The sequence below is a fragment of the Indicator indicator genome, chromosome 5 (assembly GCF_027791375.1).
Source record: "Indicator indicator isolate 239-I01 chromosome 5, UM_Iind_1.1, whole genome shotgun sequence".
Lineage (NCBI taxonomy): Eukaryota > Metazoa > Chordata > Aves > Piciformes > Indicatoridae > Indicator > Indicator indicator.
This window is the reverse complement of record NC_072014.1, coordinates 22,182,338-22,326,516: the sequence shown is the minus strand read 5'-3', so window position 1 is coordinate 22,326,516 and position 144,179 is coordinate 22,182,338. Positions and strand designations below refer to the sequence as shown.

General features: G+C 38.2%; 2 protein-coding genes across 2 annotated transcripts; one reads left to right on the top strand and one right to left on the bottom strand.

Moving 5' to 3' along the window:
* Nucleotides 1-18,576: 18,576 nt before the first annotated feature.
* Nucleotides 18,577-19,557, top strand: B3GALT1 (beta-1,3-galactosyltransferase 1). Its single transcript, XM_054381303.1, has one exon. It carries the CDS (start codon nt 18,577-18,579, stop codon nt 19,555-19,557), a length of 981 nt encoding a protein of 326 aa, XP_054237278.1.
* Nucleotides 19,558-39,170: 19,613 nt separating this feature from the next.
* Nucleotides 39,171-134,035, bottom strand: STK39 (serine/threonine kinase 39). The gene is made up of 17 exons (XM_054381027.1): nt 133,742-134,035; nt 115,545-115,657; nt 110,500-110,608; nt 109,061-109,202; nt 106,522-106,577; nt 102,235-102,344; nt 101,997-102,098; nt 101,668-101,801; nt 98,673-98,721; nt 98,507-98,572; nt 78,501-78,623; nt 78,341-78,373; nt 76,662-76,729; nt 60,891-60,943; nt 59,017-59,085; nt 43,114-43,178; nt 39,171-39,245 (listed from the first exon to the last, which is right to left on the bottom strand). The coding sequence occupies exons 1-17, from the start codon at nt 133,860-133,862 to the stop codon at nt 39,171-39,173; spliced, it is 1,488 nt and encodes a 495-aa protein (XP_054237002.1). The 5' UTR covers nt 133,863-134,035.
* Between the last annotated feature and the right edge of the window lie 10,144 nt (nt 134,036-144,179).

Here is a 144,179-nt window from a genome sequence, read left to right as displayed (position 1 = left end):
GCAGTAAAAGTCGTAGTTTATTCTGGAATAATACATCATTCAACTCCGATTAGAAAAGTGATAGTGCTGGGGATGATAGAAAGAAGTTATTTTCTGTAAATGCTTTATTTAAGTCTGCAAAAGAATCTGATCACACAACAGCAGTTTTAAGATACAAAATGAAGTGGGTTTTGTCTTCTCTGAAATAGTTTTGATGAAAATTCTTTCATCTAGATTAGTAACACTAATAATTTAGGGTGCAATTCAAATAACACTAGGAATGCAATCGCTTGAAGTCTTCACTAAATCTGTAAGATCTGCAAATTACATTAGTTCTGTCCTTTACTATCATATTTTCAAAGTACTGAGTATTTAAAGGCAATTCTAGGATGCACTGAATCAGAAAATTCTGTCTACAGAGAGTTAAAGTAGAGTTTACAGAGCTTTACGCTTCTGCTGGTTAAAAATATTGGATAGTGATCTGTGTGGTACATCATTACTATGCCAATAGCTACCAAACCCAGTATGAGCTCCCTGTGGACTCTCCTGGACTTTTGGTAGAAAGTCACAGAACTAGGTTCCCAGGCCTTAACACATACTGCACCAAGCCAACATGAGAGGCAAAACAACCAGGCACTAGTTCCAAAGCAGACCTCCCCACAGAATGGTTTTGTGCTCACTGCCACAGCTGGCCACATGGAGGGCTGTCCAGGTGGGCTTTCAGGCCAGCTTTTAAAGCATTCCAGGTCTCTGGCCTCCATCTTTCAGAACAAATGAGGACTGGGTGAATGAGAATGCCCCCTGTAAAGCACCACTTTATCACAGAAAAAGTCTCTTAGTGTCATAGTGTCAGGGTTCACTATTGCTTCCATAAAGGAGTTACCTGCTTTGCAGTTTATCAGATGAAGAGGTAAACAAGTACTGCAAACAGGAACAAGATAGTGTGAAGCATCTGCAGATCCCATTAAGTTCACTTGTATTAACACTGCTAATTTTTGTATAAAATTTGTAACAACAGCATAGTAGCTATGCTAATCAGAGGTATTTTTCCTAGGTAGAGAGAAGTAATTGAAGTAACACACTGCAGCAGGTTGTTACAGTCTTGTGGTCCTGACAAAGCTATATTGAAACAAAAAACCTCACAGTCCTTAAAAAGCATGTCTTTCTTTCCCTGGCATTTAATCTCAAATGTCAGTAGTAAAGCTATAACAAAATGAGTTTAATAGGCTATGTGGGCACTCAAGATCAACTGCCAAATGGAGAAGAAAGGTAAAATTTAAATGCTCCACTATATTCATTTTACAGCTAAATAACACCTAAAAAAATAATGCATAAGTTACTTCTGGTCTCTCAGCAGGTTTTCAGAGACTTAAAGGAGATCCACCAACAGAGATGATTTAATTGTTTTGATACCTATTTTTCAGACCGGTTTCTTACAAGGACTGCAAAATTCAAAATCCATCCTACAGAAGATTGTTCATGGCTCTGAAGGGCAGATTTTAAGTGGCAGATGCTTAGGGGCACAGTTATTTGATAGAGGACTAATTTATGGATAACATTCAAGGCTATGGATGTCAGCTGTACAAAGAAAACTCTCTGCAGTGTCTCTCTCTCCCTCCAGAACTTGAGGAGCTGGAGCATGCTGAAATTTAAGACCCTAATCTGTGTCTCTGGAGGTGTGCACACAGAGATGTAGATACCTTAGAATACATAATCTTGTACTGCAGTCTGTGGCTTTCTGATACAAAGCAAATGGTTTTGTCCCCCATGTTATTTTATCTGCAGGGGTGGCTGAGAAATGATCTACCACTCAATTAAATATATCTGCTTTCAGAAATGTGCAGTTCTGTTCTGCACTGCTGGTTTCATCATTCCTCAAATTAAAAGAGGATATCTCTGCACTTTTAGTTACTTGACCAAGGAAATCAAGAAACCATTTTTCGTATATGATACTGTCTGATAGCTTTTCTTCCATATGTGTCAGATATAGCTGTAATTTACATCTTATTTCCTGCCAGCCAGGATAATAACCTGGTATTTCTTGCCACAGAAGATCCTTTTGGTAGTCAAGGTACAGCATATAAGGCACCTAAAGAACATTTGCAGATTTTGTCTGTTCTCATATCACTAAGATGCTGAAAATCTCATCTACATTCATTCCAGACAACCTAAATTAGCAAGCCTGCTCTTATTTAGCTCTTGTTTTCTGTAGGATTTCTGCCATGTTTTATATATTATGGCAAAGCAACCTTCTTACATGTGTTTTTCATACAAGCTGTCATTCTGAAGTATTTTTAAAATATTATATCATACTCCTGCTGAGTATGGCAAAGACTCTGTATAGTAATTTATTTTAAAAGGCAGTGTGTCATCATATTAAAATTGCTTTTATTAGCATAAATGTCAGTGCACTAATTTTAAGTCACTGCCACTTTGACGATCTTGGATTGCTGTGACAAAGTGTTTATAACAAATGAAAAGGCTAAAGTTTTCCCCCGATTGTTTGTCTCCAAGCCCCTCTGTATTGGAAGTTTTCTAGATTACAGTGACTAAAATCAGTGTACATGCTACTCACAGGGAGTAACTATTTTCCTAGATGTGTTTAGCTACTCTCACAGAATCACAGAAACATTCAGGCTGGAAAAGACCCTCAGGATCACCAAGTCCAACTGACAATCCTACTCCACAAGGTTCACCCCTAAACCATATCCCAAAGCACCATATCCAAATGACCTTTAAACTCATGCAGGGTTGATGATTCAACCACCTCCCTGGGCAGCCCATTCCAATGTCTGACCACTCTTTCCATGAAAAAAATTTTCCTAATGTCCAGTCTAAAACCACCCAGTCACAGGTTGAGGCAGTTCCCTCTTGTTTATCACTAATTACCAGTGACAAGAGACCAGCACCAGCCCCTCCACAACATCCTTCCAGGTAGTTGTAGATAGCAATGGGGTGTCCCCTCAGCAGCTCTGGCTCTCAGACACCTGAGAGCGAGAAAGTGAATGATTCGGCCATTTTGTTACCTAGTGAAGGTGTAGTTTATGTCAGGTTTATTCTGAAGACAAGGTCAACAGGACACCAAATACCTCTTGGTTTTAATTCAATAGAGAAAAATCACAGGCAAACACAAGACATTATTATTTTTAGCTGACTTGAGGGATTTAGTGACTTAGGTTCAAGGTACAGAAGAAAAAAGGATGAGTTGCATATTGACTCTTACCATCTAATGGTGGACACTTTAACCAATATTTAGAGTGAAAACACACCAAATTTCATCACTCTCAAAACATTTGGATGAAACTTGTTAATAGTTTTGGCCTGATGACAAAGGTTTGACCCTACATGTAAGAAGTGTAGGAACGTGATGAGTGATTGACATGCTACCTTCAAAACCACAGCTTAGGATTGCATTCTACCACAATATTATACAACCCTTGGTGAGCAATGAGCAATCTCTCCCTCGTTACACCATCTGGAGAAAGAAAAAAAAAAAAACAAAACACAGCAAAAAACCCTGACACACTGTTTTGGCAAAGGCACACGTGGGAAAATATCTTACCTGAGCCAAGAGCTGTCTTCAGATTCTAAAAGGAATCTGGCTGATTCAGAGGCTTGTGAAACCCCCTCACTATGTTTTCATTTTATGTCAAAATAAAAAAAAAAACCAACACATCAATCTTTCAAAGCAGCATATTCTCAAACACTATTCATGGCCTTTAAAACTGCTATATGCATGGAAAATTTTTTCATGGAAAGAGTAGTCAGGCATTGGAATGTGCTGCCCAAGGAGGTCACCAATCCTGCATGTGTTTAAAGGTCATGTGGTGCTTCGGGACATGGTTTAGGGGTGAACCTTGCAGAGTAGGGTAATCAGTTGGACTTGGTGATTCCAATTTTTTCCAACCTGAATGTTTCTGTGATTCTGTGAAGTTCCTTGTTAAAATTCAATTAAGTTTCCAGTTTAAGTTTGAACTGATTTCAGGAGAGTCAAAGGATACAAAGAATCATTAGATACTGTGAAAGCAAATGCAAATGGAAGAGTGATCTATTGTAATTCTCTATAAGTGCTTGAATTTATTTCCAAAACACTCAGTCATCAGTGAAATTTAAGCCTAACTATTTAATAGGCAAAGTCTTTTTTTGTTTATTACTCTTTTGCAATTGATGCAAGAGGAATAAAGGAGTTATCTGCTTGGTCTCCTGCTTCTATAAGGAAACCTTAGGACTACTGCTATACAGTCCCTGGAGGAACAAGGCTCATCAGCTCTCTGATGATCATTTAAGGCAAGAATGTGGCCATAGAAAGAGGTCTGCCCTGTTTTGCCCTGTCCTCTCACTTCAGGCTGATGATACCCCTTAGTTGTGCTGAACCAGGCTTTTGTGTGATCATGAGGCAAATCTGACGTGGGAACTGATGTGACTAAAAATAATCATAAAATATTCACAAATGCATGGATATTTTTGTGGTAGTGGCAGCTTACATACACAAACTGTGGCTCCAGTTTCCAAGGCACAGATGGAAAGGAAAGTTTGCAATTTTGATCTCCTGCAGTATTTCTCAGTTCCTGAAGCACCCATCTTCAAAGACAAGGCACAAACAATCAAGAGGCAAATAATCCCTTTTTCTCCTCCTCTCCTTCTTCCTGACCACAGGCAGGGACTATTAATCCCCCTCAGTCACTAAGGGGTTTCTGACTGCTGGGAGGGCCAAGCCCTAGACAGAGGCAAGGGGCTACCTCATGGCAGCCTGGGCTGGCCCCAGGCCAAGCAGTCTTGGCCCTCCCATATGCTCAGCAGTACCTTCCACCACTCCCTCATCTGCAGGATACACATGTAGCATGAGTTTGAGAGGAAGGAACAATGGTTAGGAAAAGTAACAAAAATTAATCATTTTTTAAAATTTTAAATGTCAGTATAAATCATCCCCAAATCTCTCCCTACTTGGTGTTCAACTAGTCCATCCAGTGGACAGGGGAAGAAATTGAAATGGAGCTCTTTTATGCAGTTTGTGCATAGTTTTCACAGAATGAATTAATGTCTCACTCAAAAGGCAGTTTGAGGTTGGCATTTCAGGCAGCCTTACTGCCTGCCTCTGGAATTATTCCCATTGTTGTTCACACAAGGGGAAAATAAACTCAGCCACTTGGCTCTCTGAAATATACATCTAAGATCACAGCTTAGAAAGGAAACTAAATGGCAGATGACAGCATCTCACAATCTTTGCAAAGTATGTTCACTCTGAGCTATACAGACAGGCAAATTAATTTGTTCAAAGAAAAGGAGAGAAGTTTTCTGAGTAAGAAAGAGTAATAAAACCTTGAGTTCTCTTTAAGACAGCTCTTAGTTATGTTGTTACCACACAGCCAAAAGAAATAATCAAGAAAATCTTTACATCCTTTCTGCTTTGGGACATTACTATTCATTACATCAGTAGCAAGAAATTCTTTCAGAGAATAATTTGAAATTTTGTGCATTTAGATTATTTGTCTTCCCCTCACCTTGAACCACACAGGTTCTATGCACCCCAGGCAGGATTGCCTGTCCTCCTTCATGTAACCAGCAGGGTTTAGCCAGACATTCTGCCTCTCCAGCAGCTCTTACCCTGCTTTGCATGAATGCCAGGAAATCAATTATTTTTCTCCCAAGGAACAGAACAAATCATTGCTGATGTTTGCATCAACTGTCATGTTTCTGGGCTTTTTCCATATGAGGCAAGTGAGTCAGAGCACACCTTCTTCCTTGGCAGATAGAAACCACCAGAGGAGACACTGGCTTTGTCATCTAACAAACTCCCACTTCCAAACATTTGGTTACACAGCAAAGCAGTGTTCCTCCTATGGCCTGTGTGATGCCTCAACAGTTGACCTGACAGCTGCTTTACTGCATTTCATACCATTTTTGCTGTCTGCTACCTTTGATATCAGAATAACTGGAAAATAAATGGAACCATGGATTCCAGACTGCTTTAAAATCTCTTTTGTTCAAGAGCTCTCTCAGAGTAGAATAATGCTGAAAGACCACCAAAAGTAGGAGGAGGGTTTAGGATGTTGAGGGAGATCTGCACAGAGTTTAACCATGCTCAGGAGAATCCCTGTTGTTTCCAAACATGCTATGAGCCAAACACCTTCCTCAGAGAAAGTCTTGGTTTGTGTTATTGTATAGCAATCTCTTCTGGTCCTGTCTGAAGACTAAGCCCTTCCAAAGTTTGGAAAATTACCAAAAAGGAGGGTTTGATCTTATTTATGTCACTTCTATAAGAAAAAGAATCTCCCAGCAGAATGTCCTTCTGTGAAACTGCTCTATTCAGTTCTTACAACCTTGACGTATGTATCAAGATTTGGACCCTCAAATTGCTTGGCTGATTTTATTACCATATTACCTGCCTCCTTGGGGTATACAGCTTGCTCAGTGAGCCTGTGTTTATAAACCTTTTGAAAGTCCACAGAGGGAGAGCTTAGAGAAACAATCTATATTTTTACATTGTATATTCACATATACTCTCTCCTTAAGACTTGGCCTTGAATACATAGATAACTAAGGTCTGATATGATTCCCCTTGGACACAGTAACAGAATGTATTTACTCTTTATTGCTTTACAAAGTTGATTTCTATCAGTAGTGCATTATATTCCTATCCAAGCAGAAGCCAACACATCCCAAAGAAAACTGGGTAATAAAAAGAGAATTTTGACTGCTGAGCTGCATCAGAATCCAAGTAGATAGTCATCCCCTGCATGAGCATTGCTAATGGCACAACAGACTGAAGCAGAGGAATAGAAAGCATGGAGCAACACTGCTTACAAGTTGCTACATAACATTCTCTGGAGCATGCTTTACCCTTGCCACAAAAGAATCTCAGTTGAAGGCAAGCTGGGAGGAGAAGAAAGACTACTTTCAACTCTGAATATGCTTGAGGCCATCCTCCATATAACACTGCTTTTCCTGTTTTGAGAAATCCTTCAGTATAGACAGTGAGTCTACATTTACACCTACATCAACCCACCAGGGATAATGCAATTACAGGTGGAGAAGACAACTGGAGAATTTCCAATTATTCTGAGAAGCTGCAATTGCAATGTTTATGCTTCTCTAGTCACACTAGGAAAAAGAGAAGCATAGAGTTCTGGCAGCTAACAAGCCCACAGATATGGGCTCTGTAATGTTTAGGGAAAGAAAGACAAACACACATGCAGGCATATTAAAAAGAAGTTTGCCTAGCTATATTCCTAGTTACCAGTAATTGCAAATATCCCTAATTAGGAATGCTCACAACCAAAATATATAAGAAATCAGTTAGTATTCCCAACTACTGTAGTGATTTAAATCAAAACCTGTTCTGTTCCCCCAACACAGAAGTAAGGGAAAAATAACACAAAAAAACTCCAGGTTGAGACAAAAAAAGAGTGAGTTAAGAGTTTACTGAACAAATCAGTCCTGGTACAAAACACACAATTACCTGAGCCTATTTGAAGGAAAAGCACAGTGGAAAGCAGCAGCAAGTGGAAGCAAGTGATTTAAAAGCCCAAGCCAGAAAACCACTCCCCTGTCCCTCCCTGTCCCACTGCCATCTCAGCAGAAGAGAGCCAAGCCCCAAAAACCTGGAACTCCAAAGCAGCACCCAGAACAGGAAGCCTCCCATGTTACAATCTGAACTTCAAGCCCCGTAATACTTTGCTCCAGACAGCACTTTCATTTTGAAACTGGCATGAGACAGGATGGTATCAATAGCAGCAGACTAAAACTCAACCTATGACACTACTCATACAGTTCTTTAGGATTTGAAATTTATGCTTCCTAGTTAAACTTTAAAAGTACACATGAAGGCCATCTCTAATGACGTAAGTGATGAGAGTAAGTTTAAACGACAATTCAGATTTACTGTTCACCAGAATGCAGTTGTTCCTGCAGCTTTATTAGGTACCTGAGATTATCAGCCATATCACAGAATCACAGAATGTTAGGGGCTAGAAGGGACCTCGAAAGATCATCTAGTGCAATCCCCCTACCAGAGCAGGATCACCCATACCAAACTACACAGGAATGCATCCAGGCAGATTTTTTAGTATCTCCAGAGAGGGAGACTCCACAATCCTCCTGGGCACCCTGTTCCAATGTTCTGTTACACTCAGTGAAAAAATTTTTTCCTCATGTTTACATGGAACTTCCTATACCTCAACTTCCACCCACTGCACCCCTTGTCCTGTCATTTGGCATCACCAAGAAGAGCCTGGCTCCATCCTCTCGCCACTCACCCCTTACATATTTATAAACATTAATGAGCTCACCTCTTAGTCTCTTCTTCTCCAAGCTGAAGAGCCCCAGCTCCCTCAGTCTCTCCTTATAAGGAAGATGTTCCACTCTCTTAATCGTTTTTGTGACTCCGTGCTGGACTCTTTCACGCAGTTTCCTGACCTTCCTGAACTAAGGGGCCCAGAACTGGATGCAACATTTCAGATGTGACCTCACCAGGGCAGAGTAGTAAGGGGAGGAGAACCTCTCTTGACCTACGAACCACATTCCTTCTAATACACCCCAGAATGCCACTGGCCTTTTTGGCCACAAGAGCACATTGCCAGCTCATGGTCATTCTTCCATCCACTAAGACCCCCAATTCCTTTTCCCCTTTACTTCCCTCCAACTGCCCAGATGGGAGATAAGAGTTATTAACTGAGAAATTCTCAAAAAGCTGTTCACCAGTGTGAGAAGACTTCCTCAGTTTATGCCTACAACCACTCTTATAGGGCTCAAGTTAAACTCTGATCTGAGCACAAGTGGCAATGCTGTTATCTGGTTGAGATACCCAGGTTTCTTTCACTGAGACTAACAGACAACATTCACAATTTTTGTAAAGGATAAAAAAAAAAAAGTGGAAAAATAAAGAAACGTTGTTTTGGGTGGACTAAGTAGGCATAGTTGATAATCTAGAACGGGTTTACAGTCTAGCTAAGGAGGCAGTAACCCATTTATGATCTCAAGCACTATTTTTCAAACAGTGTCTCCACTGAGGATGCAATTCGCTGCATTTCTGAAACACTGTAGAAGAATGAGGATGAATTTACTCATGTGGATTCATAAGGATAAATATTTACCAATTTACTACAACATGCGCTCCATTTGATTCATGGAAAAAACCTACAGTTAGTATGAACCCATTTTTAAATCCTTCCTGCAAGAGATACACATTCAATGAACATACACACCACACAAGAGGCTGTAAGTGTAACATTGTGCAATGGTCCTTACAGCCACAACTTCCAGAAAACTAAATGCTGACAAATTGTCTCGGGTCATGTCTGTGGAACGTTCCATATGTGCTTGTTGAAAAAGTCTGACACCACCTTGCTGTAAAGCATTAAAAGCTTTGCAAAAAAAAAAAAAAAAATCCCTCTGCTGCAGCTGAAACTTTCTTGTTCAATCCCCAGTAAAAGTAGGTTTTCATGTAAGTTTCAGCAAAATCCCATCTGCTATTTAGTTACAACAAAGTGAAATAAAACATGTTTCTGGTGTTCGTTGTAAAGGCAATTACATATAGCTAACAGCCAGAAGTGCTAGCCCTCAGCTGGACTAAGCTGCACTGGTAGGAGTGTGAACATGTACACCAGCAGCTGCTCATTACCTGCACTTCCTAGCAGGAAAGCACCACCTCATGTATTTCAGACAGATGACCAAGCCAATAACATGTCATTTCAGCTCCATTCAGTGCAGAGAAGTCAAATTAGAGCTGCAGATATTTCATAAACTCATAGAATGGCTTAGGTTGGAAGGCATCTTCAAGATCATCTACTCCAACCTCCCTGCCACAGACAGGGATGCCTCTCAACTAAACTCGGCTGCTCAAGGCCTCATCCAGCCTGGCCTTAAACATCCTCAGGGAGGAGGCACAACCTCCCTGGGCAGCCTATTTCAGAGTCCCACCACCCCCATACTGAAGAACTTCCTAAGAACCAGTCTGAACCTACTCTCCCTCAGTTTAAAACCATTCTCTCTTGTCCTATCACTAGAAACTTGTTTAAAGTCCTTCTCCAGTCTTTCTGTAGGATCCCTTCAGGTATTGGAATGCAGCTATAAGGTTTTCTTCTAGGCTGAACAACCCCCAGCTCCCTCAGCCAATCCTCAGAGCAGAAGTGTTCCAGCCCTTGGATCATCTTTGTGGACCTCCTCTGGACTCGCTCCAACAGTTCTGTCTCTGCCAGGCTTAATGTGATGCTACCAGAAAAAACTATGCCCAGAAAAGTTCCTATAAACAGGGGAATTTCAATCATGACTAACCAATTACACTGGAAGAAAAAAAAAAAAAAAAAAGAAGTGTCTTTCTAAGCAGTGTTGTCACATATTTGAGAATGAATAATCTGGCTGAAGTATGAGCCATATTTTCCGAGTTGAAGACAGAAGTTGTTTGCTTGCCTTTGGTTTTTTAAACTTACAGATCCATGAGAGAGAGGTACAATTTTGAATGCAATAGCTAGCATTAAATGTTTCACAATTGCTTCACAAAGGGAATTATAAATTTGTAGCTTGACTTATAAATAGCTCACAGTGACAAACACTTCACAACATAGCTTCACATTAATGTAATACAAACATGAAAAAAACCTAAACTGCAACACACTCCTGGGCGGAAGAGCAAGGCTTTGGGACCTCTTCAGTATGGGGAATATTTCCAAGGAAAAGAAAAAAAGAATGTCCATATAGGCTGTATCATAGCATCGAAAAATTTGCTTGAACGTCTGATATTATCTAATGCTTTTTCTTAAGCACAAAAAGTTAGAGCTGTACTGTTATACAATCACACAAACTCACTGCTTACAAAATTTTCTAGCCTCTTTGCAGTGGAAAGAAGACGACAATAATGTGAATTCTAGATATTTTTCAGTCTTTAAAGCCAAATTTTCTCTTCATCATTCACAGGTAAAAGATATAGAACAATTACAATAAATACAAGGATCATAAGAGATACACCTGAGATACAAAAGGATTTCTCCAGTAGCTGTCAGTAAGAACCAAGCTTAAGGTTATAAAAATGCATTTACACATAGCAATAACCAATCAATGTTTCCAGCCTGAAGTGCCCCCCCTTTTGATGAATTGAAAAGCAAAGTTCCCCAAGCATCATAACCAATACCTTAATGAGCAGATTCAAAACTATTTTAGAACGTTTCCCAGTAAATCTGAAAGTCTTGTTTTTACTTTTTCACCAGTGTCCCAAATAGCATGTGAATTATGGGAAGTAGACTCATGACCCAGTTCAACAAGTTATCATCACCACAGACACTGCAAGTGTGATTTCAGGTGTTCCAATCTCCACCTCATTATTACTCCTCATTGTTGTGACAAAGATTAACTGGGAATGGGAGTGCTGCTAGGGTAGGCATCTATATAATCAAGGCCACTGTCATCTAGTCTTGGTGTCATAACCTAGACTACAATTTCACAGGTACCACTATGAATAAAAAGGAACAAATATTTTGTTAAATCAGTTCTAAAGGCTTTTCCCTTGATTTTTTTTTTTTTTAAGTCAAAGCCTGGTGTGATTTTTTTTTTCTTTTGTCCTAGACTTTCATTAGATGCAAAATATTGTAATCAATTTGGTGGTAACAAGCACTAAGGAATCTTGCTGTGAGATCTCACAATAGAGTAGCACAATAGCTAAAGGAAATAATGGTTGTGGCTATGGCAACCCAAAGTGAAATACGTTATTTGCAATTTATAACCATACTGAGATGTAATTTACATGTTATAGGTGTAACAGGACACAATTAATGTAATCACAAATTGCCTATCAAAGTCTTTTTTCCAAATTGTTTCTGAGAAGCATTTGTGAGAAAAAAATGCACAGATCTGACACTTGACATTTCCTGGGCAACTTCAATAAAAAGAATAAATAAATGAAAGGAGGGAAGGGGGGGGGGGGGAAGGAAGAAAAGACTTCTACTTAAAATTATTATGCTTTTTCATTTTATGATCTTCATTTCCTTTCTCTTCTCTTTAATTAGTGCAAAGATTACATGCTTACGATGCCTGCTATTTAAAGTCAGCAGCAAAACTCCCCTTCACCACAGCATGACCTGACTCTAGGTAAATCACTTGCAATCAGCAACATAGCAAAACAGAACTGGTGATTGACATGTCACAAGCTCTAGTATTATTTTGAGTTGAGTAAAATCTAGCTATTAACCACTCTAGATTAGAATCTGACCAAGCATAGCCAGTTTGCTGAAACTGTAGAAACCCATGCATCATATAGACAGGCTTCGGGGTCTGATTTGTCCTTTCATTACCTTCCACGTGGACTGACCTGTGTGATACCATTGTTGGAGACACTGGTGGAGACCAGGTTGTCACAAGCATACAGTGAGAATAACCAAATTGTTTCCATGGAAAAAAAATAATTAATAAATGCATAATTCATTTCTAAGCATGAGATCAAAAATATATATTAAAATACAGTTTTACTGGTTTATGTAGACTGACTCAGCACTTCTTGAAAAAGAACAGAAAATCCTGCATTTATAGAGACATATTCACTGAAAAATTATGAAGTGGAAAGTACAGAAAAGACACTCAATAAGCTCAGAATCACAGAATGTTAGAGACTGGAAGGGACCTTGATAGATCATCTAATTCAACCTCCTTGCAGAGCAGGATCACCTCTACCAGGTCACACAGGAATGCATCCAGGCAGGTTTTGAAAATCTCCAGAGAGGGAGACTCCATAGACCTCCTGGGCAGCCTGTTCCTTATTTGCTTTCATGTAGAGTTAATTTTTAACTCTTAAAACTCCCCACAGAAACCTCTTTAAAGGTTGGGGAAATTTTGGTGGTATGGGTACATTTACTGGAAATTCTAAAACTTGCATTTTCCCTATATAAGGCTTAAAAGCTTTTCATAGAACTCCCTATTACATAGCCAGTCTTACCTTTCACATTAACAGCAATTAGAAAATGCTGACAAATAATTTATAAACCCCAAATTTATTTCCAGAGATTAATTCATCAGTTCAGTTATTAAATACAGCATAAACCATCTGCAAATCAGTATTCATGAAAAGATAACTGTTAGTATGAAAGTATCATTTGTGCAAATACTTGCTTTCACATTCAGTTGTTGCCTAGGGGAAAGCCCATCATCAATATCTCTGTGAACAAGTAAAGATTCTCGGTGTACAAAGGGCATACCTTAAAACATAGCCTAATTTTCAGAAAATATTTGTCCTTGTAGCCTTTGAAGGAAAAGAAGCCAATCTCTTTTAACATGTGACAGCTGGGACTCCCCAGAGCAGAACAACTGGGTTTTCTTGAAAACATGGACCTGAAATGAATGCTTGTACTTATCTCCCCCCAGCCTAACACACTGGCTCCTACATCTATTACAGTTCCTTTCCACATATATTCTAGAGAGAAAGGTCTTCCACAGCAGCACTGATTTGGTTTCAGTGCCATCACATCCAATTACAGAAAATGCATTTGGAGTATTTAAGAAACCCTCAAGAGAAGATGCCAAAGACGAGCTTGCAATCTCCTGTTAAACCACCTATGCCATCTCTCCAGAATTTCCTCAAGAAATTACTGTGAAAACATACAGGCAGGAATATAACATCATTCTCAGATTTCTTTGCAGATGTGTTCTTAATGCTCAGGATAATTATCTTCTCAACAAGCTTTGGGTAATAATCACAGACTTTTCTTAGGTAATTTAAGGACTTTATAACAGTGAAGACATTTCAGTGTCTTAGTTTATATACAAATGAAAGCTATGACCATAAAAAATTCTTACAAAAATCCCTCTTCAGGGAAAATGAGTGATTTTGCTACATTTAGTAAATAACTTAGCAGCAGCATTCCCCCCCCCCTTTTTTTTTTTTTTTTTTTTTCAGGGAAAGGAATAGGTACAGTTCGGCAGAGACGTTCAGTATCAGTTTGACTCAGTTGTGCTTTAACAGGATTATGGGTGTCAGGATGAGCATCTGTAACCTTCCTCAATTTCTCAACCCAGGGCTATCCATAGGGCTCAGCATCCTGACTGCATCTACTCAGCCCTTAGGTTATGCCTTAACAGTAGATATGAACACAGTATGGATTACAACTACGGCAACATGCCAGACTTCAAGAGTTGTGGTTTCTGTAATTTGCATCCACTATGATCTTTTTCCATAATGCAACTGCACTTACACAGGATAGGCTTTCTTGAAAGAAAAAGATCAACAATCTCTCAGTAGACAGTAATGTTCCAAAATACTGGCAAAATATTGCAGTTTGACAGTAATGTGTGATGAACTCATTTGACATTTGTCTGAAAACTGCCTGAGAAGAGTTTGCAAGATTCTCCAGTGTGCTCATTATCTGGAGGATATTCTTGATGTGCAGATAGCTCATAAAAGGTTTGCTGCAAACACTCCATCAGGTCAATTACTTACAGAAGTTAAGAGAGCAATGCTTTTTGTGCTCTGACTGAGTGGTTTCTCTGACTCACACTCCATGAGCTGTGAACAGCGCAATTAAGTGCACAACTTTGAGTCACGACATGGAAACATGATGGTAAACATTTGCTTTTTACTGCCATCTACACCAGCAAAGCTTGAGCCTTTGAGTACATACAGTATGGCAGCCAGTTTGGGAAAAGAGATAGACTGAACTAAAATGTTTTTAAAACAAGGATCCAAGAGCTTAAGATGGCTGTTGCCCTGCTAAAAAAGTTTTCTTCCCTCTCACAGAACAAAGTAAAGGAGGTGACGCTTCCCTTTGCCTGTACAAGTATCCCAAAACATGATGTTCTCTGTCCTGAATAATTTTGCAAGATACCTTCAACACAGGAGTAATTTTATTAAGGTCTGAATTAGACACTTGTTGAGGTCCTAGGTGAGTTAGCATCATCTTTAATAACAGAATTTGGCAATCTCTGAAATTCTTGACTACTATATCATCACAAATTATGTGTTTCAGTGCTTAGTTCATATTTCCCTGACTTACCAAGCTATGTATTTTCTTGCTTGTGCAAGCTAAATGTTATTGGAATTCCTGTGTAGGAACAGTGTTCCTGGAAATAATTTGTAGAAATTTTGCCCTTTGGCCAAGAAAGTACTTGACAGTTACTTATCTAACCTCTGCTGTGATCCTATGAAGAGAGAGATCAGTCCTGAAAGTGACAGTAAAACAGCAGAATATGACTCCTCAGCAATTTTTGATTTATATTTGGACTGTTTGTCAATTTTACTTGTGCTATTTTCTTCCAAATCTGTTCCCCATGTATAGCAAAAACATGAGGTAAAGCAGGAGCATGTTTAATCTCTATCTCGCTACAGAACAGGAATAGCAGAGACACCCCTCATAAGAAAACAGGGAGCTTGCTTTTTGGGTTTCCTCTCAACGTTCCTAAAAAGCAAATTACATCTAAAATGTCAGAAAACTACAACCAGTTCACTCTTAACAAATTAATATGTGCTTTGCTCAAAAATTACCACAGGGATGGTGTAAAATACTCCAGACCAAAGAACACCATCTAAACTCCTCTTTTTCTATTTAAAGTAAATGAAACAAAACCAACACACACACAAAGACCACTCAAGCACCAAAAAAGCACCCCAAACAAAACAAACACACAAACAAAACCCACCAAAACCAATCAAGCAAACAAACAACAGTAACAACAACAACCAAAAAAAACCCCAAAAAACACACCAAAAAAGCACCACAAAACAAAATGCAACAGAAAAATGTAAACTTATTTCACAAGACAGCAATCTAAGAGCCAATATAAGAAATAGTCCTCCTGGACAGTTATCTGCAGATTTTGTAACTGACCAAAAAAATCCCTAAAATAGCTTGGAATCTTTTTCAATATGATGGAAGGCTTTTGTTGCTTCTAATCCTTTCAAAGCACACAAGACTGGAATCACAGCCATGACACTGCTGGACTGAAAAGCAAATTTATGCCATTTTTGCAGTTCTTAAGAAGCACTTTCCCTTTCCCTCTGATATCTGCACAGTATTCATGCACCTACTTTTATTAAAGAAAACCTGTAGAGCTATATATATTCATTTAGAGCATGCAATGTATGGTTTCCTAAAATAGTTCATCATATACAGAACATTAGAATATTTGGAGACCTTAGTGCTGGAGTCTATTAAATACACTGACCTACATAGCTCTCGTTCTACACCTCCAGTCGATGGCTGCTGTATTTCTTAACACACCTTTCTAGACCTTACAGCCATGTTTTCATTATGTTATGGCATTTCATGCTTACTGGTTTCCCCTCTGGAGTTTCCAGTGGTATGGTTATCAGAGATTCACAATGAAAAGGAAGAAAAGCAACCCACCAGACCAGGGATGTGTTTTGCGTTTCTTTGTACTGTCCTTTTGATCCCAGTGGGTTGTTACAGGACAGATCAGACATTACAGTAGCATTTGTGTATATATTTATCACAACTGTATTTATTTATGTACATTTGTGCACCAAGACCATTATGTTTTGCAGCCCTATCAAGCAATTAAGGGCCTCACTTAAATAGACTGCTCCCAAAGATTTACTGTTACTGCTTGGTGGGAAAAGATCACAAACCCCAAGTCCTGTTACAAGGGGCAAAGGAGATCACAGTCAACCTCTACCTCATTAAACTACTGTGGTTATAAGTAGGGCAAAATCAGTTGAAACTGATGAAGCTCTGAAACATGCCACAACTTCCCTTTACATCCTGTTTCACGGAAGGGGAGTATGTGGGTTCTGCTCATTGAACAACCAAAAGTGCACGGAACAAAGACTAGCAGGACAGTGCTAGCTATAAGTATCTATAAAGAGATTGTAGTCTGTACATATTTAGCAAACTTTCATATTGTTTCTCTGCTGTTTTAAGCCTTAATGTGAAATAGTGACACAGCCTGCCTAGAGGGGAGCTCTGTCTGCACAAACCCTAAGCACCGTATCACCTGGCAGGAGATCCTGCTGTGGGGCCATCTCCAGGGCCACACTCTCAACTGCTTTTAAAGAAAGGAAAAAGAGACTATACATATCCAGCATGGGAGAAGCATGGGCTCCTTCAAAGGCATTTTGATATATTCCAAAGTGGTGTGGAAAGAGAAGGGACATTTTTAAGGCAGGGCTTCTGTCTTTTTATCTGAATCCATGTATATTTTTTCTATGCAAAATAAATACTAAATATTTCAGAGATCCGTGTGTAAAGCTTATCTGTTGCATGCTTCTATCCTTTAGTTCTGAAGCAATGCAATGGTAAAACCCAGGAATGTGGAGCCTACAGGCACTCTGCAGCTGTGGATGTGCCTTGGAGAAGTCAGCACTAATGCAGCAGGCTTAAGCAGCTTGTCTCTCTTCCACAAAATGCTGATAAACAGAGCATGTTTCCTAGGAACCAGTTAATAAAAAGGAAGCCTCAGGGTTGGCACATTCCCCAGATACAGGGAAGCCTCAAAGCTCCCTGATGCCACAGGCAGGACTGGCACAGCAGCAAAGGGCCACCAATGCAGGAGCACCAGATTGGTAGGCAAGTCAGCCAGCAAAGGAACAGTGTGAATAAACTGCCGCTTGATTACACGATATACAAACGATGTTTGCTCATGAAAAGTACACTGTTTTGGAGGGGAGAAAAGAAGGAAGCCAACAAAAATAACTGAAATGTGTTAATTTATTTCTAGACTTCTATGGAGTCTGCTTAGGCACGGATCTTTACATGGGTAAGAAGCATATGCATCGCTCTCCCTCCTCTTTCCCATTCTGTCCAGTTCTGTCTGATACCAATCAGTCACATTCTGTCCAATTTCCACAAAACCAGGCAACATTTAGACACAATGAGATTTGTAGTTATTAATGTGCATAGTTGACACCAATGCAATAACTCTTAAAAATAAAGCACATTATTTTTCATCCTTTAAGTAGAATCATAGAACGTACCAGGTTGAAAGGGACTTCTAGAGGTCATCTACTCCAACCTCTGTGCAGTAAGCACAGTAAGCAGGGACATCTCCAATTAGATCAATAAAATAATCTTTAAATGTTCTATAGCATATTTTGAAAGGTTGTCCAGAACAAATGCTAAAAAGCAAGAAAATGTTAGAAATGAGAAACTTGTTTTCATTTGCCTTTAAAATTACAAAAAGAGCCAATATGCTATGCATGCATAACTTTTTTTTTATTGTCATCTATGAAAACTATCAATCATAAAAGCATTACTTCAGTTATACTGCTATATTCTAATATACTGTCTTGCATTATGGTACCTCACAAGAAAAGAAAGGATATCTGAGAAATGCATTAAGACACTTAGCTTATTAATGGCCAGTCATATTTAAGCTCTTTTCTCTTGCCTAAGGCTTTTCTGATATAGCAATAAAATATTTTTCTTCATATTTTTCAGAAATAACAGAAAACCCAAAAAAATGGAAGTCGCTGCTACTGAAAGAAGAAAAGCTGAGTATCATCAGGGATAATTTCTGCTATGTGAGATCCATGAATGATTACAGAGTTACTGTTCTATATCGAACTTCCAAGCCTCATTAATAATATGCTGCCTCTCCGGGACGTAGGTGTGCTCACAGTACAAAGGCTATTTATTCACCACATGGAATAGAAGAGCTAGAGGAACAATGGCTTCAAAGGTCTCATGCTTATACATTCTGACAGTAGTTTGTTGGGCAAGTGCTCTTTGGTACTTAAGTATAACTCGTCCTACTTCTTCCTACACTGGTCACAGACAGATCAGTAGCATATCTATAGCCAGAAAAAACGTTTCCTTTGGCAACATAAGAACTCGACCTATAAATCCACATTCTTTTGACTTTCTTATCAACGAACCCAACAAATGTGAGAAGAGTGTCCCTTTCTTGGTCATTCTTATCAGTACAACTCACAAAGAGTTTGATGCAAGGCAAGCCATTCGAGAAACATGGGGAGATGAAAACAACTTTAAAGGAATTAAAATCGCCACACTATTTCTCCTGGGAAAAAATGCAGATCCTGTGTTAAATCAGATGGTAGAGCAAGAAAGCCAGATTTTCCATGACATTATTGTGGAGGATTTTATCGACTCTTATCATAACCTCACTCTGAAAACACTGATGGGGATGAGGTGGGTAGCAACGTTTTGTTCAAAAGCAAAGTACGTTATGAAGACAGATAGCGATATTTTTGTAAATATGGATAACCTTATTTATAAGCTGCTCAAACCTAACACCAAGCCAAGGAGAAGGTACTTCACTGGTTATGTTATAAATGGAGGACCAATAAGAGATGTTCGCAGTAAGTGGTACATGCCAAGAGATTTGTATCCTGACAGCAATTACCCACCCTTCTGTTCAGGCACCGGCTACATTTTTTCAGCTGATGTAGCAGAACTGATTTACAAAACCTCCCTTCATACCAGACTTCTTCATCTTGAAGACGTATATGTTGGACTCTGTCTTCGGAAGTTGGGCATTCACCCCTTCCAAAACAGTGGCTTTAATCACTGGAAAATGGCCTACAGCTTGTGCAGGTACCGCAGAGTTATCACTGTGCACCAGATAACACCAGAAGAAATGCACAGAATTTGGAATGACATGTCCAGCAAGAAACATCTCAGATGTTAAGATTTTTACTGATGTAAATACCTTTTTAAAAATGTTTTCATTTAATTTGGTTATTTTTTGACAAAGCAATCTGACGATTTACAGGTGAAACTGTGGGATGCTAACTATTGAGAATTTTTAATTACTGACTTTTCATTCACATTTTGACTACTGGTTTACAAACTTCAGGCTCTTTTCATAAGGACATTACACCAACCTAAAGGATCTAGTGTCAAATCACAGATAATTATTTTGGTTTTTTTTTTATATTATCCTCCATCACATATCAGTTCCCACATCTGCATGTAAAAGGACAATAATAAACTAGTATGAGCTGCTTAACAGTTTATGCTCCAGCTACTGAGATAAGACTTGGGCCCTAAGAAAGGAAGAATTACAAACACACTTCTACTCCTTTTTTGACACTTACAACCATCTCTGTTTAGAGCTTCATCCAGCTCTATATCCAGCTCGAGCAGTATACATTTGCACTGACCTCATACACCTATCTTGACATGTGTATTTTACAGTACAATGTGCACAATTCCAAAACAGCTTACTGATGGCATAATAGCAGAATTTAGACCAGTAACAACATCAAAGTCTCACAGGCCTTAGAAACACAGTGTGGTATATTTTCAATCCACCAAGTGATATTGCTTTTTTTCAGAAGATATCCATTTCAGCCTAAAGTAGTTCCCAAGAGATCTAATATAATTTTAAAATTAAGTAAAACATGTACATGAAAGAAGGCATGGGAGATGTATTAAAAACTCTTAAAAACACATGAGACAAGTATTAGTATCTTTTAATTTCAAAGCAAGTGCAATGTTTCTTGTTAGTATTAGTGGATCTCTCCATCAAGTGTCTTGCATAGCAATATACAAGTATATTGAATGATAAAAGCATCAATAGCAGCATATTTCTTCAACATGTGTCAGAGCAATTTTTACCTAAGAAAAAGTAACACAACAGCAATTTTTTAAGGGTAAGCTCTACTTTTTGCTACAATGCAAATGAATGAGATCCTACCAGATTTTTAATGGTGTGGAAAAGCAACATTTTGTCTGATAAAAGAATGCAATCAATTTATTGTTCATCAGGCAACAGAGTATATAAGCATTGCTTACAACTTTCACAGCAAAACAGAGAGCTTCTAGGAGCTCCCTATTAAAGAAAAACAAATTCTAGCCTTTGTTACACATTTTTAGCTTTTAGACTACTCATCACAGAGCCAATATGCACTGAGATTTTGCTCAAGAGATCCCCAGAACATGTGACAAATTAAATACAGAAAATTTTATTCAGGTTTCCTAAATGTTCTTATGTTTTGAATATGAATGTTGAATGAAGTATCATGTGTGCAGGATTTAGCTAGGTTAGGGTTAATTTTTTTCACAAATTATTTCCTGGAAAATTCAAGCCATCTCTATACAGTGTCACTTTCTATGAAAGACCTAAATATGACATTGCTTAGCAAATACTTGGAATAGAAAATTCAGAGAAGTTACAAAACTGATTAGATATACTATTAGCTGTCAATTACTCACACTGTCCACAGCACACACAAAACACTCTTTCATTTCACTTATATATGAAAAACTGTTCTGTCTATATTTTATTCAGGATGTCTATAAAGCTGTCAGAAATTAACCAAGAATCTAAATAAAAATTCTGACCTGATTTTGCCACAGCTGTACATAGCACTTTATAACAAAAACAGAAGAATGAAGATGCTACCCTAAAAGCTTTTTCATGGCAAATTGTTAGTCTTATTCACAGATGCAGCATAACCATTTTGAAAAGAACTGCTTATAAGGTAAAGTGCACTTGGCCTTCAAACCACAAGCTGTAGTTGTGAAGCTATTTCAGATCTAAAGGTGAAGCTAAAAACCAGACAACCCAGGAGTAACTGCTGATCAACAGGAGCTTGTGCACCCTTCATACATGAAAATTAATAATTCTATATAGAAATACAGAATCTCTTGGAGTATAATTGAGATTTACCCTTCCCTAGTTGACCTAGTCCTTGTTATAGTTGCTCTTGCTTCCTGTCAAACTTGGAACTCCAGCTAAACAATGTCCAACTAATTGCATAGATAAATACACAACACATACGCTGACTAAATGAAGTTCAGCCCTCCTTATCCAAGCCCCAGAATATGCTTGTTTAAGAAGGGAATGGAAGCTGGAATTCATCCCAGCCCTTTGCTAAATCAGACAGCATGGATGTCATCCTACCAGGAACACACTTCGTAATAATTTCAACCCACAGGTTGCAATCACTTGTGCTATCCCTCTGCACTGTCCAGTAATTTGGGGTTTCTGAATCCACAACCAAATGGATTTGGTGGCCTTACTTCTCCTGCTGATGCTTCTGTGGCCTTTGGTTATAACCAAGAGGACAGCAGGGCTCCCAGTCCAGATACCTCAGGGCTCTCAACTAACATGGTAGCCTTGAATTTCTCCTAGTGTAAGTAGACTACATTCATGATTGGAAGGTATACCTTGAAAATAGTATCTGAAAAAAAAAAATGTATTTCCTGCCATTTATAAATAGATCAACAGAAATGTAAATGTTCATTGTGAAACTGATGTACATATTTCTAAGGCATTTTCTTCTGTAGTTAGCTGTATATATGTAGAGTCTGCTTGCTACATAGTATTCTGTTATGCATGGAACTGAGTTAGGCATTATATTTGTCAAGTGTTTCAAGAGCCTTAAGCATGTGTGCCCTAACTTTTGAATGTACAAGACCTTTTTTCTTTTATTGCCAAGTGAATTTAAAAGAACACACCAAACCCCTAATTTTCTACCACTACTAATTTTATGATACTAGACTTCACTATCTTGTTACACTTACATACCAGATTTATTATTTTCTCTTTGCTCAGAAATTGCAGTATTGCAATCTGGAGCTAGAAAGGGAGCAACACATCTACTCATAGGTACAGCTTATTGTTCCACTCAGTAGTATTTGTGCCACATGGGGTACTGTTAACAAGCAAGCGTTTCCATAAGCCTCCTTTAATCAAAATAAACATTTTTTGTTACTTTAAAAGCCATTTTGTATCACTGGGCATGGGACAAATGTGACAACTTGGTTAAGACATGTTGGCTTCTAGTCACTTCAAATGTATGACTATGACCACATTTTGGTGCCAAAACATACAGGAACAAAACATATTGAGAGAAGCAGCTGGGGAGGAAGGGGAAATGCCTCTCTTTAGGAGGAGGTTTTCCACAAAGTTTCTTCTTTTTTTTTCTTTTTTTTTCTTTTTTTTTTTGCTAAAACCATGGGAGTATTTAAACAGAAGCCTCAAGGTTCATTTTCCATCTTTACTAATAATAAGTATCAACTTTGATTCTTTCTTGAGATATTTTTTGTTGTTGTTATAATGTAGATGGCAATGGCAATTTGTAAATGAGGAGTGTAGTTAACTAGAAAAGCTTGTCAATGGTAACCAAACTTTAGGTGTATCATTATATATGACTGGCTGTACTTATGTATTTATTTGTCTAAATTGTATATATTGTTTCATCTGTAGTGTCTGTAAGAGTGCATTCTTTTAGATTAGAGTATTATTTACAATTTTGTGGGATTGCCAGCAAAGCTGCTAATCAAGATACTATTTTTTGTATCAATGTCAAATAATTTAAAAAAATTAAGAACAAACTCGAATGAAAAATTGAAGGTGTCCTGTAAGTTTTCTTCTTCACTTCTTTTTAGAAATGTAGATGGTAGCATCTGAAAATGCAATCCCAGTAAATAGAGTCATTTGTCATAAAGAAGAATACTGTGCTGTAAAAGCAGATTAAAAAAAAAAAAAAAAAGAAAAAATAAACACAACAAAAACATTACTTTTATTCATTATTTGTGCAACAACTTCATCAATCTCATGCTCACACTGATCAGGTGTACTACTTCATTTGACAATCCTAAAACAGCTATGGCAGTATGTGGCAAACAGCAGATGGGTTCATCATCAGCTTTGCCTTGTTCAGCTGCTTTGGTGACCCCCAACTAACAAGAGCAGTTAGGCAGTGTTAAGGTAGCAAGGCTGTTTGACTCCCTTAGCCCTGCAACATGTACATTACATGGCCCTGCAATGGTACCTTAGCACATATGCTCATGGCCATCTCAAGCTACACGCAGAAAACCAGAAAGCACAAGTGTCCCAAAACCTGCCTCTTGTAAAAGTACAATCAACTTGCTCTGAAACTGCAGGATGACCTCAAGGAGAGAACCCATATGGAGGGAAGAGGTCCTCCCTGGCTTGACAGCCTGACAGAGACTTGGGCTTCCCTAAGCCCTAAAAAAGCATGATCTGAATACATCCAGATTATCCAGTTAGTGTTTGTCTCCTAGTACAAATACATCAAAATGCCCTTTTACCTGATTGGAAGGCCTGTGTGAACTTCAGGTGCTCACATCAAAAGAAGAGAACATTCTCCCCTTTTTTCTATACAGAAAGAAATATAAAATCTCTTTTACTACTGGTTTCAGAGCTCATTCATGAAACTGAGAGGAGAATAACACACACACCCGAGAAGAAACGTAGCTTTTGCAAACTGAAGTATGTTTTCTTTGGGTCACCTGTTGCAGAAGCAGCTAAGACTCCTACGGATTCCTCAGGCATCCCATGAGTGTCTACAGCAATACATCAACTTTACAAATCGTTAATGAGGTGTTTTAAAACAACCAAGAGCTTCACAGAGCAAAACCCCCTCCAATCACTTTCACTTCAATTCAAGAAAGAAAGTCCATCAGAGAGCTATGAGGATGGTTGCAGGACTTCAACATCTCTCTTACGAAGAAAGACTGAGAGAACTGGGGCTGTTTAGTCCTGAGAAGAGGAGGCTGAGAAGGAACCTTATCAACCTTATCAATGGCTATAAATATCTGAGGGGTGGATGTCAAGATGAAGGCACCAGTCTCTTCAGTGGTGTCCAGTGATAGGACAAGGAACGGTGGGTACAGGCTAGAATACAGGTGGTTCTGCCTCAACACGAGGAGGCACTTCTTTACAGTGAGGGTGACAGACCACTGGAACAGGCTGCTCAGAGAGATTGTCCTTCCCTGGAGACTTTCAAAACCCACCTGGATGCATTCCTGTGTGGCCTGCCCCAGGTGACCCTGCTTTGACAGGGAGGTTTACACACTCATCTCCGAAGGTCCCTTCCAACCCCTAACATTCTGTGATTTTTCTCTCAACTAATCAGCCTAATTGCAACACTTACATGGTGTTTAATTAATGTACAGCTTGAAGATATACAGATAGTAGCATTAGCAGAGTAGATTTCATGTAGCTTGATTATCTCAATTACAAGCATTCTCTCAATTACTTAATTGATTGTAACAGATTTTTTTAAAGGTTGCACTGCCCTAAATAAAAACAATGTGCAAAAAATTTCTTAAAACCACTGACACTGACCTGTTCAAGAAGCAACATGCCAGAAAAGAAGATCCCTATGATATGAAACAAACACCATACTGAATACTATGCTTAATTTTCTCTTGTTAAAAATAGGAGGTTATGAAGCAAGAGAATTCATCTGGAAAAATAAAATAAGAATATGCTTTATTGATTTAACTGCACCTGTAATAGTTATTTCAAATATCTCCTCTTATGACATGTCCAACACAGGAATAAAAAAAAAATCTGTTCTTCTGTGCATTAGCTGACTCTGCGTTATAAGTTTGCCTCATCTGAAAGAGCTAAGGAGATCAAGAGGTGATTTATTTGTCATAAAAGGTTTATCCTTGAGCATTTATTCTGTAAAGGCAGCATTACATATCAAGCTGTGCAGAATTAATGTGCAATGGTTTGGTAATGCAGACAACTTTTATTTAGGAAACCAAACATCCCAAACTTGAGGCATGCTGGGTGACACATATCTGCAGTCAAGTCAAAACTATCAAGAATAATTCCAATCCTTACATCCCTTTTCCCATTAGGAGTTCCTTTCTCTAGCCTATTTTCTAGCATGACCTCTTTTCTCAAAGAGAAAGCAGACCTCTCACGACACCTTAGCACAGCAGTAGAAGCAAGGGGGAAGCAGAGAGCTCCATACAGTATCATTAAGGAAGTCTAGTAGGCTCAGAGTACAAAATTACTTAGCATGATATCCATTCTGTACCACAGATGGCACAGAGATGAGACTGACTGGCCTGTAGTTCCCTGGAACTTCCTTTCGTCCGTTTATAAAATTTAGGGTTATGTTTTCCCTTCTCCAGTCAGTGGGGACTTCAATGGACTGCCACGACTTCTCAAACATCTTGATCCAGGCACTAGTTATGGATTATCTCACTTACATAGCTGACACCTTTACTGCCGAAAGAGGATGGATGTCTGGATCTTGATACACCAGTGACTGGGCTCCAGCTGCATCACACTCAGATGACATATTGGTTCTTGCTTAGTATAGGACGTTTATAAGAACACATTACAGGAAAAAGAGTGACAAAATGTAGCAAGAGCAGAACGGCATAAAACATTTTGAAACATTCCAATTTTTTTTGTTATTTACAACTTCGTTAAAAATCCCTTCTAAAAGGAATCTATTGAAAAAAATTCAACAGTTATCTATTATCAGTCAACTCTTATCCTCATAGATATTCAAGGGCAACGAAGTAAAATACTAATCTCCATTATCTGCTGCACTACAAACTGCATTTTGATCAAGCTGAGGCAAATCAGATTTTACTCAAGTCACAAGCACCACCACTTTCAACAGGATTTCTGTTTGTTTATAAAGGGCTGAATTTAATTCTTTTTATCCAGCTTGAGCCTTACTCCTACTCTCAGTGAAAACAACTGAGATATCATGAAGGTTTCTGGGGAAGAACATTGTATTCTAGGTATCACTTCACTCAGCAGAAATGTCATCTCCCCAATTTGCCATATAGCCTACACAATATGAAGACAAAGCAGAACGTACGATCTACAGGCTTCTAACCAGTGCCACGAAAGCAGGCATAACACCAGCTCTCAACTGGAGAAGATTCTGTGTTGAGCTGTCTAACAGCTGGCTCTCTGCCAGTTCACAAACATGTAATATTATGCTCATAAAAAGTCTGTTTCTCAGCATTAACCAATATGTGCCACTGGCCAGAGCAAGAGCCCCTCAGGGCCATATCTACCTCTTGTAATTGCTCCTTTATCATTCCTTACACAACTCTTATTTATACAGGCATTGCATTGGCAAAAAAAAGGGGGTATAATGATACCTTTCCTAAATTTAATCTGGAAGAAGCCTAATAATCTAATTTAGGATACTTTTCTTCCCCTTTGATAACGAAACAAGTATAGATGGTCTTTTCAAGTTGGCATCAGGGCTTGCTGTTCCTGCAGTTCTTCATTCATGAGACCAGTCACTACACAAAACTTTTTGTGTGGCCCCCTTAATGCAATACTAACCCTCCCTTTCCCTTGTGCTCAGTTAGCTCATTTAGTGCAATTCCAGCACCCAGAATTGCTCCGCTCTCCACACTCGCATGACCTTGCCATTGCCACAGCTGCCCCATGTCACACAGCAGATTCCAGCCATCAGCAGGTGCTTCAACTGTGTCTTAGTCTTCAACACGTTCCTCTTCCCTCTCTCTCCTCATTCCGTCAGGAAACCATGAAAATCTGTCACCTGTCTGCTTCCCTACTATTCTTCTTGCAGGACTGTTTACTTATCTCCACTATTAGTTCCTTACAAAACTCAGATTTGGCATGGTTTGCCGGTCCCAACTTAATCCCGTTACCATAAAATAGGACAGACAATTTGACTTTCCACCACATTCTTACCCTCTCTTTTCCACGCTTCTTTTTGCTTAGCAAAAATCTCTTCAGACTCACCCCATTCTTTTGCCCTTCAAATCTGCTTTGTTCTGTGCATTTCCCTGTTGTTTCCATCACTCTTTATATTTTCCTATTGTGTTTTGAAACAGCTCAGCATCCTCCCATTAACATATCCATTCAATCCAGCCACAAAAAAACTCACAGGCAGGTACTATCTCTAGTACCTGACATGGGGTTTACAGTCCTGTGTTATGCAGTGCATAGCAAAATTAATTCATTGAGTTTCAGGGGACAAGTAGGCCTTGAGGCACTTCCTTCAAGAAACTGTTTTTTTGGCATTGCTGGGTCTAGTTTTAGGTACATGATAAAAAACAGCTCCCTCATCTTCCATCTTGCCTCTGCCCACAAAGATCATTGCACAGCCTAACAGATCTCACCACCACACACTTTCTTTATATGGTGGTGGGTTTTTTCCTTTCTTTCTTTTATCTTTGATTATATAATGTTGCCCACACTTTCCTCATATTTTTCTAATAGACATCCAGCACTGAATCTATTACAAGAGTATTTATGTGAATACTGAGCAAAGAAGTACTCATTTCTATCTGTGTTTTTGAGGTACAAACAACTGCATTGTTGGATTAGCTTTACCAGACAGACAGTTTGTCTTATATTAACACATTTAAAGCAGAGACTAACATCTGCTAGCATAGAGAACAGAAAGCAAGACTACAGGGCTAGAGTAACTATAGACTCCAGTCAGCATAGCCATGTTATTTTTCAAAGTATCTAGTTAATGACTCCTCTTCATATAGTTGTGTTTGCTCTTTTCCACTCAGTGGGAACTTCACCAGATTTCAATGACACCTCAAATACAAAGTGGCTTAGCCATTTAATCTGCCAGTTCCCTCAGGATCTATGGATGAATCTCATGAGGTCCCATGGATTTCTGCACCTAAATGGTTTTCAACCTGATGATCTCCTACAGTAGGCAGTTTTTCATTCTCCTGGTGCCTGCCTTTGTCTTCTGTGACTAGAGCAGTGTGGCTGCGAGTACTCACCAGTGAAAACTGAGGCAAAGAATTCATTGAATATCTCAGCCTTCTTCATACCAGGTAACCTGGTCTCTCATGTCCTTCTAGGAGGGTCCATATTCTCTTGTCTCTGTTTTATCTCAATACAGTATTCTGTACTGGTGAGGCTGACTCACTGCTTCCCAAGCACTATTTTATTGCAACCAATTACAGCATGTCCATATGCTGAATTACAAACTTAACTGATGCCAAGGTTGACAACAGGCTATTTTAATTGGTCATTAAAAGCCAGTATTATTTACTGCCTCGTTACTTGGATTCAGCATTTCTACATGTGGGGATAAAACTAATGGTCTAGAAGAAAGAACATATACAGGACGTAATTAAAATTACATTTTTTGACTAGAGGAACATACATGCACACAATGCAAGTGCTGGCATATACTTAGAAGTACAGGTTATGCTGGTACACATTTTAATTTATATTATGCTGCCATTTAACTGTTACTTGAAACAGATGGGTGAGTTGTGCAACATGTTAAAATTGATTTAATTACTTGTAAAAGTATTGACTTGTGTTAATTAGGTGCAATAAATTACTTACACAGTGGTTCAGAGATTCCTTTAAAACAGGATTTTGAACATGTAATGTCTATAGGGAAACAAACTGAGCCTTGCAAGCCAGTATTTGACAAAAATATTTATTGGTTACTTGTTTTATCAATATAGAAACAAGATTTTAAAACTCCACTACATTCATACAAGACAAAAACATGCTTATAATGACATTTTGCTGTGCATTTGCACCTCACAGATTATGTGAGTATCAGGAGCATCATGTAGACAGTGTATCTATCCATATGCTTAGAACAAGTCAAGTGTGTATTTAAGGTAGCTAGTGTGAGATTATTACTGTTGTCCTTGTTTAAAGTAATTTGCTAAAACATAAGTCACCTGGACAAAGGTCCACAGGTTAATCTGAATATGTATCAGCCTGTGAAATATTTAAATCTCTACATATGGTTTAATGTCCAGATGTTTCTTCTTATCTTGAACTCCAGGAATATCCTGTAACAAAAAGCCTTCTTACACAAGAAGAACCAGCTCTAATGAACTACAAACAAAAACAGTCCAATAATAAGTCTAAGCAGACAAGGAGAAAAACATCTCATGTACTAAACAACATAGAAGAGTGTACCCCAATTAGATAACCAAAGTCTGTAAGGCAAGAATGGTTATTCAACTCCCTGGTTGCAGTAGTAGGATAGTAGAGGTCAGCAAGGAAAGCCCTTTCTGACTAAGGCTTGGCAGGCCCTTCCCACCTCTAAGAGAAAGGGCGCCCTCATAGCATGGCTACTGAAGAACACACACAAAACACATCCAGAACCACTGAGATCCTACAGATCCAACATCCTGAAGATTCACGTCAGCCCTGGATTTGGATGATTCCCAGCTTAACCAGACAGAAAGATTTGAGAATCCTTGGTTACATCTTGGCACAAAGCTGCTGTCTGCAGTGGAACATTTTACCTTGGAGAATAAATTATGGTGCCTCCAAACATTAAACTTGAGGATTTCTAGGCTGTAATGAGTGTGAACCCTTAACAGATGAAGTTACCTCATTTGTGATAAATCATCTATTTCCTGGTCATTTTAGATGATTAAATGCTTCAAATTTTTTTATGCTTTTGAAATCGCTCTGCTGGAAATGTCATTGAAAATGAGCTTACACTTTTATCTCTGCTAAACCCAAGAGAAATACCACTTCAAAGGAGTATCTGATATTTCATTTGAATGCTGGAACAGCCACATCAGTAAGTAAACTAAAAACCATATGGATTGTCAGCATTTATACTACTGCCTGCCTGTATTTTCCCTTTCCAGCTCTGATCAGCAATCATATTGCCCTTCATTTCAAAAGTATCTAACAGTTTGGTTCTACAAGAACAGATAATCTTTTAAAATTATTACTTTCTGGAGAGGATTTAATTGTAACAATTATTTTCAAAGACAAGCCATTTCTTTTGTGACCAAGACAAGGATTATGATCTTTGTTAAACAGTAGAAGCCTTAATTTCCACTGTTATGTATTCATATCAACTAGAGGTAATATGCACGTGAATTTGTGTCCAAGAGAATCTTCTAAAGGGTTCTCAATGATATCTGAGCCTGTAAGCAGCTGAAATGGTTTTGGTTAGTATTGTGTTTGTTGGTTTTGTGGGTTTGGGCTTTTTTTGTGTGTGGGGGGGGGGTTGGTTTGTTTGCTTGTTTGTTTTCAGATGGCTTACAAAGTAGTACCAAATTGTTTAAGTGCTGAGATTTGTTTTGTGAAGCATTTGTAATGCTCCATTAGCTTAATTCATGTTGACATACAAACAGAACTCAGGACTAGTAGGAAAAGTGCAGGTTCATAGATGACAAGCAAGGAAAAACACTGTATGTAGATTCCAAGAGCTCAATATTGTAAGATAATAAGTAAGGGACACATCTGAGGTAGCAGCTACAAAACACATTTGTATTTTTCCCCTATGTTGCACAACTCTGCAGGCATCAAAGCTGTGGTTTGGGTTTGTTCATAATTAGAGTGGTAGGTCTTAAAACCCACAAATGACTGCAGAAGTAAATCAAACCTGGGGGAGTTCATATTACAGAAACTCAACAATAGTTACTGTGGTTCCATCTTGGTCTCCAGTGCTGACCATCAAGAACTAAATCATGGACTGCTCCAAGCAAGCTCTGAAATGGTTGTCTGGGACAGTTCCCAAGCAACAGTAATTAAAACTTCTGAAGCATTTGCAAATATACCTCTGAAACGTTGTGTCCAGTTCTGGGCTCTCCAGTTGAAGATAAACAGGAAACTACTGGAGTGAATCCAACAGAAGGATAAAAAAGTGAGGGAACTGGAGCATCTCTCCCAAGATGAAAGGATGAGACACTTGGGACTGTTCAGCCAGGAAAAGAGAAGACTGAGAGGGGATCTTATCAATACTTACAAATATTTAAAGGGTGGGTGTCAAGAAGATGGGACCTATCTCTTTTCAGTGGTGCCCTGTGACAGGACAGGGTAATGGGCACAAATTAGAACACAAAAAGTTCCATCAAAGCATGTGCCTCGTCTGACAGACAGATTTACAAGGTTAGCACTGAACCTAATCAGAAACAATCAGAAGGCTCTTTCTCTCTGGTGTCATTTTCTGCTTGGATGGCTCTGCTATGCTATTATAAATAGGAAAAGCTTGCCACACAAGCAGAGTGGAAGACTTCAGGGAGATTTTGGTAATCACCTTTCATTGAAATCCCACTAACTCTTTAATCATGATTGGATCCTTTTCAGTTTTATAGCCCCAGGAGTAAACCAAAGAGCTCATAATCAGAGATATAGGGAGTGAAATTTTAGTCCCACTGAACCAACTGAGAGATTTTTATTAATTCATGGGGCTGAGATTTCATAATGGTTCCTCCCTCTAGATTATCTGTTCTAATTTAAGGTGTTTTTATCCACCCTCTTCCTACTTTGATGATACAGAGTAAACGCTCCAAAAAAGTTAAAGTTTGTTTTAATCAGAGGTGCTCTAATTGGGGGGGGGGGGGACGGGGACACCTGATTCTCTGAGATACTAGGAATAGTTTCAGGTTTAACAACTCCAGTCAGGTATCTACTGCACTTTTTCCAATGTGAACACTTGCCTCACAAAATCTACAAACACAAAAACTTTCCACAGAGCTGCAAAAACGGGTTAGAATTTTATTTAGTTTCATAAATTGCACATCTTGCGCTGCCAGAAAGATGCGGCTTTTAGCTTATGCTAAAAACTCTACAAAGTGTCATGGGTTAAGATAAATCTGTTGATTATATTCAACATTGTGCTACCATCATGCCAGCTTTAAAATGTAAGTGCTGCCTGGAGCAAAGTACCACAGGGTTTGAAGTGCAGATTCTAACATGAGAGGCTTCTTGTTCGGTTACTGCTTCTGGTTTCTGGGTTTTGGGATGCTGGTCTGTCTTTGCTGGGCAGGCAGTGGGGCAGGGGGAGCCACTGGCTTCTACTGCTGCTTCTGGATTTTGCTGCACTTTTCTGCAAGTAGGCTAAGGTCAATGTGTGTTGTATTATTTCCAGTACAACTCCTTATCTGAACACAAGGGTGGGGTTTTTTTTGTATTACTTTCCCTCCTGTCTGTGTGGGGAGAGAGTGGGCTTGTGAGAGTGGGCTGTGTTAACCCAGGACATAAAGCAATCTACAAAATTAATAACAAAGAAGAAAGTCCTCCATGGCAAAAAGAGACAAAGAGATTACCTTTACGAAGCTACTTTGGGCATCAGAACAGAACACTGCTAAATTTTTGCTTGGGCCAAAGGCATGGCTAACTCTTCACTGCAAGAGCAATGAGTAGTCTCACTGAGGACACAACACTCTGCCTAGCTATCACATTGGAACTTCATCCCATCAGACAGGGTAAGAAGGGAACGCTCATCAACAGGACTGACTAAACTGCAGGGAAGCTTGGGAGAAGAGGGAGGATTACTGCCCACAGCTCTGGTTCTGAAGAAGCTTATGTTTGCTAACCATTTGATTTACACATGGTTCTCAGCATTTTGTTCTTTCTCGATCAACAACAAAATATTAGCGCAATGCAGGGTGTTAGGAAAAGATACCAATTTGCCAGAACACGACAGTCAAACATTCAGCAACCTTAAAAATGCAAATATGGGCAGGTTAAGGTTACCTTATTAATGGCATACTTGGACCCCTCATGTACCAGAAAGAACAAAAACCATTAGAGATGTAAGGAGCCTTCCTAGTAACAATCTTCAAAAACTCAGCACAGGTACAGGCTCTATCATCTAACATCAAAGTGCATCAGCTTCAGCATGTATTTTTTATTTCCTTTTCTTTTTCCAATACCAGAATACTTCATAAAAACAATTCCAGGCTTTCAAAAACAGATGTAGGCAGAAAGCCCCTTACCGAGGCTTTCCAATTTAGCACTATACAGTCCATTTTCTAGAACACAGAATTGCTAGGCTGCAAAAGACTTTTATGATCATCCAGCCCAATTGTTAACCTAACAGTAGCATGTCCCTAAGCAGGATGCCTGTGAATCTTAAATACCTCCAAGGATGATGATTCAAGCACTTTGAGCAGTCTGTTGCAGTACATGACCAGTCCTTGATTGAAAAAAATTTTCTTAATGTCCAACCTAAACCTTCCTTGGTGCAACTTGAAGCCTTTCCTCTCATCCTGTCACTTGATACTTGGAAGAAGAGACCAGTACCCACCTCGCTATGAACTGTGGTTGTTCTGGTTCATTATTTCTAATTGCCCGATGATGACAGCCACATTCTTTTCATGTTACTAGACAGATATGTTACCAAAGTAATCTTAAATTTCTTTTACATTTTGAGGTTTTATACCTTGATTGTCCCCAAAGGGAACAAAGCTACAGCATCTGTGGATGCAAAGTAAATACAACAAAACTAGAAAAGCCTTTTGCACAAAGCACATGTAAAGAACTCCAGCACTCCTATCACAAGCATCATCTTCCCTGAATGGATCTGAATTATTACAAGGATTAATTAAAACTAATGTCTATTTCCAGAATAATAAATAGTCCCATATTTGAAATAATAGCTGTTTTTCATAAATTCTTAAAATTTTTACCTATGGGGAAAAAAATAAAAAAGGAGAGGCACACATTTTCCACCTGCTCCAATTCCGTTTCTAATAGCTTTTCCTCTACAATAAACATCCCCACTTGTGTAAGTGACTTTCTACACCCTACTAAGACAATAAACCTTCATGGCCTTTCAAATTCAAATTTGAAAATTAGATGGCAAAATATTCATGTTCTCAGAAGAACAAGATTGCCTCTCTATTGGTTTATGAAGTGAAAATTAAATATTTCTCCTACTTGCCATGTATTCATGTTTCTGTAATTGCTCATTGATCCACCATTTCCCATATTCTGAACATTGTTAGAAGTGGACAGCTTCAAAACTACTACATCTCAGACTACAATGACAATACAGCTTGGTAAGCATCAATTGGTCATAAAACAGCTATAAAAATCACTGTAACGTTACTCTTAGTGAGGGAAAAGAGTAACTAAAATGTCACAATTCTCAATATTTCATCGGACTGTTGTGCAATAGAATACAATTAAACTAGACTTTGCTGGAGTTTTCCTGGTTTGAGTAAATTCAGCTGCACCATCAGCTCATTAACAAAGCACATGCACAAGGAACTAGAAGATCCAGGCTCCTGCTGCTTTTCCAACTTCTCATTTTAAAGTAATTAGCATTCTTAGTGCATGCACAAGTAGCAGAAAACCCCACAGCAATTATATCACAATTGATTCAGAGAAAAAAAATATACCAACTGCTATTCATTATCAATAAGGTCTCATTTTTTTTGCTGCTTCGAAAAAAAAAAACAAAACAGAGGGCACCCTCTGCTCCTTACTAAACAAAAATCAGCACTTCCAATGCACTTAATTAGCAGTGTTTCAGATCTGTGTCAGATTCATTATCAGAGCTAATTGATTTCAGGCACAGGCCAATCTCAGCATCATTATGCAGAGGTAGGTGGTGAAAAGGAAAACAAATGCCTGATTAGGAAAAGTCTGAGGGGGAGGCACACCCCTTACAAGCTGCACACAGTGGTCCCTCTCAGAGAAATAAGTGTTTAAAGACATTTTCAAGTGATGCCCCACAATTGAACTTTATGACTTAAATTGGAGATTTTAAATTACACCTGTAAAAAGGTACACATTCAACCTTATCTCAGGAGTCAATGTAGGGGAGAGAAAATTCAGTGATGTTTTCTGGCTTATTTCCCTGCTTCCACATCCACACACAAAGCAGAAGTGTGCTTTAGGGCAAGGGAGCTCTATAAGGGAAACTGTAGTGGCACACAGGATAGTATTTCTAGAAAGCAAAAGTGTTACCACAACTGGCTAGCTGCATTGCAGTTTGAATGCAACTCTCTATGTGCCAGTGGGAATATCTGAGGTCAGCACTTAGCAGAGCAGAGAGACATGCATTCCCTGTTCTCTTGGCAAGAAAAGTGTGTTGCGAAAGTGGGAGGCAGCTTTCCTGGCCCAAAGCCCATGGTGGAGTCCCAGGAGGTGAAAGCCTGGAAACGTCCCTTCTGTCCCACTCCTTCACACGTCCACAAACCAGTTTTCTCCAAATCTGTGTTTGTGCTGAGCTAAATTCTCTGTTGTGGTGGGCTGAAATTCCCCCCCAACATTAATTTCACTAGACTAGCTCAGTTATATCCATCCTTTGTAACATTTTGAAATCAACAAATACAGAATCAAACTGACTTCCATCTCAGTCCACAGCACACAGCTACTTCCAGCACACCACAGCAGAGCACACTGGTAGGGCTGGCTTCATGGACATCGATATTCATCAGCCCACAGAGCATGCAAGTGCCCAGCTGCAAGCACTGGCACATAATCATCTCTACAGATGATTGTATTTTTAGAGCTATTTAATTAAGCCCTCTTTTCCTGGCCTCAGAAAGAGCTATGTGGTAGCTCACCTGTTCCAGCTTCACCTCCTTAATGAGAAACTTTTTCCTCCAAGCACAGCTGGGTAACTCCAGCCAGCAAAAGGACAAAGATACCTTTCTAACACAAGCACCACAACTGCTTTGGGGCGAGTCATATCATACATATGGGAACTGTACCCATCTCCTAAATGCTTTTCATGTAAACATGAATAAATGAGTAGTTACTGTTGTTCTCTTTTTCCTTCTTATTCAAAAGAAGGTGTAAATATAGTATGCAGACAGCAAATTCCTACATGGTACCTACTTCTACTCTATCATCGCTTGCACGCTACTTTCTACTGCAACATACTGTATATTTTTACCTTCTTTATCCCCCCCCCATCTGTATATAGCTGCAAGAATAAACTGCTTATGTGCTTCATTTTAACAGACACCAAAGCTTTACCTTTCCCTTCAGGTCATTGTCCTTGTGACCTCGTTTTGTAGAAAAATAAATGTAAAGAAACCAGCATTGCTGCAATAAGTAACACTGCTGCATGAATTTACTGTCTCACTGAACCAAAGCAGCTCAGTGAGGCACTGGCATGTTTCTGCCCCTGACTGCAAGCGAGCAACAACTGTTACAGCTTTATCTTGGTACAATACTGCTGACTGCATCAATTACAGGATCACATTTTTCTTTATTTAGATACCTCCTCTGCAGCCCCAACCATTACAGCAGTTGCTACTTATACCCCAGCACCTTTTCCCCAGCCTTCAGGAAGGCATATAGCAAGTAGAACACTATTTTAATCCAATTATTTATTCCCACTTCCTTTATAGACCCATGAAAACAACCAGTTTCCCTGAACATTCATTTCCTTGCCTGAAAAAAGAAAAATAAACAGCTAAATGCTTTGCAGGTACATTGGTCAATGCTGGTGAAACATTTTGAGATGCATATATTATATCTTATTATGTAAGTCAATGTAACAGCAATGCTTTGAACTTAACTCCTTTGGGTTCTGCTCAAGTGACCACTCCATCACAATGTGGCAAGTTATCAACTGGTAGTTGCACATTTAAGACACCTTTTAATTTACTCATACTCCAACACAAAGGTTATTAATGAATAAGCAGTTATCAAATTGTAGCCAACACAGTACCCTCTATTTTGACCCATCACAGCAGAGGCTCTCCAGAGATAGACTGGCACATTCCCAGAGGCACTGCCTTTACCACAGAGCCACCGATAGCTGCCACAAGTCCCCTGCCCAGCTCCTTCTCTGGATGGTCCTGAGGAGCCCAGAGCAAAATCTGCACAAGCTGACTCAGGCAAAGCATTAACCAAAGAAAGGCAAGAGATAATCACTTACCAAGTGCTGAGGTTCCACTGACACAGAAGATTTCAAGCAGATTATCAATAATGGCACACCCATTGACAGAGACCCCCAAACCAAGGCAAGACACAGCATTTTTGCTCCCTGCTTCCAGCTGGCCCCAAACCAGACCTTGAATCAGGCACTGCCACAACACACAACTGCTACCCTTCTCAGAGCCCAGCCTCCCCACACTAACGAACCTGAGAGCACTAAACACCTGAGGAGGGCCTGAGCTGCTCCAATGAGCCTCAGCTGTGGCCACCAGCACTGCACCTGGATCCCTCCCATATTCTTCCCCACACAAACCAGCATCCCACAGGCATATAGCTTCTGCTTGAACAACCAAATGATTTCTTGAAGTACAAGCACATCAGGAGTCTTAAAAATGGCTTCTGCAAACCACTGGAAAGCAAGCAGTCAACAGCAACCATCTCCCATAAGCGAACAAGCAGTGTTTTCTCCCCTTCTTCCCTAGGTGTTGCCCTTAAACTCATTAAGGCCAGCAGCTATTTATAACAGCATCCTGCCACACAGCCATCAAAACGCACGCAGAGCATGGAAATTCAAAATACAAATCCATTTGTGCAATACACTTTTATTTTATTTTTTTTAACCTTTGCAGTCATCTTGGAGTAATCATCATGTAAACAGTAGGATGGGATGGGATTACATTGTGTCTTATGCAAATGGCTCTAGGACACCTCAACAATTATGACAAGGCATTATAAATAATTTTTCTTAATAATATATAGTTGCCATTTTCAGTATATTAAAGAGCTGCCGCTTATCTAGGATTAGCTAGGAAGTAGCTTGAATTGTAACCTCCAAGAAACACATCTCCAGATTTGAAAGTCTAGCTCCATAACATCTGTCACAGGTTAACAGAAGACTACTTAGGTCAGAAGTGTTTTCTTTGTAACAGAGTTTTACTTGATCATTGCACAAAGCCCTATTATTTTCATTTCACCTTGGTATTTTGCAGAACTTCAAGTAAAGCTTCAGTTCCATTGTTCAAGTTTTTATCACCTGTATGAAACCAGTTTCCACCATTAAGGACACGTCAGATCAGAGATGGACACAGTAAGCAGTCTACCTTAAAGACAACAGTTTGAAGTAGTCCTAGCTTGTAGACTCTGCAATGAAGCATAGTCAAAATACTCTTACACCTTTGCTACTGTATGTCCCCTCCTTGCTATTGTACAATATGTATGGAACTTCTAGAAAATGGAGATTATTTAAGGAGCCTCAGGCACATTCTTAAAACATTAATGTCTGCAAGGCACCTCTCACTCCCTAGACAATCAGTTTGTGGACTGGTTTTCAGATATACAACCAACAAAAGCTTGCTAATGCATAACCAAAAAACCCCTAGAAGTTACCAAATACTTCAAAGATATTCCTGAAACTTTATTTTAAATAATGGGAGATTAACTGCAAATAGCACATAATCAAGTCAAATAATTTCCTTATTACTAGGATGTGTAATGCATAAATATATGAAAAATAAAATTCACAGTCAGTTTTAAAACTAGAATTCAAGTTTGGCTAATAATTCTTAATTCTTATGTTAATTTCTAAATAGAACAGAGGCAGTATTATCAGCCACAAGTACACTTAAAATAGTATCACTCAAAGTTTATGAAAGAAGTAAGCTTGATAGAAAATTCCTTTTGTAACCAATAAATATAGCCACCTGAGTGCGTTTCCACAGGCTTTTTTACTTAGGGGAAATTCCAATCAACTGCTAAAAGACATTCAGTAGCATTTTGAGCATTAGTAGCAGCGGTGTAGTTGTGGGCTTTGCTTGTTCTGACTTTGTGAATTGCTAGAGAATGAAGCAGAACTCAGTGTGTGTTGCATTAAATTTCCTTTGCATCTAAGCTGGCCTCTTCACAATCTCATAATTCGGCTTGAGGTCAAGGGACAGACATCAGCTGACACTTAACTGAGCAAACCCAATCAGTTTCACTTCATCAGGAATCTCAGTGCCATCACAGCCAGAGGCCTGCAAGTACAAACAGAAACGTTTAGTAAATCATGCTACAAAGGAGATTTTTGACAGCCAGGCTATAAATTTTGTCCGTATCACCTGGTGAGCAAACAGCTTACTTGAAGAAAACTTTTCAGACTGCTGGTCCACCCTCTCTCAGTGTCAGCCAACTGCAGCCTTAATTTTAACACACTCTCTTCATCACTATTAAAAATTATGAACAAAATACTGAGAAATTAACAATTAAAGACCCAAATTCTTTAATCCAAACTTTCTGGACTGAAGTCAAATCTGCTTTTCGTCAGGAAAGAGCAAATAATTCACATTTATAGAATCTGCCTTCTATTGTTGTGCTGGAGATGCCTAATGTCTCACCAGTCCAGGTATCAAGTGTGTTTGGACTATGAAAAGCAAATACTAATATTTGCAAAAGGACAGCTGCTTTCTGACAGTACAATCTAGTACTTAAAACTATATAATTGAGATTCTTTAGTAAAATCTGTACCAGCACAAACTGGCTCAAGTAATCAGTTTGCTTTTCACAAATAATGGTAAGAATACAAAACCACCTTGCTCAGGATTGAGTTGTTACTTGAGTTTTGATTTTAAAAGTTTACACTCACTATAGGCAAAATATTTTTACATTTTTCCTTTTAAATACAAAATTTCCTTCTGTAGGACAGAAGTGACTACATTTTAAACAAAGGGGTTTACACATTCACCTGTGTGGTAGATAAATGAAAATAATAAAACAATTGGATGAATATTGTGTAAAGGTAAATTACTTATGACATATGCCTTCAGACTCTTTGGTATATCCCCAGAACAAAAAGTCAGAACAGTTGGTTCACCCTATAAAAATGCCCTTGATCCTTTTATGCATTAGTAGCAATTGAACACTTTAGTAAAACTGATCTGTGTTTATGCAGTATTAGGAAAAGAGCCCTCAGACTGCACAGAAGCTACTCTGACTGACATTATCCATTGAGTTTTCGTGACTGCTACTCATTCAAATTTACTTTGATTAGACACAGAAAACAGAAGTTCTCCCTCCAGAGAGTATTTTACAGGTCTTACTCTACTGAAGCAGCAAGTGAAAAGATCACTGTAATTTCTTAAGGTATCTCAAAATTTACTAAATACATTGAATTTGAACTTTGGATTTTAAATCCTTGTGTTCTCTGGCTAGCTATCAATCTCCTCAAAGCCATGCCAAGTAACATACCAAGATGCAAACAGATTTTTAAACGCCTTCTTTATCAATATATACTAACATTTATTGCCCCTGGAATCTATTAGCTTATATTTTTTGCTTAGCATAAGTACAACTACTATACACAAATAGCAGCTTGAAAGAAAAGCTCTTAGTATTTGCAGTTTGCTGTTTAGTGACAGGATGCATTCTTTCATTAACTTTTCCTCCCTTTTTCCTATGAAAAATCCTTACATAAAAGGCAAATTATGCTACATGATAATTTTGTGCACTCTTGAGTATTGCTAAGGTTACTTATGTACAAAAGCAGCCTCCTTCCCAAAGTATAGATAGCTGGATCCTGCAAGGAAGTAATCACTCTGTGTTAGCCAAGGCAACTAAGGGAGTTTTAATACTACATATGTTCTGTAGAATGACATTGTAAGATAAAAGATGTGCTGTTAAAAACCTATGCAAGAGGAAGATCCAGCCTATAAAGAGAGATTCCTCCTGGCACATTTCTTTAGAGTCTTTCTTTACCATCTCAGTAAAGACAAAACCTGCTAAGATAAGGGTTTTTTGTTTGGTTTGGTTTGGCTTTTTATCTCCAAAGATGAAGGGGCTTGCTCTTTGAATTGGAACATTATATACCAGCAAAACACCAGCAAAAGCAATCTGCAAGGAGTGAGACGCTAATCAGATTCCTTGTCCACAAATCATAGTAACTACTCCTAAAGAGCATTTTTCAATTGAATTCTCTGAATGGATACAGGATTGGTTACCTTTAGACTATGAATCTATCCAAAATATTTACTGACAAAATGTATTTAATCAAGTTGTATACAAGTGCTCTCAAATTCAGTGAGACCTTGCAAAGAGGTAACAAAGACTTGGTGGGGCATACAAACAAATGAGAGAGTTCTCCTAGGCAAAAACTCATTTAGCAACTCCACTACACACTGTAGAAACAGGCAAAAATGGAATATATATTAAATTAATTCAAGGGTAAGAATAAATTAGGAGACTTGTTGTGGTTATGTTCTTTTCCCAGAAAGCAGGGAATTAATGCAGGAAACCTAGGTTAAAAATTAACCTCAGAAATTGTTACCTAGCCAGTGGAACTTACCTTGAGAAGGTACAAAGACAGATTTTGGATTGTCTATTAATTGTGATTACGATAAGGAATAAAATTATAACAGCACTCACTGGAATCTGAAATACCCATGTGACATTGACTGCACCCCAACAATAAATCCAAGTGAGTGACAGAAATACCTCTATCTAAATTTTCAAGTAGCTTTGTTTCCAACATATATAAACATTAACTGGACACTATGAGGATATTACATTTTGGAATCTCAAGCCTCTATTTTAAGTGTGTGGCCTAGAAATCCAGACTTCTACAGAGCCTCTGGAGTATCTATGTATTTAAACACTCTTGGTGTGGTGCCATTGACTATACAATAAATCTAAGTCAGATGTGTAGACAGCAGAGCACAGATCAGCTGCAGAAAGAGAAGCATCAGCTTTTAAACTATATTTTGATAGTAAGTGCCATGGAAACAAAACCCCACCCCAAACACCCTTTTCAAAAGAACTGTGTGAGTTCTGGTTATTTTACTGGACTATAGAGGAAAAATGAGTCCAAATAATTTGTTCAGTTAAAATTACTCAAAGCTACACTATAAAATATAGTTTTGAGTAGTTTCAAATATACATGGGAAGAACAAACCTCAATGAACACCTTATCATCAACTACGTTACCTGCCCTCTAAAAATGTCTCTACACAGCCCATCTGATGCAGCTTCTTTTATAAACAAAGCTGTGGTTCTGGAGACCTGCTTATCTAAAACATATTCAGTCGAGTCTTTCATCATAGCTGAGTTACTCAGCAAGAGGTGCTAAAAGCTAAATGGTAAGAGTTTGGTATTTATGTAGCTAACCATTCAATAGCTTTAGATGTGTAAAATTTTCAATTTAATTTTAGCAAGAAATAAAACCCAAATGCAACACCCAAATTCTGAATTAAGTTTTGTAATGTAAATGTATTGATATTAAATTAGATCTATCATGATAGTATCAAAATCAACTAAAATTAGGACCCATGGCCCAGGGCATAAAATGAAGCACAGAAAACAGTCCCAGACCCAAAACCAGGGATAGAAAAAGGTGAGGAGGGTGAAACAGTAATGAAATACAGTGGGAGTAAGATCATCTTGCAAGAATGGATGGTTATTTGGAGAGGGCAACCTGCATGCAAGAAGAAAGGTGGCAAATGTTGGAATAAATGTGATTGGAATAAAATGTCCATTAGCAGAGAACACTTCGGTCAGGGCAGATCTGTGGGATTTGGGGGTGAAAAGGAGTTAACCTAATTACAGTTTTCATTGCTTGTTTCTGCAATTTTCCCCAGACTTTTCTCTCTGTAGTTTCTCATATAAACCTCAGACTTCCTCAGAACACATGTGAATGAGCCTCCTTTCTCCTGCACAGTTAAAGAGCTGTATGACTGTACATATCCCTAATGACCTGTCAAAACGGGTTAGATTATTTTCTCCTACACATGGCAATCTCAATCATCTTATCTCTCCAAGTATTTATTGAGCAAAAGAGCTGTAAATGAGATAAGATCCAGACTCTATGTGAATACTGTGATAATTAGCTTTTCTTCCCTTCATGCTTTTACTTACCAATTTAAAAGTCAATGTTTTCAAGGCCTTTGGATCATCTACTATCTTCTGTAAGTTAGCAGCAACTGTAAAATAAAGCATGAAAACCAATTATTTACAGGAAATTGTATTCAACGTGACATCAAGCCTCATGCTGAATCTCTTACCGAGCTCTACACACATACATGTCTGTAAATTACCACTTGAATCATTTAGTCACTCTCTAGCTGTCATTTGAAAATCAGAGGGCAGTTGGGTCACCATAGAATCATAGAATTGTTAGGGTTGGAAGGGACCTCAAGGATCATCCAGTTCCAACGCCCCTGCCATGGGCAGGGACACCTCACACTAGATCAGGTTGCTCAGAGCCACATCCAGCCTGGCCTCAAAAACCTCCAGGGATGGGGCTTCTACCACCTCCCTGGGCAACCTGTTCCAGTGTCTCACCACCCTCATAGTGAAGAACTTCTTCCTAACATCCAATCTGAATCTACCCATTTCTATTTTTGCTCCATTCCCCCTACCACTACCTGACGCACTAAAAATTCCCTCCCCAGCTTTCTAGTAGGCCCTCTTAAGATACTGGAAGGCCACAGTAAGTTCTCCTCAGAGCCTTCTCTTCTCCAGACTGAACAGTCCCAACCTTCTCAAGTCTGTCCTCATAGAAGAGGTGCTCCAGACCTCTGATCCTCCTTGTGGTCCTTCTCTGGACATGTTCCAGCACATCCTTATCTTTCTTGTAATAGGGGCTCCAGAACTGGATGCAATACTCCAGGTGGGGTCTCACCAGAGCAGAGCAGAGGGGGAGAATCACCTCCCTTGACCTGCTGACTAAGCTTCTCTTGATGCAGCCCAGGATGTGATTGGCTTTGTGGGCTGCAAATGCACACTGGTGGCTCATGTTGAGGTTCTCATCCATCAGCATCCCCAAGACCTTTTCTTCAGGGCTGCTCTCAAGCCAGTTCCTGCCCAGCCTATACTGGTGCTTGGGATTGCCCCTACCCAGATGCAGGACCTTGCACCTGGTTATGTTGAACCTCATGAGGCTGGCTTGGGCCCAGCTCTCCAGCCTGTCAAGGTCCCTGTCTCCTCTCTTTTGCATTCACTAGTACCTTGTGACTCTGAACTGAACCAAATGACAAAAAATCAAAACAAAACCAAACCCAAAGAAGCTACTAATTTTCAGCTTAATCTATTCCACACACAAGTAGCAATTACTCAAATCCAAGTGCAAGGTAAACGGGAGAATCCCACAACCAAGGATAAGCTGATGACTGTCATGACTTAAATCCTTTTTGCACTATAGCCAGGGCCCCCATCAGCACAAAGTTCTAGGATAAGGCTGAGGTCACTGTCCTCTCAAACTTCTGTTCCTTTTTTGGGCTCCTAGTGACATGCTACAGCTCACTACTGTGATGGTTTAAAATTGTCTTTTTAATTTTTCTTCACAAAGTTAGAGCAGAGAAGCAAACGAATGTAAATAAGTCACTATTGCATGCAAGAAAGCTTCCAGACTGAGCTAGCCTGGTTATTGTTGGTGGGAAGGATTTTCAGCTCTCACACTGTTACAATTACCAAAAGAAAATGATCAAAAGTAAGCATGGTACAAAAGGAACTGATCTTCAAACTATGCTCTTAGTAAACATAACTGAGATTTGTCATGTAACAGCAATAAGCAGATCTACAGAGACTAAGACTTCAGAGAAAGAAGCTGTATGCCACAACAAAAGTAGGAAGGGAATAATTTACTCCTTCAAAACAGAGGCAAAGGTAGGGAAATGATAAACCCTATTTCTGTCAAAACACCCAAGTCACACATTGGTCTGTTTTTTAGAACACGGCTACCACTGATCTTGACCAAAAACCTGTCAGCTTTCAGCTGTCTATGTTTCTGAGCTAATGCAGACCAAACTGTTGAGAGCTTTTGTTCAAGACTGACTCATGAGCACAAGATGCCAACAGGACATCAGCATCAGATAAAGACTCTATGCTTGGCAGAGCTGTTCAGACAAGATTTAAAAATAGAAAATAAACTGGTATTAAGTATCAGACATTCCCTACACTGAGTAGGTAAGTACCATAAAGCAGAGATACAAGAAACTATCTCCATAAACAGTACTTTCCACAGTCTTCATAAAGTGGAGGATATATAGCAAACATTCACATGTTGAATGTCCTACTGCTACGAGCTCAGGTTCCTGCTTCCTCCATCTTATAATACCACGATGATAAAATTTTCACTCCTACTGTGCCTGATTATCTCTGATTCACTGTGCAGTAACACAAATTGGCCTCTCAGGAAGAAGTATGGCATTTGGTGAGGAAATTTTGAGAAGTAAACAATTAGGCCAATCTACCACTGCTAAATGGAAGTTAAATTTTTTGGGGTCTCATATTCTCTATACCACTGAAATGGCACCCAGGATAGCTGATAAATCTATTTTTTAATTTGACTGAGGATGAAAGGGTGTTTGAGCTAAAAACAAGCCTTAAAAGCAAGCACAGGGTACGTTTTGAAGAGAACCCTTTTTGGAAAGAAATAAATTAACCTTCACGGTTAAATGAATTCAACTGCAGGCACTGTAATAGAAAGTCCTTCTCTTTTTAAAGCCTCACTATTCACAATATCCTTTATTCCACTCATTACAAACAGTTTTTATTTTAATTACACAATTCACTTCCACAATCAACACATTATTGCAACACCTCCTACTGGCTACAATACATACAAACACAGATAATGCTTGTCATTGTAATTAATACTTAAACCCTCACATGTAGGCAAAAAGGAGTGTTCAGCCTTGTACCTCCTAAAGCCAGGATGGAAAGAATAGCTTCAATTTTTTATGTCTATCTGTAGGATAGAAAATCTATAAAATAGGATAATGCATTCAGGAGCAGCTCTGGCTTACCCAAATCCCTGTAAAAAAATGTATTTAGAAAGAGGGGAGGGGAGAAAGAGGGGAGGGGAGAAAGAGGGGAGGGGAGAAAGAGGGGAGGGGAGAAAGAGGGGAGGGGAGAAAGAGGGGAGGAGTGGGAGAGGGGAGGAGTGGGAGAGGGGAGGAGTGGGAGAGGAGAAAAGGCCACAGCTACAGTTAGCAGGGTTCACTGAAGTGGAGGTACAGTGCTACAGATTAAGGATTGGGTCCTAAATCCAAAGATTTCTAACTTTATGTTACAAAAAGATGTGCTTCAGATGTGCACTGTATTTCAGTGAGGGGCAGATTTTAATTTAATTCTGATTAATTAAAGCTGTACAACAACTAAGGCAAGTCAGCATGCTGCTTGGCTATTTCACCTGAATGCAAATACCTCCAGCTGCCCTCAATCAAAGTTATTGGCAAAGTTGTTATTATCATTGCACTTGCAAACAGCAATCCATTGTCAGCAAGTGTTTTAATGAACTATCATATGGTGGAAAGCAGCCACTAAGGACTTCACAAGTAGTATCACAGTTTTAAAAACCCCTAACTTTCCTGTGGATTCTTTACCAGGGAACAAATTAAAAATTTCAAAGCAATAGCAAAATATAAACTAGCAATATAGTAAAGAGTAGATCCTAATGACTTCTTTCTGTTACGTACTTAATTAACAACAAGGAGTGACATTTTAGATGGATCACATTCTTCAACAAAACTGGTTTTTCAAACAGCGGTGCTCATTAAAAGGCTAGAGGGACACAGTTTTATTTGTTCACTGTCATTACCTTCAATATGAACACAAGCCAAAACTTTAGAGAAACATCTGAAGCCAGAATATAAAATATGCTTTATTTTTGTTTCTCTAACAGACCATAAATAGAGAGGGGTATGTTTAATCAAACATAAGATTAGGAGGATTTAAGGGAGTAATGCCAGATGTTTTCAGGCTATGCTTCAAAAAGAGAAAGCAGAAGTACAAAGAGTTCATAATATTAGAATACAAATTTACATTAAAGACAGTCACAACTGCAGTGTCCTGCACAAAGACCTTTTCAATTTCAGTTGTATGCATTCAGCATTTTTCAAGTAAAACTCACACTTCATCTATGACTTTCGGTACTCTGTGTTCTACATTTTCTGGTTGCTACAGAATGGCCATAAAAATGATTTTGCCAAAATAATCTCATTAATCCCATTCAGTCAAGCCACTATGGATGTAAGTACCTCCAAAAGCCTACTCTTTCTGAAATATCTGAAAGCATATGTAATTAACTAAGAATCAAATATGTGCACAAAATTACCCAGCAAAACCACACAGCCCTGTTGTATCTTTTCCATTTTTACTTTTGTTTTGCTAGATTCTGTCCCTGTTTAGAATGCAAGGCCAACAATTAGAGTCAACTGTCTGAATTTGGGTACCTAAGTCTGCATTTGAGTAAACTACTTAAAATACAGTTTGTTTTTAGAGATTAGACAACCTCTAAATTCCTTTTCACCTCACTGCAAGCCAAAGGTTCTAGGATCTCAATGAGTACACAGCACTGGGCGTGTGTCTCTGCATCTAAACACCTTGAAGATCTGCACTCTGCTAGTACCTGTAATCTTCTAGTGCCTAATACAGTCATCCAGGCCAAAAAACAGTAATCCAAGAACTGCAGGTGTTTAGGTAACTTTCTTTAGAAATAGAGATTGCAGCACAGGCAGCAAAAGCCATCCAAGCAGTTCAAAGTCCCTCCTTCTAATTATTTTTCCAGAGAGTTTAGGAATCCCATCTTAACCACATAAAAACATCCTCACAAGAACGTACCTTACAGTGGAATTGTCATCCTACCTTAAATGCAATTAAACAAAGACACCAGTTGCATTTATTGTAACTGACTTCCCACTCTTAAGAACACACTTCTAAAAGTCTAGGACTACTGCTAAACCTATGCAGTTTGGACCACTAAGTAGGAAAGTCACCTCGAAGACAAAGAAATTAATGCCAGGCATACACTTACAACAGTAAACAATGTTCTCACATACAAGCAGTTGCTGCTACTGTTCAGCCCTATTCAGAACTACTGACCATGTCAGGGAAGAAAGAAAAAAAACTTGGAAGTGGAACTTCTATTAAACTTTACTGATGAACATATCCCCTAGCTACTAAATTTATGCTCTTTTCATCAAGGAACACAATTTAATAGGTTGAGACTCACTAATCCTCCTAGCACAGTTCACATACAAATTATTAATTTCTCTAAAATACAAAAAATGAACCTAAAGTTTCTAAATGCAGATGAACCCAACTACATCTGCAAATGCAAGGGATGAAAATAACAATCTTGCTCTCATCACCTCTCCCTTCCTGACCCTCCCAACAATTCTTCTATGGGAAGTCAGTGAACAAAGTCAATTTAGCAGCATAATGCTCTTCCTCAACTGAAAAGAAGTTTCACATTATGAGTTTCTAGAGAGGTAGGAACAGTTCTCTTCAATGATACTTAAATTATTTGGAAAAGTAGAGAGTGTTGTAAAATATGCCTCTGAATTCTACTTTAATCCTCATCTCTAAGTTCCTATTGACAAAGCCATTTTTCTCTGAAGTACTCTTGAAGTCATGCCTTGGATGTTGTATTTCTGGAAGTCACTGTAGATCAGTCTGCCTGCAAGTACCACTAATTGACAATTTCAAATCCTGTTGAGAACTCACAAGGCCTGGATATATTAGACTCAATTTTACTTTGCAGGATTTTCTCAAGATGTTTTGGCCACACTCCTGTAAAAGTCAGAAGAAGAAATGTGAACAAGTCAACTGCAGGAAAGATTAAATGGTGATGGACTAACCTCTGTCAGTACTAAGCTCAGGTAAATATATTTCAAATCATGCCTTGGAGCAAAAGCCCTCTTAAAACATTAGCAGCAGTTAGCACAATAGGGTTTTTGTTGTTCACAACAATAAATGAAATGCCATTCTGCTTTCTTCAGAAGGCTTCTGAAGGACATGTAATCAACCTATACACTACAGGTTCTTTTGCAGGTTTTGCTCAGTGACAAATGGTTGTGTTAGTCAAAAGAAGTGTCTGCACTTGCAGAAGATGCAAAAGAACAAACAGTCAAACCCAGCATATAAATATACACAACACAGGCTGCTAATTGCAATTGTAATAAATAAATATAAAACTTCCACATAACTACAATTCTCTAGCATGCATATTTAAGTAGAATATACTACACATTACTCTTTGCTGTATGACAATTTTGGCCAACAACATCAGGACATCAGTTATAATTTTGAAGTAAGTAATCAATATAAGGTGAGGTAACGGAACAAAAAAAAAAAGGCCATCTTCAAGATCACAAGTAAATGTAAGAGACTAACCATGCCCTGTGCTCCTATAATGTGACAGGACTCTGCCTGCTAATTTAAAATTCTTAACATGGCATGAAGCCTAACCCTAATAGCTTCTGAATAGGCAAAATTTCTGGAAAAGTTAAAATTAATGAGTCAGTAAATAAAGCTATATGAAGTACAGTAGAACTATTTCCAGTACAATGCCAACCCGGCCAACTGAGCCAGAGCCATCTGGCATAGACATAGACACAAGCAGAATCCAAAGCTTGAGATGGTACTTCTGGGGTGCTCTCAAAAGAATGATGACTTATCTTCTTTTCCATTTTGAAAAGAATGGATGAGGAACTTCTCACAGTATGCTTAGGTTCAACGATTTGGACAAAGCTATTGCATATCGTAATCCTGAAATTTAGATATGAGGAAAGCATCATTCAGGCACAAAATAGCTGCCACAAAAAACCCTAAAAGATTACATACTTTGAAAAAAATGAAAAATACTTGCAATAAATGAAAAGTTAAATAATTTTTATGTAGTCCAAAGCTCAGTCTGTAAGAAATAGCCACTGTCCATGCTTCATTGATGGTACTGCTGTTAGAGGTCAAAGTCAAAGCTCCACAGATTTATTTGCTCTCCTGCTGATTGTTTCAAACATTCCTTCTTCTCCAACTGTAGGCAATTAGTTTGCCATTTTCATCTCATACATGGTAATCTACATGATTAACTTCCCTGGGAGTCTGCTAATGAAGATCAACACTGTATTCTCTTTTATGAGTCTTAGGAAGCAGGATACCCAAGTAGCAGGGAATACTTTCCAATGGAATTATCCCACCTGAAAATTCAGCTGCTGGCAGGGCTTTCCTCCAAAGAGCCAAATTTATTATAAAAATCATAGAATCATTTAGGTTGGAAAACACCTTTAAGATCATCAAGTCCAACCATTACCTAGCTCTACCAAGTCTGGTGCTAAACCATGTCTCCTAGCACCACATCTATGCATCGTTAAACACCTCCAGTGATGAGGAGCCTATTGCAGTGTTTGAGAACCCGTTCAGTGAAGAAGTTTCTTCTAATATGCAATCTAAATCTTCTCTGGTGCAACTTGCGGCCATTTCCTTTCATCCTATCACTTGTCACTATGGAGAAGAGACCAACATACTCACCTTACTACAACCTCTTTTTAGGTAGTTGTAGAGAGCAAGAAGGTGTCGCTTCAGCCTCCTTTTCTCCAGACCAAACAACCCCAGTTCCCTCAGCTGCTCCTCGTAAGGCCTGTTCTCCAGACCCTTTACAAAGGTGCACACTCTCCAGATGGTTTCACATATTGCAAGAGGTTAATTGAAATACATACATTCATTTATACTTCACAGACTTGCATTTGCAAGTTCAGAACAAAATTAAAAACTAAGTTTTAAAAACTTGCTAGCACTGGATTCTAGTATACTATACAAACAATCAAAGCAATCCGCCTTTAGAGCCTTTGGTAACAACTACTCCAGATCTCTGATTTTCTTATTTGTATCTAATATTATCTAATAGTTCACAAACTGTCTGCATGAAAAATGAAAAGCCTTTTCAAAGAGAGGTCCAAAAGGCCTTTCAAGTGCAGCCATTAGTTCACCCATTCAGAATACTAGCCATAAAATCCCTTTGTTTATGTTGCTTGAGAACTGTAGCAGGGGAGACACTAAAGCATTTTGAGATCTGTGATAGCTACATAACAAGCATTTATTGCCAGAGTACTGCAAGAAGGTAGATATAATTCCTGTAAGGAAGAGATAAAAGAAAATAGAAAGATCAACAGCAAGCCTGGCTTCTTTACTGAGGAAGCTACTGGACCCTGGTAAGGCAGAAACATTAAAAACATTTAGAATACATTATTTATGAAGAGGCTGTCATTAGGAATTTATCAAAGGGAGATTAAGCCTCACAAATTTGTCTGAATTCTCACAGTACACTGCTGAATCATTAGATACAGACAGTGAAAACTGTCTCCATTTGCACATTTGATACTTGAGTATCAAACAGCTTGATCTACAGCTTCAAAAATCAGAAAATACAGCTTAAAGAGGACAGCTGCAGGACAACAGAAGGCCAAAGCAGTTCTCCCTTGAAAAGAAGACTGGGAGACTAAAATAGGTTTCCTACAGCATCCTTATGAACACAACTACAATGTCACAGTGCAATTTGCACAGCTTAAAGTAGTTATTAAAACCACTTGAGCCCTGTGGTTCATATGGTTTCTGAGCCCAAATACTGTAAACCTAGGAATGTATGCTGTTTCATGTGCATATAAAGTACCAGGCATGAGCAAGAAACGTACCAAATAAAAAAAATCATCACTTCCCAAAGAATAGCCCAATGTCCAGCAATAGTAAAGAGACAAGCAATACTTCAAATTATGCACAGAACAGCCATAGTTGCAAGTTGCACTACCCCCAGTGCTGATTTAACTTCAGTATTAATTCATGTGTTCTATACAGAAACCCAAGGGTTAGACTAGTTCATGTCTTCAGACACTTTTAAAGAGATTAATTAGCAGTTTGGCGTCAGGATATCTTGCTCCACAAAAGGAGGAAGGGAATAAAACAGTGGGATCAAAGCTTTAACAACTAACCACTTATGCTGCGCTATTCAAGAGTGGAACAGACAAAAGCACAGAAGAGACATCAGGGATATGTATTCTTCATTGACCTTTATAAGCCCATAAAGCACAGACAAAGACTAGAAAACTGAAGGGTGATAAAGTGATTTCATTTTTCTTTGGGTAGTTGCTGCTGGAAAAATCCCCAACACAACAGAAGCAATGTGTTTTATGAAACAGGAGCACTGCATCAAAATGGAAAATGAATTAAGTTAGTGCTAGATAATTACCTGTTTCCATTTCAGTAATACATTAAACTTCTAAATTCTTAATTATTGAGTATGGATATCTGATTCCAAGGAAATGTTTTACATTCTACAATCTGTGAGAACAAAAAATCAACCAAACAAAAACACACACATACAAAAACCCAAACCCAAACCAACCAACACCACAAAAAACAACACACATACAAAACCCAAAACCAAACCAACCCAAACTGAAATTGTCACACTGTTTTTATTACTTAAAATATTAACATAACTGGAAAATTGTACCTTGTCCCAGAAAGTTATGAAAAAATAAAAGGCTGATAATTTAGATTTTTCCACTCCAGAATGTGTGAAGAACACTTAGGCAAACCACTGCACATTTAAAACAAAGTGTTATAAAAAGGTAAGTAGAACATATATATATTTGGATACTTAAATGCTCATCAGACCCTGGCATTACATATGTCTAATGGGGTAAATTATCTACTCCTCCCTGGAATTCCTGGACAGAGATCTCACAATTTCCCCTCACAATTTCCCCTTAATTTTAAGGAAAGAATTGTGATGATACTGAACATTCTAAACCTCAGTCTAGTCTCAAATTAACATTTAAAACAAAAATTTAGAACTATGCCCAACATTGCTAGCAGGGATATTTAACAAGCCTGATACATGACAGTAAATTGTGCTCATAAATTCTCTATACAAAAGAATGTGTCAGAGTATAAGGTTGAAAAAAAAATATTTGCCAGTAACTGAATATAGAAAGCAAGTACGAGCTTTCAGACAAAGGTTTTGACAACAGTTTGACAGTCATCAAGAAGTTGAAGACAGCTCTAACAAATAACCTTCATCAGGCTGGATTAGAGTTGAAATGTAGGTCTATTCAGCAATAAGGCAGGTTACATTCTGCTGTGCTTATTGTTACTTGGTAATCTCCTCTCCCCATCATATCTTCACAACTCCTGTCCTGAGTTCTGCTATGAATTATAGATATTGTTCTGACAAAACTATTAAGAAGATGAAATAGCAGCCAGGCTACTTCAATACCTTATATCTGAAACTTGAAACAAGGAAAAATATATTTAGAAAAGACTCCCTGGTGTGCAGGAGTTAGGTTATCAAATAGACTGAAGAACCAGTCTGAAGAACCTCAGTAAATCCTTGTTTTGACATACCAACCACTTGCAGAGAAGTGAATGCCAAGGAAACAAATGACAGCAGCTAAATTACTGTTGAAAAGAGGAACATTACTTACATTGTAATTTCTGATTCAAATTCACAGAACTACATTTCAGACCTATGAGGGCAGGGAATACACTCCTAATATTTTACAATCTACTGTATCAGGCAAAAGCCAAACAACAAGCAGATGGATTATTTTCCCCTCATTTACACAGCTGAGAAGGAACTGGTGGACTATATGCTGAAAAAAGGAACTTTGAAGGCAATGGCAAATTCCACTTTTGGGTTTTTTTCATAAAGTAACTAAAAATTATTATTTACTTGATCATGGCTGTAAGACAAGAACTTTTACTATGAAACATGAATATACATATATATGTAGAATGTAATTTGCACACTTGAAAAAGTTTTTACAGCATACATTTATAATTCTGCCACAATCACCATTACAGCAGCAGTGATTATTCACCTCTCATAATAACTTGAGTTTTTTTCACCTTGGATCTCTGTTTCCACCACAGTGAAAATTCAACAAGGTGAGAACTTGCATGAAACCTGCTAGCTTCACACAATATACTTTTTCAAGTGCACCTTTTCATGTGCACTACCTATAGCTAAAATAACTTTGAAGGCACAATTAGATGCAAAGCTTGATTAGCTGTGGGTATACCTGAACCTTCCAGAACTCCCAGCAGTCTAGTCATTCTGAGTCACCCTTCAATGCATTAGCTCTAAATGAGTCAGATGTGTTGAAATATTAAAATCTTTAGCTAGGCCCCGGGGATTTTAGAGACACTCTCCTACCTGTAATGCATGTACATATCTTGCTAAAGAGATAGAGTTATGTGCACACATTGAAGGCACAAGAACTTCTACAAAAAGCCTTAAAATGCAGACAGGTTTTTATTATATCTTTAAGTTTCCTTTCTGGATAATAAATTAAAAAGTAAATACAAAGTATTTAGTCAATCATTTGAAGTCGTTAGTGTCCATAAAGGCATTTTCACATTAGAAAGTTTATGGGCACATTGAGCTTTGGAACACATTAAAACATGATACATTTAACTAAAAATCCAGTTATTTTGCTCAGTTTGAAGCAGAAGAACAGACAGACACAAGAAAAAAACAAAACACATTAACAAATGCCCTCAAAGATTACAAAAATCTGTGCATCTCAAAAAACTGCTGCCTTCAAATGGTAGTGCCTATCCATAGCAACATCCCTGCTCTTTTAAGACATAAATCAATGCAGTATGTTTTCTATTCATATAGTGCTAGCCCTTTTTCTGATTACAGGAAGATGATAAACTGAAATTAGCTGAACAAAAGGCATCACTTCATTCAGTTTCAACGATGATTAATCTCACAAGGCAGCAAAGTAAACTAGCTATAAGCAAATGTATAGCAAACCCAAGGAAAACAAAAGGATATTCACTGTGTAACTCTGTGGCTTTTCTATGAATTGAATTATCAGTGCCACTATAATGGCACTGTTTGTGCCATTTGTAACAACATCAATGTTGTTATAAACAGTGTGCTAACAAACTTTCTCCTCTTCCATTTTAGTATGAAAGTACTTTCAGAATTCCAGGTACGATACTGCAAGACAGTCAGTTGTTTCCATTTCAAATGCTTTAATACTGTGATTAATTAAGAACCATTCATAGTACTTACTGTTTAACATCCCTTGAAATAATGTCATTCTGGATTTTGTCAGATACATGTTCCCTGCATTCGTGGACAAATAACCCATCCACAGCCATTTAATTTTTTAAAAATGTAGATTCCAACTTAAGTCCTGTCCACTCACCACAGTAACTTCACCAAATAAAAAGGCTATCCCATGCCCCTCTTCAATCCAACAACCCTAAAAATCTTAGACAAACTATTATGGCATTTATTGTATTCACACTTCTATAAAAACATGTAAGATGTTGATGAAAAAAGTTTGTTACTTTCAAAACGTGATCTTGTTTCAAAATACAATCTGTGGAGTTCTCAGTTCTTTCTAATCACATTAGGCATTTCAATAGGAAGATTTTGTTCTGACTAAAATATGTTTCTCTGGTTACTAAGTGGTTACCTAGGTCTGGCTCCAACACCAAAGACAGATATCCATTTACACACAGTTAATGTTGGGTGTATTTAAAAGTGAGGGTCCATCTTCCATGATGCTCAAAGAATTCACAGGTACTTTTTGATAAAAATGCCTGAAACAAAGGACCACTAATATAAGCAAAGGGCAGGTGCATTTCTTGATGGTGTGGATATCAAGGCTTTTATTTAAGCAGTATTCCAGCAGGGAAGTATTCTTTGATACATTTGCTGCAATTTAGTATCTGTAAATACACCTTCTGGTTCTGATTATAGAAGATTAAGTATAGGCTAGGGCTTTTTTGAAATTATATGCACACTGTATACACCAGTGAAATCAGATTGCAACTGTGATTTTCAACATAACTGACTTGATAGGATTTGAGAGTCCTTCTCAGTATCAAAAATATAACAAAGCACTACTAGATGAATGTTCACTAGCTAATATACACATATGGCACATACACACAGAGACATGTTTATCTCAAAATGTATTTTGAAAATATTCCAAAATCTTTCATATGATTTAACACAGCTATTTTGGTACTGCATAAAAATACCTAGATATCAATGCCCACATATAAGCTCCAAGGTTCATTCTCTTCTGCAAATGCAAACTCCAGTCTGCTTTTGAACAACATTCTCTGCACTCATTCCCTTGATCTAGGGACCTCCTGTGAAACATGATACTGTCAATAGGAACAGAAACCAGTCAATTGAAGCCAGAACTGAACATGCAGGGTGGGATTTTTGCTTCTCTGTAGAACAGGTTGCTGAACTTAACTACATATCAGAATGGAAATCTTCCTGGGAAGCCTGTGTTAAGTGAAGCAAATCCAGCAAGATTCAAGAGGTGAAGCATGTTGATGCTTAGCAGTATATTCTATAGAACCTACACATTGGCCGAAAGCCGCTAACAGCTTCAGCTCACGTATGCCATGGACAAACTTTACACAACAGCTTTTGCTGACTCCTGTTCAAGTGCCCTTTCAGAAAATCAGCTGTTACACCAGCAAATTGTGGAGTTCAACATAAGCATGAGTACTTTAACCTTTCTTTTTCTCTCCAAGTCTCTACAAGTTCCAAGATCCATTAAACGAAACTGCAAGAACAACTTTTATGAGACATTGTTTTCATTCCTGTTATAGAGGCTGAATTTCTGCATGCTTCAGCTGAAATGTGAGAGGTTATTTATCAGATGCTTTCAATCTGGAAGCTAATGGAATCAGTTCCTCTGGTGAAGCAGGTTTACTAAGCTCTTCTATACTACTAACCTCTTCCTACATGTAAGATTTTTAAACCTTCTAATTTCGTATGAATAAGGTGGCAAAATCATTTCACACAGAACATTAGTTTTGTAAGCAGATTTACATTTTAAGTACCATCTGCTCTCTTATATGACCTATTGATTTCAACTAAGGGACTGTAATATTTCTTGACTACATTGATACAGTGAAATTCTGAAATTTGCAATACTTGCATGCAAATTGTTATATTCCGTACCCACACAACATTTAGCCAGGTTTCCCAAAGCAAATCACAAACATATTCTAACTTGCCTAACATTCTTTTTTTAAGATAGAAAGTAAATTGCATTTTGCAGAACCTGCCTTTCAGTAAAATAAGAAATCCTAAGTCATTATCAACTAGGAAGAAACAACTTTCAAACATATCAAAATGTTAATAACTTCACAGGTGAAGCAGATACAAGTGAAAACTATAGTACAAAGTCATGCAAGAATTGCTGTCTGTGGAACTCAAGGTAAATTATATCACAGAAAAATGGATGTATCAACTGGTTATAATTAATAAGATTACATCTAAGTTGAATGCTTTCATTACATACAAGAAAGTTGATTTCCTTTTTTTTAACACCACATAAATAGAACAGAATGGACTGTCATCATAATGCTAAAAATCAAAGCAGGAACTAAGCAAGGAAATAAACTTTTATTATTAACTAGACAGTGTCTCTAACCAAGTCTGCTAGGGAAAACCTTACTTGTTCAAATATTTGTGCTTCTTCGAGAACCAAAGTCCAATCACTAAAGCCATAAGAGATATCTATCTTCATTTGCCTCTCCTCCATCACTCCTCCTGAAAGATGGTAACAAATCCCATTTGTGGTGCCATTTCCATAAAAGTCCACTTTGCATTGGAAGAGAACCTTTCAGCAAAGGGAAAAGGGGAAGAGTGAAGAAGGGAAAAGGGGTTTTACTGGGTGCTAGCAGGACTTGCACTGCAGCGTCTCCAACCATGACTATTGACTTCTGTGCAACATACAAGTGCTAGCTGACTGCTCAGGCAGGTGGGATAGCCAAGTGATAACAACTCTTCTCTTAGCCAGAAAAGAAATTACTTATTTGTTATTTCTAATGAAGTAAGGTATCTTGTGGCAATGAAAATTCTGACAAAAAAATCAGCAGCAGTATGGTAACAACGTTTTTCATACTGGATGTTTAAAAGGAAATGAATCAAGGCCAAGCTACCCCTCTTCCTTGAACCTTTATAGTCACAGCACAGTAGAAGCAATTTAAGAGTGTCTGGTAGCCTGAAACATATGCAAATTTCCCATAAATACTTTTTCTTAGAAATTAAAAGTAGACATAGAAATAGATCAGATCGAATTATCCTGCATTCTGAACATACAAAAGCAAGTACAAAAGCAACACAGAAGTATTGGCTTCACTCTGAAATACTTTAGTTAACCTACAAACACACTGAGAATGTATTTAGACAATCTTCCAGGCAAGTCAGATGAACTTAAGCATGTGCTCTCCATATCACTGAGAATTTTGATAGTGATAGCTGAACTAATTGATAGGAACTTTTCTGATTACAACACAAACATTGATTTGCTAGCATTTCTCAATTCAGTTCTCATAAATTTAGTATCTGCTAGCTCCCTATCTTGGCAACTACGTATCTACTGGTTTTGAACAACCAGAAGAGAAGCAACTGCAGGGAACTAAGCACTTCCAAATTAATCATCTTTGTTGGGTACTGAATTTAGTTTTTTAAAAAATAAAAATAATAACCAAAGCACAGAATAGAAAACTAGAGAAGTATCTTTCCTCTCAGTAGCCTGAAATTTCTGATTACCTTTTATTCCATCAAAGAAATAATATCTCTAGAAGCAACTTCCATAGATCCTAAACCCTGGCTTGTTTCTACTTCCATGAACAGAATACTTACCAACTTCAGGGCTGCAAAAGAACACTTTCCAAAATCCCACTGAAAAAATAATTTTATTCTTAAACAAAAAAATTAAGCTAGTACAAAAATGACCAATCACTCAATTGTAAATAATCCTTCAGGACATCTGTATTATATTGTCTCTCTCATATCACTAAAGAGTCCAAACTTCCAAAGGCAATCCTTGGATTGGTATCAAAACTGGTTTGTTGACTGAACTATGCATATATAAAAGCATAATTAGCACAAAAAGGATTTTGTGAAAACCAGCATTAGAAAAATCCATCCATTTAGCACAAACTTGTCACAAGAGCATAACTGCAAACAAAAATGTCATTTACCTATAACTACATCATGACCATCGACCAGGCCTGCAGAGAACAGCTCCTGAGAAACGCCATCTGCCGTGTCTGTCCAAAAGGTGAAATGAGTAAGTGTGAGAGCTCACAAAGAACAAAAAAAAGTATCAGTCATCCAATGTAATTTAACAAAAGTGTATTTTAGTTCCAAAACACCCATAGAGGCAGACTTGAATTCAAAATTATCTTCAATTAGGAGGAAAACAGATAATTATCTTATCAGCCTCTACACAGCAAAACACAAGGTGATGATTTGGTTCATTGTGAACCCCCTACAGACCTTTTCTGGCCACTAGCATTTCTTCTTTATTATCTAACTACATACTCCTACATAGTTTACAAGTACAGTATCTTCCTAATCAAGAAAATAAACTATGTCCTGGTGTAGTTTTCACTGGTTTTTTTATCCACTTCATTGTTATATATCTAGACAGAGCCATGTTATATAGGCTCTCTTGTTTGTTACCAGTAGGGCAAAAGAGTTACAGTTATTTTTTGAGCCTAAGGCTTAAAATAGCTTTAAGTACTGTGACCCAGGAAATTCAGAGCTTTGGATCAATTTTCCATGTACCTGTGTGGTGGTGACTGGTACTTGCTCCTGGATAAAAGCATTGGAGGGCTTAGAGGTAATATGGCCTCAAACCCAAATAACAGTGTGAAACACATGCCTTGAAGCAGTTACACAGATCTGCATCATTTTCTCAAGAAATATACACAGGTGACAAACATTATTGCTGAGCTAGAGCTAGATGCAATTTCTGGAGAGCTCTGAAGATGAATTATAGCTGCCTCCTAGCTGCCTCAGTGACTGACTACTAGGAACAGTCCTGGTATGTTGTATCCTGTATTTTTTAATGAAGTAAGAATTCCAAACATCTTATGTAACTGCTAAGAGAGTATTTAGGGAACTCTTTTGACAAGTGACTAAACCTGGATGCTCTGTGCCCAATTAACCGACAGATCTCTTGTTATTACCCATTGCCAAAATAAGTGAGAAATGCGGCTAGACAACAGAGAGTATATCCACACACAGCGCTACTGCACATGAAAGACACTATGATTCACAGGGAAGCAGGCACCTCTTTCAATCAGGATTCATTTTTGGTTGGAAATTCTTTGAAGGCTCTTCTATATATAGTGCATACTGACTTCTGAGAAATATTAAATGTGTTCATAGTTCAAAAGGTTGCTATTTAACAAGGATGACACCTCCTTATTCAATATATGAGCATCCTGTACATTTTATCCCAGTAATAATTGGTTTTCCTCAAACAAAATAACTTCAGGAGTTCTTACAGGAATAAGCACTGTAAAGCCAATACAGTTTTAGAAGCATGCAGTAGAGTTTAAAGTTTTGATGCCAGCATTTCTTTCTAGTGATGACACCAAAGCTAGAGATGCAAGTCAACTTTCAGTCAAAGACAGCATTTGAAAAATGCTGTGTATGTACCTCATATTTGCAAACAGAACTTCTTTTATTAAAAAGGGGAAAGAAACTCAAGTATTAACACCATTGCCAGACATACTTTTATGACTTCTATATAATGTTTTCTACAACATTTTCCAAATATGAAAATGGAAATTCCATAGCTGTAAATATTGCTATGCAGGGTCTTATATAACATACAGATAATTTCAATAAGACATGAATTAATAAAGTATACTGTGGATCAAGTCTTCTGATACTATATGTTATGCAGCACTAGAATTTATATGCATCTGCTATTCTTCTTCAAATGAGGTTCAATATAAAGCTCCACCTCCAGAAAGATAGTTTGTATTAACCATAAGCCGTAATCACATTCTGAAATAGCTTTTTGAGCAATAAAAGAATAATTCAGTTGAAGAAGCCTTACCTCTACCTGGAGTAAACTCAAACCGTATGTCATTAAGTTCTTTCCTGGAGTTCCTGAAAAACATTCAGTGTGCATACATTAAAATCTAATGAAGAACAGAGCAACCCTATTCAGCTCCTAAACACAAAGAATACTTATGGCACTGACAACTGCAGTTTTGTAGTGTGGATTCCCTCAGCTTGAAAAACACTGCTCTCCCAAAGCACCCAGACTGGAGAGATGCCACCGCATTTTTGATGGCAGCATTTTGGGGAAAACTAACAAAAAGATGTATTTAAACTGAAAAATGCCTTTGTTAATCTGAGGATAAAATAAGGTTCTCTGATAAATAGTTTCACCTTCAAAAGACAATCTGCCACACTGAGTCTACTAGTTCAACCTAATGTGTATCACATGTACTACCCCTTCTCCTCCAAGAGTAACAAAATATTGACTTCGACTTAAAAGCTTTTTACCTGAGATCAGATGTATACAGAGACTCTTTTAAGACACAAAGTATCTACCAGACGTTAAACACTGAAAAATAGTGTTTATAAAACTGTTTTGAAATTAGTACTTCTATAACTTCTTTTACTGACCACCATTGTCTCAGCAGTGAGGTTTCATCCACAGATAAAATAAGCAACAGAGTGTGAAAGCCAAAGGTCTTCTTTTTTCCCACAGAGTGCTTTAACCAGTTCAGTGTATGACACAGTCACAAGCAACTTAATAGCTATGTTTAAAAATTACTTTACAAACTCATACTGTGCTTCAAACCTTCATTCCTTGCACATTTCCAGCTACAGTATTAGTTAGTAATTTCTATTACAAATAAAGCATTAGCCTCTTCACAAAACAGATATCCGTTGCATTTTTGGAAATGGCAAGTCAGCTGAGCACAGGAATGAATTTAATTGATGTAGCATACTCATTTTCCAATGAATAGCTCAATACACATGAAACCTAACAGCAGCGAATGTGTTTGCAGTCCATTATTCATCTCCTTAGCAAGGAAACTGTATGCAAGCTCGTATTTCAGCATACCAGGCCATGAAGTCTTGCTGTGGGAAAACTGAATCCAACAGGCAGGCACAATCAGCTGTGACTTACAGCTACTATCACTTGCTAAATAGTTATAAACATATTACAGAGTCAAAAACCAGCAACATGCAGGAATACCAAAAATAAATGATTGGCAACACAGACAAAAGCAAGACAGCAAACCCTGAAAAATAAGCATGCCACATACAGCGCTTAAAATGGAAAGCATACATTTACTGAATGCTTCAAAGATTAAGGAGTTCCAGGTTCCCAAAACTCTCCTCTAAATAAAAAACTATGGAAGTTCAAGATCACTAATATATAGCTGCAGATAAATGCAGCTAGTTAGGTACAGAATTAGAGGCTCACTGATTTCTGTTGTAGAAATCTGATGTCATTATATGGGATACTGCACTAGTTTAATTCAACAGGAAATTTGTATGAATCTCAGTTCTTTCTTTCCCACTGCCCACCCCTGAAAAACCTGAACGGCATTTGTTATATCTAATAAACATGTTAGGACTGCCATTTTCCAAAAAAGGGAAGTCACACAGAGATTTAGCATTCTTCTTAAAAAAGGCACATTTTGACTGAATGTGGGAAGCAGCTCAGACTTTGATACTCATTTCCAACACACTCTTCTGAAGAAGCAAAGCAAGGGAATAAAAACTTTATCTCACACCTTTGCAGATGAAAATCAGAAAGTTCTGCTTCTTATTAGCAGCTACACTGAATTGTTCTAGCCTGCCTACCTTTTTCCACAGAGGTGTACACTAAAACCAGCTGAGAATTCCGCAGATTTCATACTCTTAGAATTATCTATCTAGAAAATAATACATTAGAATGTTAGATTCTATCTTTCTACAGACCTCCCCCGTAAGTAGAACATCCACCATATGGAAACGTACTAAGTAATTATGAACTCTAAAGAAAATTACCAGTATCTAACAGACTGATACAGCTATGTGAAAGAGCAACTGCTCTTTCTTCAAGCAGACTCTTTCCTCAAGCAGGATGCAAATGGGAGGTACTTTACTTTGTCTGCAGAATCACCAAATGTTACAGGTTGGAAGGGATCTCCAGAGATCGAGTCCAACCATCCTGCCTAAGCAGGATCACCTAGGATAGGCCACACAGGAATACACACAGGCAGTTTTTGAAAGTCTCCAGAGGAAAAGTCACAAACAGAAAGTTAGTGAGTCAAATCTGTTTATTTAAGTGAAGATGAAAATCCAGGGAAAGTTGATATGTATTCTGCCATCCATCTTTGCTATCTGTAATTGTTATACTTTGAACTCTTTTTGAACTAGGAATGCTGCTGCTTTCTCTTTAATGGCATACTACTATTCAGGAAAGCAAACCAAAGGAAGTTTGGCAAGATTAATTTGCTAGAACTCTCTAAGTGCTTTTGCTTACAGTTCCATTACCTTCCAGACATTTATTGATTTCCATAAAATATTTATTTCATTACATATTCCACCAAACAGAAGATGCACTCGAGTTCTCCCCTAAAAGCTGCTCATGCTCTTCTCCAGTTTTCAAACACTTCTCTGGTTCTAGTTAGCATCACCATTACTGCAAATTAGTTTGCTAGTTCCATCGATACACTTTGGTGACAACTGTTTGGATTTGTTGATTTATTCATAGCCAGAATTTCCGAGCAGCTTTAATTTGTTCCATTGGAGTTCTCTTTTCGCTTACATCCGTTACAATCTTATCATGCAGCAGCACACAGAGACATTTATTTCTGCTAAATAGAAAAATGATTTGAAGAAAGGCACTTAGTACCTTTGTGATTAATAATTTTATCTTCTTCATAATTTCTTAATGTTCCCTACTTTCTCCAATGTATTTGTGAAAAAGTTATTTCCAGTTTAAAATGCAGACTCAGACCTTTTTGTCAACTCTTTTAATAGCTCTTACTTGCTTCTTGCTCATTGCTGTTACAAATATACCTTGATTATCATGGATGAAAACAGCCCATCTCTTCTAACATACAGTAAATTTGAAATACTTTTGTGCATTTTAGCACACTGCAGTTTATTAATTTCCTGCAGGTTGCTTTTCATTATGCATTCACCTCCAACAGGAGGAATTCCACAGAACTGCTTCAATTAAGAGTGACATCAAAGCACAACATGCTGAGACATCTTGGCAGCCATCTTTCTTGAAAAGTAATTTCAGAATTTAAAACTTAACACCTTATGAAAGCATATTTTGCACATCTCCATTATTATTTTGTTTCCAACAGAACCACTTGATGTGCACACTGAGATTGCTAGATCTGGTTTTATAGGGAATAATGCCTCTTCAAGAACCAGGAAAAACATAGGGGCCAACTTCACTCAGTCCCTCATCTGTAAACTTAGACCATTAGGATATGAAACAAAGAGGAAATGTTTTGCAGAATAATGCTGTATTTATAAAATCAGGATTAGAGAATAAACAGTTATGCAGCTGCTCAGATCGACATGGTTCTACTGAAAAAATCCTAAAATATGAAAGAGATTTCAGGCATTCACATTTAAAGACAATCAAATAAACACCTAATCACAGCATAATTCCTGCTATAGTCAATTAGCTACGTTGCAAGTCCCTGACAAAAGATCTACAGTGTTGAATTAAAATAGGAAATCATGTTTGTGTAATGATGCCAACCATAAATTTGAGACATTTTCATTCTTTCGTCCTTAAATGCAGATTGTCTATAATATAAGTGAGATTCATGAAAATTAAGATATCTTGGAATTAAGGTCTAAATCATGTTGGCATAACTTGATTATGTATCAAACAGCAGCCTTTCATCCTTTTTACTACTGCTATTCAACCCCCACCCTGAATTTTATCCACCACTTCTCATGCAGCATTATCTGAAACATCAGTTATTATTTTCCCACAAGGTTCAGCATCTTCCATATAGCCTTTAGGGAGAGTCTGTATTCCTGGATGAGACACATCTTACAACAGCTAGGTAACTGTATATATTTTTCCTTCTCAAAGTAAGCAAAAATTTCTCAAACAAGGTAAGCCAAAAGAAGGGTGTGGGCATGCGTGCAAGATCACACAGGTTTTGTCTCTGCATCACTTGCTGAATTTTCAGACTTAGCTATTCAATCATCACATGTGGTTTATTTACAAAGATCAATAAACGGAGCTGAGTGAGAAGGCAGGTGATACAGGATGGTAATAAACAAAGCTGACCTGTGAAATAGTACAGAATACATATATAGCACATGGAAACTGCACCATTTGTGGCTTTTGATTAATCACAGCAGAAGCAAGACTCACTGTTTTTTTTTTTCATTCTCTTCTTTCAGATGAAGTTAGAAACCATATATCGAAGGCACTTCTCCATCACCACCTGTTCCATCACTATGTCAGATAGACAGCAAGCACTGTCTAGACTACACCACAGGCATTGTAGACTTCCATGCTTTTAACCAATAGTCACTTACTTCTGTAGTCCTGAAATACACAGTTCTTTTGAAGTCCATTAAAACTCTAGCATTTCTTTTAGTTTTGCTGAAAAAGTTCCATGGGTTTATAACTTATCCCCCTCCATATACATTACTGGAAGTACAAAATGTTTCAGTGTATGATGCTTCAAGATAAAGTTATAGGACTCAAAAGTTAAATACACAAAACTGTTAGTAACATCGAATCTTCACACGTTCTTAGGTAAAGAGCAGGTCCCTGAAACGCTGCAACATATCTGTTCATCAATACACTTTAAGAGGTAGCAGCAATACTAAGGGAAAAACACAGCCAAACAATGCTTTCAAGGCTGAAAACCAGCCAATGCTACAATGAAACACTATCACTTGGTTGCTAAGCTGTTGGAATGAGACAGCAGTTACCTATTAAAATTTACTATCTGTATGCCATCTATCATACAGAACAGGCAAGTGTACATTACAAAATGCAGCCACCAAGTGAATTGTTAGTTACAGTTAGATCAGCTAAAAACAGTCTGCAGCTCCAGAGTAGCCAACAGCTCCTCCAGCAGCAAAGGACTTTATGACAGTTCTATTCACAGGTGACCAATCCCAAATTGCTTAAGAGTTGAAAGAAATCAGTGTTCTCAATCTAATAAAAACAGATGGGACATGAGTGTAAAACTAAGATAATGCACACGTTGCACAATAAAAGAAACACAAGAAAACTAGCTGATACACATGACCACCACCAGACGAGTCTGCAAAACAATGTTTATAATTTTAGAAGTGGCAGATGAACATCTGTCCTCTCTATCCATTGCTCTACAGCCTCAAGTTTTCATTCCTTGACATAGAAGTGTCAGATATTTTAGATATATCTATACCTAAAATGCTTTTAAATAGGGCCTTCTCTCTTTCTGCAGCTGCTGATGCAAGAAGCTAAATCAAAAGAACACTAAATCCTTCATTTTTTTTCTTTGTTATATTCAATCCAAGCTAAGTCAAACAGCAAACTCTGGAACAGTTGTTTTTTTTAAACCTCAATTCTCAGTGACCCATTTCTCTACATAGGCAGTGAAAAGCAGTATTAATTTGCATCATCTTTTTTGAGGCTCACACTTTGCACCTGCTGTCATATATCAGCCGGTGTAAATAACTTAGGCAAAGGACTTTCAGTTTTGTTCCTGCAGAGACAGCAATATTAATCAGAGGGGTTTTCCCCCAAAATTAGTCCTGAATTACCTCAAAAGTTTCTTTAAAAGTAGTGGTAAAGGTTTAACCAATGAAAAGCATCAATATTTCTAACAAGTATTTGAAATATAATGAAGGGCAGTATGCAGTTATGAGAATTTATTAATGTGGTTCAACAAGAGCAAATGCAAGGTCCTGCATCTGTGTCAGGGTAATCCCAAGCACCAATACAGGCTGGGCAGGAACTGGCTTGAGAGCAGCCCTGAAGAAAAGGATCTGGGAGTGCTGATGGATGAGAACCTCAACATGAGCCACCAGTGTCCATTTGCAGCCCAGAAAGACAATCACATCCTGGGCTGCACCAAGAGAAGCTTAGCCAGCAGGTCAAGGGAGGTGATTCTCCCCCTGTACTCTGCTCTGGTGAGACCCCACCTGGAGTATTGCATCCAGTTCTGGAGCCCCTATTACAGGAAGGATCTGGGCATGCTGGAGCATGTCCCTAGAAAGGCCACAAGGATGATCAGAGGTCTGGAGCACCTCTCCTGTGAGGACAGACTTGAGAGGGTTGGGACTATTCAGTCTGGAGAAGAGAAGGCTCTGAGGAGACCTTATTGTGGCCATCCAGTATCTGAAGGGGGCATACAAGAAAGCTGGGGAGGGACTTCTTAGGGTGTCAGGTAGTGATAGGACTAGGGGGAATGAAGCAAAACTAGAAGTGGGTAGATTCAGATTGGATGTTAGGAAGAAATTCTTCACCATGAGGGTGGTGAGACACTGGAACAGGTTGCCCAGGGAGGTGATAGAAGCCCCATACCTGGAGGTTTTTAAGGCCAGGCTGGATGTGGCTCTGGGCAACCTGATCTAGTGTGAGGTGTCCCTGCCCATGGCAGGGAGGTTGGAACTGGATGATCCTCGAGGTCCCTTCAAATCCTAAGAATTTTATGATTCTATAAAATATCAATGATTGGTCAAAACCAGAAGCGATCTTAAACAGACTTGTTCCCAGAATGAGCTGGGAGTACAGATGACATCAGTAATGTTAAAAAACAATCACCCTGAAATATTCATCAGGAGCACTTCAGTAACAGAGAGGACAACCACCCCACACACACAATTTGATTTGTTTCTTAAGCCTCACAGCACATTGCGGCCATAGTTGCCTTTTTCAGATGTGTCAACAGATCAGCTTCTCCACTTTGAAGCAATACAGCACCTGCCTGACTGCTAAGACATACCAGAGCAAGAAATAGATCAAACATGTGAAGGCTTACTTTGTATGCTTCTGCATGCAAGGTATGCAAGAAGAGAAATTATAACTTGTTAGTCCAGTGACAAATTCTCCAAGTACAGTGTTACAAAATTACCACAATCCTTGAAGAAAAATTTCAGTTCTTTAAATTAGAAAGTGTAAAAGGTAGATCATTGCCAGGAGGCTTGGGGTACTTAAGAAGAGAGCTCTAGAAATGTGATTTCATTTATGAACTCAAGACAAAGGACTTGCATCAAGTTCTACAGGAATATGTAATAGACATAAGTCCACAGTTCATAAAAAAGACTTCGAGGGTGTGTGAAGGTTTTAAGACTGTCTTTTTAATTTTTCTTCACAAAGTTCAAGCAGAGAAAGTCAAAGAATGTAAATAAGTCACTATTGGGTGTAAGAAAGCAAAATAATGATTATTCTAAACACTTCCATTGGAGAGAGAGAAATGTTTAACAATCTCTACTGAAAACAAGGTTGGGGAGTTTGGGCAGTCAGGGACTTGGCTTGCTCACTCGGTTTCTGTCTGCCTGCTTCTTCTTCTTTTCTGGCTGAAGATAACACACTGACCTTGACAAGCTAAGTCTAACAGCCTCTCTGCTTCTTGACTCTCTGCCTTCTGCCAGGGGAGTCTGGGGGGATTCCTTCTGACTGGGGGCAAGGCCCCTTGGGGGAAGCAAAGGGGGCTTGGTTGTGCTTTTCTGTTGATTGTACATATTTGTAAATGTTGTGAATAGTGTATATTTATACATATTCATTGCATTTCATCATAGATCATAGTTTTGCTTGTAAATACAGCTTTCATTTGCTTCCAGACTGAGCTAGCCTGGTCATTTTTGGAGGGAGGGGTGGGTTTCAGCTCTCACACTGTTACAGGGAAGGCTCAGAGAAACCTTTTTTCCTCATCCAAGCCAAAGAATGTTTTAAATATGTTGAATCAAAAACTCCCTGGATGTGTGCACCCTTTCAACGACATTGTCCTGCAGTTTTTCACTCCTGATGATCTACCACTATGCTACTGTCATAACCACAGGAAACTTGTAGGCAAACAGAAACACATCAGAGCCACGGTTGAATTATTGCAATCTGCATATCATCCATCTAAACTTCATGGATCCCAACCAGCTTATCACAAAGACTGGGAAGAATGGCAAAAAGTCTAAGCCTTGTTTTAAGATCTTCAAAAGCTTTATCTAGTTTTCGTGCCATTGGCCAAACTTTCTCAAAAGTAGCTTTCAATGAATAGGCTTCATCAGAAAGTCTGCTCATATGTTAACTTCTTATCCCACCTGCGTCCCAGGGAACCTCTTGTGGCCATTTATGGACCCCACCACAGCAGCAATGACAATTGCTTGTGGAGCAGAACAGTATCAATGAAATGAGTTCAGTTGAAATTTTGCCTCCCCCTCAAAAATATGAGAAGTGACAAATCAACCTATGAAAAATTGACTACTTTATAGTGACTCAAGATAGTCCCAAGAACACCCCTACTGGAGAAAAGTGTAAAGAGAGAGAGCCACAACACTAAGTGCAAACAAGCAGCCTAACCAGACAAAATTAGTTAAAAAATTCCAGCCCTATCAAAGGTACTATGTCACCACATTCACAGGCTATGCTAGCACAGACTGACAAAGATGAAACAGTGTGGCTTCCCAAACTAAATGTGACATCTTTAAAACTACTAGAAAAATATCTGATTAGAATTAAATTTTGAATTATCAAAATGTAAGCCATATTACAGCTGACCACTGACATACATGCCATTAAAAAGAAAATTACTTTTAACATTGAGGCCAATTCAAGTTTTAACCTATATCCTTTAACATAAAAGAGGTCGAGAGTGCTGTTTTTTCTTTGTTCCTCCTCTATATATTTTTTTTTTCAAATAATACAATAAAAAAGTCAGAATGCAGGTTAAATGCCTAATCCTTGGCATCTAACTATTTAGACATGCAAAACCTTCCTGATAACATGAATTTAGCAAGCAGAAACAAGATATTGGCTCGACAATTATAAATTTTACATATAAATGTTGTTTTGATAAACAAATATACCATTTCTCTACTAAATAAGTGATGGTATAGCAATTGCATATGGGATTATTTAGGTTATAATTACACTAAAATTTAAAATGTTTAATTTATTTTCAATAAAAATACAGCAAGGCATAAAAACATCCTTAAATAGTGAATAAGACATGTATAATTTACCATTTTTAAAGAGCAAGCTTTAGAGGAAATAACAGAGATACAAATAGGGAGTGGGATTAGAATCAATAGTTTAATCAAAGGTTCCTGCTTACTGATTTCAGTCATGATTTAATCATGATTACACAGGTTATTTAAATGAAGTCTCCATGCTGTGAAAATAAATTTCAGTTCAGTAACCATGTGACCACACCTCCTGATTCCCAAGGCAAAAAGCCTTAGAGGTGAATAAGATATAGGACAGTGCTCAATACTGTAACCACAGGTACATTTTTTCCAAGAATTCTACAAATGGTTTTGTTTATTATGTTTGCTACTGGATCAATTCCCAGCCTACAGAGAAGTTCTGTTACTTTCCAGTTGTAAATCTACCGCACAGGTGAGAGTTTGCTTGTGGATTTTGTCATTAAATACACTGGAGAACACAAGCCATTCTAAACAGCAAAAATTATGAGAAATATCTGTCCTTGGTGCAGGATATACATCAGCACCACTTCTTACATGGACTGGAATAATAACATTTTTTTAAGATAATCAAAACCCCCAAACCTAGAGGTAAAAAAATAAAATAAAGAAAATTGAGAACTCTGGGTTATGGTACTGAGCCAATTATCGAACTGATTCCATGTCTAGCCAAAGCAGATTTGGGGGTTTGCTTGTTTACGGTGTTTTTTTCTTCCTGAAAATCTAAGCCTCAAATGTAAACATAAACATAAAGCTTAACAAGGTACCTTCAGTTAAGTATTACTTTAACTTTACATGTAATGAATTTCGTAAGAAGGAGATGAAAAACAACAGGCCTACATGAAAGCAAGAAGACTAGCACTTGAGCTTCAGCTCAAGTGGGTATCTCCCCATCTATGATCTGGCACACAGAGGAAATCACATTTCCTGTAAGTCCTAACAGCTCTCCTGCTGCAGTGTGGCATGGCAACTGCCTGCTACTAGCTGCGCCTTGAATTTATCACCTGAATTGCACTGTCTGTACACTTCCCCACAAGTTAAATTCCTCAAAGTGCAATAAACGAGACATATTAGCTGAAGAATTATTTTTGTGAGAAATGCAGACACACACAAATGTTAATCTGTAAAGAACATGATCAGAATGCCACTACACATAGTTCTGCCTTAGCATGTTCTCTGCACAGTATTTTAAGCAAGACACACAATAATAACAGGAGTGTCCCACGTGCCAGTGCGTAAAGTAAAAATTTTCCATTAGCCCCTTTTGTTCTTCACAGGCTTAATTCATCCAGCGTGCATGAACTCTATTAAATTAGGTCCTGGGACATTTCAAATTACTGTCAGTAAATTATCTTCCTGTCATAGGAGCTAATTTAACCATCTTAGATTGCTTCAGATAATTTGCAATTCTTAGCTATTAACCATTAACAAGTCTCTTAATTTAACATGAATGTTATTAATCTAAATAGTCAAACGCGCTGACAACAAACTTCCTAAATGTGTATCAGTAAAAACTTGGTGGCAAGGCTGAAAATTTCAAATTAAGGGTGATGATTCCTCCCCACCTCCTTTCCCCAGTGGTATGAACAGTCCTGTTGGAGGACTTAAATCTCTGCAGAGTTCCTGGCAGGGTCTACTACCAAGACACACAGCATGCACAGCCTCAGAGGAGAAAATCTGGGTTACAAATTTCATTGCTTCCCATTCTCAAATTCCTTTTCCTCGGTGAGTCTGAGAATATAGTGGCAGCAGCATTTTAACATAATGATTGCTCAGGCTGGGTCATAGCTGCACAGCATGGAAACAGATCAAGCAATATCTGAGAACCAACACATTCAGTTCATTGCAAAATTCAAGCACGGCCTCTTCATAAAACTTGAACTTTGAAATAGTAATGGTCTATGTTAAGTATTTGTCTTTCAAAATCTTTTAATAGAATTACCTAAAACACACTGCAGTTAATTTTACTGGGGCACATACCTAAGACACAAAAGTGCAAAAGGTAGAAAATAAACTGGAAACTGCTGTCTCCAAGTGAAGGAGCAACCCTGACAGTAGGTAATACTTTTACAAGTTAGTCCCACTGAGGTATTAAATACAAGTTAAGAGCAGAAAAATCAGATACATAGGTCAGAAACCATCCAGCTAAGAGAGTGAAAGACCAGTACTTGTTTAAAGAGTGCTGTGGGATTGTTTAAAGACTATTTCAGAATCTGAGTTGCGCTTCTTATCCACAACAAGGTATTCGCACTAAGCAGAGATTGGTGTTAATTAGGCATTCCCTACTCAATTACTGAATGAGTCCCATCCTGCTCTGCTTGGCAGATGCAATGGAAGCTGACCATCTAGTAAAAGAATTACATTGATTCTTCTGCCAGAATTCCTTTAAATTTTTATGGGCACTATTAACCCTTTTTGGAACCCTTTTTACTACTAAAAAACAATATGCAAAACTGTCATCTAAGATTTGATGGATTTTGGTGTAGCATAGCCTTATTGTAAAAGAGAAAAAAAAAAAAGGCAAAACAAAAAACAAACAAAAAATACACCAAAAAAAAAAAAAAACAACCAGAGGAGCACTTAGTTCCACCTTCCTGACAAACCTTGTTGAAGTTTCTCCATCTCACAGAATTATTTGAGGTCATCAAGTCCAGCCTATGACCTAACACCACCACATTGACTAGACCATGTCCCAGTCTCAGGCACTACTCTTAAAATCTTTTGGCCCACACTCCAAACACTTAATTGTTTCTGCCCATCAGGCTCTAAACGTTTGCATCAACTTCCATGACAAACTATCTGTAACCAAGGCAGATCCACAGATTCAGTACTGAAGTGCCATTAGAGTTTTCTCTCCATACATCAGGACTCTCAGAAATCCATTCTCTCAAGTCCTAGCTCAGCCAGCCTCCATTACTCAGGAATGGCTCCTTCCCATCTGAGATGCTTACCCCTTTTGCTGTCCCTTTACCCCATGGCCCCTCTCTGGGGAAGCAAAAGGAAAGAAATGAAGAGCTGAGACCTTCCTGAGCCTTCTCTTGATGTGTCCTTTCCACCCCCTCTCATTCTCCCCACCAGCCAATTTGTTCCTTCTGCATTTTGTCAGTACTGACAGTCATTTTCAGCATCTAAACCCAGTGTTTTCTGAACTCACCAAGCTACTGCAGTTTCTATAATTTGATTGCCTCCAGTGAATTATTTTAAAAGAAAAAGCTATCAACATTTTGGATGATATACTGAGCTTTGAGTTTTTAAGTCTGGTATCTAATGTTCACAATGCTCATCTGCATATCAAGCTATACTTTAAAAGCTATATATAGTAGTAATATAGATGAAGTGCAGGAAATTGATTCTATCCTCATACTGCAGCCAACTTGCTCCATAATAATACGGTTCACAACTTATGGTTCATTTTAACAAATCCCATAAAAATCCTCTGATGTGCTCAAGCCTCTCTCAGCTATATGACTTAATGATCAATTCACCAAAAGACATCAACAAAATAGTTTAAAATCTGCAGTGGAGGTGGCTAAATGCATAAATCTCTGAGGATATTAGCTGTTTACTACCTAAGGTCCCAAGGAAATGCTCTGTGACACAAAGCAAGTCATCTACACCACTTTTATTCACTACAAATGCCAAAATTAGCAGTATTTTTACTTTCAGATGGTCCAAAACCATTTACTTGGTAAGATAATTAAAATGAAAGAGAGCAGTTAGGGGCTAGAGCATCTTTCTCCATATGCAGCTGCCCTAAACATAAGCTCATTCACCCTGCAATGATCCCAGCATAAGGACAGCTGTATATAGCTAAAATGGAGAGGGCAGCTTCCTTTGTAACTCAGGGCTGACTGTGAATGATTGAGGGCCTCCAGGTTTACATCCTACAATACAGGAAATCCAATTTCCAACTTTTATCAAAGAAGCCCATACAAATGTCCTTCTGCTAAGAAAACTGAGAAAGGAGCTGGGTTAGTGCAAAATAGATTACAGCAATAATTCAAGCATTAACACACTAACTTTCTGACCATTACTGTCTTTCCAAAACAGCACCTCTGTAGCTTGTCGCTGACGTTACCTGGTATAGTACAAGCTTGTTGATACTTCACTGGAACATCAGTCTCAAAGGTACCTTGGCCTTCATTTAACAGACTGGTATGATCCAAGTATTGAGGCTCTTTGGGGCTGGGCAGGAAGACTTCTAATCCCATGCCCATAAAGCAGTACTATACTGTCACCACAGCTGCTATTTCTCCAGAGCTGGCTTTTCTGAATTTGCTAACTGCAGCTAGACCTAAACTCAAAAAAGGAGATCTCAGGATTTCTCTACTCTTGGGTGAAACCACTCACTGCCAGGCCAGGGCCACTAATCATGTGCCTACAGTAAAATCAAAGAGGAAAAGCTTTTAACAAAATATACTGCCAGATACTTGTCACTGATAGACAAATGAGCTAACAGATGTATTTTGTTAAAAGTTAATGAATAATTAAGAGTTTCTTTCTCCAAATAAAGCTTCTGTTAATCTACCAAAGAACGAGATATTCAAATATAATTCTTGACAAGTATTCAGCAGACTACACAGCTCTGTCATGCTCTCCGCAGCCTCAGCTGTTCCTCTCCCCAGGTCAGCAATGAAGAGGAAGCACAACTATTCAAATGCCATCAGAGGTACAGCCAGGCAGTGGCTGCCCCGAATTTCTGTGAATGTTCTATAAACAAAATAACCTCCCCCCTTTAACTTAGCAAATACAAAGAAATTCTTAAGTACTAACTCTGTATCTACACCACTGGGCAGAGGTATAGGGAGCTTGTAGCCATGGTTCTCAAAGTCCCAACTAAAGGAAAAGAGCGCTGCTCAGTATGCCCCGGACTGCTCTAAAAACCCACAGCTACACACACAGTGTAGGCTATGTAGAGTGCTAGATCTGACTCTATTTATATGCTCAGGTTTCCATCACAGAACATTATTCCCCAGGAAATTGGTCATCTTAAATTAATAATATTCACTCTGCAAAATTATCCATCAGAGTTTTCAGCTTTTTTGGAAGACACTGCCAACAGTGTTGCCAGATGCCAGAGGCTATCTGCTGTTCAAAGGAAACTTCCTGGTTCATGGAATTGAAATAGTTTCCTTCCCTCTCTACCAATAACAACCTAAACCTTCATAATTGTAACACACTAATACAGTTACTATAGATTTGCTTTAAGGGAGTGAAGGGGGAGGGAATATTTTCACCCAGGAATTAAGAGGATTCTTAACAAAAAAGTTCACCATGCAAATAAGAATTCAGAAACTCAAGTCTCCTGGTATCAATCTTCTTTGGCTTCTGGTTTAAGAACTGCAGAAAACTAAAAGCATAATCCCTGACATTTCACTGTATTTGCAGGACTAAAATGTTTGCCCTGTGGCTTTGCCAACACTGCAAGTAACTGGGTAGGAGCTAACCACTCTGCAGGTTTCATCATAATTCTAAAATATCCAAAGCACTTCAGCAGCACATCCACACAGCAGTATAAATTGGTCTAGTTTGCAAATGGTTTCCTCTACCTGTTTGTCAGCAGAGAGATGAAAAAAAATATTGACAGCATAACAGAGCAGTTACGTAAATTGGACAACTAAAGTGATTTCAAATAATCTCTAAATCTTTTCTCTTGCCACAATGAAATTTATTACTCCTCTCTTCAGTAAACAATCTTTGGCAGCCACGCAATTTTCTGCCATATCACTAGCAAAGTAGTCAAAGAAAAGGAAGGAAAATAGATCTTGGAACTTGGCACTCATTCTGTGTACATTTTTTTTCTGATTTTTAACAGTTTTTGATGCTATTTTTTTAAAGGTAATTCTTATGCATAAATCTGCTATTTGTTTGTAACATACTGGTTGTAATTTCATAAATATGTCCCTATCTGACTTTTTATCTTTTTGTTAGCATAACCCCCCCCACAGCATTTCTCTTTCCTCCACAGCAGCAATTAGGATGTTACAATCTTTGACAAATATTCTGTCAATTCAAACTGGATGCAAACAAATATTAAAGTGAGAAGCAGCAAGTTTTTAAACTACGTTACTGATTTAAGGAAAACGGATGTAAATATATGAAATGCCACTGAAGCTTCTGATGAAAAAATACTTTTATCCAAGAATTAGACCACATAGTACAACAATTAAAATCTTTGTTATAGTGAGCTTTTAATTAATGGCAATCCAACTCATTTTCACTATGTATGCATTTAAGTCAGCAATGTATTTGTATCCATTTTCTGAAATATCTGTCACTTCCCAACAGTGACTGATCAAACTTGCCAGTGAAAAATATTCTGAGTAGGCAACTTGTAATGCAGCTATGGTTTATTTCTGTCAGAGGCTGACTGCTGAAGTGTGAAAGAAACTCATTAAAAATCTCACAATGTGATCCTGCATTGCAAGAAAAAAAAGAAAGGGAAAGAAAATACTTAATGAAGGGTACGCTTAGCCTGAAGCCACATTCATATTCTGCTTCTCATTTTATACTATTTCTGCAAGCAATTAAAAGACAGCAATTAGTCACAGAAACTCCATTCACACTGGTCATACTGGGATATTTAAAGAGGTTAACACTTATTTTATGCTAATATTATGAAAGCAGTAAGGGTGATCAAGAATAATACAGCCAACTGAAAATTAATACTAAAATATGTAGAAGAATCTCTTACCTTAACCTTAAAACAAGATTCACTGCACATGGAACTTCACTATATTCATCACTAACAGCAGGCTGAGACTATTAAAGAAAAAAAAGCAAAAAGTCTTATAAAGGATGCCAAAGGGAAAAAACCCAAACAAAATACTTGCCATGCCAGCAGTTTGAGTATTTTACAGATCCTCTTAACTCTCATAAAACTTTTAAACACTTTTAGTAACACAGTTTAAAATATAGCTGATACCAGTAAAACTGCTGTATTTCAATTACAGAGACACAAACAATAAGGCCAGCATTAAAGGACTGAGTGCAAGAGCTTTTAATCCACATTGGCATCAATGCTCCAATAATGTATTAAATAATATAGTACATAGTGACACTTGCATGCTACTACTCATATTATTTTTGTGTAACAGTTTTGGTTGTTAACAGAAGTCTTGCATCTACCCATCTACAAAGAACTAGTAGCATATACAAGTGGGCATCATAGCTCAGAGAACGTCTTTCACAGAGAAAATCCAGAAATATGGATGGCTTTCACACCATCACTCCTCCCTCACACTATGATCCTGCAGTCCTCAACTAACATTCATATATCCCAAGCTAAAGTGTAACCTACATACAGAGTACCTCAGGGTCCTCTATCTTACTATGATTTCATATCCTACTTGGCACAGAAGCCTGTTCAATGGTTACAGTCAAGTCCTCCCAAAGACCAGCTGGCACACACCAACAGTCACAAGCTAGTCTCAGTTCCAAGTCGTCTTCTGGAGCACTTAGGAAGATGAAAATCAGCAGAAGGCCAACCATAGGCTTTTTCCTCCTTCTCAAACTAAACAACTCATAACAAAAGTTACCTGTATAAACTGAGTCACAGAATTCAAAACTTTCAATTTCTAAGACATAAAAAGGTTGATTGGTGAAATTCCTTTTTTTTTTTTATATTCATCTTACATAAGAAATCTTGCATGGTAAAGTGTTTTGTGAACTAACTCTGCAATGGAAAGACTGGAGTCATCACAGGGGCTAACAGGACCAAACCTGGCAGGAAGCTGCTAGCATTTTAGAAGACTTCTATGACACCGGGGAAAATCGAAGAATCTAAAATTGCAGGTGAAGTGGCAAGGGTCACCCACGCAAGGAACAGACATTTTTAAAAGAACACTTTGGCTGTAAGCCAATAATTCTATTAAGCAATTATTTATAGCAGCAATGCTTCCTACACTCTCAGCACAGGGCCATGAAACTTGGTATGTCATTTTATTTCTCTGATTTCATCCATTATACCATACTACTGAACCATTTCACTGTACATGGGATGAAGCATGTTGTGATATAAATGCTAAGCATGAAAACTTATTTGGAGATCTTCTGGCCACTCTGAAACAGCCATGATTATTCTGACAAAAAAGACAGCAACTACTGTGATCCAATTATGAAGATTCATTAAAACCAGTTACCTATCTTAACCAATTCTCCTGGGCACAAAGGTATCCATTTTATCCACTGTGTGCTCAAGTTAATTGCTACAGGGCCCACTGCATACAGCTCTGTCCTCACAAGTACTTTCCACACAAGAACCTCAGAACCTCACTTCTGACTCCATTCACGTTTTTTAACAAGAGAAATGAAAAATAAATCCCTTCACTCAAATACTTGTAAGAAAAGATGTATTGATGAAGACATTTTTACCTCTGCACTCTCCTCTTCTTTTATTCTTCGTGACTGGAAAACAAATGCAGTGAGGTATGAGCTATGCAGCTTTATGCATTAAAGATTCAGAAATGCTAACAACAGCATTAAGACAGAGTAACTTGCAAAGTGTACATGTTTTGGCACAAATAGAAGTTACCTTTTCCTGAGAAACAGCAGCTTTGCCTTCCTCGCTCTTCTCATCCATTTCATCGTCACTCCATTCCCAGTCCCCATCTTCTGTTTTATGGAGATGACCACTGGAACCCGGTACTCGTCTGACCTATCAAATGAAGTGTCCACCATTACACAGTCATCTTTATCAGTATTCTGGTTAATTGGCAATTTACTGTTATTTTTATTCCAGATGTTCACCTCAGGGGTCATCCTTGAGCCACTAGAAAAAGTTAAGCTATGCAAAATTCATATAGGGAAATACAGTTTAGATACAGCTTAAATTGCTCAGGAACAAGAAGCTCAAGTAGATGACAACAACTTGCTATGAACTAACCCATCTAACCCATGAAATGGAAGGAAGCTTCCTTCCTTTAACATACACAGATAAGGTTGTCCTTGGGGACACAAATCTTGAAAGCTTTAATTGTTCTTCTAAAATGCTTTACACTGCATACAGACATTAAAAATACTTCAGAAGTAAAATTACCCTTATTTAAAAAAAAAGGGAAAAAAAGATGCAGTTGCCTGCAGACTGAGAAGGTAAGCAGGCAGGCAGGCATGCACCACACCAAAGTAGTTGGTCAAACTGGAGATCAAAAAGTCTATCGAGGCTTAATAGGAATAACCAGCAACCAAATCTCAGAATCAGACCTCTTCTGATGCAGTCTCTCTTTTTTCAGAGCCTGACAAAATGCTAATCCCACTGTCTGTGTTACCAACAAAGATGTTAAAAAGCCACAGTACTGACCCCTGGGAAACACCACTCATCACCATTCTCTGCTTGGATATCAAGCCACCAATTACCCATCGAGGGCCCACCTGTCAAGTCCATGTCTCCCAATTTAGAGACAAGGATGTCATGCAGGACAGTATCACGTTTTGCACAAGTCCAAGTAAATGGCATTTGTTGCTCTTCCCTTATCCACCAGTGCTGTAAGTCTGTCATAAAAGGCCACCAAACTGGCCAAGCCTGCCAATTCTTTTCCTTTCTGAAAACGGGAGCTATGCTTCCCCTTTTCCAGTCAGTGGGAGCCTCATCAGATTGCCATGACTTCTCAAATGTGTTGGATAGTGGCTTAGATGCTTAATCTGCCAGTTCACTCAGGATCTGTCAATGCATCTCATCAGGTCCCATGGACTTCTGCACCTTCTCATTCCCTAGATGGTCTGAAATCCAATCTCCTACAGTGGGTGGTTCTTCATTCTCCTGGTCTCTGCCTTTACCTTCTGTGACTTGGGCAGCATGGCTGGAGCCATATGTCAGGGAAGACTGAATGAAAAAATCAGAGTACTGCAGCCTGCTTCATGTCCCAGGTAACCAGGTCCTTAATTTCTTTCCAAAGAGAGTCCACATCTTCCCTTAGTCTTTTTATCATTAACATACCTACAGAAGATTTTCTTGATGCCCCTGGCCAGAGTTCATTCTACCAGGGCTTTGGCTTTCTTAACCTGATCCTTGGCTGCTGGGACAATTTCTCTGTATTCCTCCTAGGTTACCTGTCCTTTCTTCCACCCTTTGTATGCTGCCTTTCTGTGTTTGAGTTTGTCCAGGAGCCCCCTATTCACCCAGGCAGGCCTCCTGGCATTTTTGCCTTATGTCCTCAATTTGGAATGCACTGCTCCTGACCTTGGAGGAAGAAATCCTTGAGTATTAACCAACTTTCTTGGGCCCCACTTTCCTCATGGTACTCTATCAAGCAGACCAGTGAAGAGGCCAAAGTCTGCTTTCCTGAAGTCCAAGGCTGTGAGCTTGCTACATGCCCTCCTCACTACTCTAAGAATCTTGAATGCCTCTATTTCATGGTCACTGCCCTTTAGCTTCACACTTCCCATTAGGCCATACTTTTTAGTGAGAAGAAAGTTCAGCATGGCATCTGTCCTTGTTGGCTTCTCTATCACTTGGAAAAGGAAATTACAACCAAAACATTTCAGGAACCTCCTGGACTGCTTATGCCCTGCTGTGTTGTCCCTCCAACAGGTATTGAGGTGGTGCAATTCTCCCTGAGGACCACAGCTTGTGAACATGGGACTGCCATTACTTGTCCATAGAAGGCCTCGTCCTCTCAGTCTTCCTGATCAGGTGGGATATGGCAAACCCAACACTATAATGTCACCTGTCCCTGCCCTCCCTATAAGATCTCAGCTGGCTCTTCATCAGTCAACTCCTCATCTATTACCAGCTGGGAGATCCATGCCATTGGCACGGAGGGCAACAAACCCTCCTATTCTCCCCTGCCTGTACTTCCTATAGGTCCTGTATCCTTCCATTCCAACATTCCATTCATAGGAGCTATCTCACCACATCTCTGTGATGCCAGTAAGATCACAGCTCTGCAGGTGTGCACATATTTAACTCCTCTTGTTTCTTTCCCCAAGCTACATGTTTTTGCATACAGGCATTTAAATTTGGCCCCCAATGACACTGACTTACCAGCTGGAGTGGCTGGAATTCCTTTGTGCTGATTTCCTGCTTATCTGTGATCCCTTGCCAGGTTCAATACATCTATTTCTGGCACTGGCATCAAACTGGTAGGAGTGGGATGGACTGAGGCTCCCCTCCCCCAGCAACCTTGTGCATACACAAACAGGTATCTTGGTATCTGTGCTCTTTATCTCACTTCCTCCAAAATACCCATCTGCTCCTCTACATTCCCTTTTGCACATAGAAGACTAAACCAGAGGAAAGAATGAAGTTTCCAAACCTAGGCACATTGCTGTACCTTTGCTTCCCTGCACAAATGAAGAATGTCCTACTCAGTTTCTCCATATTTTTTTGTCCTTTCTAACCAAGAAACGGGCCAAATTCTGCACTATTTGTCATCCCATACCAGGCTTTTAATGCCCCAAATTTAGCTCTAGCTGCCTCAAAGCTTGGTACAAGATGCTTGTGTGTGTTAGGAAGGGAAGACCAAGAAGCAGTCAACAGAAGTAGTAGCACAGCAATTTCTCATTCAGCTGCTATCAGCCCAAGCACAAAGTGTGGGCTCTTACTGTCTGCATTATCAGGGATTAACAAAGATACAAGGTAATTTAGCAGGCAAATTGCCTGGTGCTTTGGGGTGTAATTTTTTATCCTTCAAAGAGCAGTCCTGACGTAGGCTTTTGTTTGTTAGCACGTGCATTTTCCCAACACCTATACACGAATGTGTGAGAGGACATCAACAACAACCAAAACCATGCTCTTCAAACAGAACAGAATGGTTTACAGATACACTCACACACTGCACTGTACACAAATGAGGATCTCTTCTGCATCCATCTTCAATTGTTCTGAAGACTTACTCTAACTGGAATTATTTTAATGGAGCTTAATGATGGTGGCAGAGAATTATGGGAGAAAGCTCTACTACAATTCAAGCTTTTAAATAGATTGCCTTTTAATATGCAATAAATGAAGGAAAATAAAATAAGAAAAGTTACTGCAAAACAATATATCATGTTAAATTGTTTTCTTGGAAGGTGTCTGAAGGAGGAGAAACAAAAGTTTAGACCTATACTCTATTTCAATCAGACTGATCAACACCAGCAGAGCTATGTTCAGGAAAGAAATCATCATTTCAGCTAGAGCAAAGTACCTAACCTATTCAGCCTTCAAAGATGTGCTGTTGTCTGTATCTTTTTGTTTGTTTGTTTTTTAAATTGGTGGGTGTGCTTAACACTTGCATTACTTAGGAAATCGATTTGAACAAATTTTGATTAACAGTGGCTTTGCTCAGTATCGGTTCTGGTTAAAGCCACAAAGACTCAATCACATAGGGAGGACATGTACCCTCGGTGCAGGACAGAGCAAGACCAGTGCAAATAAATTAATTGCTCTTCATTCATCATAAACCTGTACCACTTTAATATCACATATTGGATACAAATATACTAGCTTAAATTTATTTTGTAACAGAAACTTATCATACTAGTCTCGATACTAGTATAGTGCTGCTTCTGTTCAGATTTTCTAGTGTCTTTTCCAGAGCACATTCATTAAAATGTGTGTATATAGGTAGCAATACATATGAAGATTTTAGGAGATGGCTAATATTTTATCATATTCAACTCCCTTTAATAGAAAGCAAAAATATACCAGAAGAAGTAAAGGAATAAAACAATGTTACATAGCTAAGGCTTTTTAGGCTATGAATTTGGCACAGCCAGAGGAACCATATTAAAGGGCTAAGATAAGACAACTGAGTCTATTAGTTTGTTTCCCTGGGAAGAAACAATCTTGTCATCAAATCTGCACTGGAACCTACCTGGTGCTACAGGGAGCAGATGCAACCCAGCAGCCTGGAATTAAAACTAGTCTTTTTACCTTTTCTGAACAACTTTTCTTGCATGATTTGTGGGTTAAATCAGTCCCTCTTGAGGTCAAATAGCAAAGATTGTAAGCAAAGAGGCAGAAAAAAAAGGGGCAGTGAAAGAGAAGTCGGATCATCTTGTTTGGGCAGCAGCAATCCCTCAGGATCCTCAACATCACATACTCTAAAAACCTCACAATACAGCATCCTGACCGGAGTGCACAATCTGTCACACAAAGTCTCCTCAAGCTTTCCTTTCTGCTCCTACAGATGTGCACAAAACCCAATATAAAACTTAACACGTAACACAAGTTAGTTTCCAGCCAAATCATCATTGTAGTTTAGTTGCTCATGAGCTGGCACAAGTGCTAGAGCCTGCACTAGAGGAGAAGCTGGATTATGATTTTCAGTAGCTGCCCCAGTCAGCTGTGGTAAGAAAGCACTGCGAATTCCCTAAAAGTTACAGACATAAATATGAACACGGAACAAATACATCAGACACGGTGTATACTTGGTTACACTCACTTTCATGAGCATTTTAGTTTAAGTTCTTTATATTGGTCACACAATCTTTTTTGTCATTCCTTCTTGTTGTTTTCAAACTGTCTTCAGACTGTTTTTAGGCTTTCAGTATTTTTTCTTCCCTTCTTGTGTATTACATTGAAAGGGCAGAGTAAAAGGCCACACTTGTGGGGAGTAGCCGACAATTCAGGTGATGCTAAACTGACCAACAGGTATCCCACTCCACATATGCCGTATTTGGTATAAAGCTAACATCACAGTGGTCAGGCTCATTTCTTTAATGGCTGACATCTGAGGAAGACTCTGTCCATTCTGCCTTCAATCCTAATCCATGAGTTCCTGAATTCAGTTCCAAAATCCATCTCCTGAATCCAGTTCCCACTTGCCGGTGAGCCCAGTCTGAGACTTGTCCAGTGTCTGCCCCACAGCACTAGTGGTGACAGTAATGCAATTGCCATCCCGGGTGTTTGGTTCAATATTTCAGTGTTTCATTTTATTGTTACTATTTTCATTAAAGCTTTGCCAACCCATAAGTCTGTCTCCATTACTCCCTTCCTCCTCCCCTTTGAGACGGGAGATGGGTTAATAGAGAGAATCTGCTACTCCTGCAGTTGCTGGCCCTACCCTAATTCTCGATATACTCCAAGTCTTATTTTGCTAAAATGTTTTTTTTTCTCCTCATCTCACAAAAGACTGCAGAACTGAAGTAAGCACATTTTTATAAAGGGATGCCAAGTCACTATATTAAAATCTTCAGAAGATTTCCACTTTATCACAATCAGTCTTTCCCACCTTTTAGAATACTCTAGTGTTCATCACAGAGTGTGGTAAAGCTCTATATCCCTTTTGACCTTATGGGCCTAAACAACCTTCAACAGAGGAAAAAAAATCTCTCCAGCAAATACACTAAGGGCCATTATAAAAGGCCTGAGAGGAGGCAAAAAAAAGGGGGAAAAAAGGAACAAAGATAAGCAATCACTGAGAGTCACAGGTGCCGAATTGCTCTGTTAAAAATGTGTCTTCATCAGGATGGAAACAAAAAGTGTTTCTCTAGATGATATACTTGTCCACTGTTTTGTTTTCTTTTGATTCACAAGGACAGATGTGCAATATACAAAATATTTTGCTGATGGATAGTTATATATATATGTACAGAACTGTAGCCTGGTAAGCACTCACTATGCACAATGCCTCAGCTGTCAAGCATTTGTAGCAAAAACATTACAGTATGCCCATCAGTGGGGAGTGAGGGAAATGATTATGCCATTTTCTCCCATCAAACCATAGTCACCTTTGGCAAAGCTTGCAATCTTCTTCCTTTGGCAGTGGGCAGCTTAAGCTACTCTTGGAAATGCTGCAGCTTGTAAAAGTTAAGGAAAACACTGCAACAGGCCAACACAAAAATGATGAGGGGAGTTCAAGTAACATTCAACTGTTACTTAAAAATAAACTAGATGGCTACTGAAGGAAGATTATAGGAAGCTGGGATCAGTACTGCAAAAAATATTCATATATGTTTTGCCAATAATCTCAGCCTCACTGGGTCACTGCTTTTTGAAGTGTGTGTTGAAGATACACTTCATAAACATGGACATGAAGAGTTTTTCTACCATCAAAATAAAGTGCTAAAGTAAATGAACAATGTCAATATATGCAAGAAAGACTGTTCATCCCAACTGTTAGCATTACCCTGGGAGGAAAAAGAATTACCCGTAGACAAGACCTCAGAGATATAACTTAGGAATCCAAGTACTGCATAGCTCTCAAGAAACAAAGAAAGTCCAGACTTGGTGCCCTGCTTATCTATTTTTTGTGAGATTCAATGACACTTTACCCTTGAGAGAACAGATAAACCTCTCTTTTCTTCTGATTTTATTTCACAATCAAGCATAGATTTTTCCTCATATGCATTGTTCTTCAAAGAACACACTTTATTCTTCCTGATTCATATTATCTCCTGTTTTTTATATACAGACAGTTAAAGTGTTGTCTTTATTTGCCTCCCTTTTCTTTATATAGGGGAATTTTTAGGACTGCAAATATTATTTGGCAACAGAATCCATAGTTTCTATCACAATGACATACAGATTGCAAATTCAAGATTCAACTTGCTGTAGAGAAGACAATTCTGCAGGCCTCCATACACAAGCCTCAACTTGTGACTGAACATCAGTCCAACCTCCCAAACTCTCAGGGCAGTGCTAAAACTGGCAGAAAGTCCAGCAACATAAGAATGAATATGCATCCTCAAATTACATCACCAATTTGTGCTAGTTAGTTTGAATTCCATATTCCCATTCAGATCCATTTTGTTCCAGCTTGATTTGATCCAACCAAACAGGAAATGACTTTTCAATAGTCTTCTTACAAGCTAGCATTAAGAAGGGTTGTCTTGAGCAATACTAGCCCAGGACCAAAATTCATTTCTGAAGTGCCAGATGACTTGGGAAGAAAAGATAAACGATAGGTAAGAACAGAAGTCTTAACACTGTTCCTAGCATTTTAAATATTTGAAATTTCATTACTGATCATCATTTGATATACTACTACTAGAAGACTTCTTACATATCACTCTCAATGATCACAGCATTACAGAAGTTGAGAATATGCTACCTATTTCTCCTGATACCCTGGCTACAGGATTCCCATTTTACACAAGGAAATAAAGTAGTGCACAAATGAAGTTATTTCTCTGAAGCCACAAAGCAAATCTGAGAGCATGGAACTGAAACTGACTTCTTGTATCTCTACAAAAATAGGGAGGAACTTACTTTACATTGTATGTGGTAGCTATACTACTGTAACATCTCCACCAGCTTTAGTCAAAATACAGAGCATTGATAGTTTCTCAAGCTAGGATTGTATCCCTCTCAGTAAGTATTTCACATGGAAAGGGAAACAAGTTAAAAAATGCTCAGTTCCAATTTGGGGTTTACAGTTTCAAAAACTGAAATACTCCTTCCAAAGTAGCAACTAAACTGAATCATAACTTCGGCTTGTGAAGAAAACAATTAAAGCCTTCAACCTTATAAAGACAAATTAATACACATTTACAAAACACATTCCACATAAATCACATGAGCACCAAGGAATAAAAAATGAATTTGAATTGCTAGCATTTCAACTGCATCCAACATAAAAGCAGCTTAGAACATTGTAATATACAAGCAAAAAGTTTGTTGGAGGAAAAGCTTGAGAAGCTACTGCCAACATTACCACGGCCATGGAAGAACGTCAGTATAAACATCAGCTATGACAAAGAACGCTTGGACAATTTAGTGAGTGAAAAAATCATGACTACCACAAAAATATCAAGCATCATATTATTATTGTTGTTCTTGTATATATTGTTGGTGGTTAAAGCTTATTCCAGTACACATCAGAGTCACAAAGACTGAAGAATAAATTAAGCTGCTGACAGAACTATTTGTCCTCACTCTTTCAAAGCAGGATACAGATAATTTAACAGTCTCAGCCAACAATAGCACGCATCAGCTTCCCAGGAGAATGTTTGCTTACTCAGATGAACAGGGCGACTGTAAATCCCCCATCCATTGAAGGTTAGCCCAAATCAGCCTGACAGAACTCGCATCACAGTGCAGAAGCAGCCCACATTTCCACCAAAGCTTGATGTAAAGCAGTCTACAGCACAGGGATACAAAACAAATTACTGTCTTCTAGGCATTGATGTGCTTGCTATATGTAGATGTTAGAGACTAGGTAAAGAAGAATTTATTATTCATCATTGATTCTTTCACTCCTGCATCTCTTTACAAGTTTAATTTTGTACAGTGACAAGGAAGGGAATGAATATTTTCTTAATCTTTTTACTTCCTTATTCACAGCTAGTCAAAACAACATAGAACTGGGACAACTTACAGATTTAGTATTTTATTTCAATGTCCAATTTATATAAAAAACCAACAACAAAACCACAAAAAAGACATACTATGGGACACCAATGTATATACACATAACAAATTACTGCAATTTGTACATGGTATGGCACATCATCTAGACCACACTCAAAATCCATTCTTTCAGTAAGAGTAATAACTGAACTAGTAATCTGGATTTTTTTTTCACCATCTTAACTATTTAAGCTATTCCTGTTAAAGTCTCTAGAACTGAATATTTGGGATGGAATCCTGGGTAGATTTAAAACAACATTTTTAAACTCTGCTCCACAAAAGAGTTCAGTGACCTGAAAGTATGGCAAATAAGATTTATTTTTGTAAGCAAAACTGATGGCATTAATGATCTGTTAAACATTTCAGTAACACGGTAGGTGCCTTGCTGCCCTCCACATTTTAGGTAACTCAGAACCAAAATACAATTTTTCCTAAATTCCTGTAGAGAAGTGGATGTGTAGACCTCACTCATTTAAAATATATCTGCAAAACTCTTTGTGGAACCATGACACTGCTCCTTATTAATTTCTAATTACAGAACAGTTAGTGCTGTTCTCCACTTTTTACACTTGCCTCTCTACAGAAGGCAATACACACACCCTTCTGGAAACATTGCAGTGAAACAAATACCTAGCTCAGCTTTTTCTGGAGATAGAGTTGTCTTCTATTTTACTACTGATGCCCTTCAGCTACATCTGCTAGTACAGCATTCAAGATGCACACAATTCCTTGTGCCCCAGAGAGCAGGAGCAGAAGGCCGTTATTTAAACACCTCACCTTTTTTATTTTCTGCAGTCTGTCCTAGTAAAGGCCCAGATCTGGCTTTCTGGCAGAAACAAGAAAAGCCAGTCAACTGATGCTGTATACCTTCACCTTTTCCTAAGACTGTGGTAATGGTTCTTACAGAAGACATTGCTAACAGTTCTTACCGGAGATAGGACTCCGCTGTTACACAGATCCCAGAAGTTCTTATAAAACTTTTTTTTTCAATAAGAAGTCCCAAAAACTTTATTTCTCATACTTTATGTGAAGCAGTTACCAATGCCAGTTACCATGCCAACTCCATGCCAGTTATTTTTTTAAGAAGAACAACGGTAAGAAATAAGGTATACCTGAACATGGGTTTGGGTTTAATACATTTTGGCCTGTGTATTTCCTCTCCAAAAACACCCAGTTTAGTTCCTTCCACATCATAAGGCTGTAAACATATTTTACAATTTTTACCCTTAGCTATCTTGCAAAACCTTCCTGAATGATATATCCTAAGATATAAAAGCAAAATGCATTCATTTGCATTCCAATGCAATGAAGGAAATCAGCATATCATTACATTTATCCAATCATGGCGGAAGCCTTTTGCTCAAAACAGTTGCACATTTAATCACATCTTAACGCTTGAGGTAAAAGGCAGAGCCTGAGTTCCATGACTTCCCACAAGTATACATCATCCTTTGTTCAAGAGTTGAGGCACTTCCTGAAGAGACAGCTAATCCCTATCCAGCCCAGTCTCACAGGTCACATGAACATCCTCATCCCTTCATTGCTGCTTTTAAATTCCCCTGAGTTTATCATAATCGAAATTTCATTTTAATTCTTATGCAAACCACAAAACCCCTGCAAACCTGAATGTATTTTATGCAATTGGGAACCTTGTTTTTTCTCACCATGACTTATGTAGACTTTCATTATTAATGGGATATGCCACTACCTTTCTGAAACGACACTCTGGCATTTCATCTTTGCAGGGCTCAGAAGGTGTTAAAATATCACCGTCATTTGCTGCTTATGGCCCCTCCTCTTAAGCCACCCTGCATACTGCAAATATAATGGGGAAAAAAACCCCTTTCCTCATAGTCTTTGTTTTTCTACTACTTGAATAAGAAGTTAGATAGAACTTTAAGTACTTCAATGTAATACACAGGGATCGGGGTGAGGAGGGGGGGCTTTTTTGTCTTTTTTTTTCCCCCACAGGCAGGGTTGTTTTTTTTTTCTTTTTTGTTTGTTTGGGGTTTTGGTGTTGGGATTGTTTTGTTGTTGGGGAGGGTGGGGGTGCTGTGTGTTGTTTTGGTTCAGTTAGCTGGGTTTGGGTTTCATTTGTGTTTTGTTTTTCTGTTTGGTTAGTTCATTATGTTTTTCCAAAAGCACAGGCCCTCCTAAGACATTGATAGCAAGAATTTAAGCTGGCACAGAAACTAATTCTGAGATAACTGCAACTGGCTTTTTAGGACCAGACATTAAACTCTCATTTCAGAATAAAAATTGACACGTGCAAGCCATCATTCAGGATGACATGTGCCCCTTCCCTTTGCAAGAACTATGGAGGTTTGTTGCATTACACCTTTCCTGGGGAGAAAAAAATCACATATGTACCCAATGAAGGTACAGCTGGTCCTGAACCCTGAAAACTTGGAGAAGCTACCATTCATACTCCACATCAAATTAATTGTTACTTCCTCTCTATGTTGTACAACTATGCTTAGGTTTTGTCCAAATTGTTGACTGAAATGACACAGATGATTTAAGCTTTTGCAGTTCATGAAAAATGTCTTTAGGTATTTCTGGGATGTGTATTGCCCATGTGAAACAGAACATTTTGATTGAAGATCATAGCGAAGCCCCTAGGAAGCAAACATTTTTTGGTGTACACATCTCCTCACATGTCCTAAAGATTCAGTCTTAAGGGTTTGAATTTCAGTGTTCCAAAGTGACCTTACTGTGCAAGAAGTTGAGGTGTCATTGGCGCTTCAAGTACTACATCCTGAGTCTGTAAAATGTTCTCATATATATATATATACATATATATATATATATATACACATACACACAAACACGTATGTTATCTCATTACGAAGATACAGGAACATCAAATGCTTCAATTCCAAGTCAATTCTAGCTGAATCTTTCCATTCTGAGTTAAAAGCAAATGGTGTCTGCAAAATATGGCAACACTGATAGAAACCGTTACCCCATTTAAGATTTCGCATCAGAATAACAGCCAAAATAATTAATTTACTTCAGGGTCAAACTTTCATAAATTGTGTCTTGATCTCACAAAGATTTTCTTCAAAAAATCAAAATGCACCTGTGCTGGAATTAAAATATATACTCACAGCTATCCAGGACACCCTTCCAAAACAGCTATTTATTGTTTGCTCTAAGGTCATGTTTGCTAAAGTCATCTTTAGGGAACATTTGTAATTACTTTAATGAAAGAAGTCAGTATGGAAAATCCAAGTCACTGATGCAAACTTGGAGAATATTTCTCTCTTCTTTAACACAGCACAAAGTATTATTAAAACTGAAAAGGAATCTAAGCCATTTAAGAATTGGAAATACGGGAATCTTCATCTTCTTTTGTGTACATTACTTCATGTACTCACTACTGCAATCAATAACACTGCCAATCTAAAGTGAAGAAATGTCAGATCATTGCAGTTTCTTTCAAGAAAGATACTGCATAAAGGAGACTGAAAATTCTGAATTGAATAGGACTTTTAGTGGTTCTTGAAGAGCACCATTTTTTAAAGGATAACGGCACATGTCAACAAAGAACAGAAATCAGTTTTAAAAAAAACAACAAACATAAGGTTACTTGTTTTAAGTATTTATGATTGTGGTCTGGTTTATAGTCAAACACAAACAGTATCATGCTCACACGATGACAAGTGTGACACCTGGGGATAGGGCCATCAATTGAGACTGCCATGAAATCCTACCTATACTGATAGTGTAGAGATGGAACAAAGCGGAGAAACTATTGAGAGGATAACAAAGAAATTAAAAGCTGAAGGGAGATGGAAGGAGGGAGTAAATTCCTGCATTTCTAAAGGAAATTCTAAAAAAAGGGGACAGATACACAGTGTACTAACTCTCCATCCACCCTGGGGAATTCTCTGTTCAAAGCCATCCTCTTTTCACTCTACCTCAGTCTTTCTTGCTGGGATGCTGCTGCTTAGAGACAGAAAATGCTCTAGCTTAAACCAGAGACACTATTTTGTCACATAAACATCTTGTAAACAACTGCAGGTAATTCCCTACACTCCTAATTCTGCTTTCCAAAACCATGAATAGACAAATACTGTAACATACTTATTATCTCTGCTCCAAAATTTGAACTTCATTTTGTTTTGAGAAATTGCAGTGTTTTGCAGAAATCTCAGTGACATGGCAAATGTGCAAATTAACTCATTCAGTATGATTTTTGGTTTTCAGACATTATTTCTCTATTTATTAGCTCCATTACATAAATTTCATTACTGGATGTTATTAAATGCAAATAATTCTTCACATTCACATTTTAACAACAGTCTTGTTAGGCATGAATGTGTACCTGTGCTGAGGAGAATGTTTTCAATTGACTGTGCAGATGAGTTGCATTGTTTCTCAAAAGTAACCACCTCAAAAACAAGGAATCCCTAATATGCTATCAGGTATTACCTGATGACTAATTCAGACATGCAGGGAGACTCTTTCATCCTTTTTCTTTTTTGTGCCTGGCCTCCCCCTCTCCCCAAGTCGAATAAATATGTTAAGGCCAAGAAAGTACCGGCAAGAATCAAAGGAAGCCAATCAAAAATACAGCAAATTGGCAGAGCGATGATACTCTGAAAGATGAAGTTTAAAAAAGGTAAAGATTCAGATCTTTAGAGCCCTGGTTACCTTTCTAGGAGGCTCAGATGAATGGGCATCACAATAACAAGTCACTACTAAAAGGATTTCTGTTCAGAGGGATTATTAGATCCACCTTTTATAACTACCACCATCTGGTTCCACCATTCTTTCCTACCATCCAAACCATTTACTTCTTGAAATGATCAGAAGGTAAAAGAAAAACAAACAGAGCCTCATGCAGAACTTCATTACTGAGTAACAGAAGATTCATTATAAGGTGTGTTTTACTGCCAGCTATGTGGTCACATTGAAGACTTTAGGAAAACAGTATGTTACTGCAGAACTCAAAGAATAATTTAGAATTATTTTCACTTACTTTCAAGCTCAAAGACTTCAAACTACCACTTTAAGATGAAATTCTGATTTCTTCAGTTTTGTATTTTCTACAAGTTTCCACATATTTATATACACATGAGAAATTACTGTAACACACATTCTTCATTCCACACAGATACAGATTTTAAAGAGACCAAAGCTTATTTTTTTAGTAAAGCAATCAAAATGAAAAATTTTAGTGCAGTATTCCAAAGAATTACAAATTAACATACATCTGCACTTTTTGGCAAATCCAATTTTATAAACAGCCAGTGTTTATATTTTAGTTAGAGATCAAGGAGCAGGATGCAATCAATCAAGGTAGAGCATTTAAAATCACTGCCCAAGAGCCACTCCTAACCTAGCACTGCTCTCCTCACCTGCCTGACTTCACAGTTCAGGAAGGACCAAGCCATGCTCCTTGTGCTTAGCCTGAGCTGTGGATGCCCTCTGCTGCCTGTGACTCCTGCACAGTACTGCAGGGATGAATACAGAGTTCTCCCTTTGTCATCCAGTTCATGTTTTTCCCCTTTAACTTCATATGCTACACAACTTTTCACTTACTTGCAATGCACAGTTCAAATAATCTTCTCATGGAGCTGCCTAACAGAAAATGATCTGGGGGTGTTGGTTGACAGCCAGCTGAACATGAGCCAGAAGTGCGCTCAGTTCACCAAGAAGAGCAACTGCATCCTGGCATGTATCAGGAATAGTATGGCCAGCAGAATCAGTGTTCAGTTTTAGGCCCAGAACTCCAAGAATATCACCAGTGCAGGGGACACAAGTGCCAAAATAAATGGCATGCAATTTTTCTGTTGTTGAGTTTCTAGAAGCTTTACATGGTCTAAACAGGAAAATATATTTACTTTTCTATTTCTTCAGAGTGTTGGGCTTGGGCTCTTTTTTTTTTTTCCTCCCTTCAATTTATACTTTAGGGCTATAAAGGCTAAAGATGTAACTTCTTTATATGAAAGCAAAAATTCTCATGTAGCTTTCAACAAATGGTAACAGATGGCAATGCTGCTTCTGAGCCACCCTGCATTTACAGAATTCTCTTTGTAATTCATCTCCCTGCATGACCCTCCTGACAAACTTTCCAAAGGTAAAAAATCACAAGTAAAACACACTTTCATATCCTCCCAGAACTTTTATGAATAAAGACAAGCAGAAAGGCTTCCTCTACCACCTCGCTGAAGACAGCACAGTAGGAAACCTTGTGACATTAAGATGAGTCTGACGAGACGTTGTGGCTGCCTACATTGACAAAATACCTATTTGACATATAGACTAGGAATAGATTAAATGACAACAAATTCCACTAGGTCACTTTTCACTTAGGATACTGGTTCAAATCCAAGAGAGATGCTTTTGGATGTTATGTGAGTGAAATGTTTGAAGTTTCATTTCTCAGAAGACAAACAGGTAAAACTAGCACAACTTCCCCACACATTCTCAGCAAGAGAAAGTAACAAATAGGACAGTAAAATAGGATTATTGTCTGGTTAGTGACAAGACTTACTTTCTGATTCAAGAATTTACCACCAGCGTCATGCACATCTGGACTTCCTTTATGCCTGCCTTGACTCTTTAACCAGGACTTCTTCAACAGTACCTTTAAGAACATACCACGCTTGCCTTTCATTGCAATTAAACCCTCCTCCAGTACTGAAAGTTTCAATAACTTAAATAAACGCCAGATATTTAAAGCTATTGTTCTAATATGAAAAGTTGCCTCATTATACACCAGCCTCATGTTAGTTCATGTTCTAGATATTTTTGAGTAAGTCAACAGGTCACAAATGCAACATTACTTAATGAGCAAATCAATGCTGTTACACAAGAGAACAAGAGACAGTTACCACTGCACAAATGAATTCTGAAGTTGAACAATGATAGCCCATGAAGTGGAAAACACCATGCAGTATGGGAGAGATAACTTCTTAACAATTAAGATAGAGTATGTGTGAGCTTTTAAACCTTGCCAAGACAAGTAACAGACGTTATTGCAGAGATGCTTATGGCTATTTGAAGTACCAAAGACACCCAATAGTCAATTATTCCATAGTTTATTTTAAAGTCCATCTATTCTAGATTAATCCCATCTGAGAGGACACAAAATCCAACCTCACAAACTTTACACATATAGTAAAAGCACTTTATGACAGAAAGGATGAACAAACCCAGATATTGTAGGAAGTCCTTTGTATCTTATGGCACAACAGCATTTAAATATACTTAGCAGAAATGCTAAAAGCAATCTTTTGCTTTGTCTGAAATATTGAAACCAAGCTGTTGCAAATGCCTGTGTCTGCCCCTTAAAACATCTTACACTTCTACCACAGGAGCTTTCCACTAATACAGGAATTACTTTCTCTGATTATGGGATTTTTTGTCAAATTTACATTTTATAGGAGAAGTATTTAATTAAATTTTTAGTTTTAACAATTTCTGGAAAATAAACAAAAAAAACAACAGGGTCTGAATACCAAATTTTCCTCTGTTTGGGATTTGTTGGTTGTTTTATTTTCTAGCAGTATACAACAATATAAAAATAGTTGCACTGTTTTTTTTCCTTTGTAGCAGTGTTCTGAGTAAACTGAACAACTAATTATCTGCAATGGAAGACACAGAAAGTTTTGCCAAATATATTTTTATAGTTCAGCTGCTGTTTTCCAGAAACATTCCAGTACAGCACCTGGCCCTTTTCTTCATGTATCAGCATTAATCAAATAAGCATTGAAGTCTAAAGAAGTCTAGCAATTAATATATATTTTAATTAATAATCTGAGCTCAAATTAATGTTGCTCTCTGCTTTTCAGAAGGCAACACCCATCATTGGTGAATTGTATCTATTCATTTAAATCCACTACTGAAACATGGAAATGATGCATATGTATGTCTTGCTGAGATGCAGTCATGATGTTAGAAATGCCCAAGAAATCTGGATGATGTTTTCCTTGTAAAATGCAAGGGATTGTTAATTTTATACACAAGGTAATATGATCATTTCCCTAAATTAGCTGTACTGCAGAGCTAGCGTTTTCAGCCCATCAGTAAGGGTGTTTCTAAGTTTTAATAAAAACTGGTATCACTCACACTGATCATCTCTTTATCTTGTCACAGGTTTTTCCCAGTAACTAACAACTCTGAGTTCTAAAGAGCTTCTATTAACAGCACAGAGCAATACTGGTGTCCCAGAAATAGAATTCAAGCCCAATTATTACTCAGATTTTTTTTTAAATAATTTTTTTTACTGGCAGCTCTTCAGACAGCAATAAAACGAAATGCAGATCCATGTTTTCCCCTGTTCACTTTGTTAAAGTGGCAGTCATGCAAGAGATTTTCAAAATTGAAGAAGCAGGATTATAAAAACTCAAAATTAACCCTGGGCCTTTGGGCATACAGAATACTTACAGTTATAATTTAGTTTTTAGTGTGACAAATTTCTAAACTGACTGTGGAATTCTGGAAGCTGCTTCAAATTTCCTCTATTCCAGTATAGCAGTTCTCATCACAAATGAAACAACTTAGCTTTCAGTTCAAAACTAAAACTACTTCACACGTGTTTCTCAGCTCATGCTAAGCTGTTGTGTAACTGGGGTGTACACAGCCCTGATCCAAGCAGGACGGAGCAGGCAGCTCTACCATCACAGCATTTAACAAGGCAGAGGCTGCAATCAGAGCTCCCACATTTCTATTAACAACACGAGCGTGCTCTCAGACCACGTCCCTGGTTACCATACCGCACTGAACAGATCACTCCCCACAGACTTTTCTGTAGTTCTTCTTGACACCAGCAGTGCTTTTTTAAGTAAGTCGTCACATACACGAAACCCAGAACTGCCAGTAATTAGTTGCATGGTGTAACACTCATTTCCGTGGATCAGTACTGGCATATACTTAAGCAGGTTCTGCACAGGCAGATGGAAGTCATATCTCTCCTGGGCAACTCAGTTTGAGAAGTGGCTCAGTGTTATTCTCATATACCAGGATAGGGCCAGAAAGGGCACAATTTCAAAATTAGCAGAATTCAAAGAAATGTTGGGCAAGGGGAATATGTGCACAAAGATGTATTTTACATCTCTGAAGTTAAACTGTATTTTAAACACACGCTGTAGGTGTTGCTTAATTGTTTTAAAACAGGACACATTTGACAGCATTATGTTTTCCTCACACATGCCAGAAGTAATGTGTACATGGATTTCATAAATGGACCTGAACTCATATTTAATCAAAATAATTGCCAAGTATAAGTTGTGAAGGCAGAAGCAAAACATGAGAAAGCAAAGTAATATACATATGGTAAATGCAAGAAAAATTAAATGACTGCAGGGCAGATCTGACATCTGTGCTAGGAGCAGTGCTACAGATCATTAGTTATAGGCATTTCACACCAAGTGCTAGAGAAGATAATTTAAGCAATAATGACACTACCTCCTTCCCATCTCTTGCCCTAGTGACATTCTTTTTTACATTACAGGGGTTACTTCTTCAAGAGTGACCTTAGAGATTTCACATCTTAATATCTGAGCAAACAAACTGCACTTACATAAGTTATTTTAAATAAACCCCCATCGTTTTAATATTAAAATACATTTATATTGTCTGGTATCTTAAAACAGCAGCTACATGCAAAGTTGTAACAACTGAGTTAAATTTTAAATCCTTGATGAATTTTAATATTGCATCCTTTTAAAATACAAATAATTTAGCCTTTCTGGTAGCTAAAACTTAAAATATTTTTTCCATTTAGCTTGCAATTTAAAAAATCTATAGATCTGTCTTTAGTACCATACAGAAAACTATTTCTGGTGGTGTATGGGAGGCTGCCCTCCATTTGTTTTGCAATTCCAGACACTAAGTTATTTTTAAAAGGTAAGTATACAAACATGCATGTATGAGTTAGCAGGCAGTTTCTGAAATTGACCTGAGGACACTGCTGGGAGATGAATCCCATAAGGCAGATGCTCTGTCAGAACCCTAGCTGGTATCTAAATTACCGTATAGCCCGAGATGTAAAACAAAAACCAAACGGCTCATTTCCCACCCCGCACAGTGAGGTAGTTTTTTATGTGGGCATTGCTGCCATCGCATGGCTGAACACCTGAACTGCGCCTAGCCTTTGCACCTTCCAGCTAGCTAATCTGTTCAACGTGCTACCCTTTCCTTCTACAAACCAATTCCAGCTTCCCACTCCAACCTCCCTCAAAGTCCCACCATTGCAACTGATTTCCCAAATTACTTCTACCAGAAGACTGAAAAGATCTTAAAGCATTGGGATCCTGCTGATAGTATCTTCAAGTAAAAGCCACCGGCTTTTACAGGAACATTACAGTCTTGTACAATTACGCCAAAAAAAACATTCACAAAACACACAGAAAATCTTACAAGCGCCAGTCCAGGTAAGATAAAGCCTAACTGATGTGCCAACTTTGTGCTAACAAAGGCTGATCCTCAAAATAAAGCCTGCTTTAGAAAGCTGGACTCAGCTCACTGCTTCGTCACTTGCAGAGGTTCAGCAATTTCCAAGCAAGCTCCTCAATACAGTGAGTTAAGTCTCCAGAGACAGGGAATTCTATAATTTCTCATATGCAATAAGCAGGAGTCTGCATTTGTTCCTGTTTATGAGCTCTTACGAATAGTAGCTTGCTTCATTCTTAAGTTTTAAAACACTTGCCTACTAAGCTTCTTAAGAATGTATTTATTCAGTTCTGATGCACATCACCTGGTAAGCTCCCTTACACAAACACCCAAGGCACCACAGAAATACCAGCACATGCCATGGCTTGGGTTTAATTCCATCACTTGTGGGATAAGGCTCCACTTGTCTGAACAACTCAGCACCACTCTTGCAGAGTTTGGACCTGACCTTCCAGACATTTCAAAAACTAAGCAGTTCTCAATAAATACCATTTGTAGTGTATTCATCCTTCCTCTAAATGATCAGTGAAGATATGAATTCTGCAGTTTATGAACCTATATGCTTGCAGAGCATTTTTTTGTTTTCACAGCAATTTCATTTGTAGCTCTCTAAAAGGGTGTGGGAAAAATTTGTCATGTATGGTAACAAGTACCATGTATTACTTTGACAAGGCCAGAAAGAAGTCAAAATGCCCCAGGGCTTACTGGAGAAAGCTAGGTTGCAAAAAACATTCATTCATTCATTTGAAAGACTGTATAGGAAAATGGCTCAGTCAGTCAATCAACCAAAACGTAAAGTAACCAAACAGTCTCTGCTTTTTCTTGCACACCAGTCCAGAGAAAGATGTGAATATACTCACCTTTTTTGCTCTTTGTGCTATATTAGGTGTTCTAGTGAGAAGCTTCTCAATCAGGTATTCTCTATTCTGTAAAACCAACATTCAGCAAGTTAAAAATCAATAAAAAATAAAATTCTTGCAGATTTTAAGGCAGAACAAAATTTACTCATAGGGTTAAACATGTTACCTTGGCTTTCTGGAAAAATTTGCATTTTAAAAGTTCTGCTGCTGTAGGCCTGAAAAATCAATAATAAATTAGAACAGAAAACAAAGACCCCTCTCAGTGAATGCAGTACAAGACGTTAGCTAAATGGTATGTCTCTAATACTTTTGACTAAGTACTGTATGAATGCAGAAAGAATGATAGCAGCTACTGAATTCATGTGTACTCACCACACATATAAATGTTAAGCCTACGTATGGCAAAAATAACAATAATACCAGAGTCACAAGGAGCGTCTTCCAACCACACTGACAAACAAAAATCAAAGTAATAGTTTAAGGTCAGACCCCAGACATTTCACTTTTACTTGCTGTTCATGACTCTTTCTTCCTATCATTGTCAAGTTTGTATTTTTGACATTTTTCAATAGATAATCACAACCTGACAGCTACTGAAGTGATTCCAAGAGTCAGGTTTGTTTCCCTGGCTTCAGAGATCTAAAAACCTACTTGTTTAGCCAAAGCGAGACATTGGTACTGAAGCAGACTGGAGAGAGGCAAAGTATCTCTCAGGATGAAATAAAATCTTCCAAGTTCTTTTCATCTTTTCCATTAGGAGCCCATACCACTATTCAAGACTAATTTTCACACAGCTAAATATAAGGGAGCCAAAATCTCCAAGATTCATCATTTCTAAATTAAGAGAAGAAATATATGAATATTTTCCATCTGAACTAATCCAAGACATTGGATATAGCACAAACTGGATAAGGCAGGGGAAAACTTCAGTTTAGAAAATTTCAGTGTCAAAAAAAACCAAAAACCCAAAATGTGAAGTAGTTTATTTCTCTGTGGACACATCTGAAAAAGCAAGCGGAGAAAAGAGGAGTAATATGTATATATGTACATGTGAAAGAGAAGTAGGGTGTATGCATGTGTCAGTTCACTCCCCCTGGAAACAATGAAAAAACTCCTGACATTAAATAAAAAGTATCCATTTAGACACAGGCAGTAGCTGCACACAGCACTTATTTTTCTCCCATGCCAAAGCAGCACACTCTAGAAAAAAAATAATTTCCTATTAGTGATACTGTGGAGACCACCAGGCTCACCAGTAATTCACACATAAACCCTGAATGAACAAGAATGAAGGAGAATACCTGAAAATAAAATAAAATTTAAAAACATCTGTTTCTGTGTCAAAGTTTTAAGGTTCTGCCTCAAATTAACTCTTAAGAGAAGTGACCTGGTACCATCACATTTCATAACAGGGATATGCAAGGATAAAAGCTAGATTCTTAGTAAAGTTTTATCCAAAAGCTAGATTTTTAGTCTAGTTTTATTGAAATCAGCATTCTACAGGTTCTACACTCCTCTACCATTAATTATGCCAGACAGACACTTCTGAACTGGTCTGGACATGCTTTCTGGGTCTGTTTTCCACACAGCCACAGCAAGGAATTGCAGTTGAGGACTGTAAGCACCATCCTTGGCACTGGGGAGTGTGAAATTCCCACACACAGATTCCCAAAAGAAAAACACTGATCTGAGACAACAGTGCAATGCCAGTCTTAGAATTTGACACAAAAAGCAGGCACTTTTGTCACAACTGACATAATGATTGGTATGGAGGTATCTGCATGCTTGGGAAAAACATAAAAACAGACAAATTAACAAATTGCTTCCGGTTAGAGTAACTGGCAAACAGATCTAATCACCTAACCACTGATCCAACTACTGAATTCAAGAGAATCCTGAGTATAAAGATACTGCATGTGTTTAAATAGTAGTGCAATGAACTAGTGTAATTGGTTTAAACACTAATGTTTCAACACTAATGTCAGAATTACATATCAGGTTACTCAAGTATTATGCATTTAAAGAGAGAAGAAAAAGTATAATCATTATTTACTTCTCATATTTTCCATCAGTTTAATTTTACCCAGAAAATTTCTGGACACTTGCAACTAAAAGAAGCTTGATTATCCAGAACACATTTCACTCTTCTCTGTAAGGAGTCAGACTGTAGTTCTAAGCTTAAAGCACCAGGACCATGTACCAAGACCATCAATTATAAAGGGTTTAGGAAACTGAAAACACTACAGAAATGGTCCTTTGGTGAAAAGCATAATTTGAAAGATTTCAAGAATAAAGATGTTGCCAAATAATCTTTTTTCTTAATCATTCTTATTCTCTAGTATTGCTGCTGTCACCTTCAACTTGAGTTCCTACAACGGTGTCCTGGACTCACGCTAGTGTAACATCAGTGAAGTACACACCATAAAAGACCCATACGATACTCAATTTGTATTGCTTTCTAAGGAATTTCCTAAGAAATTTCCTTAGGAAATCATGTTAATTAGAATGCATTTCCTCCAACTCTTTAACAAAAGAAACCTACAAAAATGGGTCTGCATAAAAACAAATAAAGGACAAATCAATTAATCATTATGGAACAGGTATTTAGTATTTCCACCATCTTGGCTGCCCTATTCACAAAACATAGCAGAAAGAGCAAATCACAAAGATACTAAGAAATGCGATTACCTATATAAACACAAGGAAACCTCTAACTTTATAGTTGAGCCTCTAACTTTGTAGTAAAAAAACCCCAAACCTCTTTGTAAGTGCTTTTCTCTAGAAATATCCAAGTTAAACGGAGTACTAATCTTATGCCACAAAATAGGAAAAATCAGCATAACATTATTTACTTATTTTTAACAGAGTGAGAGAAATTGGTATGTTTGGTTACCAATAGAGAAATCAGGATGTAGAGCAAGGGCTTTTTGAGTTTAATTCAACAGTATATTTAAGTATAAATAAATTAGATCAACAACCTAGAAGAAAACTTAAGCAACAATTAAGAGGCAATTTCTTCAACCCAGATGAACACAACTGGCGGTTGCTGTTTGCAAAATTCAAATCATACACTTAAAGATGATGTTCAAACACAATAAAATCTTTTAAGTAGTCTGTATATTTAAAAAATATTTCCACTGTACATGGCAATAATGACCTACCTTTTGGAAGGGTCTTTTTGAAGGCATAATGAAATTAATTTTCTAAAGGATTTGCCATACTTTTTCATCATCTCCTTGTCCTCTACACCTGTCTCTAAAGTGGGAGGGTCATTTTGAAGTGTCAGCATTAACACCTACAGTTAACCCAAAAAAAGAGAGGCTGTAAGCAAAATCAATCAAAAATACAGAGCTATTAAAAGAGAAGAAATATTCCATGGAATATACATATTTAAATATCTTGAGTTGCTATTGAAAACAAAGTAGTGCTAACTATCTAGCAACATTAGTAATACAGAAAACAGTATTAAGCAATGCAAAGTGATTGTTACTTTCATAGGAGGGTATTTGTGATAAGGTGCTGCTCCTGTTGCTAACTCAATGGCTGTTATCCCAAAACTCCACATATCAGCCTTGAAGTCGTAACCTCGCACCTGGAACAAAACCAGATATGAAAACCAAGGTGGTGATATCTCAAATTCCAAACATTAAAGACTGAGTTAGGGTTTTTTTGGGGGGGGTTTGTTTGTTTATTCTGTTTTGTTTTTTTTCCTTAAATTCTAGTAATACCTGCTCCATTACTTCAGGGGCCATCCAACATGGAGTACCAACAAATGTTTTCCTTACTTTGTTGCGAGTGACATCACCTCCTGTTGCTAAAAATGCACTAACGCCAAAATCTGGAAAGGGGGAGGAAATGAAAATCTGTTAAACTAACCATAGCAAAGCAAAAGTTTTACACTTTAGAAACAAAGTCAGTTCATAAAGGTCTGCTTTATAGAAAATGTCCATTGCAGAGCTTATCTTTTTTTCATGACACACTGTCCTTAAAATGCTACAGTAAAGATGGCATAGTTTTATTTGGGAGACCTGCACTAGGACAACCCCAAGTTTAACCTCCTAGGTTGTGCCTTCCTGAATAAAGTTATGAAGGCCTCCAGTACATTTGGCATTTAAGGTTTTCAAACGTGAGCTTTGAATTAAGGTTAGAAAGGTTTGCATTTGTTATTGTTTAAAGGTAAGGAGCTACTCCTGTACATCCACTAAATTTGAATGCAATTTGAACAAGACTTAATACTATGTATAACCTAAATATCCACAGACATTTGGCAGAAAGATAATTAGCAAAGTGATCAATAACATATATTTAATAGCAGGCCATGACATATGTATTTTTTTCCAAATTACAAAACAGCAAAAACAAAATTTAAGGTTAAAAAAAAACCTGTAACTACAGAAAATGTAGTTTTTCCATTACTTTCCACTAAGCAACCTTTAAGCATGACAGACTCAAATTCTGGACCTCTTCTACACAGCTGAAAACACAGAAATACACTAGACAAGAACCAAGCTTCAAGCTTCCCTACTGGTTGTCTGATGAATTAAAACCATTCATTTTTTTTCCCTAAAACTGATGTTATATATAATAGAGAGCTTTTGGTTGAATTTCTGAAAAATATGAACAGCCTCATAAACATCTGCTTCTAAGTTTTTAATGCTCTAAAATTGAATGCAGTTATATGAAGAAGAACTATTCATATAATGAGAAGCTGAAGAAGCATAAATAAATAAATGCAAAAATAAATGAGGGATATGGAAAATATGTCTTTTCAGTATCAAAGATAAATAGAGTTTGTATTGGACACCTTTTTACAGGACTCTTCAAGAACGGAGATATACAGTTAAAATCCTGAGTTAGCCTTTGCCCTGCTACTGCTGTTTTTCCCTATTAACATAATATTAATTTTGAAAAGGACAACAACAACAACAAAGTAAATGGGTGAGGGGGGAGAAAGAAAAAAAAAAGAAAAAAATAAAAAAAGAAACCCTAAGTAAAATCTCTTCTTGGATAAGCTTCACAATGAAATGTTGCAACATCTAACTGAGAAAGATGTCATGAGTATTTCACTAACTCAAGTGGACATACTAGTCAAATACTGTTGTATGTTTACATAAAGGAAAAACGCTTTGAGAACTACACAGAAAAAACAAGACTTTAATTTCCCATCCGAGACACAGCTTTCACAAATTCAGGTTTTTATGAAAAGACGTGATCTGCAATGGCAAACTTCCTATCACACAGGAAATGAAGTATTATTGAGAACAAGTTACATAAGGAAGAAAGGGGAAAATATTACATGGAAAAAGCCAAACAAGTCAACAGTGTTAGGCACCAAAAGTCACAGCTAATATGAAAGAAAAAACTAACTGAATGATGAGCCCTGATTCAACTGTATTAGTAAAGCGTTTTGAAATTAAAATAATCAGAAGTGTCCAAATAAGAATAATCCCCAAGTCGTTTATTCCCTAACATCCTTTTCACCTCAACCAGGGCCACGACTCTCGGCTAAGCCTCAGCCAAAACCAGGTTCTAGCGTCAGGATTAGGCCGGGAAGAAAGACAAAGCGACTGCTTCCACGGCAGCAGAGCTGCAAAGAGGCACAGGCTGCAAAAGCATTTCTTGCATAACTTTCTCACCTTGGCAGTGGCTTCCAACTTTAGCCTAAGGCTCAGCTAAGGCCATGTGTAGGATTACTGTGCAGACTTGGAGAGAAATAATGTATCACATTCATGTGACATTGAGGCTGGCCAAAGAAAGCTTGGGCTGTCAAACAATTGTCCCTGATACACCTTTCTCTTCCATCTGGCCTGACTATCTGAGGCAAAAGCTTTGCCTGTTTTTAATCAGATCTTTTCCAAATATTTCTGTGGACTAAATGCATCCTGCAGCCCATACCTTCTACACTTCATCAATCTCTCTGTATGATTGCTCTTTGCTATATGCTTCTTAACTCATCTCACATACCTATTCCTTTCCTGGCTTCTTTGATACTTTTACCATCACCAGGCAATTCAAGCTTAGAAAGCCGAAACCCTGATGAAGCACCAGGTGTTACAATCCTAACAGTTTCAAGTAGAACACTGGAGCTGAAGAACAGCAGTAACATCATATTTACAAATAAGTCAAAAGTTTCCTGCTCAATACAGAGGAATTTTTTACTTTAAAAATGTCTCTCCGACTTAAACATAACAAAAAGATGTGCATTTTCCTCTTTCCCACCAAGGACTGAGCAGATTCTCTGTGCATAACCTCTGAGATCCACAATCACAGGTCTCTCTAAAGGTATACCAATTCTCTGAAGAATCTGCTTTTCTGCACAAAATCTTTTGTCAGAGAAATGCTGGGCCAAGCTTCATTTGTAAGCCACAGCCCTTTAGAACCCTGAAATGCTAATGGACAGCTGTATCCTCAAATATTACTCATCACATATATTAGCAGCATTGTGCTATGAGTACATCTTTCCATTATAGAAGCTTGGGGTGCAGAAGAATGACAATCAAAAGAACCTAAACTTTTCTAGCAGATAAAACAAAGTAAAATCATCAGGTATCTGCTGTTCAAAAACAAAGATTTTACAGTGTTAAGACAAAAAGATGTAAAAAAGTGGAATTTCAGCCTCTTTCAAATTCAAAACTTGCTTTCAGTTCATGTCCAATGTTCAGCTGTCCCAACTGTAACAACCTCATGCCAACAAAGAAACAGGTTTAACATTGCTGTGCTTCTCACCTGGAGGTCAGAAATAACCTGGTGTTGAAATAATACATCACAGAAAGACACATTCCACATACCTATCCAGCCACCAAACTTCCTCAAACAACATGCATTGAATGCCCTAGAAGCACAACTAAAGCCTCACTAATTAAGATGCCTTAAGCAAAAAGGTGGAAAAGGTCAAGAAAACAAGCCCTGGAACTGAGCTAGAAAGGAGTAACTTAGCCTTTGTTAGAATGTTATCTGATTACTGGGAGAGTACAATTTGATTATGTGTGAAAGTAATAATCTAAAGGTGGCTCATGGGATTCTATCTTTCAACTTTTTGGTTCTTCCTAGTTTTTAAATGAAGTTGGTTGTCTGGATATCTACCGCTTTACAATATGAGAAACCATAAAGAACATTTGAACAACACAGATCTAGAATTTCAGCAGTTGCCCGAAGTGCTATACAAAGCAAAGGCAAGTGTTGTGTATAATTAACCAAATAAACATCATGTAATATCTTATTAACATTCAAGCCTGTAAAATTCCTTATCTGCTTCAAAATTCTTGAACTAAGCCAGGAAGACTTAAAACTGTTCAAATTAGAAAACGGTTCACCCTGCCAGCCAGTCTTTCTTTCTTCAGTTTCACAGATTTCAGACATCAGCCCTCAGAGTATATGTTTATATGGTCTTTTGAAAGCATTGCTTACATAAAAAAAGAACTTTTGGCTATAGCCATTTTTATTACTTAGGGCTACTAAACACAAAGCTTTCATCACTGGGTCATGAGCTATAAACCATGAAAGGTCTTGGAATATGCTAGGACAGGGGGCAGGTATCATGCACCAGATATCAGATACTGACCCGAGAGAGGGGATACGGAGTCTTGCTCAGTACTTAAGCTCTTAGGAAGATCAAATAATTTCTTACAGACTACCACTCAAGAAACATAGATATATTCAGAGGATATTTAAGATGCTAAACTGTATCCAACTGATACTACAGCAAGACAAATTGTAAAATGCCAAAAATAATATCAGTGAGATATATCTCACACCTGTCAGTGACTACTTAAAGTACAGCCAAGGTCTTCATGAAGGGCAGTACATACAGATTCTTTAATCCCTGAGAAATTAAAATTACTTGCAAAAATAAATGACAAACTTGAAGAGAAATATGAGTTGCTACAGTTTGCAAGGTGTTTAAGGTACATGGGTGATATAACAGGAAACATTAAGAAGATATTAGAAAGTGTCCTTATATATTTGATGGGACACCTTTTCATTTTATTTAGCCACTATTCCACTATCACCATTACCTGCTATTTGTACAGAGCCATCTTCACCCAGAAGAATGTTGCCAGCCTTCAAATCTCTAGAATGTACAAGAAGAAGTTACTTTATGTATGAAAATATGTATGTGCATATTTTATGTAAATAAGTATTTTTTTTTAATTGGACACTAATTAGGTTCACTAGGCAGCATTTTAGAATTTAAAAGACAGAAACAACAACCGAAGAATAAAATGTAACTGATTTACAGTAAAACAAGACTGCAGAACTCAAACTCTCTCAAATTCTCTCCCTCCTGTATAAAAAGATCCAAATTCATCTTTGGCATATACACTTATCACAGTATATCAGAGGTTGGAAGGGACCTCAAGAGATCGTCAGGTCCAACCCCCCTGCCAGGGCAGGATCACTGAGGATAGTCTGCACAGGAATGCATCCAGGTGGGTTTTGAAAGTCTCTAGAGAAGGAGACTCCACAACCCCCTTGGGGAGCCTGTTCCAGTACTCTGTCACCCTCGCTGTAAAGAAGTTTCTCCTCATGTTGAGGTGAAATCTCCTATGTCCTAGTTTGAATCCATTGTTCCTTGTCTTATCACTGTAAACCACCAAAAAGAGACTGGCCCCCTCCACTTGACACCCACCCCTCAGATATTTATAGACATTGATCAGATTCCCCTCTCAGTCTTCTCTTCTCAAGACTAAATAGCCCCAGGGATCTCAGTCTCTCTTCATAGCGGAGAGTTCTCTAATCATCCTTGTGGCTCTCTGTTGGATTCTCTCCAGCAGGTCTCTGCCTCTCTTGAACTGGGGAACCCAAAACTGGACACAGTATTCCAGGTGTGGTCTCACCAGGGCAGAGTAGAGAGGTAGAAGAACTTCCCTAGACCTGCTGGACACACCTTTCTTGATACATCCCAGGATCCCATTGGCTCTCTTGGCCACAAGAGCACATTGCTGTTCCATTGCTGTTCATCTCTATCTAGTTAACATACTATTCATGCATGTTAAGAAGAAACCTTTCTGGTTGGTTGTTTGTTTAATAGAAATGAAAATCCCATTCTTAACACAGAGAATGAATCTTTCATATAGGATATATCATAAACATTAAGAATTTAAGCAAATCAATCGTTAAAAAAATTACTAAAAATAATTAACATGTTGCCTCAGAAAGGGAACATAACCTCTTTCCTTACACATAAAAAAGAACACATTGAAACAACAGAGCAAAATCCCTCAAGAGTTTGACATATCTCCAACCTGCAAATACCACCTAATACAGCATGCCCTGAACTACCACAGCTTTCACTTAAAACTGACATGGGATGAAGAACACACACTGCTCTCTTGAACAAGGCTTCTGTGGTACTGAACAATTTACAAATTAGATGTTATAAAAAAGGACAAAACTCAGATGTAACAAATAGATCTTTGTCTTTTTATCTTTTTTAAGGTCCCTTAAGAATAGACAAGGGGAATTCCCAAATCCAACCTCAAATGGTCTGCTTATCCTTAAAAGTTAATGAATGTTCCTTCCACAACAATATCAGCTTAACAGATGACTATGAATAAGGTTTGAGGCAGATCTTTGGCATTCCAGACCAGAAAACAAGATAACAGTTCTTTATTTCTCCATTGATCTCCATTTTTCCTCTGCAAAAGGAAGAAATAGTTCTTGATTTACATCAGCAGTAGTTCTTTTATAAGATGAGACATAAAAAACACACATTAAGAACAATTCATGTTGTACATCTGCAATACCTTCATTCTCAGAGTTTTGTCTGCAGCCAATCTGTGTTTTGTTTAAAAGATTCCCTTATAAAAGGATAATGCTTGAAACTGAGGCCCTGTTGTAGTCCCCTTCCTTAAAAGGCAAATTCAACTCAGTAAAATTAATTAGGAAGGTCAGAGTACAGCACTTGCAACACCCACACAGTGAAAGTAACCTGTGGATTGCTACAGCAGTTGTGTAGCATCCCCCACCCTGGGGGATCTGTACAATTTCGACTAAGTCATCAGTGGAGAGAGAAACCATAGATGAGAACAAACAATAAGTGCATGTACACCAAGATGTAGTTCCATAGTATTGATCCCAGCTTCCCATGCGGTGACAGAGGTCTGCAGAGTTTGTGATGGATGTTGCTGTTCACCAAGAAAAAACAAACTTCACATTTACACAGCAGTACCAGAGTACCCAAGATTACAGGTTTACTGTGCACACAATAACCAAATCATAGTCCATATCACATAAACTACATTCAAATTAGATATTTAGCAGGCAGAAGAGACCACAGACACCACAGCTCTGGCATGCCTAGCACAGCACAGGCCTATCCTAATTGGTAAGAGGCAGACAACATAAAAGGCCAAGCAAGTACAAAGCGTTAGTGACAAACAGCAGTCAGGATTACAGCACCTGTCCCAGGTTTATCATTTGGTCAGGACTGATTGGATTGACAGTATGTCAAAGAGGCAATACATTTAGCTCAGCAACCAACTGCAGCTGACCTGTATCCACAAACATTACACAACTTTGAAAATGCTTTTCTCTGTGTCTGTGTACTCCTACCTGTGAATTTGACCATTCCTGTGTAGATAGTCTAAGCCCTCCAAAACTTCTTTAAGAATTGTTGCTATTATGGGTTCTTCAAGGACACCATTTTTGTGCTCTCCTCTGTTGACAATGTACTTTATTATATCAAGCATTGAACCTGTGTTATGGGAAAGAAAAAGCATATATACAGAAATTTCATATCAGATTCTACAGAAAGTTTTATTTCTTCATCCTTTCTATATTGCCGAAATGTGAATCTTTGCTTGCATACGTAATGATTTCATGTAACTAGATCTCAGAATAAAGCACACTTCTACTTCAGGCAAAACACAAAGTACTGTTTTTTGTCAAGAATAGAGTAACATGCAAGGATCCATTAGAAAGACCTGCTAACAGCTTGCTAAGATACCATTTATTAAACATTCAGGAGTACCCCACATTTAAACAGGCAAATACAACAAAGGTTTTGGTTTATTATCCAGCTTCGATTGTGGTTCATATGTTCATGACAAAGTATATAAGTAGCTGCAAGACTGGAAGGAGATACACTCTACAAACAAATGATGACAACATCCCTAGTGACATCCAGGTTGACACTGAACTTCAGTTATTAATTTTAAGGAACTTCAGTTACAAATTTCAAGAAAACCAATAGCAACATTTTATTCTTATCCAGGCATTTTTCAACAGCTTACAGTAAATTCTGTCATGAATCACTGGTTTTTCTCAGGATATATGCTTGCTTTGGATTGAACTAAACAATTCAAGCAAATGTGACAGAACAAGTGTTATTTTATGAGCACATACAATCCTTGCTTTCTAGCATCATGGTGCAGTAGTCTGCTGCCATCAAGACTAATCTTGATTAATATTATGTAGCAATCAGGACCACTACCTTTTATTTTGGAGTCTTGCTTTTCTAAGCCACAAGTACATTCAATCCCTACCTTTTTTCCTCTTCCAGAACTAACTAACCAGTAACAATCATCATAAAACACGTATATAATGCCTCTCCTAGGAAGAATCCTCCCTGAATAAGGAATGAAAAGTACTCATTATGAAATCAGAAATACATGCATTTTTACAAAAATTGAGTGGATTCTAGAGAAACTTAAAAAAAGGTCACGCTGACAGTAGTGACTTAATTCTCATCAGTTTCTCCTACATAGCCTTAACAGAGAATTTAATATATTGATTCAGATTACAAAATTACAGTAGTTAGATCAACAGAATTTATCTCAGTAATTCTTAGCCTGTGCTATGAATATAAATACACAAACATGCACACAAGCTTGCACATTCTTGCTGTAACACACCTAGTCTCAAGGTTCATCCTATGTAGTCTCTCCCCCCCTTCCTAACTTGGTCTAGATCAACTAACTCAAAGAAGGTACATCAGAAAAAAAAAAAACAAACATTTCCTCAACAGTAAACAAGTAAAACCAGTAACTTACCCCCACTTAACAGCTTCATAACCAGCCAAAGTTCATCCTTCACCACAAAAGATGTGTAATAGGTTACCACATTGGGGTGATTGCATTGACTCATTGCTTGAATTTCTTTCTGTAAGAAATACAAAGCCCAGCGTAACACAGTTCCACTTGTATAAAGTTTTACTTCGAAAGTGAAACAATATAACATAACTGAAATATGCACAGAATACGCATCAAGGCACCAAACATTCCAATTTACCTATAGATCCGCATGCAAGACAAAACATTATTGCAAGGAATATGAAGAAGGTTTGGCCAGGAGATACAGGCAAAACTGAATCAATTTTCTTCTGAGAGCAGCAAAGAAATTACTGTTAAATTCCAAAATTCAGAGCAGGCAAAGAAGAGTGAGCAGTGTCCAAGAGCTGGTGTGGGTACAAGCTAGACAACAACACACAAGGTAAGATCAAAACCTACAGGTTTTCCTGTTCAAAAGGGATATAAAATGAGTAGAATGGGAACAGGTGAGAAAGGGAGCTGTTGGACAAAGGACACAGCACCACTGGCTTAGCTACTGTGAGATGGACAGGTGGACGCCATAGCCGCACAATCAAACAGAAGTGCGAGAGGAAAAAGCAATGTTAAAGACCAAAAGTCAGAGGAAACAATTGACTAGAGGAGCACACAGTTGCCAACATACACACAACTTGGCACTACCATGTAACCTCATCTATGACATACCACAGCTGTACACATTAAGAATGACTGCCTTGTATCTGTTCTTTCAAGTAGAGTAGTTTTTCTATTCACTCTTTCACATGGTTGTTCTGTAACACCTTTCCAGCAGCGCCCCTTATCCTGACACTCCTTTTTACATAGGAGTGTTTATGCCTCCTTTGTACTGGACAGTGTGGTCTCACACCAACTTAAGCTCCCAAAACCTCACTTCTCCATCTATGGACACACAAACCTGATCAATCCCTGGTGCCAGAGGACATCCTCCTAGAGGTTGTATTCGTCAATGAGCCAGTCCAGCTAAAGAACAAACTTCCACCTCCTGTCCATCCCTGAAAAGCAACTGCTTTTAGGTGGACACATTACAAGCTCAGAACAGGCACTATGGTAGTCATACTTTGATTAAAGCTGCCACAGATGCCATTCTCAACTTTTAACCTCAATTCAGCAAGTGTTTGAAAATATTTTGTTGTTGTTGTTATTTGTGATGCATTTGAGATCACAGTCTCCTTCTAATAAAAAGTTAACTACATGTATTGAAAACTGTGATTTAATCTCATGATGCCTGTTTGTTACAATTAAGTCAGGCTGTATTTTGACACACATCTCAACTAGTCCTGTTGTCAAAAGTCCTCTTCCCTTATGAACTTCTGAGCCCTGAACTACAGGAGAATGAATAGCTGGATACTTGTGAAATAAGCCTGAATAACAGTAATTTGCAAAATAGCCTTTTTGAAAAATTTATTTCCCCTGGGAGACAGCAGGTGGAAAACAGAAGAAAGTTATTTCCCTTTACCAGATGGCATGTAATTTTAAACACATTTCAAATTACTGCCTCAGTTTAATTCAGTTATCCATAACAAATCTTAACAGTAACCCTCCAATTCTTCATAACTATTTTATTTCTTGTATTGTTTTATGCTGGTACTATAAAGATAGCTCAAAGCCTACCTGCCACTATTGGGGAAAAAAAAAAAAAAAACATCTCAGCTATTTTAGTCACCCATTAATAATGCAGAAATGTAACAAAATGACTGTGGTAAGCTTCATTATCATTAACCTAAAAATGCTTTGAATATTTTGTCTGCCTGCATCAACTTATTGGCCAGAATTGAGCTATCATAGTAACCACAGCCCGTGGTTACTCCGTATCCAGAGACACTCTTTGAACCAAAATAAACAAACAGAAAGCACCCCATGTGAGATAAGGGATTAAATTTTAGTCAGGAAAGTATTCATTTCAGACTTGCAGTGCTGCAGAGCCCCCGTTACACACAGAATGGTAAAAGCCTCCACAGACTTGAGTTATTTGGTTGAAGCCCATGATACACAAAGGTGAGAGAAAAGCATTTGCTTAAAATAACTGTCAGAGGAGAAGCTTGCAGCAGGACATCCAGGAGAATGCCCTGAAGCCCTCTTCACATTCATGTCACTTTAGACATTGAACTGCACCAAAGCTGTAGCAACACTTAAAATTTCAAGTCTCCCTCTCTCCACTGCTTCTCCGTCCCTTGTGGCTAACACAGGCATTTGTGCACTGCATCAGGAAATATACCCAGGTTAAAAGGTGACTTCTTTTCAGCCAGATTATTCCTGATCCAGTTTCACTGAGCAGCTACACAAAAATTCGCCCCTAAGGGCGAATGGGTGACACAGTTAATAAGCAACTGCTACACCTCTCCTTCCAGTGCTCAGCTGTAGGACCAGGTCCAGCACACAATGACCTGGCAGGTGCCACAGCTCTATGGGTACATTCCCAGGGCCTCCTCCACGGACACCAGGGTATGGCTATTTGACACCCAGGGTTCAGCATAACATGCAAGGGGCTCATCCAGACAGCTTGTCTTGAAGGGCTATCCAGAGCAGAAATGCAAACAGTTTAGAAAAATCTATTCGGTCAAATAAGCCATTGCTTTGTAGTGTTGAGTTTGGTGTTTGTTTTTAAAAAATGGAGGTAATGAAATGGGAAAAGATACCACATTAGGATAATACTAAGGACAGGAACATTTTCCTTGGCTCATGGAGTTGAGTTACATTCAGCTTACAATAGTGAGAACATAGGACATTGAAGGAAACAGTATCGAATTTCAGGCGTTTGGCAGCTTGTGTAACCTTAGTATTATTTAAACTCCCTCCCACGCTGCCTTTCTATTTTAACTAAAACTGGCCCAAATCCTAATTGTGCTTACACGGGCACCAAGATTGCTGCATCATTCACTCCTCTAAAGGCCACACAGCTGAGAATTTGTGAAGTGTTCCTTTGCACACCATTCCTAAGCACTTAGCAGATTTTACAAAACAGCATGTTCGGAGAGCGGGGTTTTAGAACATCCCTGTGCCAATGTAAACTGCTTGGTCAGAAAAGTAAGTGACCAAAAACGGAGCAAACTCATAGTGTTAAAAACAAAACAAAACAAAAGAGCAATCTAAGTATTATCAACTAAAATTATAATGTTAGTAAAATTGCAACAAGAGTTTTGAAGGTCAATGATGGCCTTTTCCAGAAAAAGTTCTCTATTTTTGCAAACAAAATTTTGAAATCTATTAAAACTATAAGTGTACTTCCCCTCACAGAAAAAAAGTCTGCGTATGCATGCACACGTGTGCATGCACACATAAAAGGAACCATACATAGACTCTTTATCTTTTTTCCTACTTATCAGGAAGTCAGAAAAACAGAATTTATGTTCAGATTGAAACAGATCAACAAATAAACACAAAATCTGAACACAGAAAAGCAGAAACTGACTTATGTTAAAAAATAAAAAAGATGGTATGGACAGTTATCTTCATATTAAAAGAAAGCAATATGGGACCAAAAATTCAAGACCTGTTGCCTGATTTGGCAGACAGTGAAGACATATCAGCAGTAAAAATACTCAGGCTCCTGCTAACTTTGTACAAGCTGGTAATTAATTGCTGTCATTTCTCCAGACCACCTAAATACTTCTTGCAGACTTTCAGCAGTTTTGTCTGGTTTTATTTTTTGTAACTTTTTAATTCTTAACTTCCAATTAGTTAGAATTCTAATAAAAAATAATTTAAAAAATAGTACATTTTGACCATTATGTATTACAATGATTATTATTTCTGGTTTTACAGAAATGTTCTTTATGGACTGTAGATGTTACTACATCATGCACAGCATTTCACCTTGAGCTGTTCTCTTTCTTAACACAGTTCAGAATTTATTTTTTGAGTTTTTACCCGACATAAGGCTCACTACCTCAGAGGTAGCTTCCACTACCACAAACCTCCTTTAAAAACCACAAGAATGTCCCATAGAAATTGTTACATAAACTGAAGGCAAATGCTATCAACACCAGGGGAAGAGCATTATGGGTCCTCCACTGTAAAAAAGCCATTTTATCTGAAAAAAACTGGATGGACCATACCCTCTGTATCAAATTCAAGATATCTTTTGCACTGGCAATTCCCTGCTGAGGAGATCATTTCCTTCAGAGGCAGGAATTTCTGCATTAGAAAAAGCCCACAGTCTCTAGGCAGTAGTATAACCTGTGGAACAGAAGAGAGTGTTCTCACTTTTAGAACGGCTTTGTGTCCTTCAACTCTTGTTATGCTGCCTACATATAAATATGCATTAGTCTTACAAGCACCTGACTAGGAGCATTAGAAAGCAACAGGTTTTGGTTTTTAGCAGTGTTTTGCAACTGCCTGGAATGCCATAATCAGTGCAGAGGCAAAATTCTCACAATCCCTTTAACAAAGGGCCTCTTAACAGGTCCCTTCTTCCTCTGATTAGTAACCCAAACAAGCAGCATTCCTCAACTGGCTTGCTATGGCCTATTGGATAAATGCATGTTATTAGCTTTACCAAGAGTTTCCTTGTAGAGATAGCAGTGTAGCCATTTGCTCTTTTCCCATCAAAAATTATCATTGCAAAATCATCCAATAACTAGCTTTTTGCCATGTTTTGGTGCTAGACATTTTAAGGAGATGCACTAAATTCTTCCTTTCTATTTTTGATCAGTGTTTAATCAAAGGAAAATGCATCTTTCCTTGGTATTAAGCAAAGACAGACACCCAAACAATAATCTCTTGAAAATCAAGTCACTAGAAAGCAAGTGATAAGGTTCTTCCCATAGTTCTCAAGAGCTGATTATCCCAAGATTCAAACTGTAACTTTTTGGTTTTGTGGCATTAGAAAAAATAAATTAGTAAAATGTATGTTCAGGGGAAGTGAATCAGATTATTTTCAAATCCTTTTCTTACTATTATCCTGCATAAAATTCAACCCTCACTCTTGGGCCAATCAAAAATCAAAATAGAAGGCAGTCTCCGTATCATGTGTTCCCCTCTGATTTACTTACAAGTAATTCATCCATACTGGTTTGGCATTTTTCTAGGTTGATCCTCTTTATTGCTACGCGTTCTTGCCTGGGTTTGCACAGCGCTGCCTGGACAACTGCTGTAGCACCGCTACCTAAAAAAGGGCAGAAAAGGAACATAGTCTTAATATAAAAGGAGTTTAAATCAGTGACCAGCATAAGAACCCCACACTGATGAAGAAGATAAAATCTGTTTACTCTTTTTCAGTGCTTTTCCTACATGCATGCCTTTCCACTAGTAGCAAGACAGCCTGCAACGTTTCTCAAATGGAGAAAACCCCCAATGTTTCTATTCTGTACTCCACAAAAAATTACCAAGCTGACAACTTAAAATGATGCACTCACTTATCAAGTCACACCCACCACCTCAATGCATTTCATAGTTTGGGAATCATTACACTTTTGGTTTTGGACATGTCAGTTTTAATCAAGAGCATGACTTGTACTGTTAACACAAGGGGTAACGAATGTGTGCTTTATCAAATCTTATTTCTTTCTGTTCTTGCAGGTTAGTTCCTGTTGAACCAGGTTTTCATTCCCACTATGTGAAGAACAGAAAAACAGCAATACAATATACATGCCAAATCTATAGTTTCATCTATGTTCCTGCTCATTCTTTCTGATTAGGGTAACATCTTACAAACAGCATGCCAATTCTTTTAAAGAGCACGGAAGGAAAAAGTATTGCATCAAAAGTAAGAAGATGTACATTGCTGAATGGACCATCAAAGAAAGCCAGCTATGTTTACTTGACATGCAAATCACATGTAGTCATACAACTACACTGACAGCATGGCATGGAATTGAATAAATTTGGGGGAAAGCATTAGAATAATTTTTGTTTAGTATGCTTTATTTGTGAACAACAGGAGTATAATTAAGGTCTTCTTGCCTCTTAATGGCTTTGCCCCAGCCAGTATTTCCTCACTAAAGAAATGATTGCAAGTAATATTCAGAAAGAGTTTTGTACATCTTACTGCCACATCAAATACAGCAATGTGTGCTTCCTCAGAGCAATTATATTGTGCTCATTCATGCAAACCCCTAAAATCCCTCAATGAGTAGCTTCGACCTTTAACTCTAAATATTTTAATATAAATTATGGATTTCTGCAAAGTTATGAATTCAGCAACACGTTATATTGGTTTGTTAATACACCATGTCCTAGTTATGCTTGGTAATTGGCATGTCCTTGATGAATATAAATTGTGAACAAAAAGTCTTTTGTTGTCAAGCTCTACAAATGTGGATTCAGTTACCAGCCAACTTAAGAACAATTGAGAGCTTTTCCCTCTGTACATCTGAAAGCAGCACTAACACCACCTCATGACTGGAAGTTATTGTCTGTGTTTTAATTGCTAAGTGCTTAGCTATTTTCATGCATTGTTTGTTCACATGACGTTTTCACTCAAACCACAAAGCTTTTTAATTTAATGTGTGAATTTCATTAGAAAATTCTGAGCTCATCTTCAAAAAAGTCTCAACAGGACTAACTAGTCCTGCTTTTGCAGGATGCGGTCACAGACAAATATTGACATGTCCTGTTCTGTCTGCTTACAGAACAAAGTCTTCAAAAAATCCAGTAATGTAAGTAATAAAAGAATTAAGAAAGTTTTTAAAAGTTAAGTAAGACATTCCAAGGAAGGAAGCACAAAGTTAGCTCAAATAAGACTCATCTACATCACTTTAATGAAGTTCTGATTTGGTAGACATTGAGACACAAATCGTCTTGTTACTTTGGCTATACAACTGCATGCAGGGAGAACAATCCAAATTTTTTTCTCTAAGGGTACAGGATACCAGATCAAGATTTTCCTTGATGTATCTTTTTTATCTATGCCAGTACTTGTAGGATACAACCAGATCTTCACTTTCAAAATAGATTTGTATACAAAGGCCACATGAAGAACAAACAGGAAAAAAAAATAAAACAGAGAAAAATTATTCAGCCAGCACCAGGATAAAAACTTGACTGCTTTAAAGAATTGAATCATAGAATCATTTATGTTGGAAAAGATCTGTGAGATTCCAAGCTAAAGACTATGTGTTTACTACTATTTAAAAACACTTGACTGCAAAATTATTCCCAAGCTATCCTTATGCATAAATACATTCCTCTTTTGCCTACTGAAAGAGAGTGAGATGCAAGATTTTAGGGCATAGAGTCTGAACTGTTTTTATATGAAAAATCTTTCAGTGCACTTCACTGTGCTTTATTCTCAGATAAAGATGACTTGCAATGGGATATTTTTCACCACAAGAATATGATGCACTGACAATGCAAGAAGATTTCTGTGTTTAGAATAAACCAAATCTACTTGGTTTCTTCTTGCTCCTGTCTTTTAAATAGTCTGTGAGGTACAGTATTTTGACAGTAAAGACAATCTGTGCAACTGATATTCTCAGTGAGACCTACATATAAAACTCATTTGAAAAAGTAGTTTCAGTTACTGAACTAGGGGTGAGGCACTTAGTGCCTATATGCCTCATTCCTCTTAGAAGATGTTCCCCTCTCATCTGGGTCATAAGGAGAACAACCAGGGATAAAGACAAGGAAAATCTGCAGCTTTTCCATCTGGTCAGAAGACTTTTTGTGTCAATAAAGACATGCCCTTCCCAAGTCTACTGAACAAGTAGAAATGTGAAGTGCTCCAGAGGAGTTCTGTTATGAACAGGACTACCCAGCATTTCAGCCAAGAGAATATATAAATATATATATATAAATATATAAATATATAAATCATTCATTATCGTATAGTGGAACAAAATTGTCACAGACAACCATTTAGCGTAACAACTTAAGGTCACTGAAAATGATTACATAGAATAGATCACGGTCAACCATTCCTTGTCAGAAGTCATGACTTCTTCAGGTATGCTGAGCCCTATCAGTCCTTCCAAAACCCTCATAGCAGAGAGCATATTAACTACAGCACAAAGCACAGACTGGTTTTAGCATCCAGTATCTACTTAGAAAACTGATCTAGCACAATGAAAGTTCCACTTCAATAAACCACAAAGTCTTTACATCCAGCTGTCTACTGCAAGAGAACAAAACAAAGGATTACCAGTGGTTGGACTCAAAACATCAGCTTTGTAAGAATGACAGGGTTTTTCCCCTACTAGAAAAATCATTCTTCTGCTACAGACAGACAAGTTCAGTTTCCCAGTTTCAAAAGTCAGCAGTGAAATAATGACATTTTTGTCCACATCATGATGCCTACTGCTCCCATATCACAATAACAGCAAGTATGAGCAGAAAAAACATGGACCCACCTTAGCAGCCTTGCATTTCAACACTGGAAAACTATAAATAAGGTACATTAAAAAAACATGTTCCTGACATTTTTAAAATGAGGTATCTACAAAGGAATTGGTCATTTGGTTAAGATAATATACTAAGGAAGTTGAGGTTCAACTTTTGTAAGTGCGTCAGAAACAGCAACCACAATGCTTCTCTTTTTGCCTGACTTTGAATAGGGAGCTGTACGTACTCCAAACACACCCTGGAACTTCACACCGAAAGAAAGTGTATGTTTTAAAGGAAAGTGGAGTGATACTGAACAACCAGGCAGCTTAACGCACATTTTCATACCATCACCAAAATTATCTTTTAACTAAGTGCTCCATGGCCTTGAGTCCTGTTACATGCCAGACCTGGAGCTCACACAGAGCCTTGTCTATTTCCAGATCTGGCATAACAGCATCTTCCCATTCATTAGCAATCCATACCAAGGAAATGTCAGCACTACAGTAAGCAAGGAAAACCTAAATAAAAGCAGTCCAATTTCAGCAGGTGTTACGTTCTCCCTGACTTGTCATTTAAAATAGATGAGTCATCTAAATAAAGAAGCTGAAAGGGAATTGCAGCAACTCAAATTAGACTGTACAGGCAAACCTTGTATTATAAACACTACTCAAAATTAAATTTATTTAGTTCTGCTCAAGCATCTTCATGAGAAGCATTATTTTAAAATTAAAAAAAAGTATATATAGAAAAAATCTACAATCACCACTACTTCACTATTTGCAATCATCAGAACTGAAATTTACCATGTGGTGTCATGATAAGATTGATGTGACTGGTACTCCCTGTTCCTGACTGCTGGTAATGTGGTTAGCATAATCAACATAATTTTATAAAGCAGTCATTCGCTGTGACTGAGTGGGTCAAATACTCTATCAGGCCCCGAGAATGTGAGAATGTCCTGTGAACCAAGAAGACAAATGAAACAGATTTCTTCTTCCCATCCTTACTGGCCTCAAGATTCCTTCCTTATTGGTCTTGCAGGTCCCAGTGGTGGTGATGACTGCATCACAGAAGAGGGAAGCATAACTGTCCATAAAAACCAGCAGTTAAAAGTTCTGAGTGGGGAACGTGGACTGGCGCTGCTGCTGGAGAGACACCTGTGACCCCAGTGGCCAGGGATGGCTCCACTGTCATCTGTTTCCTCCAAGGACTAAGCGATTGACTCATGTGCTTTCATATTACTTTAGAGTTTATATTCTGATTGTTACACTGAAACAGTAAACCATGTACTAAGATTTGACCCAATCTGCAGAGGGTCCAAGTGATCAGAACTAGCAAGTTAAGTTGTATTAGAAATACTACATTACTCAGGTGATCAGTTAAGTTAGGATCTAGGTGATTAGAAATCCCAAATTAAATTGTATTCTGCTTGGAGAAATTTTGTGCCATTCTAATCACAAGTTCTGTGCTATATTAATCTTAGTATCTTTTAAAAAGAAATAAAGCTTTAATTGTAACTACATTTTAGTGCCATCAGCATTTTGCCACAGATCACTTTTAGATCACTTTTAGAGCCTGTCCCCTTAGTGTCAGATGACAACTGGTGAGCTTGATTAACAGATTCTTGGGAATAAACGGACGTTATTCTTTGGTGATGAATTTATTTCTCACATACCACAAAATTATCTCATTCACATTTGCTAAAAAAGAAGGGTATAGGGACAAACACACAGTGACAAATTGATAAATACAGCTGAACCTAAACAAACAAGTTAACAAAAGCTAAAACCATTCCGTTCAGACCCCAAAGCACACTGAATCTCTCATAAAATACGTTACTTTAAAAGTACAGTATATCAATTTGAATGGGCAACAAATGTGAAATTCAAGAAACCTATCTCTATTCCAGTTTGCAGAACTTATTTTCCTCACAAGTCCTGTGGTCTGGTTGGAGTATTCTAACATCACTTTATATACATAGTGCACTTTGTCTCTTCACTATCACTTTTCCCAAAGATTGTGATTCTAAAGTAATGTCAAGTACTGCCTTGTAAAAGCTTAATGAACTAAACAGTATGAATCTGAACTTAGCTGTAAAAAGCCCAGTTCAGCGTATAAAGGTAACTTGAGAATTCACCAAACTTAGGGTATAGAAGATATGTGTGCCATAGAATAATGTGTACCGTTCTTTTCTTTGGGCATGATGAAAAATGACTGAATTTAAAAATCCATCTGAGCTCAGCAGCTAGGGGGTGAAAAAAATGGAAGGTAACTATGTTAGGTTGTCATTAGCTTAGATTATGTAAAAGAATATGCTAGCAGGAACATGGATCATCTCTAAAGGTTTTCTGAAAGGCTTCTTGAGAAAGTCAAAACAAAGAACTGAGTCACAGGTAATAATGGCACATGTGTAAGAGGTATTATAAGATGTTACACTAGCTCACAAGACAAAAAAAAAAAAGGAAGAAAAAGCTCTGAGGCACCAATGTCCTTCTCTAGTTAACATTAGTGAAAACTAATGCTGTATTGTAATTTCATAATTAGATCTGCATTGGCTTCATACAAAATGGAAGAGAATTCAACTTCACTCACACTGAAAGTTTGTTTGGGAAGAACAAACAGAAAAAGATGCAGCCAGAGAACTTGCAAAAAGCTTTTTCAACCCACACTTCCACTGCTCTTGCAGTTGCAGTTGGCAGCACAGCTGCTCTGCACAGACACTCCGCTGGCATGCTGCAGGCAGGAGTCAGCTCCTGTTGTAGTCACGTTGGGGTCATTGTGTCATAAGGAGAAATGTGGATGTACTGTACTTCATTTGATTGAATACAACAAATTCCTACTTACCCTGCATTTTCCCAACAAAAGGCATGAAAAAGAGCTGAAGCAAAAGACATGACTTCATTTAAGAATTTATTACAAACACTAATATGGTTTTTGTCTGCCATGTTATTATCCATGCAGCCGCACAATGTAGGTCAGATTTTCAGTTAATAATGTAAACTTCTTTATTCAGAATTTTTTTTGTACAGTTGTACTCATAACTTGCACTCAAATTCACAGAAGCAAAAACCATACAAAAGAACATCTATGTAATGCAAAGAGAGTTTCCTGTTGCTCTAATATGTTGTGGCTATGTGAAAGACGACATCAATAACTTAACAGGTCTCAATTGTTGTTGGTTTTGGGTTTTGTTTTTGGGGGGGGTGTTTTGCTTTTTTATTTTTTATTTACACTTTTTCTCTTCATTCATACAATGTCACACAGGAAAAAAACCAACAACCTGAAGTATGTGTAAGAGGTCTTGACAGTTTCTGTTTGATAAAACTAGGTGCACTTTGTTCAGATTTTTGGAGAACACTAAATTTGTTCTTACCAGGTAAATCCAAAAGTATATTTTACACAATTCTGATTTTTTTTTTTTTTTAGTTACAGTCACAGACATCACACTATCTGTTATCAAAAAGAAAAAGCAAAATCTCCACAGCTTTTGCAGAAGAGGGGGTTTCTATACGAAATGCGAGAGATCTTAGGTAGTAATTAGCCCAGCAGAAAGGAGGGGCATTTCACTTTTCCTTCATTGATCTGAAAAAGCATAAACACTCAGACACATGCACCACAAAAAGTACCTTTTCTTCTGCATTCACTGAAAAGCTGCTAAACTAAACTTACTTATTGTTCAGCCAGCTGCATGAAGAACTTTCGGTAATAAATCTCAATTTAAACCAAAGATACTTGTCTAGAACAGAAGGGAAAGCTGACATCATTCTTCCCATATAAATTGTGTATCCAAATTTCTTGTTTCAAAGACGTAGAGTTTTACCACAGAGTGAACAGTCATAAGAGTTTCACAAGAAAATCTTAACAGTAATACTTCAAGTATTAAAACAACCAACAAAGCAGCTTAGAAATGCATGTATCAGGACACAGTTCTTACTCAAGGGCCAAGTGTCCAAACAGACACATGAGAAATCAAAAATGTCAAGAGTGAAAAAACAAACAAAACCCCCCAGAAATAACCAACAGAAGATCAAGTAATGGAGGTCAGACAGAATTTCAATAAAGGGCACCAAGCTGCACTTACTACTATTTGGTTGCTGTACGTTTGTATTTTCATTTGGAGCAAACGGCAGTTTTACAGTGAATACCTTCTCCTTGATCTTCCTCACAGAGCTTTAGTTTGCTTTGCAGAGTGGCACTTGCGTGTGCAAAATTAACTCCTTCTGGAGGAACCATAATTGGAAGTTTTGCTCCAGCAGAAACATGCTCTAAACCCTGGAAGATGTAACAGTTCAGAGAATTCCTTGGGTATTTTCAAAAAACAAGGACAGCTAGGATGTTTGGCCCAAGAAATATGTTTGAAGTAAAACTCCAAACCCAAATACATTATAGGGACCTCAACCTTAACAGAACCACTCCCTTTACCTAATCCCATTTCACCAAAAAACTTACATAGATCGATACAGCTAAGATACCAAAGAAATCTGAATGTGGAACCAATTTGTAATACACAAATAATCTCCAAATCTGCCTGTTAGCACTTTTGCCACAATTGCTTCCCAAATTTAAGCCCCAACCCAGCATTTTTCTACTGTTTCACACAAAGATAACACCAAAAATTTCTTCAATCCATGGAATTACAACAGAATTATTCATGTTGAAAGTGTCCTCTAGAGATCATCTAGTCCAATTCTCCTGCTCATACTTAATTTGTGTCCATTGGCTCCGTGTCCTGTCTGAGGGCACTACTGAAAAGAACCCTTTCCCTCATCCTCTCCCATTATGTATAAACTCTTTTCTCCAGACTGCATAGTCCCAGGTTTCGGCCTCAAACAAAGATGCTCCAGTCCCTTAATCATCTCTTTGGCCACAGACATGCTTAAGTTTTGCAGGCTCACAGATGAAGTACAAAGGTTAAGATGTTCCTATGAAACTCTTATGTTGACTGTTCACTCTACAGTAAAACTCTAAATCCTTGAAACAACTAATCTGGATACACAATTTATAAGGGAAGAATGATGTCAGTTTTTCACTGTTAAGAGAGAATCACTGAACGAGTTTACTTTGTCCAAGCTGAGACATGTCCAGCAGGGCTGAAGTTTCTACTGCTTCCAATCTCCTTCTTACCCGCCTGTCCAAACCTCATTCAGCTGTGTGTTTTCAGAATAATACAAAGAAAATCCCTCCAATAACATCCTCTGAATCATGTATTTGGAAGGAACAGCTATTTTGAGCTACAACTATCTAGTGAACAATTATTAGGACTAGAGAAGAAAAAAAAATTACCTTTTTATATTAAGGTAAAAAAGTTAACCGAGCAGTTAATTTGCAGTGGTGTCCTATCAAACCAAGTATTGGTCCATGTTATTGCCTCAGAAATAAAGCTTTATTTTCAAAGGTCATGGATTATTTTTCAGAGTTCTCTTTCCAGCACTCTTCTCGTACAGAACCAGTTCTTCCTAATAAAATGCAAAATAAAACCAAAACTCTTTTCTTATCATATGTTCTACTACAATCTTTAAGTACTCTATTATGGCGCCCCTAAGATAAAGCAAGATCTAATTTTTAGTTAAAATTTTCAGGAAAGAGAAATGCATTGTGATAATTTAATTCTCCTTGTTGTTTCATCAATACAGGAACCATTATTCAATATGCATACAAATCTTGGTATCTGGAAGGCAAAGCTCACACTAGGAACGTCTCTGCATAACTACATGAGAACTTGGTATCTGGTATTCACTGTGGGTCCAAAAGTTACCTTACGAGGTTATCACCTGAACTCAGCAGAATACTGTTTAACTCCACCTTATATAAGCCAAATACACTGAAGATTTGCTATGCTGTACCATATTTCCTGCCTAGAAAAACAGCTGTTAAAAGAGAAGTACAGTTCATTTCTGAAGTAGTATTATAAACATGCTGGTGTTGATTTAGTTGGGAGTATTTTGTTGTTTCTCATTTAGTTTGAAAGTAAATACTTGTAACAATTCTAATACCATGAATGCAGTATTTTCCAAGTCTTCTGGATATTACCACACAGTACATCATTCTCTTCCGAGAATGAAGAACAGCAATCTAACAAAACAAAGGCAGCATTGCTACTGAACTGTCATGAAGATCTCTAATTAATACCACAGTGCTGAGCTACAAAGCATCTTTAGCTAGTTTACCCCAATAGAACGCATCTGCTAGAAGTCCATCATGGCCACATAGTGCAAGAAAAAACTACCTATTTCTCATCCTGCTTCTCATTAAACCATGGAAGAGTTGGAGCAATGAAAATGCTATCATGTCATTAAATTTTCATTAGGCGATTCTAATCTAATTCTAATGAAGTTCCTATTATAGTCCGAAGTGGCTCAGAGGCTGGAAGTACAAAACAGTAACAGGAATAAATTGTAAGCTTAAATTCAGTCCCTGTAATAAAATGTCCTCAGAGCAAAGAAATGAGAAGGGAAAGGCAACTTTTTAGCTGAATTCTGATTCTTCTGAGTGTAGATGTATTTCCTCTCAGAAGCCTAAAGCAATAGCTCAAGCCTATGATCATGTTCATATTACTCTTACAGGACACAAACCATAATCAACAAGTAAATACAGAACATTTTTCTGTTCTGGTAAATTAATTATTTTTTTACCATTACCTTGAAGCAAGTATACTTGGCACATAATTTGCTTACATCCATAATAATTACTTGTTCCTACTAAGAAAATTCCCAGACATTCAACGTTGACCTTCAAGACATTTAAGTTCACACTACTTCAGAAAGCATGAAACACAGAAAAGCTTCCAATTTTCAGTCTGCTTCCACTCCTCATTTCTCTTTAAGTGTGATAGCATAGCTCAGTTTAAAAGCTATGCAACATAACCATTATATCAGCCTTATAGGATTACATCAAATTTCACCTGTGTTTCACTTCTGATCAGAATACCTCAGAGGCAGTTAGACATCCACATGACTAATTAGGCTAATAAAATAATTCAGAAGTTGTTAATCATAAAGACAAAGGATTAATGGAGACAGTTAATTTATTATACTGAGGTTTCAACAACTTGTTGAGTGAAGCCATGTATCTATCCAAATATCTAGGGACAAAGGAGTAAGTATTACTCCATTGATGCCACAAACTTAATACTTCAGCTAACAAATGAAGAACACTTAACTTTTCACTGCATTTGTCTGGGGAGGAAGCTGCAGGACAGTCACAAAAAGCAACCCTGGCAGTTCAGAGGGACTCTTTAAAAACCCACCACCTTCACCAGCATTGTCTGATCACTACCACAGAAACTTCCCACCAATTAACTGACATCTACCTAAATGCCAAGAAGCATGCACAGTTCCCCTTGAAGATCAAGCTTCTTCCCATTTTCTGATATCTCCCAACTACTTATTCTCTCCTGAAAGGCAAGCAACTCTCATCAAGTAACTGACTTGACAGCAGTTTAAGCAAAAATTAGGTTCCTCCAGCACTGTCAGATACTACATGGTTGCTTCTTTCTCCCTGTATACTCTCCTTGTCTTTCTTAATTACTGATTGTGCTATCCCAGGACAGGGTTTGTTTTCCCACCCCACCAGTCATTTTAGTTTAGCACTCCTAGTCTACTAGGCACATATTAAATATCCCAGCATGGTCTCTGGCCAGAAGCAGTGTGCAGGAGGAAGCTGGTGGCAGAGAGAGGGAAGAGCTGCATTGCCACCACACAGCCCTAGAGCAGACAAAGGGAGAGGACAGCAGCCGAACACCACAAAAAAAGGCAAGATACAAGCATTCCAAATGTTGTGGTTGCTTCAGTCAGAGTTGATTGCACAACCACACAGAACCTAGTACAGTGAATATAGAGACTGATATAAGAAGGAAAAAGAAAAGTTTTAAAGAAAATTCTTCTCTCAAGGATTTCATACTAGCATTTTCTCATTCTGCCACTGCTGGATGATGCCATTCTTGCAACCACAAGCTTCAACTATGCAACCACAAGCTTCAACTATACACGCATCCAAAGACCTTCAAACTTAGCAAGAAACAGTGAAATCTAACAGCACTATCAAGAGTTCATCCTAGCAGGAAGGCTGTGATGCAAAAGGCAGAAAAAAAGTGAAATTCCACTCATTCAAAAAAGCTTACTTATTTACACAGGGTAAGCAGCATCAAATTCTCTTAAGTGTAATTTTATGGAAAAAAAATTTAAAAATCACTTTTAATTTTGGACACCAGTAAATTTCCTAGTGACATATTTATCTTCCAAATTCTGCAAGCAGATTGCTTCTCTGCTGCTGCTCAGTGGAATTCCAGTGACTTCTACAAACCCAAGAAGTTAACAAGAGTAACTAACATAACTTGATTTTTAAGGTCCATTCTTTTAACTCCAAGAATTGATATTTTGCTTATTATTACTGGAAATGAAACCAGCTGCTATCTACTGCTGCCTTATTGTTCTGAATTATTTTGGAAGGGAGGCATAGGGAAGAGAGAGAGAACCAAAATGGTCACACAAAAATGAAATACGGCCTACACATGCAGCCACTGTCTCTGCCACCCGCATCTTTCTATGGAGAGCTCACTGGTTTTGTCCCACAAGCCACTCAAAACAGATGTGGTTTTGTTTCCACTTAACAAAGAGAAACTCCATTTGATTCTGGAAAAAAACAACTGGTCTCTGACCCATAGGAGAGCGATTCTTCACAGAAAGGAAAAAAAAGAAAAGAAAAAGAAAAGAAGATCTAATGTTGTTTCAGACCAACACATGATCCAACCTAAAACTGATCTCTCAGGTCTGAATTTGGCTCCCTGCAGCAACGTGCTCTGACAATGCTAGCACAACCAGTGGTCTCACTTTGAAGATACAAAGCCTTGCTGTTGTAAGCCTTAGTGATAACCAAAAATCATGCAATTCCTTCAAAGTTCCACAAGCTCATCAGCAGAACTGCTCCTCTTCTGGCATTCAAGCAACTCCTTGGAGAGTCAGGACTTTTGAGGTCTCAGAGGTTTTGTACCTTTTCTGTAGGAGGGACTTGGATGAGGGGAAGGAAAAAGAACAGCCACAGGAGGGCCAAGCACAAAGGAGATAAGTAGATACCAAAAGGAGAAAAGCATAGCATACTTTCAGTAAATTATCATTACATAGCACCAACCGTCTGAAGTGTTGTGTGCTTCTCTACCCTTCCAGTTAATAAATTAACAAGCTTTATTTGCTAGTTACTTGCTACTGTGACAAACCCACAGCAAGTTATGCATAATTTTATTTTTATGATAATCAGGTTCTTGTAAAAATATAATTAATCTTCTTCCTGTCAAGTCTGCCTCCAATTGCATGAGTTACCTTTTTTTTTTTTTTAAAGTCATTATACAACGAAGTTTCATCATCCAACCATTTACAAAGCTTAAGCTCTCAGAAACAACAAAAACTACAGCCCTTTCTCCAATCTGGGTATTTCTAAGGCAGAAAGTTCATTTCCCTACCAAAAAAAAGCCAAGACAGAGCCCACTCCCCCAATATCATTACTATCATGTGGAGACGACGTGAATAATTAACTACAAGCTCTGCACAGCCTCATTAGCTACACAACATTGTGAGTGTTCTGTAAGGTGTTTTAAAAATTGCACCATGATCATCTTTACTCTGACAAATTAATTAAAAGCCACTCCTTACAAAAATACTAGATAGGGATTTAACATTTCTACAGTTTCATCACATGGTTATTAGCTGACTGCAAATCTTGACAAATTTCTCAAAATTTAAAATGCTAATTTATGAAATAATAAACTTTTCCTGTCAAGCTACATATGTATTAAGTTATGATAAATTTTAAGAAGGCTATATTTAATATGTGCATGTACAATATGATTAGGCTGCTGCAGTAGCATTTAAGACTGATAAGGAGTAGAATTTCTTTTGGAGTAGCATTAAGGCAGGCACATTTTACAGAAACTTTTATACAAAGTTTCAGTATAAAGATCCCTGGCAGTATAATAAGTATTATTTATTAAAAACTATGCAGCTTCATATGCAAGAAATAGAGGATGTTTGGAAGTGAATCTCTGCAAGAGCTAGTACTTCACTGACCACAGTCTGCTCTATTTCACAGCTTATACACAAATACTACTGCATAAGAAAGCCCTTCAACAACTTTTTTTCCCCACTCAAAAAAACCCCACCCTAATTAAGCACAGAGGTAAAAAATTTTAAGTGGGAATGGAACCCAAGCCTCTGATTAACAGAGCAACATAGCACTATAATTTTAACTATAGAGAAGATTTTAGAAAGTGTAAACCATGCTTACAGACTTGAACATCAGTTCCTGAGCATCATAATCAGAGACCTCTCTACAGGGTCCAAGATCTCAGATAACAATAAATATAGCAGAGTCAAAGAATTGTTAGCAATACACATGTAGCAGGAGAGTAAAAAGAGGAAATAACATTCCACAGAAACACCAAAAGAAACCCCAAGGGCTCACAGAGCATGGCTCATAGGCTACCTAAGCAAGAACTATAAAATCTACAGAACAGTCTGGAATAGTAACCTATTCTACTCAAATTCCCAACACATTTGACTTAGCAATACTGCACCTGATGAAGCAATAAACTACAAGATATTTTTTAGCCCAAATTTAGAAAGGCAAAACTAGATGAAAGCCTCAGTTCAACTAAGGCTAACTTTTTTAATGACTTGCAGCCAATATAGATAAGTCATCATGTAGCAGTAACCCTTTATTTCCCAATTAATTCTGTCTGTTTTGTAGCCAAATTAATTTTCCAAGTGGCTTGCAGCAGAATAGATGAAAATATGAATTTATAATGAAAGTTAACACCCAGTCTAATCAAGAGATAATCCACTGCCTTTCCATAACAAGAATCTTCCTCCCACAATTATCAATGCAGGGTGACAAACATTAAGTTACATCTAGCAGAGGAACACTGACTTGAATGTAGTTTTCCAAAAACATGGCAGAGCCACTTGTTCATAACCACATAAGAAACTTTTTTTAAAAACAAAACAAGGAAGAAACCCTGAGAAACCAAGACAAATTAATGAATTAAATAAATAAGCAAACCTAGGTTTCATGCTGCTTTGTCTCACCCATGTGATACAAGGCTCACTGTAATTTAAAAGGTACAAATACAGTTTTAACAATATTACATTTTCAGGTTTTTACACTGATTACCAATTAAACAGTCTATTGCTTGTATTGGAGGAAAAAACCTTGTATATACAAGTTACAAATTCATGGAAATCTATTTCAGATATTTTATTTAAAATACTTGGTTATAAACTCAAATGAATAACAATTCTATAATATAAAATATATATAAAATATATAATACAAAAAATAACAGTATTTCTTTTATTTTATTTTTTTAATCTAAGTTATATCTATCTTATAAATTCCCTCCAGCGCATGTGTTAAAATCCAATGCACATTTTAATTTAATGCATTAAAATTATAGGAAGAGATCTCCCAGGTCTTCACTAAATTAAATCACGCTCCCCTTTAATAGCAATTACAGTTCTTATCTCCTTAACTCCTACCAGAAAATTGGTTTGGCTCTTCCTGTCCTAAGTTAGGAATCCATTTCTAACATAGAAAATGGGCATGCACATGGATAGCTTCTATCACTCTAAATTAGTGTAAGAATTTCATCTTCACTCTTTAACCTACACATGTACAGATAGCCATCAGAACAGTTTCTTCCTGCTCCAGAAAAAAATTGTATAAAGGCATTAACAGGAAGAGCCTCTTACTTGCATCAGATCTATCAATTACACAGCCATGCAGCAAGTCAAACAGGGAACCTGATACAACAGAAAATGAACCCAGCACAATAACTAGTTCTCTGTCAGATCAATGCAAACCTTTCAACAGCTCCGTGTTAGAGATTAAATGTATCATGAAACTGCACACCAAGAGTTTACAAACGACTGGCTAACCACCTTAAAAATAAAGCAAGCATGAAATCGTATCTCATATGAAGCACTCCTTAAAGCCAGTGTTTTCTAGCAGGAACTTGAATCTCCCAACTATCACAAAGAAAGCAACAGACAGGGAAGGAAAAAAGACCTTTATCATTTGAAATCTGTATCATGTGGCTTTGGTTTTCAAAATGGCATTTGGCTAGACACAGAATGAGGTCAATTCACATACTCACATGGAAAAAAAAAAAACTTAACTTCTCCAACCTCCTAATCCACAGGATGAATATAGTCCATGGGACTAAATGATTTTCATTTTACGATCACCACCAAAAACTTTTAATTGCCCCCTAAAGCAAGCTCTTGAAGTCATTCTACAGCTGGTTTAGTTACCACATAATAAAACTTGTTCTGTTGGGGAAGGCTTGTGATGAACTATTGTGGTCTACCTCACCCTGCATACCTTTCCACTTGCAAACCCATTGAAGATGCATCAATATGCTGTATTGTTCTCATTTAATTGGCAAAGGGCTGTTCTAACTGAACCAGTTCCAGAAGATGCTACCCGTGTCCTTAGGGTGAGATATGTAGCACTTTCCAGAGGTGAGGGGATTTGTATCAGCAAGTGGCAACTATTCACATTCACAATGCAATTAACCCTAGCATGGCTGATGCAAAAGGACATAAATTGGTGCTGAACCAAGGTCAGACTGTATTAACCTCCTCTCTCCCAGGTATAGAAAAAAATTGCTTTGAGTCCCACACCAGGTTCATTAAAAGCAACAACAGTTATCTAATATCTCAACAATTTTGTTCATATTTGGTCAAATGCACAGAATTTATAAGGGGGGAGGGGGGAGAGGTGAGAAAGTGGGGTGAGTGTGATTTTAAGTATTTTTTTTTACTATGTTTAACAGCATTGAGAGTAACTTTAATCTCATAGTGGGTCTCCTATAAATTAAGACAAGAAAACAAGGCATTAATGAAAAAGAGGCATGTTCGACTAAGCACAAGATTTTTAAGTCAAGTGGTACAAAATAAATCTGAATTTCTCAGAGAAAGTCATCGAAGCAACCTAAGCTTAGCAGAAGGCAGACAAGTTTCAGTGTCCAAGGAATTGATTCAGCGCAATAACCCAACCTCAGTTTCCCCGCCAGGCATTCATTTTAGTTGAAGAAATAACATAAACATTTAATAGCCCCAGTAGATAACTAGCAGTTAGATTTCCTCACAGGTAAGTATTTGCTACTCCAATCTAGCATCTATCTGTACAACAGATACATGCTTACATATACACATTTACAAATATATTTACATATCAGAAGATATAAGCTTTTAAGTGGAAACAAAAAGGTGGAAAGGAGTTTCTAAATGAAACTCTCACCCAGGCATTCTACAGGTACTGCAACAGAAAATAGCTACTATTTAAATGACTCAGGTCACAACCTAGACAAGGATTAATCCAAAACTTTTGTGGCGTTTTTTACCTTAGAAAAGGGACTTACACCTCAGCAAAGATATAGCTTATGCCAGTAGAATTGCTCCTCATTGGCTAATTTAGACCTATACCCCAGACTCAGACAAAGTCTTCCGGACAGTAAATTCATGGTATTGGACAAGGCCTCTGCTGGCAGCAGTCAGATGATGCTGAGCATCAGTCTGGTTCAGGCCAGCCACCTTAGGGAACTTAACCCTTCATCCCTCCCTAGGCCCTTGTCATAGCCTAGAAAGTGCAAAGAGAAACACCACATGGGTCAACAAAAAAACATCCTATTTTAAGCAAGAAGTACTTTTGTCAAATATTTTGTTTCCGCCTCTGGAAAATAAAAAGCTTAATGTCAAAGCTGAGTACAGATAACTTGCAATTCAGATCAATAACAAGCAGTTCTGGTTGTCATCAGCCTGACAACAGTTAGCAATTGGTGTGCAGTACTGAAGATAACCAACAGCGTCAGCAGGCAAGACTCAAGGACTTTTTTTTTTAAGTGCCTTCATTCATAAGGAATAGCAATCACAGTCTTAAAGCCAGCCTTCACCATGTGTAGTATTTGCCAAAGATTTAAAATGTTACATACAATTGAAAATAAGTTTTCCCAAAGTAGTTTATCAACAACAAGCAACATCTAGGTCAGGAGATGAAAAACTTTCCATCACACATACTGTTAACAGTCACCTTTTTACACAGCAAAATTTAAAATAATCCAATTCAAACACAAGGGATAGAGAGTGAACATATCTAATCTGCATTAGCTAGATGTGAACAAAACACTGAAAGCACACTACAGGAAAGCCCTTATTCACAGGGATATGGGGAGGGGGACATCAGATGGGTTAAACTTCACACAGCAAATCGAGACATGAAAAGGTTGGCTGGGGTGAAACGAAACTGTAATCCCCCGCTGGTTTTATGGCACAGGAGGTGGGCCAAGGGGCATAAGGAGACAGGGACAAGATTAAACTGTGTGAGGGAAAAGGGGTTTTATATATATAATTTTAAAATATAAATAAATAAAAGGAAGTCACCGCGACAGGGATAGATCTAGGGGTGACATTTACCTCTCTCAAGAAACCACCGGGAAAATGCAGAGTAATCTAAGCGGATGCTTGCACACGTGTGCACCCACAGACAGGTGCACACACACAAAGCACAGAGAGAACATTTGCAGAGTTCCCGGGGTCCCAGTACAAACCCACAGGTTAGGACTCGGGCGGCGGCAGCCACCAGCGCAGCAGGTGACGATGCACTACGGGACAACAGCAGCAGCATCGGGCGGGGCCCGGCGGGTTCTAGAAGGAGCCGCCGCCCCCCGGGGCCGCGCCGCCCGCTCGCTGTCGGGCGGATAAAGTTTGCAGCAGCCGACGGCGGCGCCACTGCAGTGCTGGGCGCATCCGCCGCAGTGAGTGAGCCCCAGCCTGCGGGAAGACGAACGCCGGTAGGCCTGGATCCGGCTGCCGCCGCGGCATCCCCTGCCTCCGCCCTGCAGCACGCTCCGCCGCCCTCCCCGCTCTCCCGCTCTACTGACCGATAACCTCCTGCAGCTCGTAGGCATCCCTGCAGATGGGCCAGCCGACGGCCGGGGCGGTGGGCGCGGGTGCCGGCTGGGGCTGCTGGACGTGTACCGGCGACTCGCCTTGCTCCGCCATGATGCTGCTGCTGGAGCGCCCAGGCACCCGACGACCTTCTTCAAACTTCCCTTCCAGCAACACCTTTCTACCGCGCTCCCTCCCTCGCTCCCCGCGCAGCCGGGCGCCCGGCGGAGGGAGGAGGCAGGGCACCGAGGGGGAGGAGGCAGAGGCGGGCGCCGCCGCCGGCCCCGGCCGCTCGCCGGGGAGAGTGAGAGCGGCGCTTGGGCCTGGTTGCACCCGGCCGGTGTCGGTGCGCGACGCCGACAAAGCCTTTGCCCAAGGGGAATACGTGGGCTCTTTGGCGGAGGTGTGGCCCCGCTAGCCTTTGGGGCTCGCCGCCTTCCCCAGCGCCCCAGCCTGCTGGCTGGCTGCATCTCCGGCCATGTTCCTTTCCTTCTCATCCCCCAACTCCGTGTGAGGTCTACTCGGCTGGAGGCACCTAGAGGCCCTGTAAAGGGTAGCGGGCTTAACCTGTGCAGGGCACGGCCCTGCCGGCAGACCACCAGACACCTCGCGGGACGCCGCCAGGGCTGAGCACGCGGGCCAGGGAAGGGCTTGAAGCAAGTCCCATCGCATGGTGGGAATGCTGTAAAGCACCTGTTAGGCTGGTAACAAGCACTCGGGCGTCTCTAGCGTGCAGCTCTCGAGCATACAGACGTTACTGCTGAGAGGACTGCTGCAGGAAGATTACTTAAATTTGAGGACGTGGGGGGAAAGAAGTGTTTATTTTCATCAGTGATAAGAGCTCCAGTCCTACAAATTGGTTAAGCTGCTTGATCTGAATGGCCCCATCCAAGGAAGGTAGCATTGCTGAACCTGTGAGTGCTGCCTCAGCTCATGCTACCAAGAAGGACAGCACAGTTCAGAAATTTTCCCTTTGGCTAGCAAGTAATTTAAGCAGATTCAAAATCAGAATCATAATTAAACTACAGCTTCCCATTATACAAATTGAGATAAAAACCCCACTGTGGTTAGATTAAACTCCTCTTCATATTTGTACAGTTTTTTTCTTTTTACTTAGTGACAGGGTTTGTGTATAATTCAGTTTATACAGAAAACGGCTATTTGTGCTGTCTACCACTTCACTCCTGTTTTGAATGCTTTTTATTTTAAAATTCATGGAGATCTAGAAAAAATAACTTCCATAGATTTTCAAAGTCTTACTTCCTACTGCAGGAGGAATTGAGGATAATTAGAACTAATAATGAAAATACACGACTAGGAAAGCTTTCGATATCAGCACTGGTTAAAAAGCAGAACTGAAATAAATTGTTGGAAAGTATGATGAAGTGTGATTTAAAGTCATTAAAAGGTACACATAACATAACCTGTTAGTTTATTCTGTTGTAGTTCAGTTCAAGATAACCATCTTCTGCAAATTAAACTTACTGTGTAGCATCTTCAACCAAGACTTTCAGTTAATGGAAGATTATTCCATAAAGGAAAGCAAGTTACTTCAATTTTTCTGCATTGCTGAGAAAGCTGTAGAAAAAATAAACTCCTCGACACTGTTTAACATTTCATCAGAAGGTGAATCAGTAAATTTCAAGCATGGAATCTGTGCACTGAAGTTAAGTTTATACTAGTAGAAAAAATATTGCATATTTTTATGCTAAATTAAGTATCCTCTCAATCTCATTTTTAAAAAACTAGGTGGTTAAAATATTTCCATGTACACACATTAAAAATTACCTGCTATAACATTATAGGTCAGCAGGACTTGAAAGAGGAAGTATTAAATTTTCATTCAATAGTAGCTTAATGCGAAGACTAGGCAAATTCCTTGTTAGTAAGAATACCTTTCTAGCAGCAATAGCATGGGGGGAAAAAAAGAGACAGCAACAGCAAAGGCCAAATCAATCAGCATAAAAAAATGGGTTACTTGCTATTAATGGAAAACAGCCAACATTGCCATCTGTACTCAGTTGCTGCAGGTGGTGAAGGGGCTGGTTCCTGAGCCGTGAATTTCTGCAATGCTACTGCCATATCACTATGGCAGTAAACTGATGATTTGTGTCTGGTACTATTATAGTAATTTTTGTCCTGATTTTGTCCCAGTAATTCTAGAACTTTGGGAAGTGCTAGAGTGCACCTGCATTCTGCAATTTATTGAAATTAGTAGCTTCTATAGAAAGAACTTTTCAGGATCACAATTTTATAAACAGTAGTACCTGTGCATTCAGAATACAACTCAAAAATACCAGAGCCTCGAAGTCGGGTAAAGTAACAAGAAAGCAGCAGCAAGACCTTGAAGTGGTTTGTCTGTGCCAGTAGGACAAGCTGCCTTTGTAAAGCAGGTCCCCTGCTGAACACATGGGAGAAGAGTCCTGCAGTACTGAAGGCTCTGCTATTCAAAGCATTATAGGCAGTAGTGCTTCTACACTTCAAACTACTTCAAACACTGAAAAGAGTAGCAATCTGCAGTTTCTGGAGATTCCAGACAAGGAGATAGGGTTCACTATAAATCAGTCTTCTCCAAAATAACTTACTCAGTCCTGTCTGAATAAGGTTTGGCCTTTCCATTGGTGTTTGAAGACATAAGACTCCCGAGAGAGTTGTCAGGGTCACTGAATCCAATCACTAAACACTGATTTCAAAGTGAAAAAGGGCTTTATATGGCCAGGCTATAATCAAAACTAGCAACATTTAAAGCCATGTAGGCTGCTATGGAAGAAGAGTTAAGCCAATGCTCAGACTTCTCAAGAGTCCTCAACAGTACCCCATACAGACAAGAAAAAAAAATAATTTTATAGCAAAATAACTCAGACTTCATTTCTAGGTTTAAATGACTTACACAACAGCATTGGTTCTTCCAATGATTTTTCAGACCAATTAATTAAATACAAACATACCTGTATAAAGTCAAAAACAAGCATGAGGACTGGGGTTCATAAACAATGGTACATACACTAGTAGCATGCATAAGGGTGAGCATCCAGACATTCTTTTTTTTTCTGAGTAGAAAGGCAAGAGATGCAACCCAAACAGCCAAATGACCTAGCACAGACTAAACCAGTGAGAGGAAGCTATTCTCACTGGTATCATTGCCACCTCAGAAAAACAAGTGAAGTAAAACCATCCTCTCTCCCAAGAAGTGGGACATGCACTTATGACCATAACATGGTATACCACAGCCATCTGAAATTCTTCATGTGACGTCTGAAAGCTTCCAGTTTGGTAGTGGTGAGGGATAGCTGTGCTTTAAACAATGTCATGTGATATGAAAGCAGCAGCTAGTGCTGATGGAAATGGACTAAATGCCTTCAACCTCCCTTTCTGTTCTAGTGAGTTTATACATAAATAGGTAACATGTCCATTATTGTCATTAGAATCCTTGCTTTCTTCAAAGCTCTCAGCTTAAGTTGGTTTCTGTTCACACAGAAGACATACATATCTTCATGGCAATTCACATTATAAAAAGCACCTTACTTAATACACTGGAAAATCTTTGATTCAGAAGTCACTGTCAGCTGTGTTCTTACCAATCTCACTGAAGTTAATGTCTATCAGAGCATGTTGACCTTACAAAATAAACCACTTTTTATTTTTTTCCTATGTTGAAGGCCTTGATGCCTTTGTCTCTTTTCATCCACTCCTCCTTAAGAACCTTTGCAAGCTGTTCCACTCAGCAAACTTACTCCTTAGACTTGAGTAGGAAGATTTTGTGTTCTGGATATTCATGGTTGTTGAATCAGTAACCATTAAACTAGAGTTTATTGTTGTATTTCCTTATATGCCATATCCAAGGCTGTTACTGATCCTTGCAATAGAAACTTCCATTGCATTTCTGTAAGTACAGTCAGTGCCACAATAAGTGCCATTGTGATTATTGACTCTTTCTATTAGAATGAAGTACTGTTCTCTTTCATGTGAACATCAAACCTTTTTCTTAAGTATTTTCTCATTTGACTACCCTATTTTTCATTTCATAGGTACAGGAAATGCTCACATCTTTGTCTCAAGCACTCTGAATGTGAGTGACCTTGACAAGCATATTGACGATGTCACTTAAAAAGCTAATGGAGCCTATATGTGCTTCTCTGCAGAGCTGTATAGCAGACACAGCCTCAATAGAGCTTGTTGCTCAGCATCATACCTAGCATTCCATGGTAGAAACCACTGTTAAGACTTAAAATGCTCCACATCCACTTTTTTCAGATGAGACCATGAGAATGTATTTTGCAGTTAACTTGCTGTTGCTACCAAATGAGCCAAAACTTGAAAATCACCAGCTTAAAAATGACTATCTCATTCCAGCACCAGTGGCTCATTACCTAATTTATGATGGCACACCAATGATTATACATTTCAACATACAAAATTCAAAACTGTTCGTACATTTATGATATTTACACACTAGCCATTCATGTGTTGACAGCAATAGCCTTTTTGCAACAAGTACCTTTTGGAACCTGCAGAATCACAATATTCATTATGATGATTTGAATGAATTTAGGGTATTGTCACCATGAATATGACAATAGACTAAAAATTATTGTTTCTTTTGAACTATAATTTAATATCATTAAGATGTTGTGGAGATGTCTGTTTTTACAAGGCTTTTAGCATGAATGAACTCTTGATAGCTGTGAATGGGTGAAACTGAAACACATAAAAGAGTTGACCACTATAGGATGTTTACATCTCATGCATATTAATAACTCAATCTTCAGATACCAAAAGACTGGGGAATATAATGATCTGTCTCACAACTGGAAAGAGAGAAAGAGTAAGGGATTTGCTAAAGGTCATACCAGAAGTCTGTAGCAAAATTAGAAATATAACACATATTTTCTGAGGATGGGATTTCACACAGCATCCCAGCAAGATCAAGGACCGAATGTGTCTGACAGCTAATTCCTGGTTGAGTTCAGTTGAAAACATTAGCTAGTTTGCTTGGGCACCTAAACAAGTGATGAGATAAGAGAGACATGAGAAAAATGTGGCCAATGGTGGACAATGGGATGTGCCACCATTTGAACAAGAGCACAGGTTTTGCTTTGTTAGATTATCACAAAATGGTACTAAGACCAAAACAAAGACCTTAATTATGAAAGGTTATTTATCATTTCAGTAAAGGATGCTGGCCTTTCCCCGTTTTCTAATTATAAGAATGGGAAGGAATGGTTTATACTTTACTGGAAAGCTACAAACTTCAGTTCAGCAATGTTTATAAAGGGCTTGTACCCCAGGAGGAGGCTTGTTCACCCAGACGTGTTGGGTCCTCTTCTTTTGTCCCTTTTCCCACGTTACCCCGACTCCTGCAGGCGGGAGTGGGAAGAGGGGGACCATATCTAGACACATCAGGACCTGTCTTGGTTTGTGCTGGGCCCATTTGGTGCTACCAAGACACATGGGAACAGGATGCTATGAGCAAGGGGAGCAGGCACATCTTGCCTTGGAAGTATAGGGCCCAGGGTGAATATTGCTGGGTAACATTCGAAAGGCAAGAATAGTATTTGGTGGGAAGAACGGGGCAACTGAAAGCTCTGGGACAACTGAATATCCAACAGAACATATGAAAACAAGAAGATACTTCAAGAGAGCTTTTACCTGAATCTGCAGTGTCAGTGAAAAAAACAACCACTCTCTTGTAACATCACCTCATTTCCTGTAGTATCTTAAAACTCTTATCAATACTGACATTGACACTGTTTACTTAGAATAAGTTTGCTATAAACTTGCCTTATGAAGACTTGAGCAATGCGTTACACATGTATTTGAAATGTATGAGTGCAATGTCTTTTAACCAAAGGAAAGTGGAACTAAGGGAATATGCAACCAGTCTAAACTGTGAGCCTCTAGGAACTTAATCTGTTTTCCTATAGTGAATTGGTTTGTGGCTGAAACTGTGAACAAAAGCTGCATCTTTATCTTTCAGCACCCCAAAATCTTGGCTAGCCTGCTGACATGCTGAGACAGCTGAAGCTGTCCACTCCAGAAAGAAATCTGCTGATGGTGGAAAACGCTCCAGTGTTATATATCAGGTTGAGAACCAGCACAGCCCTGAGTGGAGAAAGGTAGCAAAGTTCAAAATCCAGGAAGACCTGCAGGCAGTTCTAACAACAGTAGCACAAATGAGGACAACACCTAACACAGAAAACAAAGAAATGCCATCAAAGCTGTTGCTTCTGTGAGTGAAGAAAAGCACAAAGCAGGTAGATAAATAATTATTAGATTTTTTTCTTTAAAAAAAGGAAGGTAATTGAACAAAACATGGACTGTGATTGCCAAAAATATATTTGAATAGCAAAGCCTGCAAAGTTAAATCCTTCAGCACAGGTTGGGACAGAAGGTGCCCAGCTCCAGTTACCATTCTGGAGCATGATTCCACCTCTGTGTCAACTTTTTTTTGACAGAGAGCAGATCACTTGATCTTTAATGTGCTAGAGAAAAATGTCTTGAAAATTATAAACTATGTGTAGATTTTAAAGGCAAACAAAAGAGTTAGTAAAATTTTTATTGGCCTGATTGTAGGTTCTATGGTATCAAATTAACTGTGAAGGCTTGTGGAGTATTTCAGCTGAGCAGCTAATAGACAAAGCCAGGCTTGTTCAACTAGATAAATACTCTGGGTTGCAGTTTACTTGGCACAATTTTGAGCAGGTCGCAAAGTTGGTCATCTTTTTTCTTAGTTCAGAATATTGCTGAAAGTTATTTTAAAGTAATACCATCCATAACAAGGGGGGTTGTAGTGAACATGTCAGATTCAGTTTCATTGATGCCATATCCTATTACTTAATAGTGCAAAGTATAATTTAATTTGCAATGGATCTCCTCCTGTCAACTGGCAGATATTTTTGGTAGAAAACTCCAAAGTAGAACACATAATGGAAGAAGCTAGAGGAAGTGGAAAAGATAGGATGTGCAAATCTATTTTTTTTAATAAAGAAATAGAAAACCTCAAATAACGAATGTAGGAAATATCTAGGAATTAATGCCTCTTTGAAAAAAGACAGAAATGGAAGTAACTCTTCATGTATCAGACATGATAGATACAGTCATCTCCAGCCAGAGACAGTAAAAGAAACATATGCCACTTTACCCAGATCCTAGAAAGGAGAGAGCCCAGACATATATGGAAAGAGACGTAAGCCTGTTGGTTTGTCGCAGAACTGAGGCAAGATGGATAGATCCCCTGACATAAAGCAAACAGAACAAATTAATTTTCCATATCAACAATGGCAGTGATATTTCAAGGTGTAAGCCATCTAAGCAGGCTCCATTTATCACCTGGAAAAAAATTAAATACTCATTTATTTTCTAATGTTTATCCAGAAAGAAAGTTTAAGCACTAGAAGCAGGTAAGAGCTTTTGTATGGTCATTTGCACCACCTCGACTGTAGGACAGAAACTCCTTTCTCTGCTACAAGCTTTTTAACAAGCAGATATCTGAATGTATTCCAAGAATCTATTAATACTGTGGTTAAGGAAGACCAAACAGTTTTTTTATTTGCTTTTACATCTAATAGCTTTTTCTTTAATAGGCAGAAACATGGTAGGCTTTTATAATGGGAAAGGAAATTAATATTTCCTCTGCTGCTTTGTCAAACAAGGAATAAAGTAGAAGTTCTTTTTTTGTTAATTCTCCCAAGTCTCCCAGCAAGTGACAATATATCAAAGGCTTTTTGTTGTCTTTTCCTTAAAGGGACAATTTTATGTTGTCTCTTTGTTATACTTTTAAAGATACACAAGAGTATATTCCACTGCTTGAAAAAGTGCAATATGTAAACTGAAAATATATAGGAGCTATAATATTTGCAAGATATATTTCTTCTGCTATAGTAAAACACTTTTGTTTTTAATGAAGCAGAAAAAAACAGAAAAGTTTTCACACTAATTGTGTGCATAACTATTGACATTCTGATAGAATTCACTGTATGAATGCTGTATTAAACAATGAAGCAGCAGCATATGTGTAGAGACAGAGAAATAGATTAGATTCAGATTTTGTCTGCCAAATGTCTTAAATCAAATAATAAAGACTTATACTTTTAGATAGTCCCTTAGAGTCTGAGCTGTAAATTAACTACTCTAGACTTAAATTAACATTAGCACTGAAGGTAGTATTAGTCCTCTTCAAAGCTGCTTGGAGATTCTGGCAAAGTATTTATACAACTATGTAACTTCTGTGAAGCACTGGTATATGAAATAGTTAAAAAGCAGGAAGAAAAAAATAAATCAGTTTAAATGTTTGGGTTTTTTTACCCCAAACTGAACAATATTTCATACTTTTTATTTAAAAAAAAAGCCATAACCAAAAAAAAAAACCCAAAATCCAAACCATTGGCTAAGCATATTTGCAGAGCACATAAATGTAACTCACAGGCGATGAAGGACTCAGCCCTAGTGTTTAAGGCATAAGTACAAATGAAGCATCAGCATGTTCTTTACAGTGAGGGTGGTGTCACACTACAACAGGATGCAAAGGGAGATCATGAGTGCTCCCTCCCTGGAGGTGTTCAAGGCCAGATTGGATGAGGCCTTGAGCAACCTGGTCTAGTGGAAGGTGTCCCTTTCTGTGCCAGACGGATGATCTTCAAGGTCACTTCAATCTAACCATTCTGTGAATCTGTATGAATGGTGAGACCCTTCAGAAAACTGCCCCTGCTGACTGTCATGGACTTCAAGCTGGAAATAATGCTGCTCACTCAACAACACCATTAGGACTGTTTCCTTAGGGCACATATTCAAGCATATTTAAACACCAATTTACCCCAGTAACAATGTGAGATCTCTGACCAAGCCTTGGGATTCAAAACTCACTATTACTTTAAACAGAAATCTTATATTCTGCAGTGCTAGACACTGATTCAGGTACTAGATAAATATATCAGGCAGGCTTCCTTCAACAAGGGGAACTGCAATCTGACACATGCATTACGAATCAGGAAAATAAACCATATTGATTTGTGTTAGTGCTGATCTCATCTCAACCTCATCAAGGTTCAGGAGACATTTCCACTCCCTTTATGAATTATAAGTTCCTATCATTTGTAGAGACAAGCCAGACAAGCCCAAAGAACTATTACTTTCAACAGAGTAATTCCATAACAGAAAGAGCCTATGTTTTCACAAGTTTTGAAGTATTTTTAACATTGTGCCACTGAAAGTTGCCAAGCTAGCTAGCCTGGATACTAGAACCACATATTTAATAGAAGAAGAGTAATACCATAGGTAGACAGACCAGGCTTCCTCCAACTGCAGACTCAAAACAGTCTCACACTTCACACCCCATCAGTCTTCAGTCTGTCTGCAGAGAATACCACCAAGCATCATTTACCAGCAGTGTCAAACTGCAAGGAGACAGTAAACTGATTTCAAAGCAATTCCCACTCACTCAGCCAGGTAACAGAGTCAGATACACTCTGCAATCAGAGGATAATGGACCTATCATCTCACCCACAGGTGGTCAGTTTCTAGATTTATAGGTTAGTTCTTAATTCCCACTATTGCCTACTCTTTGCTTCAGCTAAGAAGCAAAGTTCAGCTAAGCAATTTGCAGAAGCTTGAATTATTTTTACTAGATGGATATATACAACCTTCTGCTACTTAGTCTGCTCAGGAGCTATTGTTAGACTATAGCATATATATATATATAGCATATATATATATATATGTACTCCCAGGAAAGAAGGTTGTGCGAGGGAGTAATCACTTATCGTTCTATTTGACACTGTTGGGGAGATGAAAAGGGAAGACAGGTATTTAGGTCACAAGTGCTTCAGTTCTTCAGCAAAAACAGCAAGCTTTGAGATGGACGCAGGTCATAACGGAGACAGCTGGCAGGACAGACATGGTCCTTGCCTTCAGCAGAACAGCTTTAGGGCATAGCCAATGTAACTCTGGCCTCTTGGTCTCATTCTAGGCTGCCATCCAGAGATGAGTCTAAGAAACGAAAGGCATCATTTCACCACATACTAAACACCAGATAATTCAGTACAGATTTTTTTGCCGTATCATGCCTGCTGTTGTCCAGAGTTCCTGACTCTCTGCATAGAGTTGGACCTGATGATCTTAACGATTTCTTCCAACCAAAACAATTACATGATTTGATGAACCTACAGACCTGACAGCTTCTCTGCTGCTCTCCTTGCTGTCATATATCTAAGTGGAGACTAGTGATGAGTGGTGTTCCTCAGGACTTGGTACTGGGACCAGTGCTGTTTAACAGCTTTAGCAGCAAAATGGACAGTGGGATTGACCCTCAGCAAGTTTGCCAACAGCACTAAGCTGTGTGATGTGTTTAACATGCTGGAAGTAAGCAATGCCATCCAGAAGGACCTTGACAGGCTTGAGAGGTGGGCCAATATCAATCTCGTGAAGTTCAACAAG

Excerpts from the sequence above, each read along its gene's own strand:
- B3GALT1 (XM_054381303.1), top strand. The coding sequence starts at position 18,577 with ATGGCTTCAAAGGTCTCATGCTTATACATTCTGACAGTAGTTTGTTGG.
- STK39 (XM_054381027.1), bottom strand. The coding sequence starts at position 133,862 with ATGGCGGAGCAAGGCGAGTCGCCGGTACACGTCCAGCAGCCCCAGCCG. Across the intron at positions 109,203-110,499 it reads TATGAAGCTGTTAAGTGGGG|GTTCAATGCTTGATATAATA; the intron begins GTAAGTTACTGG and ends CCCATAACACAG. Across the intron at positions 98,722-101,667 it reads CAAAAAGACCCTTCCAAAAG|GCCTACAGCAGCAGAACTTT; the intron begins GTAGGTCATTAT and ends TTGATTTTTCAG.